The 108,403-nt window shown below is 33.0% G+C and overlaps 6 protein-coding genes and 3 long non-coding RNA genes across 11 annotated transcripts; 4 read left to right on the forward strand and 5 right to left on the reverse strand.

Moving 5' to 3' along the window:
• Positions 1 to 7,162: 7,162 nt before the first annotated feature.
• LOC136274369 (uncharacterized) lies at positions 7,163 to 14,186 on the forward strand. Its single transcript, XR_010712673.1, has 3 exons — positions 7,163 to 7,271; positions 8,451 to 8,648; positions 8,860 to 14,186. It is a non-coding gene; the product is annotated as an uncharacterized lncRNA (long non-coding RNA).
• A 14,266-nt stretch (positions 14,187 to 28,452) lies between these two features.
• On the reverse strand, positions 28,453 to 57,223 carry LOC105321403 (uncharacterized). Its single transcript, XM_066080980.1, has 15 exons — positions 56,764 to 57,223; positions 52,042 to 52,320; positions 51,608 to 51,838; positions 51,204 to 51,268; positions 50,167 to 50,362; positions 49,589 to 49,807; positions 48,243 to 48,524; positions 44,633 to 44,947; positions 42,623 to 42,799; positions 41,853 to 42,064; positions 39,319 to 39,478; positions 33,995 to 34,171; positions 32,311 to 32,496; positions 32,052 to 32,234; positions 28,453 to 30,325 (listed from the first exon to the last, which is right to left on the reverse strand). Exons 1-15 carry the CDS (start codon positions 56,837 to 56,839, stop codon positions 30,015 to 30,017), a joined length of 3,069 nt encoding a protein of 1,022 aa, XP_065937052.1. The 5' UTR covers positions 56,840 to 57,223; the 3' UTR covers positions 28,453 to 30,014.
• Positions 57,224 to 58,938: 1,715 nt separating this feature from the next.
• Positions 58,939 to 64,028, forward strand: LOC105321401 (complement C1q tumor necrosis factor-related protein 3). The gene is made up of 2 exons (XM_011419661.4): positions 58,939 to 59,197; positions 63,532 to 64,028. The coding sequence occupies exons 1-2, from the start codon at positions 58,957 to 58,959 to the stop codon at positions 63,969 to 63,971; spliced, it is 681 nt and encodes a 226-aa protein (XP_011417963.3). The 5' UTR covers positions 58,939 to 58,956; the 3' UTR covers positions 63,972 to 64,028.
• Positions 64,029 to 64,628: 600 nt separating this feature from the next.
• On the reverse strand, positions 64,629 to 67,451 carry LOC105321402 (uncharacterized). Its single transcript, XM_066080981.1, has 3 exons — positions 66,867 to 67,451; positions 66,526 to 66,638; positions 64,629 to 66,207 (listed from the first exon to the last, which is right to left on the reverse strand). The coding sequence occupies exons 1-3, from the start codon at positions 67,314 to 67,316 to the stop codon at positions 64,752 to 64,754; spliced, it is 2,019 nt and encodes a 672-aa protein (XP_065937053.1). The 5' UTR covers positions 67,317 to 67,451; the 3' UTR covers positions 64,629 to 64,751.
• A 1,862-nt stretch (positions 67,452 to 69,313) lies between these two features.
• LOC105321400 (uncharacterized) lies at positions 69,314 to 72,431 on the forward strand. 2 transcript variants are annotated; one of them, XM_011419660.4, is made up of 3 exons: positions 69,314 to 69,470; positions 70,455 to 70,596; positions 71,964 to 72,431. In XM_011419660.4, exons 1-3 carry the CDS (start codon positions 69,449 to 69,451, stop codon positions 72,226 to 72,228), a joined length of 429 nt encoding a protein of 142 aa, XP_011417962.2. In that variant the 5' UTR covers positions 69,314 to 69,448; the 3' UTR covers positions 72,229 to 72,431. The 2 variants fall into 2 exon arrangements, 1 of the variants encoding a protein (XP_011417962.2); XR_004596812.2 differs by lacking the exon at positions 69,314 to 69,470 and adding an exon at positions 70,153 to 70,174.
• Positions 72,412 to 79,526, reverse strand: LOC105321399 (slit homolog 1 protein). The gene is made up of 10 exons (XM_011419659.4): positions 79,173 to 79,526; positions 78,054 to 78,125; positions 77,672 to 77,743; positions 77,402 to 77,473; positions 77,187 to 77,258; positions 76,856 to 77,022; positions 76,470 to 76,532; positions 76,076 to 76,139; positions 73,137 to 73,402; positions 72,412 to 73,035 (listed from the first exon to the last, which is right to left on the reverse strand). The coding sequence occupies exons 1-10, from the start codon at positions 79,352 to 79,354 to the stop codon at positions 72,989 to 72,991; spliced, it is 1,077 nt and encodes a 358-aa protein (XP_011417961.3). The 5' UTR covers positions 79,355 to 79,526; the 3' UTR covers positions 72,412 to 72,988.
• A 2,669-nt stretch (positions 79,527 to 82,195) lies between these two features.
• LOC117682466 (uncharacterized) lies at positions 82,196 to 84,815 on the reverse strand. The gene is made up of 2 exons (XM_034450054.2): positions 84,698 to 84,815; positions 82,196 to 83,683 (listed from the first exon to the last, which is right to left on the reverse strand). The coding sequence occupies exon 2, from the start codon at positions 83,675 to 83,677 to the stop codon at positions 82,631 to 82,633; it is 1,047 nt and encodes a 348-aa protein (XP_034305945.1). The 5' UTR covers positions 83,678 to 83,683; positions 84,698 to 84,815; the 3' UTR covers positions 82,196 to 82,630.
• A 2,215-nt stretch (positions 84,816 to 87,030) lies between these two features.
• On the reverse strand, positions 87,031 to 107,083 carry LOC105321397 (uncharacterized). Of its 2 annotated transcripts, none has more exons than XR_898952.4 (3): positions 106,671 to 107,083; positions 89,808 to 90,022; positions 87,031 to 88,033 (listed from the first exon to the last, which is right to left on the reverse strand). It is a non-coding gene; the product is annotated as an uncharacterized lncRNA (long non-coding RNA). The 2 variants fall into 2 exon arrangements; XR_898953.4 differs by lacking the exon at positions 106,671 to 107,083 and adding an exon at positions 104,458 to 104,570.
• LOC136274371 (uncharacterized) lies at positions 102,171 to 103,657 on the forward strand. The gene is made up of 3 exons (XR_010712676.1): positions 102,171 to 102,545; positions 102,802 to 102,876; positions 103,053 to 103,657. It is a non-coding gene; the product is annotated as an uncharacterized lncRNA (long non-coding RNA).
• Positions 107,084 to 108,403: the final 1,320 nt, after the last annotated feature.

Below are 108,403 nucleotides of genomic sequence, written 5' to 3' on the forward strand. Positions count from 1 at the left end.
TTTAAAGTCTTTTTTTTTTCAACGGAAAACCTTTTTGCTATTACTTTGTTTCTTTTCCCCTTATTATTCCTTTTTTTCTTTTTGTGGACGCGATTTTTCAAAAACGGCTCGGCTGATTTTTACAAAACTTTTAGAACTAATAGTTATTGATATGAACATTACCGGAAAACCGGTATAAAATATGACAGAAGTGACGAGCTCGAAAAATGGTTAAAACAGCGTTGTAATTTTGCATGTATTTCTTGAATATCTGTTTCATTAATAGTATTTTGATAAGAAATGTAGAATACAGAATTTTTATAAATTCAAGAGCTTTTGATACTAAGAAGAGCAACTGACACTTCAAATTAGGGGCCGAAGGGGTTTCAAAGCCCGTTAATGATAACTTTTCACTTTGAAATATTTTGTAGTACGTTATAGAGGCAATTTTTATCACAGTAACATTATTGAACGATTCTTGACAACTCAAAAAATTATGCTTATCAATATGTGACCATAATTTCTTCGTTATCCGGTCACAAGAAGGAGTTATAAGGTCGACACTAAAAGATCCTTTCCATATATTTTGGGAACGGCACATAACAAACTTTTTAACAATTTGAAAAGCAATGTTTAACAGAGTGCTCAAAATAACATGATAAGCATTCTACAACCATAATTTGTTATCTGGACCTTACAAGGAGTTATAGGATCGGCTTATAAAACGATCAGTCCGAAATATTTAAAGAACGGTAACGAATTTTTGAAGGCTCTTTACACAAAATGTATTTAAAATCGAACTACCTTTTATTTTTTATAAAGGAGACTAAATGGATTAATTCCCCAAATTATGGACCGAGAGGGGTCTATAGTTTTTCATCCATAGCTTTATCAGATCCCAACCCCATTTCCAGACATGTTTTTGTTTCGTTTCTAAACATCCAATGGAAGACCTCCTCGTTGCTCACAGCGAGATTGTGTCTTGTTGTTATTACAATGTACTAATTAAAAAAAATATTAAAGTAAAGTTTTATTTAAAATTTTTAAACTTTTAAAATAACTTCTATTAAAAAAGCTTATTTTCTGTATACGGTTTCCTATAATGTAACAGTATTATAATAAGTTTCAAACTCCTTATAAACATTTTAATGAACAAACCGTACAAATAGGCGCCAAAGTATATCAAAACCCGTTTCGACTCACCCCACAGTGAGACCGTCTGGTTATGTATTGGACCACTATGTACTCTTCTGAAGAAAATGTCTTTGTTTGCGTTTCAATATGTGGTATTTTAGCATGTTTAGAGGGTTATTGTCATTTTATCTATGATGTGAACAGGTGTAAAAGTAGTGCATGTTCGTTACTTAATATTGTCGCCGACGATGAACACACATGTATCAAAAAATAGACAATATAATAAAAATTCTTGAAAGTATTAGCTGTTTTGAAATAAGTTGAGTTCTTTTGTTGATCTTTTGTTTTCTGATAAAAAATGTATCACACACAGAATACTTAGTACGAGGGTTATCCCAAGTGTCATTTCATAGCATAGATGTGTTGATTTATAAATCACTAAATGTCGACCTAAACAACAAATATAGTACTTATAATATTTTAATGATTTATACTAACTACCTTGAGAGATAATATATTATTTTGCATGCAATTTAGGGGACGTTGGCTTACCCTGGCAACAGAACTAATGCATTCCTGACGTTACAATTGAAATCTAAATGTCAGTCTTCATAACAAAGTTGCCTTGGCTGTATACATGTATTCTCTTTTGAAGATTCATAGGATGAAACTTTTGCATTTAAATTGTTTTAAACAAAGTGACTGAAAAGTAGCGTAAAGGTGATGTATATTTCATTTGCCGGCCTCAAATAAAAACTTATTTACTTTGTTTCGGCTTCGAGTTAATCCTGTCTTTGTTACAGGTCTTCTCCGCGGAAATACGAGTAATTGTTGTAACACCTTCTTTGGCTTAGCTTACGTTGCCGGACCACTCAGGCAATGTTTAGCTGATTTTTTTGTAACCAGTAAAGATCAAGATTAATGATAGAGAGAGAAAAGGTAAACCATGATATAATGATAAAAGCTCTCATTTTCTCTCTCTCTCTCTCTCTCTCTCTCTCTCTCTCTCTCTCTCTCTCTCTCTCTCTCTCCAAAGCTTCTTGCGTCAATTTCTGGTCAGAGAGATTCTCCATCACCGTAAAGGAAACCAATGCTATCAGTTTTACCTGTAGCGCCGTAGTGTCCGATCAAGTGTTTGTAAGGTCATTGGTGTTGATAGCACCGACCTTTTGCCATTCAATGACAAATATGACTCATTAACGGTCGTTGGTGTCATTATCAAAAATGCTAAATCATGAATCGTCATGGTAGTATTAAACAATGGCGTTACCGGGATACGGAATTTAAATGAAGCGAGATACTTTCAATCTTGAATTTAAAGAAAACAAATATTATAATTAAATGAAATCAAATGTGATTGTGATTTCAATTTTCTATTCCATAATACCCGGACACATGTATCTTATATTTGTTCCTCTGTGTCTATGTAGAAACTGCTGTATTTAGCATTAGCAAAGTCAAGCACATCTTGCAGTTTGTAAGGATGTGGGTTATATACCCTGATGAAGTTACAGATATTAATATCATACAGAACAGTCAGATTGACTCTGGCCATGACAATATTTATTTCCTTTTAAAATACTGGAAATTAGATTATTGGATCGTAGCAACATGTATGTGCCCCATTTAGATAATTTCATTCCTGAAATAAATTAATGTCTCGTGTTAAAGGAAAAACATGAATTAAACACATCGAAGGTACAACAATGGTATTTGTAATGGTACTCATCGGGGATATTAGTATCGTTCTTTAATAATTTTTGAAAAGCTAAGCAGATAAGGCAGAGATATATTGTTTTCATTATAATTATAATTTACACATTTTGACCAATTTCCCTCCAAGAGCTTATCCTTTGGGACTTAATGTTGTAAAATATAACTTGATTAGATAATAGTTTCGAAAGACAACAAATAAAATTTATTTTGAAATTGTGTTTATATATATATATAAACATTACCATCTTTCCGACCGAGAAATCGGTCAACCGGTGAGTGAGTGGCATCCCTAATTTGGATATAATATAATGTGACATTATTATATTAGATTTATTATCATGACATATTAATTATTTTTTTTTTACGATGTAGGTAATATTATAAAAAAAACTATCCTCCTCTCCCGACACACACACTTCTTTCTTTTTTTTAAAACTTTTAGAGAGACGCTTTTGTGTATCGGCACAAGATGGCGACTTCCTTTGTTCTAAATGTAGATTAAAATGCTACAGAGAAGAAAACAAGTTGAAAAATTTGGAATGCATTGCAGTGTATAAGACTCAAGATGATTACGAACCTCCAATCAAAAACGCCAGAAGCATACAGCAGTCCTCCTCAAGTCCTTCATCTGTTACCCTTGATTTACCAACGACCAGCAAAAGCCATGCATATTGCTTTGTGTGTAAAAGGCCTGGGCCGAAAATCATCGTTGTTCCACCTACTCCACGTTTCGACGTGTATATACGTAAGGGCATGTTTGTGCCAGCGGGAGTTAGGTGCTGCCCTGTGCATTTAGACGGCGAACAGTTTACGGACGATGCATTAGATAAAATAAAACCAGTCAGCAATGAAGTCAACTTAAGCAAGAATAACATCAAACTTTTGTTGGAAAATGGCAGGTCTTTTGTGATTGAAAGAACAAAATATAGACTTGATTTTGACCACACACATGCATTAACAGATGAAGACTACCTCACCCTCACAGGCATCTCAAAGACAGAGTTTGATATTTTGATGACTTACGTCGATTGCTGCAATCTTCGAGAAACAACAACAAGAAGTGTAAGAACATGTGTAGCCATTCCATTGATTAAACATCGATGTGGATTGAGCAACAACCTTCTCGCAACGCTTTTTGCAATGAAAAAACACCAGGTATTGACTTAAAGTATTATTCATATCAATGTGTTAATAAGAGAGTTTTTTTATTTTCTTTTTGATAAACTGTTTATTTGTACTTTGATTTATTAAACTGCATTTTCTAACTTTGATAGGTAAGAAGAGCACTTAAATCGGCTACAAAAGCATTTAAGTCAAGATTTGTTCCAGAATTTTTAGGATTCCCCCACGTTGAAAGAGAGGAGGTGATAGAGAGTCACACTCGACCGCTGGCCAAGGAACTGTTTACCAGGACCATGACAGAGAACCCCGCCATACTTGTTCTCGACGGAACATATATTTATGTGCAGAAAAGTGGGAACTTTTCATTTTCCAGACGATCCTACAGCCTACACAAACACAGGCCTTTGGTGAGGCTAATGCTTGTCGTCACAACTACTGGTTACATTGTTTCGGTGCTAGGTCCGTATCTAGCCGATTCGAAGAACAGCGACGCAAATATTCTTAATCACATGATCAGGTCAAATGCTGAACAAATGAAAGAGTGGGTGAGAGAAGGTGATATCTTCGTTGTGGACAGGGGTTTCAGGGACTCGGGTGAAATACTAAACGACCTTGTTATAACTATGGACATGCCCACGTTCCTACCTAAAGGGGCCACGCAGCTGCAGACCAAAGATGACAATTGCTCGAGGCTTGTAACAAAGGTATTTAAAACTTAACGGTAATCATTTTTTTTTTACTTAATATGATTTAAAAAAAATAATTTGACTCGTTTTAATATCATCATCAATAAATTGTTGACAGATCAGATGGGTAGTCGAATCGGCGAATAGCAGACTGAAGACCTGGCGACTGCTTGATAAAACCCTCCGAAACACGCACATCCCAAGTATTGGAGATTATGCCCAAATCATTTGTGCATTATGCAACAAATTCAGGCCACCTCTTAGCAGCGGAACTTTTGAAAAAGATATTGAAAAAATGAAAGTTTTGGCAAGGTCATCAAATGAACTTCAAACGCTCATAATTGACCAAGGTAAGTATTTTCAGACATCATACTATGTGATATTTAATCTGCAATTTCAGTTTTGTCCAACAAAAATAGTTGAATCATACAATTTCTGAATATTACAGGACTAGATCGGAGATCATATAAATGGACTCCATTAGACGCATCAGAGGCATGTCCGTTATTCCCTCGACTGAGTGAGGATGAAATCCGGGAGCTGACTCTTGGTGTATACCAGGTTAAATTGGCCCGCTCTTACACCCAATAACATTGTTGTCATGATGGAAGTTATGACATTCTTGTAAACAGTGACGTACCAATGATCCTTTCTGCAAAAATACAGAGTCGCCACATCTCTGCCAAAATCTACAAGCTTTGGATCAAGTACAGCTGCAGTATTGTTGAAGGGTGGTATTGCACATGTGAAAACGGAAGTAGAGTGGTGGGCATGTGTGCTAACATTACAAGTGTGATATGGTATCTTTCTTATATGCGACATGAAGCCAGCCCGTTCAAGGGCATTCCAAACTGGGCAGACACCATCGAGGATGCTTCAAGGATTCCAACAATTGACGAATCGGACAGTGATGACCCAGAGGAATAACAATTTTTATTATGCATCTAACTATTTCTGCAATTTTGTTTCTAAATTAATTATCATTAATTATTTTTATGATTATTTTTTTCAAGTATGATTTTAATAATGCAAGTCTTTTTATTGACAAATACCATTGAACATCAAAACTTCATTTCTCAACTTTATTTCAGTGCATCTTTTAAATCATTGCTTCATCATTTGGGACATGCTCTGTGACACAGTGAAGCGTTCCTTAGAACGCTTGGGTCTGTTAAACATGAATGTATGTTATCAATTTGTGCATTTCTTAATTGATTTTCCAAAATGTTTAATGCTTTTAATCAATATTTTACCCTAAAGAAAAGATCAACTGATTCATTTCTAATTCGCTTAATTGTGCATATTTTCTATCATAAATAATGTATTAAAGTTCGCTTTAATTTTGTAAATTTTCTTTTTCTTTAGGGTGGGAGGGTCCGGCGAAGTTGAATGTTATAAAATGTGAAACCCTCTTCACTTTTAAAAACGCCTATTCCAATAATTGACGACGAACCTCTTCACTTTTAAAACACATATTCCAGTAATAGACATCGAAAAGAAAAAATATGAGATAAGAAAAAACAGCCCATAGATTTCATTACTAATAGTTTAAAAAAGTTTGTCGCACTTATCGTTTCTGTATATATATATATATATATATATATAAACAATACCTAGATTTATGAAAATGATATTGAAGATGAAATTAACAGAAAGAAAATGAAATAAATAAAGAAGCCGATAATGATAATTATTGTTTTCCTTGAATTCGTTTATGACGTCAATATTTTAAATTCTGAACGTACGTCATAACGTCATCGGAAAACTGTAAACGACGCTATGTTTGAGGGACTATAAAATGAAAGCGATTAAAGATATTCATAAAAAACAAACTGTTTTACAACCAGCATATTGTCAAGGTATCCCGTATTAAATTTTATTAATTTCGGTTAAAGGGCCGATTTTGCCTCTTACCGTACCCAGTTCTTTCTATCTTTTATTTTATTTTTTGCCGATTGTTTATTTCTTTAACAAGTAGTCCACAAGTACATATGTAAATAGGTTAAGTGTAATTTAGAATACGTGACAAATTGACTTATATTCTCATATTTTAAAAGAATACTTGTTACTTGAGAGTTGTTTTGGTACTTTTTTTTACTATAAAATTTTAATATCTTGAAAAAAAAAATAACTGAAAGTATTCACTTCACAGGATATTGACAATTTTGGTATAAACCCGCCTTTAATTGGTCCCTTACCGGTTTCACTGGAGGGGACTATAGCTTTCCTCTTCGTGTGTCAGTCAACACTTTTTTACCGTCTGGTCGACATATTTTCGAGAAAATCATTATTTAATATTCCATTTTTTAATGTTCGTATTCGTTATTGGGTTCAGTGTGTTTTAAACAAATGAGGCCAGAATGTGGTCAGTAATAAAATCGTTTGGTACTTGAATCATTATCTTTATTCATCTGTAACAAATAAGTTCTGTAAAATAGTGTCAAGTGTTTGTTGGAAATTTTATCCGCAGTTTTTTGTATTATTATTACGATCGGGTTTATTTTCGAGTTGGACGGATGGTATAGCTGCATGTTTGGTTTGATTCGGGTTACAGAAGACAGCAAGAATTGATATTGTGCTTAACAGTGCATTGTTTTAACAATTTTATACCAGCGAAAACTTAACGGACTTGGGGTAATTACAGAAGATAAAATAAAAAGTGTTATTAAATCCACTTTATATTTAATTTTGAATTACAAAACTGTGCCTTTTTATGTGTACTCTGTCGATTAAACCAATATACTTGACAGCAAGTTATAAAATTAAATATACACAAATGCCAAATGTGTATTTCCAAACTATTTCCATTCAATAATATTTACTTTAAAATCTTTATATACATAGATAAAAATAAGTTAAAACTGTTTAATAATTTGTTGATACTTAGTATAAAAACTGTTTAAATGTGTGCTCTAATATATAATGTATGTGTGCTATTATTCTTTATACAACTGAGATAATAAACTTTTTGCTCGTCTTATGGCTTTACGTAAATAACCACTTGATGCTTTACATCCTTGACCTGATTTAGCTTTTGACATGATGACATGCACTTATCAAAACGTGTTCATCTTAATAAGTAGCATAATTTGAAAAATACAAATAATATAATAGTGAAATAATGTGACAATTTCAACACCTCGTAACATATATGTCTTCAAATTAATAGATTAGAAAAATAAAACCAATTGAAGTCAATTACCCGGGTCGACCGTAAAAAAAATTGAAATTTTTGTTTTCGTGATTAATATTAGTCTTTAGAAATGGTATAAAAACCCACAAACAATTGCCAAAATGACCCTTGATGAAAAAATACAGAACCGTTGCAATATGGGGGTCTTGTTTTTTCTACGACAGGTTGTACTCACTTTATACTTGCTGTTAATTTTGTCCTTTACATTGTTTTATATATTAAGCAATCCGATTGAAAAATTATTTTAATACTTTCTCTAAAAAAGTGTAACATCATTTTAATCGACGATATAAAACAATCCGAAAGCTTTGGGCGAAATTTAATTTAACTGGAAGTGCTCGTGATATTCAAGACTATTACATGAATTTTTGAAAGTTCAGGGGCAATCAGTAACCTCGACGACAAAACAAAAATGTGTTCTTTTTTTGTATATACATGTAATGAAAACATTATACTGGGTAAACACTTATACGTCGGTAAAGTGCATTATTTTTGCTACAAAGATATAATAAACGTGCTTCATGCGTATGAGACCTCTTATGATATTATGTCATCTTAAGCACAACGAAACAGTTATATATTTTAACTCCCTCCATTTTATTTTATTTTGATTTATATAGGTATCCCATTTTTGTTTTATTTCGCAAACATGATTAAACGTACAATCATCGGAGTCTTCGTTTTATGGACCATATTTATTGGGCTTCACTTAGAGTGTTGTCGGGGACAAGTTCTCTACAAATCCGATCATTGCTGCTATGAATGTTATCAGAAAAACACTGCAGGTACATCATCTGTTGCTGACGGTCATCGAGAAGGTAAATGTTCATTTTTACAAAATAAATACTGCATTTAGTACGAATGAAATGCATGTTTGTTTGTTCGTTTGCTGTTTTTATTTCTTCATTTCTTTAAAAATTTCCGAAACAAATTTCTTTCTAGATTGGCTGAAAAGCAATTTTAATTTTCCGTTTTGACATTTATTAAACATGCTAATTGTGACATTCGAAACTTTCTAATTGGTTTTAGAAACTTCAAGGAAGATTGCATTTAGTGCCAAATTTAATATATCTTCACAACGCCTGAACAATACCAATCAAATATTGGTATTCAAAATTGTCCTTGTCAACCATGGCTCTGGATATAATGCCAAATCTGGTATATTCACAACACCCAAAGCTGGAACATATGCATTCTTTTTCTCTATCCAAGTTCCAAAGAACGTGCGTTTGTCCACCTTTCTGATATTCAATGGGAAACCAGTTAGCGAGAGCTTGGTAGGCAGAATACCAGACACTAATACTGGAGGCAATATGGCTGTCCTTCAATTACAGAAAGGAGATAAAGTTTGGGTGCAGACCCATCATAATGTTTTGAACTGGATTAATTCTGCTGGTGAAGTCATACTGAAGTATTCTGGAAACAGTTTTTCCGGTTTTCTATTATTCTAGGAATAAACTAGTCAAAAAACTCCATTTCGTAATTTTTAAATGCATAATTTTATTTGGCAATATAGCTCTAAGGATCATGTTTTATAATATATCAAGAAAATGCTACGATAACGCATGTTTAAGAACTCACATGTCATCACTTATTAGGCTTTCTGTTTTTGTAACTTGTAAATACAGATCTTTTACTTGTGTATTAAAAATATATATATAAAGAATTGATAATGTTTTTAACAAACCTCACAAATACACATAGTATTACCAGAATAGGTAGCTGTACAGAATATAAGAAAATATATCAATTACATTTTAGCATGCACTCGCACGCAGCCACAAACGGACATCCACCCTAATAATCTTATAAGGACTAGGTTTTAGGAGCACCAGTTAAATATAATCGGATATTAACTACTTGCAGGTAAATAATCTTTTGTAATTGCAATAGGAGGTCAATCCAGTTTGGATTTTGATTAAATGTGATTATTTAATTTAGTTTAGTTATAATTAATAACAGAGAAAGAGAGATAGAAAGGGAGGATGGAGATAGACAGAGAGACAGAAAAACTGAAAGAGACAGAAAAAGAGAAAGAGGGAGAGAGAGAGAGATAGGTTCTGTTAAAGTTTATCCTACTTTTTTCAAGCTAACATAATATTGGTATGATAGTATTTATGCCTTTCATTTTATCTACAACACTTTTTTTAAAAACCAATCTACTTACTGAATAGCAAGTAATACAAAATTATGTATACCAAAAACACTAAAGTTTAAACAAGCTTTAACTCCAATCAATAATATTTATCTTTCAATCATTATAAAAACAATAATAAAAACAAGTAAAACTGTGTTACTAGCAAGCTTATACCTATATATAACTTTTTTTGTTATTGAAATTTTTTATAAAAACTGTTTTATATATGTGTACTATTATGTATAATCCCACTGAGATAATAAACCTTCTGATGTGTAAATAATGTCTTGATTTAGGTCACATACATTATCTTTGCACTTGATGACTTGTTGCATTTACTACAAGAAAAGTTTATATAGCCCCCCCCCCCCCTCCAATAGAAGTTATATCATAAAGTCTCTCAGCTTTTTTCAATTTAGTATTATTAAAATATTGTGGCTGTGAGAAAAACATAAGCTATGCGCATGAATCTTATTATGCTATTTCGTCATCTTTAACAAAACTAAATAGTTGATATATAGTGTTTTATTCTCCCTTATGGGTATTGATTTTAATCAACTTTCCTATGCAGTTACTCAGGCAAACTGGAAGTAAAACAGTGTTTGCACTTAATCACAAATCAAAACCGCTGACAACACTTCGATGTAATGTATTCTAAAGCATTGTTTTCAGGGAAACTTACTTGTAAATGCCTCTAAGAAAGTCCGATTTCAAATGGTACTAACAATTTAGATTTTTTTGCAGTCGTATGCGTTTAATTGCTAAAGGGCTCAACAAGACGTTGGCTCCGTTAATTTCCAACAAGCAAGAGAGACTCACTGCTTGTTGAACTAGATCTATTATGCTTGAATCCATACACTTTCTCGGAAATATTTTGCTTAATGATACGTAGTTCAATGATATTAATTCTATTCTTGGAAATTACACAACATGATTTACATGGGGTTTTCTCAAAATTCTCGTCGGAGAAGTTCGAGAATTCATAGTATCAAAATGTACATAATTCAAATATGTATAAGAAACTACTTGCCAAGCAAAATGACATATCGTTGATTCTAAAATAAATGATAATCGATAAAATCGACTCCCGTCAGTAATTCAGTACGTTGATTATATTTTGCAAGCGTCATCAAAAACACAATTATCATATTTTTAAGGACTACATTTCCGATTCTCCACTTTGAATTGTTCGCAGAAAATTTCTCTACTAATTAGATAATTGCTTCTATGAATGTCAAATATATTAAATATATAAGAAAAAACTGGATGACATCACGCAAAATATATTGTAAAGTAATGCATTACATTATCATTTCTTCGTGAATTGAAATAGCATTTCCTTTGCGTACTTATCCAAAAGTAATTCAAAACAATTCCCGTAACTTTGCGAAAAGTCAGTCATATGTTTTAAAAATTATGGCTAAATGAATTGTTTCGCAAATGTTAAAAGGAGCATGGGCACGATTTTGTCAAAAGTTATTTTTCCCTTTTTAAGATTACAATGCTGCAGTAAGGCATTTATAAAAGTCAATCAAAATTTGAGTGTCAATGGTCGGGTATTAGCGAGAAATAAAGCTTTCAATTCTTTGTTATGTAAAGAATGTTTTTGTTTACATTTCGAATATTAAAATAAAACTCCATGTTTAGACCAAAAAAAAATATGACAGTCGCTAGGGACTGCTTATCAAAACGATAATATTCAAAACGAATTAGCAGATAGAAAAAAAATCAAAGAATTGTAAGCTATGAATCTTAGGAAAAAAATCTACCACTGAAAATTTTGATTGATCATTAGCAATGCTTTACTTAAGCATCGTTCACAATATCATAGAAAAATAAAATTTGACCAAAGTCCTGAACATGAACCTTTAAAATATGCAACACACTTTAACATATCTACAGGTCCATGTTCACTAACAGGTTCAAATTTAATATTAATGAATTATACAAGACAGCTGTTGCATTTTATGATCATCAAAATCTCAAAGGTTTCATCTTTTAACTGCATCATGTCAGGTTTGAAAATCTTACCATCTATACTAAATAAACATTTTACTGGAGACGTCTCATGAAACTGGGACTTAAAGATATTGTTTCACAACCTTTGCTAACGGAGGATGTAAGTGTTAATTTATTTTCCAGAAAATAAAAAGGGTCAGCGCTTCAAATGGGTTCAGAGATCATGGTTGGAAAGTGCGTGCATATAAGCATTTAATGATTATTCTTACATGTCGTTAGACCTATAAAACACCAAGGCTGTGCAGACAAATCAAATACCGCTTCAAAGCCTGTTAACGATAACTTTTAACTTTGAAATATGTTGTAAGGCATTTATGAGCATAGTAACGTTATTGACCGATACTTGACACTTATTTACTCCTTTGTTACGTAATTAAGTATGATAAGTGCCCAAAAGTCCGAAATTGTGATCTCCAATATCTGAAAATGGAGAAAAAAATTGAAAAGCAATATTGAACAGAAGATACTAAACATAATGTGCTTAACAATGTATGACCAGAATTTTTTCGTTATCACAAAATTTATATTTAAAATCAAAATTTTGTCTTATATGAAGAAGAATGGACTAATTCCTCAAATTATGGACCGAGAGGGGTTTATAGTTTTCTATCCATAGCTCTATCAGACCCAAACCCTATTTCCAGACATGTTTCGTTTCGTTTCTAAAAATCAAATGGAAGACCTACTCGTTGCTTACAGCGAGATTGTGTCTAGTTGTTATTACAATGTAGCAATTAAAAAAATGTTAAAGTTAAGTTTTATTTGAAAAATTTAAAACTTTTAAAGTAATTATCTATTTAAAAAATACTGTATATGGTTTCCTATGATGCAACACATTATAATAGGTTTCAAAATCCCTATAACACTATTTTGTGAACAAACCGTACCAAAAGGCGCCAAAGTATGGCAAAACTTATTTTAACTCTAACATCAGCAATGAGATTGGCTAGATAAGTATTAGGCTTCCATGTAATCTTCAGAAGAAAATGTCTTTATATGCATTTTAAGATATGGTATTTAAACATGTTTTTAGAAAGATATTTGTCTTTTTATCTATGATGTTAACAGGTGTAAAAGTAGTGCAAGTTCGTTACTTAATATTGTCGCCGATGATGAACACGTGTATCAAATAATAGACAATATAAGGAAATTCTTTAAAGTATTTGATGTTTTAAAATAAGCTGAGTTCTCTCGTTGATCTCTCGTTTTCTGATTAAAAATGTATTACACTAAACAGAATACTTAGTACTCGGGTTATCCCTCGTGTCATTTCATAGCTAAGATGTGTTGATTTAAATCACTAAATGTCGATCTAAACGACAAAAATAGTACTTACAGAATTTTAATGTTTTATACTCACTACCTTTAGAGAGAATGTATTATTTTGTATGTGATTTTGGGGGACGCTGGCTTACCCTGGCAACGTAACTAATGAATTCCTGACGTTACTATTGAAATCTAAATGTCAATCTTCACAACATGGTCGCCTAGGTGATATTCACTTTTGATGACGTTACAGGATGAAACTTTTGCATTTTGTTATAGATAAAGTGACTGAAAAGTAGCGTAAAGATGATAATATTATATATTTCATTTCTTTACGTTGCCGGACCTTTCAGGCAATGTTCAGCTGATTTGTTTGTGACCAGAAAAGATTAAGACCAATGAGAGAGAGAAATGGTAAACCATGATATAAGGATACAATCACTCTCTCTCTCTCTCTCTCTCTCTCTCTCTCTCTCTCTCTCTCTCTCTCTCTCTCTCTCTCTCTCTCTCTCTCTAAAGGTTCATGCGTCAATTTCTGGTCAGAGAGATTCTCCATCACCGAAAAGGAAAGCAAAGAATGGTATCAGTTACCCCGGTAGCACTGTATGCTTCATTTAAGTGTGCATAGGGTCAATAATGTTAATAGCACTGACCTCTTTGACATACAATGGCAAATATGACTCATACTTTGTCGTCGGTGCCATTATTAAAAGTGCTAAATTGTGCATTTGCATACGTTATGGCAGTATTGAACCAAGCACACCATGGCGTTACCTGAATATGGAAATAAAATGAAGGAAGAAAAAATATCAAACTTTTGTATTAAAAAAAATAATTTTAATGAAATGAAATCAAATGAATTGTGTTTTCAACCTGCTATTCCTATGTACCATTACCCGGTTTTTTTTTATATTTGTCCTCATCTGTGGCCATGTAGCAAAAAAAAAAGTATACCCAAGAATAAGTTAACGGGTATAATTAAGACCCTTTAATAAAAGAGGAAGAGTAATCCGAAATAAAGAAATTTGATATGTTGTAAAGAATATTTGACACACTTCTTTAAGAAATATTTGGTCGCCGTATTCTTTTTATTCGAACCTCATATGCCACTTTGATCCATACATGCTGAAATATTGCTGAAAAGTATTCCTAAATATTATCCTAGAATATTCTTTTTTTTTTTTTTTTATAAATTATTTGCTGTTTCATATATCAATATCATAATTATTAACATTTCCATTGTTGTATAATATTCAATTAGAAGATTAAACGTATTCACTCATCCGAAACTGATATCGATGTCCCCAAATCCAGTTTTGTACTCATTCTAGCATTTTGGGATGTAAACCGACTTACAATGTATTTACTCTGAACAGTATCAACCATAACTTGCCTCTCACAGAAACAAGGTCACATTGCTGTCATATGTTCAATATACAGTTGTTGTTGTTTGAAACTTTGGCATTAACCGCTGCACATCCCAGGGTCAAGGTCACATTTGTTCACATTGTATTATGATTGGAATTTTGAATAAACATTGTATTTGACTTCTAAATTGAAAAAAATACACATATATGTATATATCAGCCGTACCTATTATCGCCAATAAATAATTTACAAAAACCTTTTTGTTTTTCTTGCAATCTCTGGGAGAATATGTTTTACAGTGCGACCTGTTAGAGAAAGCGATGATGAACTATGTACATGTATGTACGTACCATACAGGCACGTAGCATTGTTTTTGAAAGTGGGAGGGGGCAGACTCATCCAAAAAAAGTTTCCCCAAAATCTTCAAAATCCTAGTCCGTGGGAGGGGGGGGGGCGTTGTATATAACTTCAATTTCACTCCTCATTTCCTTATTTTCATATCAAACTTTTACATACTCCCAAAAAAGGGGGGCAACTCCATGATAATTTAATTTTTTATATGTAAATCTTTAAAAATCTGTTGCTGCGAAAAAATGTGGGGGGGCCCCCCCCTGCCCCCCCCCCCCCCCCGATGCTACGTGCCTTCCGTATGGTTAATTTAATACAAAATGAGCATGGTTTTTTAAATTGGTGCAAGACGAACGTAAATTAAAAATAAAAACCAATATACTTTCTTTTTTAAATTCATCATTCATAATTTCACGCAAGAGGTAGATCATGGATTTTTTTATTGATTTTTTGATGATGTTGTTAAATAATAACAATGATAAGATAAGGTTCAATGCATCTTTATTTCTGAAGAAATGCCCCCATTCGTTAGCTTTTGCAATATTTTGAGAGAAGTTTGTTAATGTAAGCAATTTTTTAATTCAATTTTCAGTCATTACAGTCACAGTTATTTGCCATTTTTAAAGTGAATTTGACGTCCGAGTTCACGTCGGTGTAGTGTCGTCTGGCTTTTTAAAAGGTACATTGAGAATTAAGAGAAGTATATCATTTGAACCTAAACCTAAACCTTACCTAAAATAACTTGACGTTCTTGGATTTTTTTCGGTTCTCAAAACTTGACTTTGATTCTAACGTGAAAACGCCATATGCAATTTTTATTGTATTTTGATTGAAAGTGTACCGAGGTTAGAAGTTTGGTGGTGTATATCCTTGAATATTGTATCAGCAGGATAATCACATAGCCATTAGTTATTATTATCTTTATTTTGATTTTTTGTCAGAGCGTGACAATGGAAATCGCATTTATAGAGAACTGCCTATGTGATTAACTGACGCCAAAAATCTCCAAAGGTTTAATTTGCAGTTCGTTTAAATTTTTTCGTTGCACAAGCCTTGTCGGTACAGCATACTTCGCGCCGGAGAGGTGTGCTGGCTACAATGTATTGAAATAGTTTATCATGTATATAAAAGTTTTTAAAATGCACTTGTAAAACTGACACTGTAAAAATAATGACATTACATGATCTTAAAATCTAGAAAATAAACTTTTGTTGGCTTATTTAGAAAAAAAAAATTTAAAAACCATATATTTCTTTTTTTTTTTTAAATGTGAGAACAATACGATTTGGTCAGCAATGATCTTTCTATACTTCCGGAAAATATAAATCGACATCAAAATTGCCTATCTACGTTATTTTTTATTTGAAAATAATCAAGATCAAGAAATATAATTTACAGAAGGATTTCTCTTTAATGGACATCGATTATTTAATCTTTTTTTACTACCAGTGGCATAACACCCATGCCTTTTAAATTACATGTATCTCCAACACCTGTCTATGTGAATTTTTGTAATTGGTTCGGCCGATCACAGTTGTGTCCATATGAGGCATCCGGCAAATTTGACTATTTGCCCACGCATTGCGCCTTGCACTATTTTATTTATAAACCTTATTTAAATCTTTAAGTATACGTAGATTACTAAAACGGTAACCTTATCCGTTTACCTTGAAAATAAAACATTTATAGAGTTACATACATAATGATTTAAATCTCGTTTTTTTTTTCCAAATATGCGTAGGAATATTAGTCGGAAGTATGATTCGCCTACTAAATGTAAAGCTCATTCATGCCTTGCCATTTCGGAAATCAATAAAACGGTGCTATATATAGTTTACTGCATGTTGCGTATATTATATAAACAGAGCTGACCAATGATATATCATGCCGATCATTCCTTTAAAAGGATTACTTGTTTCGATTTAACCGATATACTTAATAGCAAGATGTATAATTACATGTATGTATGCAAAACTACAGAATATATAATTCTTATTTCCAATCAATGATATTCATTTTAAACCTTTAAATACAATGATGATGATGAAGATGATAATACAATGTAATATGTAAAAGCTGTTTTTTTACGTGTATCGTGTATTTAGGAGGCTGCCACCTGAGATGCAATTGGTGTCAATCATCCGTAAACCATTTAGAAATAAAGATGGCGGCTTAAAATGTTCATTTATTATTTTTATTTGTGACCCATATCACATGTCATTCTTTAAGATTTAGGCTTAAACAGAAATGATAATTTTCCTGAAATTCGTGTTAAAATATGACATTGAAATATATGAACAAATCAAACATATAATTACAAATAACATAAATCTAACGCTTCGTGTAACATAAACAATGTAGGTGTTACATTTAACAAATGTAAGATATGTCATCAAATATTTTAGGATAAAAGAATTTACTTTTTCATGACTTTAATAAAATATGAGCTAAATATACCAAAATATATCGATAGAAATAGAAATAAAAATGTTCAAAATGTTTTAGGATCAACATTAAAATATAATTCTAATGCACAAACGTTAACTATCTGGATGTTAGGTCTGTACTGAAAATTAGGAAGCTAAAGTAATAGTACTCAAACTTTTGAGAAATAAAAAAAAATTTATTTGCTTCTTGAAAATATAGTCCCTTACTTAACCATGTAACATTGTAATTTTTAAAAATCTTTTTATTCAATATAGTTTATTTGGCATTGTAAAATATAAATATACAAGGATAAAAATAACATGATGCAGAATGTTCAGAATATAAGTGACTCAAAATGGTTATCATGGGAGAGAGAAAGAGAGAAAGATAGAGCGATAGAGAGAGAGAAAGAGAGAGAGAGAGAGAATTTGTAAGAACCTCTTAAGTTGTAAGAACTTGTGTTCGGACCTTATGTGTATGTTTATGTAATAAAATATGTTCAAACCAGAGAGAGGAATTAACATCTATAAATAAAAAACTTTCATACTTGTATTAATCCTTTCTATAGAGACATTTTATATGTAACAATTATAATATCATAATATTTTAAATACCAATAAGAAAATAAACCTTGTACTCGGCTGTCTTCTTTCTGTAAATATCCACTTGATTTAGATCATAGACCCTACTTAATGACGCTTTACAGTAGCGTTGTGGAGGTGTCCAATGCACTCGCTTCTAACCGCTGCGACCCGACTATGATCCCCGTGATCGACAGTGGTTGTATGTGATAGAGTACGGCGGTCGCCCGCTCGGACACGTGTGTTTTCTCCGGTTACTCCGGCTTCTTCCAACAACAATTCCTCGCGCTCATATCTGTGCCAACGAGAGATATTAATTTAAGTTGTAGAACTTGTTTATCAATTGTTGTAAAATAAATAAAGTTCAGGTTCAGGTTCAGGACTCTTTACACTTGATACATATAGCATAATTGTATTATATTTACATCTACAAATGACGAGTGCACTTCTACGTAAATATTGAAAAAAAAATGAAGATTCAAATTTAGCATAATTGTTTACCTAACATCACCTATTATTATCTTATCCATAAGAATCAGCAAATTCTAGCGCTGAATTTACTGTAAATAAAAAGCATGAAGCTTAACAACATAGTAAAGGTCGGCCGACATTTGTGGTTTTGTATAGTAAATCGAGGACGTGCATTCTTTTCAAGCCTTTGTTAACTATCAGCCTAACCGAGTACACACTTGTGGAAAAGACAAAATATGCATTATGCATTTAAAAAACTCCTGTGAAAATAAGAAGTTTGTAATACATTAGGCTGGTACCTAAAAATGGAAAACGTATGAAAATATCAAGTTTTTCCATTAGCAAGTGCGTGACTCATGTCTGAACCCATGCATGGAATAATCGCATGGGTTCTATACAGGTAGACGTTTGTCAAATGTGCTCACCGTAGAACATTGACATGTTTTAAATCAACTATATATGGCAAGGAATGTTTGTTTGATCACTATGGTAATATGCTATTTCAAAGCTTTATTCGATTTGTTCCTGTTTATCGATTGGTCTTAACCTACAGCGACCTAGAAAAAACCCCGAATGCACGAAATAGTCATGACGATGTCAGACTCAAAGTCGTACAGCAGACGATTTGGCTGTTTCTTTTAGCTTACGAGCATACGTTTGGTGAATTTTACCTACTTTTCATGATTTATCAATAAGCTAAAAGGAAGATGGTAATATAAACAATAAAATGTTCTCTTTGATGATCCATGCGGGTTATGAAGGCAATCATTGCAGAAAAAATTACAAAACCCGCAAACGCGGGTTAAGTATTTTTCTGCAATGTCGTTACCTTGATATCCCAAAGAAAGCATGTTATTTAAGTGAGAAAACATGCTTCATGCGCAGGAAAGCTCTTATGCTAATGTCATTAAAAATGTTTTAACAGCTATATACATGTAGTGTTTTATTCCCAATTTTATTTTACATTTGCAAACATGATGAAACACACAATCATCGGAATCTTCGTTTTATGGACCATATTTATGGGGCTTCACTTGGGTTGTTGTTGTGGACAAGTTCTCGACAAATCAGCAATCATTGCAGAATTTTTTTTACATAACCCGCTAACGCAGTTTAAGTATTTTCTGCAATGTCGCTACCTTCATATCCCGGATGTATTACCAAAGAAAGCATGTTATTGTTTAAACATTTAATACACGGGTATGATAAACTTTTATATCATAAAGTATCTCTGCTCTTGTCGAGGAAATATTGCTCACGGATTGTGGCAATGCGTTTCCTTTTTTCACAATTTTAAGTGAGAAAACATGCTTCATGCGCAGGAAAGCTGATATGCTAATGTCATTAAAAATGTTTTAACAGCTTTATACATGTCCTGTTTTATTCCCAATTTTATTTTACATTTTGCAAACATGATTAACCACACAATCATCGGAATCTTCGTTTTATGGACCATATTTATGGGACCTTGCTTAGACTGTTGTCGGGGACAAGTTCTCTACAAATCAGATAACTGCTGCTATGAATGTTATCAGAAAAAAACTGCAGGCACATCATCTGTTACCGACGGCCATCAAGAAGGTATGCGTACATGTTGATAGACTATATAATATAAAAGTCAAAATTTCAAACGCCCGATGCAAGTTTTTTTTATTGTTTTGTTCTTAAGGATGTTGTTTACTCACAGTTTGAATTTGGTTTGGATTATTATAAAGTTCGTTGTCAAAAGTAAAATTTGTTCTTAACACAAAACATGAATTAGTATCGACATAACATTCGATATTTCACTATGTTATAAACTTCAAACAAAAATTGAGTTATCGCAAAACACAAAAAATTGGAAATTATTTTTCAGATTTTGTTTTCCGCTAAAATGTTTTAGAAGTACTTTGATAATAAAAGTTAAAATTTTATTTGTTAGTGACTATAATTTTGCATATTTCTGTTGGTTTTATCTCATTTTATAAATTGTATCGCAAAAATTGGATTTTTGTAAAGCAAAAATAATGAAAAATGCTTAAAAACGATAATTTTATGCCAACAGAATAAGGTTAATATACATGTAAGTAGTTAATAACTAAAATATTTTAGCGTTACCATTATTCAGTTATTTTGTTAAATCAAATAAAAAATCGGGAGGAATTTGTAAAATAAGATAGGAAGTTCGGACTGGAATATTTCTAAAAATTCTAAAATTGTTTCTCAAAACTTAAAGCCTTGTATCAATATAGTGACACTGCCATTTAGTATTTCATTTATAAAAGGATTTAATTATTATATTTTTATTATTCACTATTAAGAAAATCTCAATAATAGTGTAACATTTTGAGGGATTTTTCATAAGTTTTCAAGAAATATTCAATGATATTTAACTCAAAAAGTAGGTCATTTATCTAGCTTTTTGAAAATGAAAAATAACAGTACAATCAAAGTTCTATAACACACAATATATTGTTTTTCATTATCAACAGTGGATTGATTTTTTAATTCTGAGTAAATTAATATTTAAATTTGTTTGTCTATGACTATGATTAAGAATAAAAGATAAAGAATATAGAGTAAAAGAGCATTTTATTTAAAACTCAATAAAGCTTTATTTAAGCGCCCTGTCAAAAACATCAAGAAGGTATACGGAATCCTCCGATGTACAAATCACAGTTCCCTATTCGCAGGTTTAACGCCAAAACATCTGCCCTTTTTATAGTTCACTTGGATAATAGTACTTGGATAAAAACCTTAAAAAATTGTGAAAAAGATCTAGCTCTAGTTCTGCACAACTCTTGTTCTGAAACGCTGCTGTCCATCTCGTCCCATGCATACAGGTCTCACATGTGTTTCAACAGTGACCGATGCAGTTGCGCGACCGTGCTGTTCAGTTTTTATCCCAAAGGTTGATGTAGCGGCCGTTACATGACGTTTTAGCCTTTGAGGTTGTTTAACATTTCCAGTTGCATTCAATTTCCGGAATGGTTTAGAATTATTTTGTGGTGTATGTATAAAACTCTAAAAAAAAACTGTGATGAATATTATGAATTAAGAATGTATCTTTTATTGTTTTGAACTTCGCCCTGTATTGAGCTGCATTTGCAAATGTTTTGGGTAGACATGAGCCGCATTTTACTCAACTGGGTTATTTTTTTTTTATTAAAGGCAGGGAACCGATTGAATTGAGTCGTTTTGAAAACAAAAACACATTTAAGAAACATTTCGAACTCGTGCTCCACTCTTCACTTATGGTCGAGTAAATACTTACTCGTTTCCAATTCATCACATGGACAGTTGAACATTTTAAAAAGCAGACGATATTGACAACGGCTTTAAAACCGATGTTAAAGGTTTCTTTAATTGTAAAATGTTAAAAGTGGCCAGTTTACTAAACGAATTTAGTGTAAAGTAAAGACATAGGTATTTTTTCTTCTTTAAGAATATTAACAATTCTTCTGTTTCTCCTATTTTGCTCAAAGTCAATCTAATAAATTTAATTTAAAATTTAATCAATTTTATGTGCGATTTATTAGACTTTAAGACTTTTTTATTTGTTTCAGGAACTGCAAGAAAAATTGCATTTAGTGTCGACTTTAACGGATTTTCTCAACGCCTCAACAACATCAATCAAATATTGGTATATAAAAATGTCCTTATCAACCATGGCTCTGGATATAATGCCAACACTGGTATATTCACAACACCCGAAGCTGGAACTTATGCATTCTTCTTCTCCGTTCAAGTTCAGGTGAACGTGCGTTTGTTGTGCGTTCTGATGTTGAATGGGAAAACAGTTAGCGAGAGCTTGGCAGGCCAAATACTAGACTTCAATACTGGAAGCAACATGGTTATCCTTCCGTTAGAGAAAGGAGATAAAGTTTGGGTGCAGACCCATTCCGCAATCCGAGACTGGATCAACTGGTCTGGTGAAGTCATTGTGGAGTATTCTGGAAACAGTTTTTCTGGTTTTCTGATATTCTAGGATAAGAATATTTAAAACAATTGATCAGCTATGTTTGACTATTATTGCTCTCTTTTATATTTCACCGCTTCATTTGCAATATCAAATCGCCGCTCACTGAAACAAAAATCATATACAGAAAAATCTATCACATCTTTATTTTTGTTAAATTGTATGAATTTCAATATCAAATAGGTAGAATATCTGATGAAAAATATTGGTGTTTCTTTTACAATTGACACATTACTGACAGTTTTTAATCGAGAATCAAATAAAAAAAATAAAAAAACAAAACCTTCCTCACTGTGAAAAAAGACATTTATTAACAGTTTTGTACTTTGAGTTAACACAATACCCACTTAAAGGGGCATGGTCACGATTTTGGTCAAATTTTATTTTTATTTTTTTATTATTTGCAATGCTTTATGAATGCATTTCTAATGATCAAATAAAATATGGGTGTCAGTCGTTAAGTTTTAAACAAGATGCAGAGCTCACAATTCTTCGTCATGTAAACAAGGCTCGTGCCCTCTTTTTGTTTACATGTGTTCAATATACCAGTAAAAATCTTTTTAAAGCTGGTTTGTTTATCTTATTATTAATTTTAAGGATAAATAAACAGTTCCTAACGATCAACACATTTATTTAAGATCTAAAACTGGAATTTTCACTTCAACATTCGAAATGTAAACAAACGCTTTGTTTACATTACGAAGAATTGTGAGCTATGTAACTCGCTTATACCTCATCAAATGACACTCAAATTTTGGTTGCTTATTGAAAATGCCTTACTTTACCATTGTAAACATTAAAATCGAAATTTTTGACCAAAATCGTGACCATGCCCCTTTAAATGGAAGAACATTTGATAACTTAATGATTTTTTACTGATGTAAAGTTCAAAATGTTTTTGTCTCTAGTCCATTCGTTTTTCATGACAAAAAAAATATATTTAATAGAACACTTTATTTTGTATATTTATATGCGCTCTGATTAAAGGCGGATACTAGTATGTAAGGCTTAAAAAAATACATGTATAACACCAGTGAATACATCTGCATCTACACTCTCATAAAAAATACATGCCTTTTGTATTCTGCTGTTACAAAGAATCATTTACTCATTTGCTTCCTTGTTTATTATACAAAGATTTTAATTTAAATATACTTTTGATCTCACAATATGCAATCATTAATGTCAAAGATTATTAAATTCTATTATTCAAGATTTGGTTTTGGTAAATTTTGCAAAGTTTATGTCGTTTAGATTTGTATCGTACTAAGTACTAAGATTTCGCCCAATACAATATTTAAGTTAATTTGATCCTCGGGACCATATTCGTCCTTGACCAGACACCTGGCGTTGCCCGTGCCACGTTATATAACCCAGAATTATCTCCTCCTCTACCTGGGGAGTAGCCCCTTTTCTGTACAAAAAGAGGAGGCAAAAGACAGCTTCCAGATGATAACTCTTTTATTTAGATTTAATATTTCAATATTACATTTTAACAATAAATATCAATATAAATGACAATGAAAATTATCAACATCAATATTTATTAAAAAATCTCTGAGTATAAGATATCATTTAAACCCTCTCAATATATTAACTTTACTTTTGAGAATGCGCGCAAGCGTTATAATTTATCTAACCTGTACAAAAAGAGGAGGCAGAACGACAGCTTCCAGATGACTACTTGAGAGCTGTGTTTCCAGCACGCCCATTTTTTACGCACGGACAATGCGCTACAACATTCTCCTCCTAATAAGTAAATGCGATCAAGTGCATACTAATGATCTGACTCACCGTGGTCAATAGTAGCATTTTATTTATAGGTTTCTGACCCGGCGTCGACAGGCTCATTAGTGGACTTTTCTCCAAAATCAGACATAAACATACGCTATCAATAAAACGCATGTTCTTCTAAATGTATGTTTTGTTTCCAAATTTGCATGTTGAGTTTAAATACCAGGAAGAAAAATTGTGAATGATTCTAATTAACTTGTGCAAAATAATTGGTGGTGATTTACCTATCTCAATGAAACTGGCACAGACGACGGATGGATGACGTATTGCAGTATAGAATTAATTGATACAGATAGTGAACTATTCCCCCGTTTACAATATACCAGTTCTATATATAACTATATAACTAACGTGATACCGATGGTGAACTATTCACCAGTATACTTCTATACCCCAGTGCCACTTCTATATTAAAATGTTGCATTGATTGAATGATGTCTGAAGTACAAGACGTATACAATTTGTGATATGTTTGCTATATAGTCAATAAGTGGGTCTGATTGAGATCAAAGATAATTCTCAGGTAAATCATAAAAGTTTGATTAATTACAAATCAAGCTAATGTTGAAGAAAACTATTAGTAACAGGTTAGTTAGAGAGGATTGATGAAGTAAAATGTTACCGTAAGATAAATGAAAAAAAGAGTATTACTGATAAATCTGGAGGCTTTATAAAGCAGAATGTTAATATAAGGTTATGGAATAAGTTCATTTGTGAACTTATGAAAAATACATCTTGAAATAAATTTAAGCAACAGTGGCTAATCATATCAATTGTTTCTACATGTTAATGGCTTGGAATGACGTTAACAGTATCCTAGAATATCTATTCAAACACAAGTGTGTTTTAAACAAAAAATGATAATTTTCTTTAAAGGCTTATACATTAGGTACATATTTATATGTATGGTTTGATAGTGTTTTATATTCATGAGGATTTGTGGTTATTGATACATACAACTTTTGTATAATGAAATTTTAAATATTGTCGAGTACTATCTCACGTTTCAAAACAAATGAAGATTATTAGATTCCACTTAAAAAACACACACCCATATCTCAGAATTCAGTTTAGATCAAAGGGAAATTTACCACGACAAAAAAATTAATTACAAATTGATCATGAAGTAATAACAAGGAAAAAAAAAACAATCTTCAATTATAGTTGTGTGTGCTGTATGGATTGATCTCTTCTGAATAAATCACCGCTAATTAAGAATACGGAATTGATACCCTGCTGTTTTTCATTAGTAGCAGTGATTTTTACAGAAGTCGTTCTGTAAATAATTATACCACAAAAGGTATCTAACTGTTCGTGTTTCAACATTCTTTTTCTGGGTCTAACGACATTCGCAGAAAATCAATGTGTCTCAATAACATTTCTGTAAAAGGAAGAATTTCAACCAAATGGCTGCCGTTCTCTTGAGGCCGCACTAATGGTATTGTTTCTGTTCAGTAATGTCTGGCTCGACTTGATCGCATTTTATGTCATTAAGACAAAACAATTCTGTCAGTAATTTCTTTTTACTAATTGAAAGGAAAGATAGTATAAATGTCATCAGTTTTCTCTAATAGCGACTGATCACTGTTGCGTTATAACCTGTTCTATCGGTCTCATTCCGTTTGCATCACTATGAACGGGAGTTCCACTGCGTTCAGTGTTTTAACATGGCTGCCGTCAACTGATCATGATGAGCATGGGCACGAAGAGGACGATCACCACAATGACCTCCATTCCCATGGTCACTCACACGATCTCAATGATGACAACATTCAAAAATCAGCAGCCGAAGTCGCCATTGCTGTGTTTTTCTTGAGTAGCGTGTCTGTTTTCGGTACTGTGTTGAACACTCTACTGATCAGCGCAATACTCCTGACACGGAAGCTCCGGACGGCGGCCGGACTAGTCATCGTGTCCGTGTCGGTGAACGATCTGTTCCTGTGTCTCTTTGTCTACCCTATACTTGCATATGGAAATATAGAAGGCAAAATGGAATACAGTGAAAAATGGTGCACGGTGTCGGCCGCTTGCTTGCAAATATGCACTTACGTTCGTATCTGCGAATTTCCGATTGTAGCATATAAACGGCAGCGGTCTTTGACACGACGAGGGCCGGATAAGGGTAGGAAGACCTTAGTTTTTATGATGGTTATGTCATGGATTGTACCGATATGTGTTATTGTTTTACCGCTGCTTAATTTTGAAAACGTGCATATAGAGTATAGCAGAACATACGATGCCTGTATCATTCATGATTTGCTGGAATATTTCTCGGAGGTTCAGTTTTGTCTTTTTATTCTGTGTTTCTTTGTAACGTGTGTCCTTTACGTTAAAATTTTGAAGCATCTGAAATTTGAGGTCGTACCCAGAGACCGAGAGGCGCTACCGACGATGTTTCAAATTCAGAAAAGGAAGATCAGAACCCAATTTAATCGAATGATGGCGCTGGTATCTGCAGGGTTCTTTATATGCGTGTTCCCGTATTTGTGCTTCAGAATGGCTGACAAGCACCTGGATATGATGCCGTATATTGCACACAAGATATCACTAATTATGCTCGTTTTCTGTAGCCTGTTCAACCCTGTAACTCTAATATTTTCAAACAAATGGCATAGACTTGTAATCCAAAACATGCTGAGTTTGAAATCGCCAAACAAAGTAATTCCGTTAAACGTCAATATACCTTAAGTTGTGTCTCTTCTTATTAATAGATAAACGACAATTTAGCTTGTTTTACATTTGTTGACGATCGGCTAATGGCAATCTCTCTTAATCTTTAAAACCTCAGGCATTCTGATATTAATATTTAGGGCGCTATTTGCCTATTGAACGAGATATTTAGTAGAGCATCATTTCTTAATAAAAGAAAATGTGAGTGTATGAAAATGTACGAAAAATTCAAGGCCTAAAAGTAAAATAAATATTCAAAATCAAAGATGTTTATGTAGCTAGATGTTGATTTAACATTACATGATATCACATATTTGAATTATAAAGCTTTTGAAATAAAAAGATATATTTATGTCTACGTAGATTAATTAAAACGTATATTACAAGTTTTTGTAAACTGCATGTGTCGCTTGTTGAGACCAATGCCCCTTTCCAAGAAAATGGCATCGCTCTGTTTGCAAAATTTCCTTAAAAAAATGTTGACAAACATATTTGAACACGTCAATTTAATATGAAATTGATCTGTAAAATAAAGCAGAGTTTTGCCTGATGGAAAGTACTGCTTTCTGTGAATTATTGTCACAGTAGAAAGGTTTGTGCTGACTAACCAGGTATTCCAATCGTTATTCTAGATTTAAAAAAAAAAACTCCTAATTAGATAGAAATGTCATGTCTGTTTGCATTACAGAAAAAGCATGGTGTATTTAATTTCATAAATGTATACTTGCTTTAATTCATATGCGTTCAATTTGTAAATGTACGTTGATAAAAACCAAATCTAACTGAAAAAAGATAACAATTCGGATATGATGCAGTGCACCGAAATATCCTTTCCAGTAATATTTGCTTAGTTTAATGTAATGTAGGCGATGCAATTCACTGTATTAGATATACATTAGTAATTAGAAGAGAGCGTCACGTTGCAAGCATTGATTTTTTTAAGAACCAACGGAATCAGAAAATTTAATGCGCCGGAATGAAATCGTCTTTCTATCAATTTAAACTAAACCAGACTTGGTTTATGGTTTTCCATTAGAGACCCACACAACAAGTTTTCATGCCTCAATGAACATGTTGGGAAAATAATTCTTAGGAGTCGTCGCACAATACATGCATTAAAACAAGATGTTTAAATAAGTAATACACCCAGCAATTTCAAACTTATTTAGATAACAACACCCGAAAGACATTTAATGGATTAAATTTACACAATTGTACAGTCTTTGTAAGAAACAAATATTCTTTTACTACCACCTAATTTTATGCAACACTAAAAATATTATATCTATTGAAAAGATAAATAGACAGATAGATAGATAGATAGATAGATAGATAGATAGATAGACATTGGACTTTTATACAGACAATTTGTGCTAGTATTACCTTCAGTCACACATCTACATGTTTGGCGTTGTAGATCCATTGTTAATTACATTATATCCATTGTAGGCAAATTTGCAATAATTTTGTAAAATGCATGAATACTATCTACAAATTCCGTATTGTTTCATTTTATTTATCAAGTTTGAAAAACAAAACTTGATGATGAAAAAATACTTTGAGGCTGAGGATCGGAGAACCATGAATATTAATACCAAAAATTTATAATGTCAATTCTTCTTGTCATGCTAAAGAATGATAAGTATTCGTGCGACGGTTTTTTTTAAAACATGTCCATTAACTTAACATCCATCCATCCATCAAGCATAATTACAACGTACAGCGTATATCGAAAATATATCTCTTTCTTCCTTATATATTCCATACATTCTACTTTCAGTGAATAAATCTATGCTATGAAAATAAACATATACGTGTAATATAGCTCTATATTAGTTGTTGTTTAGTCCAAATCAAATAATTTTTATCAGCCTACAGTAGTCAACAGATGTGTACACTGATGTGCACAAATTGCAGTAAAAAGTGATCATAATTCTTTGATCCGAGTATATTGAATATCCAGTAATACTCTCGCTCTGATGTGAACAAATACAAACAAGAGGCCAATTGGCCTTATTTTGCCTGAAAATCTAGGCTAAAAATAAAAAAAAAGGTCATTCAAGAGGAAGTCGGTGTCTAATCGGTACAAAATGAATACCACTAGAGTGTAATACTGGACAAAGAGTGTGTTTAAATTTCTTGCATTTGCGATTAATAAATGCCGAGAAAGTTTTGACGAAAATTTGTTTGACAAAATACGCTTCACATAAACAAAGTCGCCATTTAACAGGAAATTGAAGTCCGGCTGGTAAGGAAATGAATCCTACCATATGGCATACCTTAATAAAAGAAGTTAAAATTTCATGCATCTGCGATTTATAGTTGCTGAAAATACATTTAGGTAAAGATTTTAAAAATTTAGGCTAAAAATAACAAAGTCGTCATTTAACAGGAAGATGAAGTTCGATTGGTACAAAAATAGATTTTAGCATATGACATGGTGAAAAAAGGAGTGTATTAAAAGTTCAAGCTCCTTCAATAAATGTTTGCTCAGAAAAATGCAACAGAAATTTAGTAACAGACAGACACACAATGGTAAAAAAGTTATTCCTCTCTCTCCCTCGGAGCGGGAGTGTAAAAAATACAAACTATCACTGATTGAGGATTGTGCGATTCAGGTCACAAACCTGACAATTATAAACTCCAACCAACACCGGATAGGTGTAATTTCAACGTGGGAATGAACCAATACACAGATTTAAAATTCAGTCAGTAATGATGAATATAAATTAGCTGGCTTTCTATAGGAATCTTTAATAAAAATGAACCGAGAGAAGAAATAATTATTAAATATGAACAATTAATAATTCTTTTTTAAAGAATAAAATTATATTTATTTTCTGAAATAAATACTTATGGACATTCTTATTTAAAGACATGTACATGTGCAAGCAAGTGGATTTCGGTTTTTTTCCTTCATTTTTACTAATACGCTGTAAGTGATGATTTAGAATTGTATATATTGAGAGAAAACCAATAATTAATACATGTTTCTAGAAATAACAGAGATACTCGAGAGTCAAATAATTGCACAAATATTTAGTCATTAATGTAAAGTTTGAAATATTTTTTTTTAATTTTTTATAGAATCAAGTAAGTACAAAACATATCACAGTCACTGCGTTAATTCAAAGTCAATGGTGCATCACTTGCGATGACGATACTTCTCTATCAATATCTGTATCACATAGTTATTTCGTAGGCTGAATATCATCATCGGGATATCTGGCACAATTACAGCTAACACAAGAAAGGTAACAATTCCAACCCCCAGGACGACCCCTACACCTGTGGCAGAGGGACGCTCGTCCTTGGCGCTAGTCCTTTTACGTATCGAACTTGACAGTGTCCGCGTGTTCAAGACAAGTTCTTGTTTTATCTGATCAATTTTAGCCTGAAGCTCAGCGTCTGTTAAGTTTTGAACTGGACGAACTCTGTCACAGGGACACTTACATTCTGAAGAGACAAAAGAATATATTTAGCATTGCATGTATTTCACACAGAAACCAGTGTTACACGTTTGGGCATTACTTTAGTTTACCTACTAATACTTCAAATCGAATCATCCATAGAGAAATTCTATCACAAGTTTACACACTAAAAGCGTTTAACGAGGCCGGGTCTAATTTGTTCTGCCCTAGATTTTTTAATGATTTTTTTTACAAGAATTTCTACTGATATAATTAATATTTTAAGATAAAAAAATAAGACATTTACCACACCGTTTGTTTAGGGGTCATCTCAAAGTTTGTTAATTTTTAACATAGGACCCTATGGGATTTAGCTTGAAATGTACCGATTTTGCACATTTTTTAAACTTCTGCCCTAGGGATTTCTTTTTCTGTTCTACATATTAAAGTTATTGCTAAAAGGCATCAAATGGCCAAATAAAAAAAACCCTTTACCTCCTGGTTTGTTCCAGGGGTCTTATCAAAGTTATTTTTTTGTTTGCCCAATTTCTCAGTTTGTCAGATAATGACTATTCTTTATTTGACAAAGATGGAAATGGTGATCTTTAATTATAGTATTATTAAAACATTCAGACATATTTAAGTAATAAATAAATATATAACATCACATATTAAGGGTCATTGATATAAAATACATGGTCAATGTCTTGAAATAAATGAATACAAATCGATATTTAGGCGGGTTAAGAAAACGTGACAGAGGGCTAGGCTTGCTGAACCCTCTTCACGTTTTCGACCCGAGCCCAAATATAGCTTATACTTCGAGACATTTATGTTTATTCCACAATACAGTATCAATTTTACGCATCAAACGAGCTATTTTCAACAAATTTCGCTAAATATCTGCAGTTGAAACTATCACGCCATGGCGTCAACAAAGCAAAAAGATGACGTCACAATACAAATGAAACGCTGCGCGAAAGCGTGCGTACTCGTTCTGTACTCGGCCTCGTTAAATTCTGAATTTTGAAAATCCACGCATTTGGTTTACAAAATTAATCTAGATCATTAGTCGATTAAACGTCTTTGTTAGGCAAAGGTGCCCCTAATTTAATCCAAATTACATGTATATGCATAGCGCAGTCATATATTACATGTAGTTCAAAAAAGCACATGCTGACACTGTCATTCAGTCAACTAAGGTCTGGAACGGTGACTAGATGACAGAACTATACAACTAAGTCACTGGGTAGATACTTCTCAGTCACATTATTGCAAAGCTATGCAACTCAGTCACTGAGTAGATACCTTTCAGTCACATTCTTACAAAGCTAAACAAATCAGTCACCGAGTAGATACTTTTCATTCACTTTGTAGTTGACTGAATAGTTCATCATGAAACTGTTTAAGGTCTGGAAAGGAGATAAGGTTAGAATAACAAATCATCACGAAATGGCAAACCTCTGATCGAAACGCCATTTAGTTTTGTTACAAGGAGTTAAAAGGGGCTCTAGCTGTTACTTTTTTTAAATATTCATATTTTATCCACAAACTGCAAATTTTTCGCTTATTTGACATATATCCAGTTTATTTCTCATCATATCTTTCATAATCAAATAATTTAATAATTTACTATTTATAGAAGTGTCTTTGTCCAGGTGTGTTATTCCACCTTAAATGGCAAGGTTCTACCTTTTAGTCACATTACCAGACCTTTCGGTCTTTATTGATTTGACTGAATAGGTCAGTCCCATTCTGTGAACGTTTCTTACGGTTGCATGTTGGGAGGGGGGAACTCCATGCTCCAGTTGACAGGCATGTTCTATTTAGATCGCCCGACACGTGACGATATCCTGCCTTACAAGAGAGTGACATGTTGTCCATGGTGTTATATCCGTCCACATTGTTGACAGTTAAGACTGTGGTGTTAATGTTTTCAAGCGGGCAAAGAGGCACTGTTAACGAAAATAATACATTAGGAAATAGAGATTTAAAAAGTAGCTGTCTGGAAGAAAAATAATGTTACATTACCTGCGCATGTAGGTAGACTTGTCCAATTTCCATTTTCGAGGCACTTGCTTATTAAAACACCGGATAGTAAAACAAACCCGGGTAGACATTCATACTCGATGGTTGACATATATGGGAGGAATTGTGAGGTCACATTTGCAGTAAGTAGTCTTGCATTGGTAACGTTACTAACAGGACATACGATCTCTGAAACATAGAATCTCACATAAACACAAGACTAGTTTGTAACGTCGATCAATCTCATGATATGTCCTGAATTTAGTGAATATATACACATTAAAATGTCTTCAAAAATACGGATGTGTCGAATATGGATGACGAAATTTCTTTTGATTTTCCTGATTAAATATTTACATGTTTTTTATGTATATTACATCTTTGATTTTAAATCGGACCCTAAAGACAACTTTAAATATAAAAGTATAAATACAGTTTATAATTTTGTTTAAAATTCTCAGAGCAGATACATGCACTAGGATGTCAATCAGTACAGTTTTATTTTCTGCCTTCAATCTTATAACAAATGCACAGCAAAGCGAAATAACCACTGGGTCAGGAGACTTTTTAGTGGAATTTGTGTATGTCGTGAATAAAGAGTAACCAATTTGTTTTTTGTAAATAAGGCTAGATGGTAAACAAATCATTTATTAGATCTACTTTTGATATATAAAGTGGTATTTAATGCAAAATAACAATTATCCATGTCTTTAAAATTTGAGTATTTCCTAAAAAAAATTTATACAGAGGTCCTCTTCTCGAAGACATTAATATAGTCTAAGAACGTCACCAACCATCCACCTATTTCATTCACATATAAAACTAGAGTAGAAATTTAATCACCATGCAATACATTCCTGAAATAAAGAAATTATTTAAGGAATAAGAATGATTTTGTCAGTAATCTGAAGTGATCAAGTACGGTCGGGGATGATCAAATTAAACAAAGCCCAATGGGTTCATCACTTCTGATTGTATTTGATCACTCATGACATTCAAAGATTGATTTTTTATCACTTGTACTCAAAAACAAAAAAATGTACTTGTTAGCAATTAAATGCGATTAAATATTTAAATAGTCATTGATGAACTATTGTTGGACTATACGATATAAAATCAATTTATAATGTTATCATAAACAAAAACATTGGAAAATGTATATATTGAGACATAAAAATATTGCAAGCGTTAGGTTTTTCTTAAATCTTACGCAAAAGAATTAGTTTATTGACACGCATCAACAGTTCACTTATAAAATGTAGGGAATTTAAAGGTTTGGCAAAAATAACTAGATACATTTAATCATCAGTCTTTCATTTTCGCCTTAAGTAGGCTTAATTGTAAACTTAATCATCTATCCTAATATTTCAGATATAATTTTGTTCAGGAATAAACCCATATCATGAGTAGAAATATTCTAGCTATTCTTATTTCAAGATTTGAATAGTTTCCTACATCTAAAAATACCCAGAACTTTTCTTCTAAAGAAGGTCATTATACATGTAGTATAGCACAATCTTACTAAAATTAGATCTTTGATCCGCTCGTAGCGATCTATTAGGAGCGGATCAAAGATCTAATTTTAATAAGATTGAGTATAACATTGACCACGACCATCTTGCCTTCTTTGAAACAATGAAACCATTTCTCTGTAAATGGTGCCCCAGCTGTCGTTGTAAGTAAGTACCTGTACAGTTTAATGGATCTCCAATCCATGTCCCATTAAGGCTACAATACAGCACCGTGTGTCCAGAGTCTTCCTTAAAGCCTTCATCACACGCAAACTCCAGCGTATCGTTAAAATAATATGTTGCATTCATCAATGGGCTAGCGTTCACTCCACTTACCATTGGACAGATAATAGCTGTGTAGAAAAGAAAGCTATACTAAATACACTGTGGTTTTTTTTATATGTTTTCATGTTTTATTCGACGATCAGCATTTTATAGTACATTTATCACCGGGAGGAATATGGCGTTTCTATATATCCGGCGACAATAAGACTAAAATGCTCTAGATGTTAAAAAGCACTTTATTTGAACTTTAGGTCGGTAGGGTGAATTCTGGAAATCCAAAAACTACACCCGAACAATCCGAAGCCTAATTCTTGACTGATGATAATAATGAACAAATGATATAAATAAGAATAGTAAACAATAGTAATTAGCACTATAAGCATGAGTGACAGATGACACGGAGTAAAACTTCAAATTGAGTGAGTCAATTATATCAAGTCCACAAAGTTAAGAGTTAATTTACAACGATTAAGCAATTACGCCTTACGTAAACATATGTTTTGGGATTAATGTTTTGAAAGACAAAATGTGATAAAGATATTATAGCAATTTGATAACAAATAAAGGAATGTGAATTTGAAGTTTTATACAAAATGTCTTGAATTATAGTTCATTGAAATTTCACCCCATGATAAATCCCTCTCGCTCCGGAAAATGAGACGTCCTCGTCTCAAAGCTCACCGATGAGGATTGCTGGGTGCACGCGGCCTTTGACCGAAGTAGACGGACTGGTAAAATTGTCGTTGATTTCTTTCTGGTGTCCTTGGTCTGGGCGCGCGAGTGTTGTGAATTCGGTTTCTTGAACTTGAGTTTTTCCTTAAGGCCGCAATGTCGTATTCTTGAGAGGTGATGATGTCGTTTAAGATTGCTATCTTCTGGTTAGCGATGGTCTGTCTTTGCTTTAGGTCTTTAAGACTCTGTTCTAAATCGTAGCATTCGGTGTTTAGATTGCTTACGACATCCTTTAGCATTTTATTTTGATTTCTCAACGTTGTCATGTGGTCTTGAATTACAACAGGCTTAAATAATTTTTGAATGTCTTTTGGACTCAAGTGCTGGAACGGCAGCTGTTTCACAAGTTCCAGTCGGTTGTAATAATCTTTAATTCTTTTCGCGTCCCGGCGTCGTTTGCTTAAGGTCTTGGTTTGTGCAAGGTGCATCCTACATTGCGAAATATCAGCAATTGCAACACAAACTTCTTGAGGCTTTTTCTCAGAAATTCCTACAGTAGGGTCGAGTTTTGATCCTGCTTGGGCATCAGTCGATCCTACAGACGATACTGTCCGATTGCAGGTCCTTCCATCCTTGGCCGAACCGTTTTTGAACGAACGTTTGTCGTTGGTCGCCACCGGGTAAGTTTTCCGCGGATGAGAATGGCAAGGAATGGTTGCGTAGAAGCACATTTTAGCATAATGGCCAAGTAATCCACACACGAAACACTCCGAACGTGTAGCTGGACACGAGTACAGGTGTCCGCGGGTAAAAGTATTCCCGCACCTGTAGCATGCTGGACAGGATCCAGGTCTGGAGTGTAGTCGTGCAAGTCCTGGGGGTGTCCAGAAACTCAAAAAGCAGCGACGCTGGTTTGATGGTCGAAATGAGCGGGGAAATCCTCTGCTCTTGGGTTGCATTTCTGAGGCGTTGAATAACAATCTCGGGGAAACTCGCTTTGTTGTTGGTACACGGAATCTAACTGCTACAAAGTTTATGCAGCAGCCCCGGGTGAATTACCCTTAGGATATCTCCACCAAACTATCACCGGGAGGAATATGGCGTTTCTATATATCAGGCGACAATAAGACTAAAATGCTCTAGATGTTAAAAAGCACTTTATTTGAACTTTAGGTCGGTAGGGTGAATTCTGGAAATCCAAAAACTACACCCGAACAATCCGAAGCCTAATTCTTGACTGATGATAATAATGAACAAATGATATAAATAAGAATAGTAAACAATAGTAATTAGCACTATAAGCATGAGTGACAGATGACACGGAGTAAAACTTCAAATTGAGTGAGTCAATTATATCAAGTCCACAAAGTTAAGAGTTAATTTACAACGATTAAGCAATTACGCCTTACGTAAACATATGTTTTGGGATTAATGTTTTGAAAGACAAAATGTGATAAAGATATTATAGCAATTTGATAACAAATAAAGGAATGTGAATTTGAAGTTTTATACAAAATGTCTTGAATTATAGTTCATTGAAATTTCACTCCATGATACATTGATGCATATATTACAAAACATTTGCGTATCTCAATATTTACATTGTAATTGGTTTTTTTTTTAAATTTCTTATCTATATCGTTCATATGATATGAATTAGATAATTGTCTACAGCTTCCAATATGAAGTCCTCTTTTTTTGCCCCCCCCCCCTCCCCTCCCCTTTCTTTGCAGAAAAGCATTACACTAAATATTAGTATCAACTTTAGATAACTTTTGAATCAACAACATAGGGGAGTCCTTCACATTTCACTTTCCACCAGTTCATTTAAGGGAAATACAATAAAAACAACCATTAAAGTAATATATCACGGCATTATAAATCTAGACAGCTAATCAACTACCTTTTTTTTGTTAATTATGAATTAACACTAACTAGAAAACTGACCTGTCAGGAAGGGCCCCGCTATGACAATTAATATAGAGAAGTGAAAAAAAACTTTGAATTCCATCCTCTTTATATTAACAATGATGAAAAATAAATGCCCGACATAAGATGTAAAGAACTGCAACATATAGGATCTCATGATTTGTAGTTGGATATGATTTTCATCCAACAATTAAAGTGTTAAACTGAGGGGTAAAAATATAAGGGTGCAGCTCATGGAATGAGAGTTTAATTTGATTACATTTAAAAAAAAAATTGAAAGTTATAAGTAACAACTGTATTTTTAAAATTTCAAGATAATTCCTGAATGTCCAAAAACTCTAAATAGTAACCTTGTATCTGCATAAAACAGGGATAACCTCATGTCTTATAAAAAAAAAACTAAATTAAATGTGTATTTAAAAAAGATTTAAACAGGTGTTTTATAAAATGCAAGCCTTCAGTGAATGCAAATACATTGTATCACCCAGGGTTGACCTCAACTTCAAAACAAGCATCAGATGCAGACAAAGGTGTTCATTAATCTTCATATGACAGATAGAGATAAGCCTCTAAATTTTCTGCAGCAGGCAAGATAATTAATCCCAGGGGGTTAATTCTTCTGCTCTCTCATCCTTTTCTTCTAAATTTACAATAAGATTTTTTTTCAGAAATGACAGAATGGGGTTTTTATCTGATTACCTGTTAAAATTGGGTGCGTCTTTTTACCCCAATGAACCCCAATGATACCCCAATGAACCCCAATGATACCCCAATGATACCCCAATGAACCCCAATGATACCCCAATGAACTTTGAAATACCCAAATGATACTAAGTATGTTCATAATTGATACACTTAATGAACATGTTACACAAATGAAATTTCAACTACGTGCCGTTCTTTCACCGATTGGGCCATATCTTGTGATGGGAAATTATTAGAATTTTTTAAGCTAAAATTTGACTCGAAGATTGTTTGTGTAATTATGTCCTGATGGGAGCTTTGGTCATTTGTGCTAGTTCAACATAACTTTAAGAAAAAGAGACATATCGATTCTTTTTCATTAGAGAAAGACTTCAGTTTTTACGAATAAATGATGAATGCAGAAAAAGGAAAGTTGAATGAGATAACCCCCTCTCTCCCCAATTGCTTTTTAATTTTGCTCCCCAATTGCTTTAAATTCTTATTTGGGACAGTAATAAAAAATTATAGAGAAATTTGACATTGAAACAAATTGAATATATCATCCATTTCAGTGTGGATTTTTTAAAACCCTGCCAGCTCCTCTAAATATTCAGCCATGGTTTGGATTTTTTATTTTAATATTAAAGAATAGTTTTTTAAAAAAGAATTAAGAAAACTTTCGGTCAAAAATAAACAAAAACAAAAAGGAAAAAAACAACTTGATATTAATTATATACATGTACGGTGTTTATTCACACGCTTGCGCGGAAGATCTTTTAACTATGCACACATTTAGTTTCATTGGGGTATTAATATTTCAAAGTTCATTAGGGTATCATTGGGATATCATTTGGTATCATAGGGGTATCATTAGGTGTATTTGGGTATCATTGGGGTAACATTGGGGTTCATTGGGGTATCATTGGGGTTCATTGGGGTATCATTGGGGTTCATTGGGGTAAAAAGACGCACCGGTTAAAATTAACAGCATTAAGGCAGAAAAAAATATAATAAATAATTAAAAAATAAAATAGTGAAAAAGGATATCTTAATATATATCTTGATTTTAGAATTCAATAAAATTATCATAAATCATTGTATATGGTATTTTAAACAAAATAAAGTATGAATACTATATTTTAAATTCATATTTCAAAGAATGTACACAATACTACACATCATTCAAAATTGACCTTAACTTTAAAACAAAGTTCATTTGCAGACACAGGCAGTTCAGTAATTAATCTCAATGTGACAGATATAGGTAAAGCTTAGGATTTTCTTCCTGTGGAAGGTTAATTAATCCCAAAGGACAAGTATTGCACAGCCTTCCAAGTATACAATGGTAACATTATCAGAAGTTTTCTCTCTTTGTCCATTCATTCTTATGCATAGTTAAGGAATCTACCCCACCACCCCAGCTCCAAACCAAAAGGCATAGAGAACCACACTTAGCATCAAAATATGAATTTCTGTCTACTGAACTACCATACCAAATTTGAACTTGATTGGGCAACCATAAAAAAAGTTAATAGAAAAAAACTGAAAATTTGTGGACGGAAGAGTGACAGACGGACAGACAGAAGGATGGACAGAGTGATTACTATAGGGCACCCGCAAATCCTTGCGGGGCCCTAATTATGTTGTGCAGACTCTCATACGTCGAATCTCTTTTAAAATAAGGAGCTAGGTTTGCGCGTTTAATAGCAGCAAAAATTCATGTCTAGCTTGATATGTCGTTGTATTTAGGTGCTAAACAAAACAGGGTGTTTCGCGAAATGATTCATAATATTTATCAAATCTTAAATTGCTTATTACTGATACAAACAGTTTTAATCGCCTACGCATGATTTTCTTTTATAACCTTAGATTATGTTAGGTGTAAACATACAGATCAATTCCCTTCTTAATAATCGTTGTAAAAACCTACGTTCACATCCGCCATGCCATTCTAGGTCTTCAAGACACCGAATGTTGGAAGATGATTTCTTGCTGTGAGTGCAGACGAAATCTCTTGAGGTAAATATATAGGTAGACCCTTGACTTACAGTTGCGTTGGTTACGTTAGGTTCTTTACAGTACGGTTGTAACTAGATTAAAAAGAAAGAAAAGTATCAACGGATGAAAAAATTAAACCAACTGTATCCATTAATATTAATTTACCATTGTTCTGTATGACGATAACATAAAAAGGAACTAACTTAACCCGAACAGTAGGTGTTTAATTACTGCACTACTTGGTTCTTAAAGGTAAATAAGGTTAAAACTTCTTTTTTTTAATCCATAAAAACATAATTTAACCTTATCGCTTATGACATCAAACATATTTATACATTGTATACCTGAAATCGCAAATAAGCAATGTAAATATTAACATATTCTATATTCATATTTGTTTTCATTGATGTTGTAGGTCAATTTGCTGGTATATAATCCCAGTTGTACATAAACGATCATCAAGTAATTATAAATTGATTCAATTTGAAAATATTCATTTCCACCTAACAATTAAAATCTATCTAATTACTAGTATTCTACTTATAACATTCATTCATTTGAACAAATTATTCAAAAAATCACCAAATCAATTACGCTAATCTATCTATTCTTCAAAACTGACACTCTACAAGTCATGCAATTCTGAAATGTCCTTATATGTAACAACTTAAAACTTGGATGTAACTGATATGAAATCATGAAAAAATTAATTACGTTGTTAAATAATACATGTACAAAGCCTAGTGTTTGTTAAGCACTATTATAAACAAGAGGCCCAGGGGCCACATCGCTCACCTGAGCAACAATTGCCTTAATTCTGATCAAATTAGCATTACAGTCTCAAAATATCCTGACAACTGAGTACAGTAGATCTTGCAAAAAAAAAAAAATTGAAAATCTGCCAATTTTATCCACCTCTTAATTCTTAGTAAATACCAAGCCCCTTTTGTTGTTGTAACTGTAAGAAGATTTTTCTATATACCTATATACCCCCCCTCCCATTTCGTGGCCCAACTTTTCTCTAGGGAATTATGGTTTCATCAAACATAAATCTGCATAACCTGTGCTTTCACACTAGGTACTGAGTTTTGGCCCGAAACTTTTCCAGAATTATTTTAAAAGATTTTCTCTATATATTCCTATGTAAAAATTGATCCCCCAATTGTGGCCCCACCCTATCCCCGGGGACCATGATTTGAACAAACTTGAATATACACTATCTGAGGATGCTTCCACTCAAATTTGAGCTTTCTGGCCTAATAGTTTTTGAGAAGAAGAATTTTAAAAATTTTCTCTATATATTCTGATGTAAAAATTGATCCCCCAATTGTGGCCCCACCCTACACCCGGGGACTATGATTTGAACAAACCTGAATTTACACTACCTGAGGATGCTTCCATTTTATTTTAAGCTTTTCTGGCCTAATAGTTTTTGAGATGAAGATTTTTAAAGATTTTCTCTATAAATTCATATGTAAAACATGATCCCCCTATTGTGGCCCCACCCTACCCCCGTGGACCATGATTTGAACAAACTTGAATCTACACTTCCTGAGGATGCTTCCATTTTAATTTGAGCTTTCCTTGCCTAATAGTTTTTGAGAAGAAGATTTTTAAAGATTTTCTCTATATACTCCTATGTAAAACTTGATCCCCCTCTTGTGGCCCCACCCTACCCCCGGGGACCATGATTTGAACAAACTTGAATCTACACTTCCTGAGGATGCTTCCATTTTAATTTGAGCTTTTCTGGCCTAATAGTTTTTGAGAACAAGATATTTAAAGATTTTCTCTATATATTCCTATGTAAAACTTGATCCCCCTCTTGTGGCCCCTCCCTACCCCTGGGGACCATGATTTGAACGAAATTGAATCTACACTACCTGATGATGCCTCCACACAAGTTTAAGCTTTTCAGGCCGAATTATTTTTGAGAAGAAGATTTTTGAAAAACACCAACAAATTTTCAATAATTCTCAATTATCTCCCCTTTAAAGAGGGCGTGGCACTTCATTTGAACAAACTTGAATCCCCTTCACCTAGTGGTGCTTTGTGCCAAATTTGGTTAAAATCTGCCCAGTGGTTCTTGAGAAGAAGATGAAAATGTGAAAAGTTTACAACGACGACGACAACGACGACGACAACGACGACAGACAACGGACAAATTGTGATCAGAAAAGCTCACTTGAGCCTTTGGCTCAGGTGAGCTAAAAAGTTATGTGAATACATGACGAACATATAAATAATAGTTTTTTAAATAAAAATCATTTATAACAAAATTTTGATAAGCAAACAGTTAAAAAAAAATACTAGAATTATATCCATTAAATCAATTGTCAGTACTTTTCTTTTACAGTGGTCATGGTTTCAATGTAAAAATATACTGCTAAACATGCAGTCACACAATGAAGAGCCGATAAGATAAGTACAAAAATACCATAAGAATCGTTTGGAACACGACAATACCTCGCAGATGTAGGGCAGGTGTTCTGAGCAGGGGATGTTCGTCCACCTGTAGGGAGGGTCTAGCTGCTGTGTTATACACCCGTTACTGTCATTGTTCTGGGGGTATGAGCTATTCCAGTAAGTAAACACAGCCGCTGTTCCATTGATCATCCAACTTCCAATAGAATACTCACCGGATATAAAGGCGTTTCCTGAAATCTGATTCCAGATTTCTACGGAGAAAAACAATATTTTGCATATATATGCCACGTATTTCAATTCACATTTATGTTAATATAATTATTTATATTTACTAACTTTTGTCTCGACTTAACAAATATATTGCAAAGCAAACAAAACTACAAAACAACAAATTACCAAATTATACCATAGGACAATACATGTAAAAGGATTTACCTTCTTCAATTTTTTATATCCTTATTTCATGCAATAAGAAAACCTTACTGTTCCACTAAAACGTTAATATGTATCGTTCGAAATGTATGCCTATTAACTGATTAAGTATAATGCTAAAAAGTTAAAATCGTTGAATTGAAAGGCAATGGGAAAGTGGTTCATCATTCAAATACAAGGAGATGGTTCTTTTCCAATAATGAAAATTCAACAATATTACCCACTGGATCTGGAGTTTATTGCATTTATGTAGATTATTATGGAATTTTCAGGTTAAAGCAACTTAATTATGGGATCAGTGGAATTTGTTTAACTATAAGCTACTATATCAAGTTGTAATAGATATCTCATTCGATACTGGATATTGACGAACCTACCTCGCAACAGTTTCTCAGTATAAATCTGGCGTTCCAGCGACGTTATGAGAAACAACGTGCCGTTCAGGGTTTGGCAGTGGATTTCCGCTTCCGCTTTGACTTTTTGGTCCACTGTAAATGGTTTAAGAACTTTATCCAGGCCAGGTATGTAGACAAAACCCGATAGTTCCGACTCTCCTAAAACGCATTTTCAACAGTCTCTTAAAGGTTTGTTAAACACATACATAAACAATCATCGATTTTCTAATTAAATCCCAACAATTTCCGCGAAAGAAGTGTAATGATTGAATCTGACCTAATTAAAAAAAATGATAGAAAAACCAAAAAACAAACGAAGTCATAAACAATACAAACACTGTGCATTCGAAATTATTTCATTACAAAGTCTGTTAGTAATGCTTCTGGGAAACATTTTTACATATTACCAATTTATAGGATGTAACGTAATTGTTTCAAATTATACATGTATATGCATATGCATGGCACAGTATGAACCTCTGCCATTCAACTGAATGATAACTGAATGGTCTGGCAAGGTTACTAAATGGCATAGCTATGCCATTCAGCCACATTTCGGTTACCTTTCAGTCACATTCAAGTTAACTGAATGGCAGAGATTCATCCTGTGTGGGTTTCAGGGATACAAACTAGCCTCTTTACGATTATTAAGAACAAAAGCTGTTCAGTGATGCAACAGAGATGTTTGCTAATTACTCTTAAATTTTCAAAAAGCCTTTAATGACCATGGGTTACATGCAGTTGTGTATGAGAAGTCAACAGGAGTAAGCTCCCTTTTCTATGCTTCTTTCTTCGTTTTATACAGATAAAATTCAAGTTGATACTGAGCATATATTCTGATCACAAATCATTTGTAAAAATAAGTGTGTATATTAAATTTAATGTATGATATGAGTTTTAATCATATTGCTTCGTATAAATCTTGGGAGTGTAGAAAAATTTCCTAATTTAAGAAACGTGTCATTGAAATATTTTGTGAAATATTCATTAATTTGTCATATCTTCTCAATATGTCCACTCACCAATGGTATCTAATTTTAGAATATGTATATAATGTATGTACATGTAGTGTTATGGTATGTACTCTGATAAGATTTGTGACTTGATAATATAAATTGTTTTGCCTCAGACTAGAATGTCACGACGTCATTGGATGAATCCCATCACGTGATTGCTTTAAAAATTTCTTTACACGGCGAGCGTCAAAATTTATACGGCAACATGGCGGACGTAACGTTATTTTGAGCTGATGTTTTACACAAACGTTAAACCATACCGTTAATTTTTAAGCCCCAATATATTTAGAGTGACCCCTATTTGCCCGTGACGTAATATTACGATCCTACAATGTCATGGTTTGCACAGACGATTGACGAGGAAGGTAAACAAATTAGAGAATTAAGCTATGAATTTGATTGTTATATATTATCTTTTGATTGTTTACATATCAAACTTCAGGTCCTCGACAAAACAAAACACTTATTAGGTTTGTTATTGACTGTGTACAGAAATTTGTGGGGTCGGTAAAGTCCATAGAAGGCTTGGCTCCGCCTCGCCTTCTATGGACTTTACCGACCCCACAAAGTCCGCCTCGCCTTCTATGGACTTTAACGACCCCACAAATTTCTGTAAACAGTCAGTAACAAACCTAATAAGTTACACTACATTGGATTATATAAACTAAATATATATATAAACTAAATAAAGTTTATAAAGTTGAAAAATTTAAAAGCTGAGAGTTAAATTTTTACCGACAGAGCAAGGTACATGCAAAGCCAACTTGCAGTAAATTCCAAGCTTCAGAAAGTCCAAACGGATACAATACTCATATGAAAATGTATATGTCCTTTATTGCTCAACTTTGTTACCGTTCATCGCGATAAAAAAGAGTCATTGGAACATTTTGGTATCATTTAATGTTACCCAAAACGATACCAAAAACTATGACAAATAATAAACTTTTTTTTGAGAAAATTAATGTAATTCACAAACCTGAGTCTAACTTTAGATATCGGCTTGACTTCTTCTTGGAAATTAGGTTAATTGTTTTACACGTGTACTCCGAGTAATCCAAAATGGTGGCATTCTCTGTAGAGAAACTAGCAATGAACACAGAGGTGTTGTCAAAAGTCTCATTAGACGCCATTGATGTCAGAAGTTCTGGGACCAGGTCGCTTTCTCGTTTTCTACTAAAGGTGTAATTTACAATATTCGGCGACGGAGGCTGCAGAAGCTCGCACTCAATATCTAAATAGGAGCCTAGAACTGCTGGATCAGGTGTTATTACGAATCTTGTTTCTGGTGTATCTGTAAAGGCATAACTCAAGTTAATATAAAAAGGAGTTAATTGTTAATTCATATTTCCTGCTTATAAGACACGAATTGTAGCAGCAAACAATTTAACTCCTTATTTGTGGACTAAAAAATGTTCATCGTTTGTTTTTAATTTTGCAGTAAAGTATCACATTAGCAGCAACCTTTTTTTCTCCTTATTTGTGAACCCTCAAAAAATATATATAGAAAGATCCATTCATGATATAAACTTTTACAATGAGTTATGCATATGTGATGCATGCACGTAGCATGAGGGGGGCCTGCCCCCCCCCCCCCACTTTTTATTGCAGCAACAAATTTTTTAAAATTTACATATAAAAAAATGAATTATAATGAAGTTGCCCCCCCCCCCCCACTTTTTGGAAGTAAGTAAAAAATTGATATGAAAATAAGGAAATGAGGAGTCCCCCCCCCCCCCCCCCCCCACACGGATTAGGATTTTGAAGATTTTTGGAAACTTTAAATATCCTTTTTTTTTTTTTGCTTGTCAAGATATTTTGGATGGGTCTGCCCCCCCCCCCAACTTTCAAAAACGATGCTACGTGCCTGTGATGTACATGCAGTTAGTTTACAGATTATCATTTTTTAAATTACCAAAATAATTAACATATCGAAATGAGTTCTTATTTTTCTTAAATATTTTTCACCATTTTAATTCTAACGTTTGAAATGTTCAAATCATGATTGTTTCAAAATATTTACGTTGAGTCAATTCAAAAAATCATGTGTTTATAAACATTTAATTAAAAAATGAAACTTCTAATAGTTTTGTGTAAATTGTTATCAATTCAATTAATCAAAAAAATTGAAGGCTGCTTTGTCCGATTTCTTGTTATTACAGTATCAAATAATTTCCCATACGAACCATTTATCTTAAATCAAAGTACTAAGAGTACTGAAAGACGGGGTCTTGAAAATTTGAATTTGTAATTGCCCTGGATTTCCTCGAATATACTTCCAAAATTTATGAGTTTGAATTAGTTGTTACGATCTATGTTAATTCGGCTTTTTTGCAATTGTCTGCTACTTTGTCTAAATTTTACTCAATCCCGGCCTTCATAATTGTAGAAAATTGACACAACGGTATATTATGTAAAATAAAATCCCAAGGAAATTTTTTTTTTAAATTACTACTAACCGGGAAAATCAAACAACTATATCAAAGTAGATAATTTTAATCATTAGATTTATTCAATTTTGTGATCCAATGGAAAATCCACACAAGTCGGACGATTTCCGTAATAAAAGTTTTATGAAAACCCCGAAAACTCTAAAACTGCTGAATTAACAAACAAAGTGAACATTTTCATACCGATAACAAAGACAGGCACCTGACATTAGAAATATTTTTTTACAATAAGATTCCAAGAACTTTGACAATAAAAAGGTTTGTCACGGTCGCCATTTTGATTTTTAAGACCGACTTATCTGACACGATTTTCTTTATTTGCGATTCATGCAAAATTAATAGGTAAAAATAAATCTGTTCGCCACTTTCTACTTTTTTGTGTAAACTCGTGCATCACCTTCACGAATTACGATACAACCGTTCCTTTCATTAAAAATCATACTCCGAAAATCAGAGATATAAATAACAGAGATTGTCAACTCCGCCATTAGCGTGTAAATGTTACGGGACCAACCTTACTTTGAGAACTACAAGTGCAACAGCAATCTTGTATAAGTCATTAAATTTGAACCTGATAGTGAACATGAACATGAACCTGTAAATATTTTAAGCATGTTTTATTTATGAAATATTTACAAAAACTCTTTTTTTTTTTAGTTTTGAAATTACTTTTTTAAAACTTATTGACTTTTTACAAAGTAATGGTAATGCATTACTCTACTCATGTAATGGTAATGTAATGCATTACTTCAAGAAAATTAAGTAATGGTAATTGTAATTTAATGCCCTAATTCATGAAGTAATGGTAATGTAATGCATTATTTTACAATGTAATTCACCCCAAGCCTGATTCCAACTAAGCCGGATAACATGAACATTAACTTTTAACTTGGTTTTTCAATCGATAAGATTGTAGATATTATATGATGTATAAGTCTTCCAAAATGTATAATCTATTATAGATTTTGCTTACAATACATTGTTTAATATTTAAATTCAGTTTAATTAACTAAAGAGCCAACGAACGAGAAGGCAAATTCAGACTTGTTTTTATTTTCTTTGCACAGAATTCCTTTAGAGACGAACAGCAGTCATACCGCAATTAGACTGGAAGCCAATGAAACACCTATTTAATTTGTAAATCATCTGTGTATAACCCGTCCCGATTTTAACTTCGGCTTGCGCATGAAGTTTGGTAGTATTCAGGTGAAAGATTGTCAAAATAAAATTCACAACTTTTCAAAAATGGCACATTGCGTTAGGGAACTTTCATTTCGATTCCACCACCAACCTCTTCTATTGATTAATGAGCTCGTACACCAACTGAATCGTCGCTGTGCATTCAGTAATGTAACTTATTCCACATTTGAACCCGAGCAAGAATATTTTGATCAATAAAACTATTTGTTTATTTTCTAAATAGAATTTTGTTTATACACAGAGGACTTAAAAAGATTTGACGCGTGTTTTTATAATACATATTTACTGAAATGCATGAAAACTTTCTGCACTATTTTCTTACGCGTAGACTCAATTCATGTGTTCTACGCGTGCCTTCCGGTTTGAGACTTCGGCTGACAGTAACCCAATAGACGGGGTCACGTGACCCCGTCTAAAAATTATGGACTTTCTTCTATTTACACCAACAAAATCGGTCTTCTTTCAAAGTTCAAAATATTTAAAGTAAATAAAAATCATTTCTTTTTCGGCAAACAAAAATACAAAAAAAACCCCAAAAAACAAACCGAAATGCATCATGGTAATGTTTAGAAAAAAGAACCGTTTTGTTTCGTCCCCTGAATGATTGGTGTTATTCAACCTGCATGGTAAGCATCGAATGTAAAAAAAAAAAAAAGCAAACTTCAGAAATATTAACGAAAAAAACGTACACAGGTTCATTTGTAAATTGTTTGAGCATTACGACCATTATTTATAGCGATATCAAAGTCGTGATACAACCATACCCGGGTGAATTTAAACATGAGGCAAAATGCCGCGATACCCTTTCATGTCGTTTGTTTTGTTAACACATTTTGTACATATTTTTTGCCATTGAAATATGGCTTAATTGACGGGGGAAACTACTGCGATTTCTATTATTATACATAATTATACTTAGCATAAAAAAGTATAACTTACGTCCTACAATATCCAAAAAGAAGGCGGAAGTTTGTGTGTCGTACTTTTCTGTATGAATGTCAATCTCGTAATGATATTCATCGTCAAATGTAGTATTCAGGACAGTGAGAGAGGGAAGAGGAAAATCGTCAACTATGTAATTGGGGTTACTGGTATTTAGAACTACTCCCCCTTTCCTCCATTCAAAAGAAGTAATATTGATCTCGGAATGCCAGGTCACATTTATGAATATCGTTCCTGTGTCCCCAAATACAACATCCACACCGCTTCCCTGTATGTTTACTGAAAAGACAAAAGGTGAAGGTTATGATAAGATTTAAAACGTTAAACAAGAGGCTCATAATACTGCATTGTTCGCCATAGCATGTCGCTTTATAAGTGACTTTGACATGCATTATAATCTTTGTTACATAAAGGTGAGGTAGATCTCAGCCAGGTTAACTGCTCTTAAAGATTGTAATTGTTTACTAATTGAAAAGGTAAAAGATCATATTTTATATATTTTTAATATATGCATTATATGATATTATTGAAATTTTTTTTTTAGATTTTTCCTTTTGCGTGCCGGCCAGTAATTTGAAATCAAATTAAAATTTGTAAAATGATACAATAAAACAAAAAGGAACTTAACTTTTTCGATAATATTGCAATTCAAATATGTTTAGCGAAAAAAAAATAATTCGAATTTTCTGTTTTAATATTAATCTACCTTTGTCAGTCTTTATCAAATGAACAAAAACATCGATATCAATATTTGTTTAGAACATTGCCATTTTAAGTTTTAAAAAGATTTTTGTAATACAGATATTGAATTTTGATAAAAAAAAAAATGAAATCCCAAACCCTGAGTAACTTAATTCTACTTTAATATCCTATGAATGCCTTCTATTCATCAGTACAAAACCATAGGTCGATAAATCAGTTATTAGAATGCAGTGATGTTGGTCAGATATTGTTCTTTGCCTTTATATTTTATATAACGTTCTTATAAAAGTTAATATCAACTTTCCAGATAAAATTCTACCCTGCTTCATATACAACGTTGCAAGCAAAAAAAGAATTACATCAAATTCTGTAACTTAAATTTTTTCATTTTATCTGCAACTCCTTTAGGGAAAATTAGAAACTGCAACACTTTCTTTTAAAGTTTATTTTGAGCCGAGTTTAGTTGAGCCTTGCCTAGAAGATTTAGATAAGAAGATGGTAATACAAAATAAAAAATAATAAAATAAAACAGCAAAACAATTTTGGTCTCAAGTTCTCACTTCAGTCTTTGACTTAGGTTAGCTCTGATCTAAAATCAGCTGATTTACTTCTTGAATTTATGTTACATCTGAAATACTCACCACATTTTGACACTGGACAGGTTTGGACGGTATCATTTACTGTTGACACACAATATACGCCTTGCTTTCTCGTAGTTATCCTTCGGCAAAAGTTCTGGTGATGTTTAAGATGGGTAAATTGTGTATCTTTCCAATCTTTGCAGACTCCGTTAGCTCCCTCACTATGTTTCCCGCGGTAGTACAACCCGAATAAATCATTTGGCGGAAAACATTCTATAACTAGATCAAACATCACGAGACATGATTTGTGTTTTAATTTCACAAGTCCATGGTTGGTTTTTTTTCAAATGATCAAGATTTTGAAAGTCTAATTTTAAAAGAAATCTTTAATCTGAACTCCATCGTAGTAATTAGCCTCTCGTTTGATAAAATCTTAAATTATTATGCACAGTACCCCATAAATAAGTTTAAGTATCCAGAAAACATGTAAAGTTCTTTTAAATATTGAAGAGTATAAAGAACGAGGTTAAGCAGTATATTTGACAATAAACAATTACTGACAGCATCATAGTATCTCTTTGTTCCCAATGTTACCCAAATTGTCAGTTGAATGTTCAACAAACAAACAAAATTAGTACCTGGATAGCAATTAGTGACTTTGCGGTAAAAATCACACTGAGTGTTTTGTTGTCGGGCCCAGTACAACTCTTCTTTCCACAAGTCACTATCATACAGTCTGCACTCATTAAGGTTCCGGTTGAAATCGACTCCCAAGCAATTTGTCTTATCTAGACAACTCTGATAACAATCATCCAGGGCGATGTTATTAAGAGTCTAAAATGTTTACATAAGCAAGTTAAATTTATCATCCTCCTAGTATGGGTAACATTTTGAATTCACAAGAAAAAAAGACTAATGGAAGTTGCAATTTTTAAGCAAAGCCGGGGGGGGGGGGGGCATTTTAAACTAAATTTAGTGTTTGCCAAAGTAAATTTCAATTCAGTTTTTATACTATGTAACCGGGGTTTGTAGTTTCATGAAGTACTACGGATTTAAAATTTTTAAAATTATTGAGTGTTATAAATATTTTTAAAATATCGCGAGGTACAGTTATTGTGCTTATTTCCTGATTATTGTTCATCATCTTTTATTATGGTGCGATGAGTCATTATACCTTGATATTAACAAGCAATTATTCTCATTAGTTAAATTGTACATTAACGAAACTGGTAGATTTGTTTAATATAGTTTAGAAGCATGAAGTGTTTATTATTCTCGTATATATCACTTATTTTCATTTATCGTAATAACAATTCTATATCATGAAATAACAGTTGTAAGTTTTGTATAATTTTTCTACTTAATGGTAAAGACCTAGTAAGTTGTCAGAACTTGTGTCCGAACCATTTGTGTATGTATCTTATATATATGTATACAATAAAATATGTTCAAATCATAATCGTTCATCAGTATCGATGTCGCTTAATATTTTAGGAATACATGGTTCTCAGTTGGCATTGGTTCAAATGTAGAAGCAGAGACTTGATAATATAGAGCCTTTATCTACAACAATTAACTATTATGTAACTGAAAACTTATAATCTATTTACTGTTATTTCTTTAAATCTTGAGAGAAACTACCATCTGATAGGCCTAATTGGTTCTTCTAGCCTACCTCTAGCACAGTGCCTGTTCCTTTTGAGTCTGCAATTTGTTCAACCATCGCACACGAGGCATTGGCTTAAAAACAATACAATACCAGTCACAAAAACGAAGTTGTAAGTATTGTCATTACTTTCACGACATTTACAAGAACATATAAGTTTACTTCGTTTTCAAATACTCAGTTTTTCTGACTGTTCCTTAGAATTTGAACGTATCTTTGTTTTCTCCTTTTTTAAATCTTTTTTTTATTTAAAGATGTCAAATAATGAGAAAATAATATTGTGTAACGTTTTTACTTTTCAAAATAAAAAATGTTTGGAAAATCTTGATCATAACGGATGTATACAGATTTGTAACGGAAGAATTCCGGAGCTATGAAAAAGATACGTGCCGATGACGATCGACTATACTTACAAGTACACACTTTGATGTAGAAATATCCCAGAAGGTCGTTATGACATGCGTCATCGCTCCTTTCTGTTCCGTTATGAAGCCAGCATTCATTTGTTACTGATATATAAGTAATGCTTTCACACAATGTGTTGTTCTCGCATCGATTCATACAATCAAACGCTGAGCTTTCTGTGCCAGTTTCCAGTTGGAATGATAACCCCGTTGCTCTAGAAACTCTCACGTGAGGACACACTAGATTGGAAAAAGCAAAGTCCATCATTTAGTTTAACACAGAAAACATGCATGCATGCATATCATAATTTTTGATTGTAAAGAAATTCATGTTGATTCATTAATTTTGTGTCTAAATTGAATAACTAGCATGTGAAATACATAATATATGTTGGGTTCCACTTTTATGATAATGATTATACTTTGAATTCGTTTTAACTTACAACTTTCAACTTCTAGAAAAGCAATAATTTCTCCAAAATCTGTTTGACATGTGTAGTTGCCTTGATGTTGGAAGTCGACGGTTGGTATATCGATGAAGGATTCACAATCCCCGGCACCACACGTGGTGTCCTGGAATGTTTGTGACGTCGAGGTCCCGTTTGGAAGTAGCCACGTGTGAGTGACGTTCACGACAACCGTTGACAGCGTCTCACACTCCAACATCGTGTGGTCCCCGAACCTCACCACGTCATCCCACGTGACTCTAGTGGTGATGTTCTCTGGAAGGAGAACATAGAATCATTCAGTTCTAACGTGAACATATCGAAGGACATTTCAAAAGGGGAGGTGGGGGTTGACTGTTACATTTTAACTTCGAGTTCAATTAATAAAATTTTCTCTATATTTCATGTCAAGTTTTGTATTTTTATCATACAAGCTACAACCATATTTTAAATGTAATTATATCAAGATCATATTTGTTGATTATGAAAAAACATTCTGTTGTTTAAATCAAACGCGCAACGCATCTGCAAATATGACACATGTGTTATTGATATTACTCAAAGACGTGGTATTTTTAAAAATTCTTTTCATCTATTGGGTGTTATTATTGTTACCTAGTCAGGTGACATTAATATTATGAGTGACTGAAGATTATTGTGTACCAGTAAAACCTTTCGAAGACTCTTTTTCATGCAGTCAAATAAGTCCCACCCACCCGCGCATTGCTTTGTCTTGTACTGTATATTTAGGTGTATGCCTTGTCTAAATTTTATTTTGTAGATGTGGAAGATGTTGTTTTGAAAGAAAGAAATTTTTGTTATTTTGAACATATTAAAACTGCACGTTCGGAGCGCTCCACATTTTACTCACGAGTTTGTATTTATTTCATAAATATTTTGTGTTTGTTTGAGTATAAAACAAATAAGAACTGAGGTTGATTTATGCATGACTGCACCGGTTGGTGTGATGTAATGATGAAGACTTTCATAGATTGAGTGCTGAAAACATTGTAATTGCCTTTGAACGTTTACTTTACATTCCTTCTGTAGTCAGTTTTATATAATCCTGTTAATAACATTATCGATTAATTTTCATAAAAGTGAAACTGTTATTATTAATCAAGTAGTACTCTTTTTGAAATATTGAATTATTAGATAGTCCAATCTAGTCCAAACTATTTTTTTTTTTAATACTTTAAAAGACATTCCTAGTAATCGCTCAAATCTAAAAGTTTTCATTGTATTTAAGAACGGAACTACAATTCGCAGCTTGTAGGGCCTTTCCACAGGCTCGTGAAAACATCTCGAAAGGCTCGAATGTATAACAAAGGCGTCCAGGACAACTCCGCTTTTTATAAAGTTTAATACCGAGCCCAGCGAGAGGCGGGCGAAGCCCGCCTCGCGAAGCGGAGATTAATGGTAACACGTATATAAAAGAAAATCAGTGAAAAATGAAATTTGAATCAGGGGTACAAAAGCCAAAAAAATTTTCTCCCAGCCCTGGGCGCCGCCATATTGGCAGCCATTTTGTTTTTAAAAAGTTAGTTCGATCATTGATTGACCGGTACTTATCGATGTTTATTGCCCCTAAACTCGATTAAATAAGTTCCAGTGTTTCAATAGAAGGTAATTTGAATTAAAAGAAATTAAAAAGGAAACCAGATAGGTTTAATTGTGCTTCAATCAAGAAACACGACTTGTTCTATGTATGTCTTATCAAATTATCGGATGGAAAATAAAGATGGTAAATTAAAAACATTAACGTCAAGGAACTGGTCTTTTAGATACTGAATAAAGTATCATTTACAGCGGCATTCATATGAATTAGATTGATGCACAATGAAAGAAGATATAAAAAAAATTCGGAATCACGTAACTCTCTTCGGTTATTTCTGAAGACAAAACTTGAACGTTTTATGTCTGAAATATGACGTCATAATGTAGACTGAGCACGCGACGTTTATTTTAAATTTGACGAATGATTTGAGTAGGCAACCATGCAGGCGGATCCTACTATGTGCGTTTTGAATAGATTTTATAATACAAAAATCGAACTGCACTGTGTTAAATCTGCGCTCGGTCCAACGGTCACACCGTTTACATATTATTGCGTGGACCCTAAGGTCCACGCAGAAAATATATAAGCGAGGTTAAACCGGATGCTATGGGGAAAATTCAGCCTGCGCATGAGCTAGCCTGGTTCCTGTGCGTAATGGTGGCTCAGGGAACCAGGTTAGCACACGTTTATCTGAATCGGGATCGGGATTCCGTGCCATATGCACACATAAGTTCAAAGGCGCTGTAATTGTAAAGTTGTCGGTAAACAGTACAGAAACAAAGTATTCCTTTTAAAGAAATGATTGGCATGTGATATGAACTATCAGTATTATGAAATAAGTTAATGTTATGCCGAAATTACAACATGCATCATATAGCATAATTTGCAATGTTTTGTTGTTTTCCGAATATCAATGCTTCTGAATAAGAAATATAAAGTAGTATCGTATAGCAAAATTAATACCAGGAGAATAATTGTTCTGATTACAATGAAAAGACCCCAGAGAGACCGAATAAACAATGCAAACAGTAAAACCAACCGACCAAATAAATAATGAAGATACTAACAGTAAAGGGGAAACGAAAGACACAAATAAAACAAGGACATCATTTCATTTAAACCAACCTTTGTACAGAACTCGTAACCGTTAAACAATTCAAATTGTCCAGTGACGACCAAGTTAACGAAACTAACAATGAAAAACAACAAAAGAGAATGAATTAGAATAAATAATAAATATGCAAAAAAACATGGAAGAAAAAACACATTGAACCAAACCGGGCATAAACCCTGATTCGGTAAACAATAAAACTAATACACAATGAAGAATAATGAAGAAGCGGAATTTAAAACATACATCTAAGTATCAAATACGTTAGAAATCGATGAAAAGATAGTGAAGACCATAATTTTTTTTGGCATTTTTTACTTCTCTTAAAAGTAGACTATTAATGAGCGTCTAAGACTCACATCACCGGATGTAATTTTTGTGTGTTGCCTACTACATGACAAGACGCGTTTTCACGAAACATCACTTATTAATACAGTGCTCTGTTAAGACACCAATAATCAACTGGAAATTAGGTACCATGTTCATCATATTTTAACACATGGTAAAATAGCTCTTACTAATCGCTAAGGATAACTCAGATGCATCTTTTTATTCTACGCTTTAATCATTTAGTTATCGTAAATCAAAGAAATCAAGTCTGCAATATCGTTGCTGGTTTATATCAAATTAAAAAGCTATCAAGCAATAATTGTTTTCATCTTATAACTTATTACGATGTTTGATATCTATAGAAACAGAAATTGATAACCGTTGGTATATTTAATCTTAACCTTTTTTAAAATTCATTTTCCCGTCGGAAGTTTTTTGAGTGGGAGTTGAAGGATAATTTCTCACTTTCTAGGTTTGTCAAACAACAACTTTATTAAGTATAAGTTGAAAATGTCAGTCACAGAAAAGCATTGTCATAACGAAATTCTGCATTAAGGATCCTGCTGAATTTTAAGCAAAGATTTAGGACTGCATGAATTGGGTGGCATTGTGATTATTGTTTTGATAAAACTATTTGCATCGGAAAACAGTTTTCTTTGATATTACACCATCAAAATATGCTTTAAGAAGGGACTGAGAAGATGCTGCTAACTTTAATCAAAAATTCATCATAGGAATAATCAAAGGATTAGGATTCCAGACTTTAACGAATAAGGAATAAACTAATATTGTTAGTTATCATTGTTTAGGATTTTTAATACCCAAATGCAAGTTGTTAAGAATGATAGTCAATTTTCGCTCATAATTTACAATGAACGTCTGTTTTATACAAAGAGAGAGATTTGTTAAGCACATTTCAAATGATTATAAAACCGGCACAAAGATAGTTAAGGTTATAAGCTCTACCTACCATGTAAGACGAGTTATAATGATCGATATGTCATAATAGATAGTAAGAGGCACACATTTGGAAAAAAAATTAGTTGCTATTGGCATAAGAAATATTCTCTCTCTCTCTCTCTCTCTCTCTCTCTCTCTCTCTCTCTCTCTCTCTGGTGAAGTAGAAAAAGCAGTATTGGCATCTTCATATCTTAGAATAAAACGTAAATATCTGCATTTGCTGTTTTACTAATTTTGTAAACTCTAACACAAGGGAAAATTGTTGGGAAAATGTTCCTGAGCATGACCATTTCATATGTTGGTAAAACTGGTACTATGTTTGTCATTGAGCCGACCCCGGCTGATGTATGTTACATGAAATCTAGAGTAAAGAACATTTTTTGGCAAATCGGTAATTAAAAACAAATATTATAATTCTCAAAAATAATAACACAGTAGATAATAATTTAATTTTATAATTTTATATGCGTAAAACATTAACGCATGAATATACCAATACGATGCAATGATAAGAAGACCATAAAAACAAGGATAAATCAAACACGATCATTTTATTTATCTGCGCAAAGTACACGTGAATCTGTTATATATGATATCATTATGGTTATGACGTGTAAACGGTAGATTCAGTTATAATAATTTCACTATATTAAACGCATTTTGATTATACAAAATGCTGGAAATTAATACCACTATTGATAACACATTCATTCATTTATTAAACTTAAACTAGCATTTATAAGGAATAAAATGCACTCACCATGTAATGAATCCAGTGTTATACAATTAGATTTAACCAAAAAAAGTATGTGTACTACCAGCCTTAATACACCCATCGTCACCGCGTTTGGGATTTCACAACAAGCACCTGCTTAGATAATCCATTAAAGTGCAATCCTTTTAAAACAATGTTTACTGCAATTCAGCCTGCTAATATTAAATCACTCCTGCATTTATCTGATTCATTGATGCTGAACATTGGATACCGTTGCCAGGAAATCCTCATGTATAAATGTCCTTGTAGAGATAACGGGTGTCCCTATACCCGCTATATAAAAATCCTGGATACATTTCGCCAATTTATCTAAAAATGTATGCATCATAAAGACTTGTCGACAAAAGGGATTTGAAAATGATTGAAAATCAATAAAAGCTATCAATTACCAATGGATTCGGAGGGAAGATAGCGCAATGTGTAGCTTTTTTGATGAACTGATCATTGTAGGAAGCAAGAATTTCCAAATTATGATTTAAATTTGATTTCCAAATTTTTTTTAAACTAGACCAGTTGGAGCCAGAAAATGTAGATACTCATGTTCATTTCATGGAATCATTACGAACTGATCACTGTGTCGAGCAATCCAAAACTCTTCATATCAATCGAGTTTTACGTTACACTAGTACATGTATTTATGCAAGTGATGTCAGATCCTGTAGGTTATCAATACTTTCAAATGATATAAAAACATAACTTCTAAAGGCTAAACTATTCCTATGGAGGGGTTTTTTGTAGGGCCGTACTTTGGCAGTTTATTTTACTGTGTAAATAAAATGTCTATCTTTTGCTATGTAAGGGGCCCGACACTCTTCACGCGCTTCTCTCTTCATCCGCTTTATTATGTTCTAGAAAAATACTTGAACTTTTAAAATATTTAACAATTATAATTCTATGTAAAATACGCCACTTAAAACTCGAGATGAGTTTTAAAAAGAGTATAACTTCATCAGACAATGGATTCTGACGTTTTGATTTATTTCTCTTTTGTCTTTTAAAATAAAGAAGGCATTCTCAATCATTGGATTTCAGTCTCTTTTCAAATATTTGGTTTTTTCATATTGTTTACAAAAATAGAAGCATAACGATCATAACGATCAATGGGCCCAATCAAATATACAAGGATAATATTTTAAAGTTGAAATTTAAATAGATTGGACAAAAAAGCGGATGTTTCTATCGACAGTCGTCTGCTTGGGTGATTCTGTTAAAATCCAATAATTATCTAGTCAAATTTTGCCGGGTTTTCGATCGAAGACCCCTGCTTACTCGTCCGGCAAAATCTATGCGGATTTGATTGTACAAACAGTGCAAGCGATGGGTTTATAAGACAAAACAGTCGAAACTTTTGTTTTGTTTGCTCCTTTTTACGCCATTTAAGATTACAGATATAAATAAAAGAAATCGTCGCAAATCTATCTTTTTGTCAAATATTCTATTGATTTTTTACATGACTTTGCCAAAGTAAAGCCTGGTTGAAGACGGGTTAATCGCTGATGTTATACATGTATGCATGTGCATGTAATCGTCAAAATTTATTGTTTTAGTTATAATTCATTCTCTCATTAAGGATAAGATATAGATATGCAAATGATCACACCTTAGTTTAATCTCTCTGTAGTTTCCAAACTCCAGCCAAAATTGACAATTTCCTTGTACAAGAAAAAATGAATTTAAAACGCTACAGAGAACCATTCTAACAAGACCTTGTACTATCAGACGGACGTAACTATCTATTTTTTTGCATCAAAACAAGTTAAAAACGACGCCGGTTTCGAGTGAAATAATTATGCATATATTTTATAGTCTTAGCTCAAAAGCCAGACAAATATTATATTGATTTCAAAGAGCCATGGCTGAGTGGCCCGCAGTGAAATAGGCCTTCGTCACATTGATGTTTGACCCAACTAACCATAGTCCAAGCTCTTGTAAAAAGGTTCTAATATCTGCAAACATTATAACTGCTCGTTGATTTAATATTTTTATAGAATCGGGCATTTTGTGCTTACATGTAGAGTATTGTATAATAGAAAAATATCTGTATTTAATCAATTGGATATGATTGTCACGTACTTTAAGAATCAAAACAATGTCAGTGTGTGTGTATAACACCTTCTAAAATAGCATTGATATGATAACAGAGATAAGAACCAATATATATACGAATTCTTAACAATAATGGCAGGGCTCCTTCTAGTAGCGGCGATCGTGCACGTATTTGTCCCAGTCCTACCACAGAACCCACTTGGTGGTTCCGCCTCCGAGTGCTGCGAGGCTCAGGCCGACACACTTCAAGGAATCCTACAACGTGTGACGTCACTGGAGAGGGAGGTACAGACCCTCAAAGCCGAAAATGCCATTCTCCTCAAGAACGCGTCATCTGATGTGGCTTTGCAGAATGAGATTGCGCAGTTAAAATGTAAGTCAGCATGGTAGACAAATGAAGAGCAAATCATACTCTTCCTTTCCATACCAACTATTGAGCTTTTGTGGACGCAGGGTTGAAAAGACTATTTTGTAGCACACCAGTCATTGGCTTTTTGTTACTATTAATTGTTTTTTCTAAATATCACCAGTGTAAAAAAGGAGTATTTTTTAAAGTTGGTTTAACGAGGCCGAGTACAGAACGAGTACGCATGCTTTCGCGCAGCGTTTCATTTGTATTGTGACGTCATCTTTTTGCTTAGTTGACGCCATGGCGTGATAGTTTCAACTGCAGATATTCAGCGGAATTCGTTGAAAATAGCTCGTTTGATGCGTAAAATTGATATTATATTGTGGAATAAACATAAATATCTCGAAGTATAAGCTATATTTGGACTCGGGTCGAAATCGTAAAGAGGGTTCAGCAAGCCTAGCCTTCTGTCACGTTTCTTAACCCGCCTAAATATAGCTTAATTCATATATTTCAAGACAGTAATCATGTATTTTATATAAAATGACCCTTAATATGTGACGTTATATATTTATTTATTACTTAAATATGTCTGAATGTTTTAATAATACAAGAAAGATCACCATTTCCGCCTTTGTCATAAATGAAATAGCCATAATCTGACAAATCTGGGAAATTGGGCATACATAAAACAACTTTGATAAGACCCCTGGAACAAACCAGGAGGTAAAAGGTGTTTTTTATTTGACCATTTGATGCCTTTTAGCAATAACTTTAATATGTAGAACAGAAAAAGAAATCCCTAGGTCAGAAGTTTAAAAAAGATGTAAAAAATGTGCAAAATTGATACATTTCAAGCAAAATCCCATAGGGTCCTATGTTTTAAAAAAATTAACAAACTTTGAGATGACCCTTTAAACAAACGGCGGGTAAATGTCTTATTTTTCTATTTTAAAATAATAAATATATCAGTAGAAATTCATGTAAAAAAATTCATTAAAAAATCTAGGGCAGAACAAATTAGACCCGGCCTCGTTAATTAAGTTCAGTTAAGTAGACGAATGCAAATCACACGAAATGTATGGATTAACGGAGATAATTAAATTATAAATCCAAATTTAAATGGACTTAAAGTGGTGTGAGAACCTATCAATACCTATGTGGATAAAAGTACATTATAATCAAAATAATTCCATCGTTTTAAAATTTACACATGTTACAGTATTTGACCAAAACATATGTTTTAAAATTTTTTGAATAGTAAAAATTATAAAAAGCCCCAGCGATTTCGAACACATGACACACAGACTCGTAATTCACGCTTTACCCATCGCTCTGCTAACTGTAAACGAATTAAAAAAATATATATTTTTGATTTTATTGTTCATAATTTCAGTAGGTAGTACACAACAATATGAATGTACCACCTTAATGCAATGTTACGTAAAATCTTAGGTTAATGGATTTTGTTTTTGTTAAGTTGCGTCAGATTCTCTCGTTCCTATTTTCTGACTATGTTTAAAAAGTTTATTTGCTTTTCAATACTTTCAGTTCTTTGATTTTGCAAAATGTTTCGTCACTCTACTAGAAACGCTATCAAAATAGGATATCTGCATCTTATGGTTATCATAGGTTGGTCTATTTCTTTTGAATTATTAATTTAATTGCTAGTTTTATAGCTGCGGCCATGATGACGCAGGGTCATTCCTAGTTTAGTTTGAACTTCATGAAATTTCATTTCACAGAATTCTTCCTTGAACAGGTTTTTCCTTGTGCAATTGCAAAATTTCACTGAACAACAAATTACCAATTCAGTAATGAATATAATAATGTAAAACATTAAAATACGTATAAAAAATTTATGAGTATGTAGAAAATATGTAAAACGTACATCTAAAGTATTAGACATTTTTCTGTACTAAACAATAATTCATGGCTAAAATATCATTATCTAACATTAAAAGAAAATCTGACTTTTTTTAACTATCCAGTCTACTTAAAAATAATCTAGTAAATTAAAAATAAACAACACTAACCATTGATTTTTGATTTAAGTCTAAGCTATTTGACCTTACTGAACCAATCCTCGGAACTAGCAACTTATCAATTATTGATGCATTTATCAACTCCACAGCTGGTGCTCGGTTGATTTACGATCTAAGCTGTTAAGAACCTCATCTGCAAGATGTTAATTTTTTGGGTTATATTTATAGACTGTCATTGATAACAATGGAACTATTGTATCATTAATCTTAGTTATACATAAAAGCAACATGCAATTGATATCGATCGGCAATAGCCGAAGAAACACCATTTGTCTTCATGAGCCTAATAAACATTAATAAATGTATTGATTTGGAAAAGCATACTCAAGCTTTCACATTATCATCTAAATGTACGAGACTATTAAAACAGAAATCAAAACTATTTGGATTACACTTCAGTATGAATTACTAAAATTGAATATCAATGATCAAAGATTAGAAGATAACGTACTGAGTCGGTGTTAATTAAGCAATAAACTGTGTTCTTTACAGATTGGTGATTTGAATTAGAATAATTTCGGTGCGCGTTCATTTCCTTTTATTTCATGGTCAACGGAAACTCTGCTGGTTCATGTTGCATTTATACTATAAAAACCTGCTGATATATGAGCAATTCAGTTTATGGATGTTTAAACCATCTTAATGGTTGTGAACAATACAAAGTAATTTAGTGCAACCCGTACATGTACATTGGATCCTAAACTGTTACTGAAATAATCGAAATAGATCGCAAAACACACACACAGACAGCTGCAATTCATCTTACGACCTTTGAAAAATTGTGCATCACTTTTGCGAGTATACAAAACGTTGTAAGACGTCGGTACTAATGTTCGTGCGTTGCACTGAGTTTATTCTGATCGCATTCGATCGTGTTATGATGGTGTGCATGTCCACTATTTTGAGGGGATTTGATACGACCACTAAAACGCATGCAACGAATGCAAAACATCGTGCAACCTATGCGAGAGCTCGTGCGAAGCTAAAACATTCCGATCGCAAGGTGTTGTAAAGCGCTCGTGTGCCAATTGTGAAAGGGCATTTTGATACATACTTGCGTCAAAATCAAATCGATTTTGTTCTCAGTTAAATTTCTCACATTTCATCAATTATATAGATCTTCTACATGTATATGTTTTATCATCCTAATTATTGAAAGCATTTTGTAACTATCAAGTTCGGTGATTGAGAAAAAAGTTAATGAATATTCAGTTTATTAACTTTAAAGCAATATGAGCTGCAATTTTCATGTTGAAATTTTTTTTTACGAAAATGTTACTTTCTGCTAAAATTACAAAAAAGTCATGGTTTTTAAATTTCCATTAGATTTATTTTTGTGGGAAAAGCCATTAAGAAGCCTTACTTGAAGCAAAATTGAATTATTGTCATCCTGTACAAAAATTGATTTGCTAAATATTCCTTAGAAGAGAAATCTTTCTTCTGACAAAATTTAATGATTTTTAAAAAGTCTTATTTAGCATACAAGTTTAAGTTACATGCAGACTTATCTTTCTAACAAGTTTTTGAACCAAAATAAAATTCTAAAAAATACAGCTCATATTGCTTTAAATATAATAATAACACGATACAATTAATTTCATTATTTAGATCAAATTGTTAATTAAACTGGTGTGGTATACCAATTTCGGTTTTTCCGTTCATTCAAAGTTTTATTGATTTCTTTGAATCTCAATGTTTGTCGCCGTCTGCTGTGTAATCATGCTGTAGTTTTAAATAACCCTAGCCATTTATTGAAGAGAATGCGGTAGTTCTTCATTTGATTGAGTCATTTAAGGAATAAAACCAGCAACATTCAACATCAATACATACACACTGTACATATATGTAGGTAGCAAAAATTGCATAAAGATATTTTTGTAGGACCATAAACATAAATACATGTAAATGAATCTGAAAACCATAATCTCAAACATAGTTGCGTTCACCTTTAAAGGTGAATAGTGTTTTACCTTACTAGAACCGCTCAAAGAACGTATTCTATTGGTTCCTTTTGAGGATGACAAATGGTGCATGATTTGTGGACAGGCATTAAAACATGGCATTGGTCCTGTATAGAATGGCGATACTTTTCTAGCAAGCAATTTACAGGTTGAATTCAAGCTGCTTGGTTCTCTATTTTTGGTCATAAAAACGAATAAAATCTTAATACCAACCTTTTTCTAACGAAGTTATAATTTCTAACCAAATTACAAATGCAATATCGGGTTTTTTTTTCAAAGATAGTACATGTATTATTTACAATAAAAATATCTGTTGGTTTCACAACGATGATTTTAATTATTGCTTTTTCAGCTCAGCAGCAACCCATAGCCTTCTTTGCTGAACTATCCAATGACATGGTGAATCCAAGCAGTGGGCAGACAGTGGTCTTTGATCAGATCCTCACGAACATCGGGAACGCCTACAACCCGTCCACGGGAATCTTCACAGCACCCCTGCCAGGGACCTACCATTTCAATGTGGTCCTATCCTCTCCACAAAACCGGGACGGTGCTCACTACATGCACTTCTTTCTGCTCCAGAACGGTCGGAAAATCGCCTACCTGTTTCTGGACCATAACACTGACTACTGGATCCACACCTCATCCTCGACAGTGGTTCAGGCTATGAAGGGGGACCAGTTTTGGCTGAGTGTGGGGTTTGCAGGGGGACAGCATACGCTTGCTGGTCACAAGCAGGGCGAGGGGGAAATTCATAGTCATGTCTCTGGGTTTCTCATCCAGGCCATATAACCAAGGAAGTATTCGAACACGATTCTTGATGCTCGGATGTCTTTACTCTTTTTCATGAATAATGTATGTTCAAAAATCTATACTTAGTATGTAACATGTTTATTAAACTTGTTTGAGCAACTATTTTTTGTATCTTCATTTTTAATACTCGACTTATTGTTTAATTACGTTTCCAACATAATTTCAAGGAGCGTTTACTTACTAAATAAATGTTGTTATTCGGAGATAAACTTGAATTTAAATTCATCAGGCAATGCAATTTACGCTCTTTTATTGTTAAAACACTACTTTTATGATTGTAATATGCAGCAAACGCCCTCTTCTATATGTGATTTGATAAAATTTTGTGTTTTGTCTTCATCATTTGCCATTTCTAATATATCCAGCAATTATTTTAATGCATTTTCTTAAAGGTTTATCGATATCACTTGTGAATACTGTGCAAAATGTTAACTGCGAGTGTTAGATATCTGTATGATTAAAAAAATTTTACTTGGATGTAATTAACTTAAAGATATGAAATATTTTATCAATATACCAAAAAAATATTTCAAATTTCACAACACGACATACAGATTTACATGCAAAATTTCCAACTTACATCTGTTTTACTAGTATTCAGATTGTTTAAACCTATCTTTTCATTTATTGTTCGACATAGTTACCAATTTATCTGATAAAACGTACAGATACGTGTGCCTTTATAAAACGTTTACATTGATCAAGACGTGAAAAATAACTACCAGTATTTCAAAGTGATTTTTAATCCATTAGAGAATGTTACTTTTCTTCTTTGTTGATTTCCCATGGCCATTTCTCCTCTTGTCCACAATAGAATATCAGAAATATGTTACTTTGGTCCAATTTAGGCGGGAAAGATTTAAAATCAAACATCTGCAGAATGGTACCAGCAGCATCCGTGTTGTACATTCTGGGTATCCGGGAGTCGACCCCTATATTACCAGAGCACTTTTTGTAGGTGCCATCTCTTCCGGTCAAACAATATGGCGAGCACATCCGGCCACATTGATCGTAAGCGGATATGTAAGATTTTGTGTATTTTTTGTACGGGTTTTGTACAGCAATCTGAATGAGGGTTATAGTCAAAGCTTGCCTTTCGTCAATAATGGCTTCCGATGTGTAATCGCCTTCATAATTAACTCCGATTGATCGTATATACACTTTTGACACGCCAGACCCCATATGTTTACATTTGTGTTTAATTGCAGGATTTCCGGATCGAGGTAAAACATTTTCTTCTTTTAGAGTGGGCTGGAAAATGTCTGCCGTGAAATTGGCCTCCCCCCTCCGATACGGATGGGCACTGAACACTAGGTGATCGGGTCTCTTTGAGTAGACGATCAGTGGGAGATCTACCCAAGATTTGGAATCCTCTCGTCCATCAATCATGAATGTGTTCTGCATGGAGTGAAACACTGGCGTTGTTTGCGCATCAGTAGAATTTTGAAGATCGTTGTAGTGGTCCTTTGACAATAAATCTGAAGTTCCGAGGTCCGTTATAGAACGGCGTCTTCTCGATCTACGATCAAACAACACCTCTTCAGCTGTTTTAGCTCTACAGTTGCCATTTTCACAGACATAGTACTCAGGTCCGCAATCTGAATCAGATCTACATTTACTATCCACAGGCGAGGTCTCGTACTGATATACCTTGGACCAATCTATTAGATACCCGTCTCTGTTCTTCAAGTCAAACGGTTTCATCGTATCATACGGTCGGTGACCAATCCCGCCATTCATGGGGTAGTCATATGATGGGTCCACACCCCTCTCTTTCTGTCTTTGTCGAATTTTCTCCCAGACGTAATCAATGAAGCAATGGTGCATCCAGAATATTGGATCCGCAGGAGAGTAGTTGAGATTATTCATCGTCCCGCTTACCCACATGTGGACTTTTCCATGAATAAGTTCTAGATTCATATGAGGATATGCTGATGGAAACATGAACTCCTTCGTATATCTTGCTTTGAGAAGTCTTTCGATATCCCTTCTCTGAATAGGTTCCCCAAGGTTTCCAACATTTCTGACTAGATCTCCAGCAAATGGATGACTCCAGTTCGCAAAATGTCCAGTTTTAACGACTCCGTTCCCGGGCCCCATTAGTTCATCTGTAAAGAGTGAAGTAGCGCTGGGATTCTCTAACGCAGCCTCTAACCTTGAATCCCAGAACGGAAGGGAAACACCGGGAACCTTGGAACGAAGAGCCTGCTCAAATCTAATAAAAAAAATAAAACTATAACAATGTAAGCAGAATAATATTAAAGGAATATGAATGTGATTATTTGCTTAAATTTTATTACGACAGTATACATTTAAAGACAATTATTCTTGAAATAGTTGCTTTCAATGACACATATTCCTTGTTCATTGACGGAAAATATTAATTAAATAATCGATGTATACATGTAGTTAAATTTATTAAACATTTTTTGTGTGCTGGAACTTTGGAAAATTTCTGGTTACGTTCTTTAATAATATTTTATAGTATGTCAGCTCTTTTTAAACTTAGAATTAGAAGCTGTAGTCTTCTTACATGTACAGGGAGACCCGATGCCAAGACAGGAAAGCTGGTCCAAAATGGGCGTGGGGGGCTCGGGACGCATGATGGAAGTTACATAGGATATCGTACAGGTTAAACTTAGTCCTCTGTAACAGTCAAAGATCAAATAACTTATTGAATAATTCAAAAAACATGATAGGTAAAATTTGCACGCACTAATGAATTATATAAACTGTAGAGCCTTCCGTGATGTATAGCATTTGATGATGTACATGATAAATCTTGTTTTCCTGGGCAATTTAGTTGTTAGTTTTGAACAAATTATTTATTTTGAAACGCAACGTTTGATGTTCTAAGGTGAATGAAATGATCACCTCTGCATCATCCTTTAAAAGCTGTAGTGCCCGGTGAAAGTCCGTCCTTTCTGCGGGACTCATCCTTCTATACTCCTTCCGGCGAATAGTCGGATTCACTGCGGACCTCTTCTTATGTCTATTATCTAAATGGTTTTGAATGCTTCTCTTTTCATATCTGACGTTTTCAGAGCTTGTATGAATGTCTAATTTATTGATTTTATTTGTAATGAGAGTAAATTCCTCCTCGTCTTTCTCTGGAGCCCATCTTTTATTTGGAGTGGATGTGAGAAATTTGTTGGCGCATGCGTAGTCAATGATATAGGCCGGGTCCCGCTTGAGGTCGCTGTTGGGTAGTATCATGTTGAGGCAGTCCTTGAACTCCTGTGGAAGAGGTTCTTCGTACATCTTTGAATAGGCGATTTCAAACCGAGCATTGATCACGATCAACATCAATGTGAAGAAAAACATCTTAGCTGAAACTATATTGGAAACAAAATAAAGAGATGCATAAACCTTTTTTGCAAAAGTTATTGTTTTAAGGTATTTTTTACAGATAAAACTTGCATGAACCAATCAGGTATATAATACACAATATTTTCTCCCATAAACAGAATTGTTAAAATATTTAACTCTAAATTAATCTGTAAAACAGAAAAGTTACAAAAAGTTGACATGTACAATACATATCTATTTCTTCTCTAAAAAAAAATAAAGTAAGAAGAGATCGGTTTGAATCTTTTCTTTTTTGATCCATAAAATACAACAAAATAACACTGAATATTGAACTTTGAGCTTAGGCTGGTTTTTAAATTAATGACCCCTATATCTTTGTATGCAGAATATCATTCCCTAACAATATTCAAAATGTTGTTTGGCTTTTTTGGAACACACACATGTGTCAAGAAAGAGTTTAATTTTACATTTAGCAGTATAACAAATATGTTCAAACAGGTTAACTTTCTTTCAATGTAAAAAAAAAAACCCACATCACATCAAATGTGTTAATGTAAAAATTGATAAATATAGTAGCTCAAAATAAATGGCCCTGGGATTTTAAATTCACTATTTTTATTCATGTTAGATGCGCTATTCATCGTGAGCCAAAAAATGTGATAATTATAGGTTTATCACTTTTATGCATTATAATAAAGTTGAATTACTTTCTACATTGCCTGGCCTGGTATTTGTTATCAAAAATAGCATTTTAAATATCATTTCCGTTAATGTGTATTATACATCTTTTAACCTTCAAAGTAAACGTTTTAGTGCATTATTTAGATAATACTGACAAAATGAAATTATTAATTTAACAAATCATATCATTACTATAATACTAAAACTTTGTAATACTCCAAATATACTTACCTTTGGAGAAAAAAACCCGCAAGTGATCAACGTTCATGAATCAATTCATCCCATCTGTCGCTGAGTTTGATGAGATGTTCAAATATCTTAATGAGGAAAATATGAGAGAGAGAGAGAGAGAGAGAGAGAGAGAGAGAGAGAGAGAGAGAGAGATTTGTTAAGAAATAAAATTTTTACAAAATTTAGCTAACAGTGGACTTGTCTAACATGCATCTATACTCAATGTCGCCTTTCGGTATTAACAGAGTATCTTTTTATTAACGTTCTCAATATCTGTGGTTACAAATAAAACCATGCAAATCTAAGATAGCTTTGAATTTGCAAAAAATCTGTATTTCACATGTACAGTGTTGATTTAAATATATGTTTGTTAAAGCGCACAACATTAACATGTAAAGATATTTACCTGTTTATAATAGTTACTGACTCAAACAATATTTTCTACGTTCGCTAATGCTATGTCTTTGAGAGTCACAATATGCTGATTAATATGTTGATTTTTATCTATTAATTTGCATTTATAAAGTGTCATCCTTCTCCGTGCACCCAAGCTCTTTCTGTCAATATGCAATAATTCCATCTACTGTGTATTAAACCTAAGCTTTATTTTTATACGCGCACTTTAATCGTTAAATATGTTCTAATATTGAGTGCAGCTGGACCCGATGTTCAGTAATACTACGCTGATTATAAACTGTAACGTGTCGTCATAAGTATTCTGAAGTAGTAGACGTCGATTTTCGTTGAAAGCTTCAAGTACATAAACATTCATGGCTATTTCTTTTCTAACATTGAGTAACTATACAGTACTTCAATGAACGCTGGTTTATTGAACCAACTCACCAACAGATTCCACGAAAATTGGTATTCAACAATGAATTTATGAAACCACAACATTTTTTATGTATAAATTATGTGCACTAAATGTGTACGCTTTTCCATGCACGAAGGCAATTTTTATAGAGACCCTTTTGACGGTAGATAAAAAAATATATATACTGTCTGTATGTACTTTTCAAGTACGTACATGTCCCTAGTATGTGTCCATGAATGTTTAATTTAAAAGTAAGATTATAGTAGTACATGTAACTTCAAAATAAAACGCCATCCCATTAGTTCCTGTAATAGGTGATGAGCAATCTTGTTTAATTGAAGTTACGATGTCGTACATGTTTGATAGTTTTTGGAGACCATGATTCCCCTTTCCTTCCGCCTTGAATAACCGGAAACATTTCATGAGGATAGACAAAATGTCAGGTACTGTGCAATCTTTTTGTTTTCATGAAAACAAGTGAACGACTTTATTTTTATCATTGTGAAAAAATTGATATATTTTTTAATCTCTCATTCAAAACCATGACAAATATGTTAAACTGTGTGAGTGAATAAAACAGTTGCCGTACAGGGCTTCCTTATTCTATTATCAGGAAACAATCCACAGATATCAGAGCTGAGATTTAAAAATACGCCGAGTTTTATGTATCACGATTAGTATTGCTGAATTCAACATTCTTGTATACATCAACTTTCATGCATATAGCAAATTAACGAAAACGATCGATATTTGGAATATATGTCTTGTATGTTTTAAGTTTTTGTGATTTTCTTAAATATCAAGTCGTAAAAAAAGCTTATCTTAGCATAATTCGATAACAAAACTCCTGCTGAACAAAGATTTTTTTATTTGCCTCCAAATTTTCTAAAAAATTTCTATTCATCAATAAACGTTCATTTATACTAATATAAAGACGAGTTTGCTGCAAGTACATGTATGTGTCCTCTCAAGGTTTTGAAGTGACGATAAGAGGTGTTAATGAGTAAAAAGTGATAGGCCATAGCCAAGAACAAATAAAGTTGGACAAAGAGGGTTCATCCTGTTGATAATCGTCATCTCGAGTATTAATCTGCAACACATGTATTTAATGTATAACACAAATTACAGTGAACCTGGTCATACAAATGTACATATTTTTCTCTCTTCGTTATGCAATCTTTCAGTCGAGTATTTTTTTGGTTTGTTTTTGGAATTTCTGTGGGGATAGTTTGTTTCAAAACGATAAAGAAACGTTCATTTTCATAAGAGAAGATTCCGACCTGCTTTCTTAAATTGATAATCAAACATGATAAGGCTAGGGTTTGATCAGATGTTGACTAAGCATCAATATCAAATTCGAAGAAGAAAAATGATTTTATTGACAACAATTAAAAAAAGTCGAAATATTTTTTTTAATATTGTTTCAGGTTTAATTTCATTCACACGTTTTACTGACTACGGCGCTTATTTCTCACTCCCCCTGCCCTTCAGCGTGTACCTGGGCATTGCAGTTGCCGCCCTTGGAATATTGCTGTGCATATTTGTGGGAATTGCGAACGGTATTAGAAGGTATGTATAAATCGTAAATATACTCGGTCAATTCCATAACCACTTTATCGATTATGGAAAAGCGCGAGCGTGATTCGAATGGGTAAAGTTATCATTTTGTATCGTATATACATGTAATAGCTGAAAGGATGATAGTTTAAAAAGGGGAAACTCCGGGATATTTCGTATAATAATAATAATGCGTCAATGTTATCTCAGTCATCGATTTTTTGGGGTTTTTTTTTCAAGATTTTCAAAACTCTTCTGACCATCGTCTCATGTTTGTGATTTTTAAACTGATAATAATCTGTTCATGGATGTTGGAAAACTTTTTGTATTCAGTATGCAGATAAAATGGTGCCCAGTTCTCAAACCTCTATAATAAATGCCGTCATTAAAACCGTGGCCAAGCTGTTCCGCAAGAAATCTTTTTATCGTTAAGATCTGCAACTGATTTCTTTTTAATCTGATTTCTGACGGTTATCCAGCTTTTTATTTGCTTGATCCTGTTAGTGTTATAAATGAAGTTAATAACTGAATTTTGATTGCTCTAAGACTTTGGGGCGTTAGATTATGCACGTTATCGAATGACAATCGATTGTAGATGGCGCAAACCTTCATCAGTTTGATTTTTAAGGGGTTTTTTGTTGTGTATAAAGTTAAGACAATTCAAACCAATTAAAATGAATACAAATGAAGTTAATTAATGAAACAGTACCTGCTTACATTTGGTCAAAATATTGGGATTTTCCCAACCCACATGCTTTATACTCCTAAATGCAAACATACTCAGTCTGGTATTTTCATTGTCATATAGCGTCATACATATAAATCGAATTTTACTGATAAATAATATTTTAACAGCTTTCAAAATAAAAAGTTCTTTTTAAAGAACATTGTGTGGCTAGCTTAATTTGCAAATGTTGAAACAATCAATAACAAAATTAACGTTATCAACGTTTTCCTTTACACTGCAATTAAATTGAACAGATTTCGTTGTTTAGTAAACTTAATCTTAGTATGATAAATCGTTGCTGTTAACACACTAATGTATTCTATTTTTAAATTTGTATTTTCAAACGTTTTTATTCGTAAAAAGATTCTCAGATGGATGCATCTTCGATGAAATATTGAATTTGTTCACGCATACGCCGAGTGTTTCATGACTGAAAAACGTTTAGGATATTAAAGTCGTTGTAAACAAAATCGTATCACAAGTCGTTTGAACGTTTAGAAAAGAAACGTAATTTTAATAGGTAAAATTCTGGTTTAAACTGATAGTCTTATGTTTTATTTATCTAATCTCTCTTGTACGTTGTCTCAAAGAAAAATGCATTTAGTTAAAAAATATCTGAATATCGCTATAACAATTCAATTCTCTAATATAGATGTTTCACAAGAGGGAAAATGCCGATGCCCACTGATGATTTCTCCAGTACTCGCCATATTATGGACGTCGAGATGACATACTCACATTCAACAAAACACAAACAATTTTCTCAGCGACCGGGGAACCTGTCAATACGAGATGAGCGGAGTTCCCATGGATACGCAGACATTGATGACCTTGACCCAGATGATTATGAAAATGTCAAAGAGAGGCTAAGTGACACAGATTCTGACGATTATGAAAATCTCAGATCAGGAATATGAAATCTTACTTTACAAAAGTGCTTCAAACGGAATGCCAGTACGACCGTTATCAATGAGACGGTGATAACAAACAACTTAATTGAATCTTAATACTAGTGGCTTATGTAAACACAAATGCAGATATCACTACAGAAAATGCCATTTTTTAATTGTAAATGTTTTGATTGTCAAAATCGTCTCAATTTTTTTTTTTTTTTTTTTTTTTACAAATAATAGCTTTAGCAAAATGTACAACATTTTGTGTATATTTTCAAGAGGTTTTTTTTTGCTCAAGATACAATAATTGCAATGTTTTATTCATTGGTTTGTAAATTGAAAAACACGCTTCTATCCTTACTCCACTCTATGGGTAAAACACATGAATAAATATAAATGAAGAAATCAATGTGACCTGATAGACTGGTATCACTTAAATAAATATTTCCCTTATTTTCTTTGTAATATATATTAAAAGATATTTTTGATTTTAATTACTTACCTGTTATTTATCATTCTAACATTAATTTGCAAACCTTATTGTATATTATAAGCTTTTAGGAATTGACGGGAATACTTTTTTAAATCTGGAATAAATGATAGTTCAATGACAAAGAAATGACGAAAATTATGCAGGTATACGATATGCATATAAAAATTTGGGGGTTCTGTTTGCTTTTGTTTTGGAGCAATTTTTCACTTTTCTATATATTTGTTTAAAATATAGTGTAATCACATATTGATTTTTTGTTATCATATGCTGTTCTTAAATGTCATCTTCCCATCAAAGAGTTGTTCTTCGCTCAAGATTTGTTTGAGTTGACTTGCAAGCTAAAATGACGAAAATAATGTTGTTGTTGTTTTTCTTCACAAATGTGAAAACAAAAGAGGCATGTGTCAATAATTAATTCATTTGAAAACAATACATGTACCTTGACAGACTTGCTCTGGAATTTCGTAATCATGCTTGCTGTGTCTGTTACATATTGAATCTGTTCCATATGGTTCGCATCCCCCATTTATTCCGAAATTATCATATGAAAAAGAACCGCTGTTGTGACTGAAGTAAGTGATATTGTCTGCAAATGTATCTGAGGTCGACGGCTCCATTTGATTTTCAACAGTGTAAACAACGGGAGACAACTCGTCTCGGTTGCGGTTACAGGTTGAGCAAACATTGATTGCTCTCGTACATTTTCTAGAAATGAAATATGGTTCACAATTTATAAAACGGTCCCATTTGGATAATAATTTGAAAAAGCATTATTAATATCAAATTCAGGAGTCAAACACAACGATCAATACGCTTATTTGAAATTAATAAGAATTGATGTCAAACCAGCACAAAAACATTGATTTTTTTTTTTGGCTATTGATAACATGCGCAATGAACAGTAAACACTTTATCATGACATCTAGTAAAGCAAACGACCTATCAAAATGCTCCTAATTTTCCTTATCATATTGTTTATATTAATCCTTAAAGTGCAACTATTTATTAGGGTAAATATTATATATATATTTTTTTATTTTCTAAAAATTCAAGCTGCGATAATGTTTCAGTTGTGACACTCATCATGTTGTAGAAAAGCAGCCCTGTTTACACACGTTATTCCGGACGCATGTAGTGTCTTCACTACTCGCTACTATACTGCTGTTCAAGGATGACGAAGCTTGTATCAAAGCTTCCGGGTTTTTTAACTACACGGAGTCTACATTTGTAATTAATTATTAAATTCACATATACCTTGCCCGAGTATATCACTTTAAGGTGGCCGACTTGAGTTTCATTTTGTGCAATCTAGTAAATCCATTGTATTTACACCTTTTTAAATGAATTATATATATATATATATATATATATATATATATATATATATATATATATATATATATATATATATATATATATATATATATATATGCATATCTCTGCCCCTTGTGTGCAAGGTATTTTTCAAACAAATATGCATGCATGATAAATATGTTGACATGCAACATAATTATGTTGACATGCAAAAAAATTGAAATCAGATAAGAATTATACACAATCTCATAAAATGTCATATATCGCCCACCCGTGACATCCAAGATACTAGATGGTATCTTTTTATGTCGACATGCAACTTATTTATGTTAACATGCAAGATAAATATGCTGACATACAACTTAGCATGTCAACATGCAACTTATTTATGTCGACATGCAAATTATTTATGTCAACATGCAACTTTTTTATGTTGACATGCAAGATGAATATGTTGACATGCAACTTAGTTATGTTTACATGCAACATGAATATGTTGACATGCAACTTATAAGTTGTATGTCAACATAACTAAGTTGTATGTCGACATAAATATGTTGCATGTCAACATATTTAGCTTGCATGTCAACATAACTAAGTTGCATGTCGACATAAATAAGTTGCATGTAGACATAAAGAAGTTGCATGTTAACATAAATAAGTTGCATGTTGACATCAGTAGGTAGCGTATCTAGCATCTTGGATGTCACATGTTGGCGATATTTGAGATGTTTTATAACTCTTATTTGATTGTAGTTTTCTTGCATGTCAACATAGTTATGTTGCATGTTGACATAACTATCTTGCATATCGACATCATTAATCGAAAAATAACTTGCACACAAGGGGCAGAGATATGCCACTATATATATATATATATATATATATATATATATATATATATATATATATATATATATATATATATATATATATATATTTATATTTATAGAAAGTCGCCTACGTATTCATAAGGCTAACGTCAAAACCTCAATGCGTCTGACGGTACGAGATAGACTTTGTACAATCTAGTATCATTTTGAAATCAAACGATCGGGGTTTTTTTTTTAAATCTAAATCATGAACGCAAAAGCTTCCCAACTTAACCTCGAATAAAATGGTTTGGACCAGTTTACGCTCTTTTTTTTCCATATCGCTTCGCTGTTTATAAAGCGTAACTCTGTCCCAGCCAATATACTCGTATAACTTAGGTAATTATACATTGAATATATTCATTAAAAAAATTGTTATGATACCATTTATTTATTTTTTTTTAAATATTTTCTCTTAAATAGGTAGTTGAGCGTTGCAATTGTGCTTTTATGACGTGTTTTGTAAGGGTAGTACATGGATATACATGTATTGCATGATTGTGAGGGAAATATGAAGATTTAATCGCCATGAAATATCATGAAAATTTATTCCCAACCCTCAGAAAAAATCATATTTCCATCGGGCGTTGCTTTCGGGAATTATGATTTTTCCTGGGGAGATGTACCCCCCCCCCCCCAACATCATACATCATTAAACACGGAAGTATGCTATCATTAAGGTTTTTTTTTTCCTTCTAAATTTTGAATGAATCCATTGTACCAATCTACGTTTGCAATGCTTAAATTAAATAGCAATACTCGATGCATTTTGATATCGTGGGATAACCCCCTTTAAAAACCTTATATAAGAATACTCTTTTTTCTTGCATACAAGGTAGAAAATGATATACTCCTTTTAACATATTGCAATTCGAGGAAAATGCCTTTTGTACTATTTTTGTAATCTGCTTTGAAGTGGAGAAAATGTCAATTTTCTATTCATTCCTATATTGAATATACCTGTATTTTGAGAAGACCCCTAAAAGGAACCGGATATGGAATAAGAATCCGTGTAAAGTACACATGGTTTAAAATAAAGAATTATGTTACATGTATTGTAATTTTAGCCAAAAAAAATACCAACAACAACAACCCGCCGTCACAAAAAATCCTGAACAAAACAACAACGAACCCCCCCCCCCCCCTCAAAGTCAGCCTCCTGAAGTATACCACATATTATTAAAGGGTTTACCTTCCCTTTAGCGCAGCATAGGTGAACAATAGAAAAAACAGCGCCAGAAGTGATCCCACAAGCACTAAAAGAAGAAAAAAGATACGGTAAACAAGGCCTGTCACTTTATTAAGCGATCTAAAATTAGTTCTATGAAACCAAAAACGATTCACAGAAAGCTGCAAAGTGGCATGCATGAACCAGCCATTCAGAGAAAACGGCCAATTATATACATCTAATAAAAATTGATGATAGAGCAGTTTAAGAAAAAATATCATTTAGACTGCTTTTTATTTGAATCATACATGTATTTATATAATATCTTGACAATTCTTTGTCTGGGAAATTTAATTAAGATTTTTAGTAGAATGTGAACAGATACGTATAATTATATAAAGTGTAAGTAAAAAAATACCGTATTGAATCAAGCTCATTTGATGGCTAGTTCTTCCTTCTAATGTATTCTTGGATTGTTGCTCTAGAAATATTTCAGATACAAATACTACATTAAAAAAGTGTTAAAGAAAAAAGCAAAGAACATTTGAGCAAAAACGGCAATCAGTAAATAATACAAACCTATGTAATCTTACCAAACACGTTGAAAAATGTAAATACTAATTTGATTGACTATAAAACATTACAGTTATCTACGAAATTGAAATATTAGATTTTCTCCTCGAAAAACACCCACTACCACTTATGATAATCATGACTGATGTAATTTTAGGTTTAAATCTTTTCAATATTAAAAAGGACCATGCCGTGAAGATATCCGTTTCGCCTATCTTGTATAATTCTCACCACATTGAAGATTGCTGGCATTCAGAAGTGCAACTTTCTTTTGTACAACAGTTGTCGGTGAAGAACACGATGCTGATGTCCTGTTAAATAGATTAGGATTCCCATTCAGGTACGCCACAAACCACTTTATTGCACATGTACAGTGTAATCTGTTTCCGGCAAGGTATCTGGAAATTAAAGTAAACGATGACATGAAATTAAGCGATTTTTTTTCAAGTCCGTATTACTTTTATAGTTATATTATACTTGCTAAAAATTGTTAATATTTTAAAATTGATACGAACTTTTTATGCATGCATAAAAATGAAATACAGAATCACAATTCACTTACATTCTTCCAAGCTTCGGAAGTTTTTCAAATGCTCGTGGATGAATCACTGAGAGTTGGTTGTTTTCTAAATATCTACAATATAATCCACTTTTTGTAATTTTCTTTATTTCTAAAAATGTTATTGAGTGCAAATTAGAAAAAAAATATTTTAAAATATCAATTTATTTGACTGCGTCAGTTAAGGCTAAATCAGCTTATGAAGCTGTAACACTTACATGTCGTATAAGGATTCAAGCTCTAGAAAAGTCAGCGGCAGCAACTCTCTGATTCTGTTATTGTTCAAAATTCTAAAAACAAATTCATGTAATACAATAAAACATATTGAGTAGATAGCTTTTATAGTTATTGCTTTTGAGTGTACTAAACTAGCACAGTGTTTTTACATGAAACAAAAGGAATAACCCCCCTCCCCCCCCCCCAAAAAAAAAAACCCACAAAAAAACCCCCACAAAAACAAAAACAAAACGAAAAGAAAATGCGCTTACATATCCTCTAGTGCTGGCATAGAGGAAAACGTTTTAGATTCAATATACGAAATGTTGTTCTCAAACAGGTTCCTAATATAAAAAACAACAACAAATAAATAACTGACTGACTACAAATACTAGTTTTCGTTTAGATATTCAAACTTACAACACCGAACGTTAATCAAATAAAACTTGTTACAAAAGTTGTGTTAATGAAACCATTTTCAATTAATATAGATGTTTAAAAAAAACTGCTAAATGCTAGATTTAACTTAACCCTAAAAAACGCATGTTCCCAAATGATAATGAAACACAGTAATTGGTAACAAGTGAGTCAACATAATTAAATTTCATGGTATCTTTTACATGTATTTTGTTTGCATAAAAAGTGTTACCGTACAGAGTAACTAGTTCTTTGAGTCCTTTTAGGGAATTCCGACGTAGGGTGGTGATATGATTGCCATAGAGATATCTAAAAGAAGAGAGTTGAATAAAATATACGTTTTCTCAATAGCTTTTAACACTGTGCCGGATAATTATGCCAGTGCCAGTGTGGCATTTGTGCACCCGTTTAAGAGGCAGTTTCGGACAAATTCATACATACATGTACAATATGATAGACAATTGTCTAGAAAGTATATTACCACTTTTGTTGTTAGTATTTCACCTGACAGGTGAGATATTTACCTTTATAAATTAATAACCCATAGGACAATGATAATTCCCATAAAAGAAATGATTCTCCTACAGGAAATATTGACAATCCTATGGGATTTTCTAAAAATCCTAAAGGAATTATATTTCCTGTAGGAGAATGGTATTTCCTGAGAAAATGTGGTTCAGACAGGCAGTTTTCTAACGGAAACGAATATCTCCTATCGAATTATATCAAATCCTGTCGGAATTGAAATTCATGTGGGAAGTTCTTGTATTCCGATTGGAAATTTCAAATTTCCTGTAGGAATATTGTTTTTCCTGTAGGAAAAATTATTTTCCTGTAAGAATTTATTTTTGAAAGGTAAATATCTCACCTGACAGGTGAGATACAATGATAACAAAGGTGGTTGTAAACTCTTTAAGCAATGATCTATCATGTGGCATATTTGAATTTTTCTACATGTATATATGCAGCTTAGACGGGTTCAAAAATACCACCTTGGCACTGGCATAATTATCCGGCACAATGTTTTATTGTCATCGCACCATCGTTTCACGGTCATCATCATCAGATTATCGACCCAAATCTCGATGATGCGGTAATGGACTACCTGGTCTTGTCCAGAATCCATTACAGATTAAAATATCTTTATCCATTTCTTTGATTTAAATGTTTTAAGTAAAATGTGATTTCTATCATAGTTTACTCCGAAGAGCTGTTGAAGGGAAGGCTGTAATTGAGTGCACCAAAAATTAAATTTCTTCTGAATAAAACATAGAAAATATTAATATTAAAAAAGTAATTGTGCATCTAATAATATATTAATTATAAAGGATTAAGGATTATTAGATTAACACTTACATTTGCTTGGTTCCCGAGGGGAACTTTGACGGAATGGCGGTTATATTTCCGTTACTACAGTCCACCCTGTCGTTAGAACAGAGGCACTGTGTCGTCTTGGACAGACACGGGTTTTCACCGGAAGTGAATTTAATTGCGAAAAGAACAGCATAATATATATAGATAGTCTTCGCTTTGTCCATATCCACTCACAATATTATCATGTGGAATCTGTAAAAGCATGCATTGCAAAACTTAATAAGGAAGTTTTTTCGGATTTTTTTTCTTCATTTGCGTGGTAAATTACAGATATCCGGTTATGTACCATGTTTTTAAAAAATTTTTTTGAATGGAACAACAATGCTTTAACGATAAAATTTATTTCTGAGAGTAACTTCCCTAATGATGATGATACTACTTTTTTCTATGTAAAGAGTTATTTCCGTTTGCTGCAATCATTTTTAACAGAATCGTTAAAAAACCAATTTATTAATATATTTCGACGATTGTCCGGAAATTGTAAATTAAAACAGTCATGATATGATGACTAGCTGATACCAAAACATTACATAGATGTGTCGATGTGTCGATGTAACAATTCCATATGCTACATGTGGTATACATTTTATGCCCGATATATTCGCAGATATGTTTCATGAACACGCTCACTGAAAATACATTATTCCTTTTCTTTTTACCTTAAAGCGATAAACTATGTTTTGTTGTCATATAGGGGCATGGTCACGATTTTTGTCAAATTATATTTTTCTTCTTTTATTATTTACAATGCTTTAGGAATGCTTTTCTAATGATAAAATTAAATTTGAGAGTCAGTCGTTAACTTTTAAGCAAGATACAGAGCTCACAAATATGTATCATGTAAACAAGGCCCGTGCCCTGTTTTTGTTTACATAGGTTCAATATACCAATAAAAAATCTTTTTCAACTGGTTTTTTCAACCTTCCTATTCAATTTAAACATAGATAAAGAGTTTCTAACGTTTAACACATTCAAAACGTAAACAAATTTAAAGCTTTGTTTACATGGCAAAGAATTGTAAGCTCTGCAACTCCCTTATAACTCAACTAATGGCAATCAAATGGTTGCCTAATAGGAATGCCCCACTGAAGCATTTTAAACAATTAAATCGGGAAATTTTTTTTGACCAAAATCGTGACCATACCCCTTTAAGTGACCTTCAGGACACATATAAGTACATGTATGTATATGTCTGTATGTACAAGTTTTACATTTTCTCCAAAACAACTTGGTTTAATTAAACCCGACTTGCACAAAACAACCTTGGATCAAAAACTCCTTGGTCGAAAGCGTTCGGGTAAATATCAGTTGGTTTTACTGCTTTCATGTTAGGAATCAATTCAATTCTTATTAGTTTCAAACCATTTTATATCATATACAGCGAAGACGTATTGAATTCATTGCTTATAATTCAATTTTGTGCTACTCTTTGTAGATGAAAACTGTCATTTGACTTTTAAAATGGCATCAACCTGTACAAAATTTAAATGTAACGTCAGGCAGATTCATACCTTTTTTTACTTTAGTCTTAGCACGACGTAGGCAACCTACGTTATACGATATAACATAATTTATATAATTTTAATTGAAAAGCGCGTCACAACGAAAATTAAATCATAAAGAAATTACAAATCACTTTTTTTAATATTACTAGGTGATAGTTTTGGTGTAAGAGTAATCAAATCCAGTTAAGTCCGATGGCTTTATGATAGATTTGATCACATCCCGACCATAACTATTTTCTCGTAATATCAAATATCAATATAAACCTTTGATTACTTGTATTCAAGGTATATTACAAATCAGATAAGCCAAAATTTTCCTGCTATTCAATTTCTCTAAAAATTTAATACTTTGTATTTTTAGAATAACATCTGTAGAAATTGAAAACTTAAAAGTAATCTGACCTCACAACTTTTACTCACATCACTTCAAACTCCTTTAAAACTTATCGTTGACTTTCCTTTCAGTGGAGTGTAAAATGGAATGGTCATCCCTAGAATTTTCAATGCTATTAACTTACCTTTGAAGGTGATACAAATGTTGGTGCTGCTACATATAGATGGAGCCTTTCTGTTATTTAAAGACACCTAAATACTTTGAAACGCTAACCTAAAGTCAATTCTGCTATAATTTGTAAAATTAATGATATTTTAAGACGACATTTTTCAACATTTAAAGGTCCCTATACATAAATTGTATTATTCAAATTTCAAAATTTTACTGTATGATTTCATGACCCCATTATTTACCTTTATATAAAAAAGTGAAAAAATGACTCTTGATTATCAATACATTAATTTCAATTTTAAAATACTTGATAGAGGTGAAAATTGATATAATGCTCAGATGACGTCATTCTCTTTTACTTTTGACCTTTCGATATGACCATGAAATTGGATGTTCATAAAGTGTAAAAGTCTTTACTATGAAAGGAACTTCTTATTTGATAGACAACTTAAGCTTAATTGCACAAAAAAACAAATGAATATCATTTAAATGTAAATGTAAATGATTTTTTGGGGGGTTGATTCAATGATGGGTACGATTTTATATGTTTTTCTTATGATAATGGATTGAAATTAGCTTTTACAAATTGTGATCCATTATTTTGTGCTTTTGAGAAAATATTTCAAATAATCATTACACGGATGTTTTGTACAACATTAAATTGTATGTATTGAAACTTGTTCCCCACATCATACTTCATTTACCTTAAAAAAATGTATAGAGGGTGTTTTTTTTTGCAATCATACACACACTCTTTCTGATAAATGATTAAGCTAAATCTGTTGTTTCTCGAAGCCACGGTTGTAACATTCCGAACGAATCGTTAGACCTTTGTAAACAAAGATGCAATTCTGCAAGCTCGCAAAAAATTGCGCTTTGACCTTTCAAAACAACATAAAAAACCCAGTATATGTGTATAAGTGCAAAGTTTTGATCAATAGTAGATAATACACGTACACTGCTGGACATTAATAACTACTTGTACGACGTCATTAAAGCATTTATTGTGGGTTCAAATTTATAGTCACCTATTATATTTGTTTACTTCAAAGGAAATACAATAACCTTTCATATAGCGTTCCACTTTCATCATCGATTTGTGTCAGTTTCCTCTTGTTATATTTCATTCTTAAATAACTTTTTCGTCGTGTATTGAACCTAGAATAACGGGGCGTTCTTTGTGTACATCTTACAGTGAGGTGGTATCAAAGAGCACGGACCGTTAAGCGCGGTTTTATTGCCCATGCCACATCACTTGTCATTTACACACTGCTCGCTGACCACAAACAGGGGAATCGTCTGCGTCCATGTCTAAACCCTCTTCTGATCAATGTACCATCTTGGTTTGTTTGGCTGGGTTTATTCTTTGTTATACAGTACGGGAAGATGACGACATACACGTTCAACAGTCTTTACACCTAAATACCGTGTTATCTCTTCAGCCACAGAATGTCCATAAAATGCCAATTTCCCCATAATGAGACATCGAGAGGTCGATATGTTGTTAAAGTCACCTGAGCGTGAGGATACAAGTTATGTCGAACCATAAACTCCGTGATTTTTACTCCCGAATCTTTTCCCTTGTGAAATATCCACTCCATGAAGACACCGCGAACGTCGATTGCGCTGAAGAATGCAGACGCACCCTGTAAAGCTTTCCACTCGAACCCCTCTATGTCCATCTTGATGAACGACTTATTAAACATGTTGATGACCGGAAGCTGTAATAGATCGTCCATCATCACAGAGGGGATACTGGTGTAGTGACCCCCCGTCACGGTCCGGCCTTTCTTTTTCTTGACGTCCCCCGCGTCCTCGTCCACGAATGTTCCCCCGTAGTTTTTATCGTCAACTCCAAGTTCTACGTATTTCCTATCGTTTGATAACGCATTCATCACTATAGTTATAGAGTTTTCGAAATTATTCTGCACCATAGAAGAACACACGTGTTCCACATTCATGTATAATGCGTCAACACAAAGAACTTTTCTCCCAAGTTTAGCCATTGTTAGGGAATACACTCCAATATTGCACCCTACATCTATAAAATTAATATCCGGGTCCCTTTCTAGCAGAGAGTACACTAGTTGCCTCTTGTTACCATCAAAATCCCCACCGTTAACGATTTTCCTAGACACCCATATATCTTTTCTGGGATCGTACACGGACATTTTTACAGGCCCGCCCGGGGTCTTCAGAACAGAGGGCGTGTCCACTTCAGGTTGGCTACAGAGAGTAGTATTTTGGCGCCAAGAAGTGAGATCATGTGACCATGGTGCAACCTTTGCTCTGATTGGCTGTTCTTTTTGTTGTTCCGGAAAGAAATTCTGACTTGATGAAACCAGAGGCTGCTGTTGTAGTTGGATCGTCTGCTGGTTGTTTACTTCCGATTGCTCTTGTCCTGAAGTGTACAGAAGGACGACGATCAGTGCCATTACTGCTCCTGTAACCAGTAGCTTCAGCGATGCCTTCGACATGTTTGTCTACAGAAAAAAGTTAATCGTATTTAAACAGTCATTATAAAAACACCAAGATGTTAAAAAAAAAATTGCGCTGAACAAATTTCTTATTGTATTTAGTAAATGAAAATGATGTTAAACTATTCTCTCTATGTAAATTTTCGCAAATATAATTACAACAAATCATGAATCAACAAATAAATTGATCCCGATCAGTATACGATAATTAATTTTAAATGAATATCGTGCTTTGTTTTTGCACGGAATGTTTCACTACCGGGGACATGTACTATGCATTAGTACACATCAGAATTGACAAGCGCTGACAGGTCGTGAATTGCCCAAGCCGCCACCAGACAGGATACGAACGAAATGATTTTTTTTAAATTATAATTATCAAACATAGTTTTCCAAATTGTAAGAAATTCACATTAAACTTTGGATCATTTAATAATTACAAAAGCTGTTTTTCTGTGTTATTTAGATGTTGAATTGTAGAAGTGTGCGCGTAATTTGGGTATGTATTTTAATGTGTTCTATCAATCTGTATTATGTATTTTGAAAAAAAATTACAACAACATAATAATGAAACTGACCTATAGAAATAAAAGATGACAGTAGTTAAATTACAAATTAAATTGTTCTTGTTGCATTTTACATAAAAACAGATTTGTCGTCAACAGAGTAAACTTCAACAAAGTATGTACAAGCTCATATAGCATGAGTCAGTGTTTCGCTTTGAACTAATAAAAACAGAGTTACCAAAAAATCGTTAATGTCCAAACAAGTCTGGGTCAGTAACACTGGGAAAGAATTGATTTTTTAATATCGTGTGTCCAAAGTGTCAACATTTCACGTACAGTACAGTTTACACAATGTAATTCTTCCTTATTAGCTTCACACCGTTAAAGATCAATACTGTCATCAAATTTTCTAGTATATATTTTAGTTGTTTTTAAAAGAAATCAATTAAACTTATTCATATAAATTTAAAAAAAAAAGAAAACAAAGTATATATGTACTCTATCAAATTTGTACCTGCAAAGAGCTGTCCCAATATGAGCCGTGGTGTCACCTGAGCCTACAATTCTCTATGTGGTCTCTGTCTCAAGTAATATGCCTGCTGGCTATATCGTTCTTAACACGTCACCAAGAGAACAATACCAAAAATCGCAATGTTAATCATAATTCATAACAACTAGCCAAAGGTGGCGATTATGCATTTAATTGTCATTTAGCAAGAAAATTGAACATAACATTTTTGACACTGTAATTCATTCTAAATACAAGTAATTAGGGATCATGCAGTTATCATTCAGACTGTCACAATTCGCACTGAATATTTACCAGTACATTGTAGGTCTGTACCGTGACTTACTTATATATATCGGAAATGACCAGGCGGTTTAACGAAAGCGCGACTCGATAAAGGAAGAACATGTACATTCTCGTCTCTGACCGCTGGAAACATACGACGTGTTCTTTTAATATTTTTTATGTTGAGCAAATTACTGTTTCATTTTTTCTTAACTATATTGAACATTTAGATAATAAAAACGTTTTTTCAGGGTATTTTTTCTTGTGTGTGTAGGGAACATATATAGGGTCTAAATTCAATGCAGAAAAAAAATTCTGCCGAAGATTTTTTTTTCGTAAAAATTTTGAACATTGTATGCTGCGGGGTTTTTTTAAAACAAAAAATTGGCACTATTGATGTATAACTTTTATTCCTTCTTTAAAGCTTTTGAATAAATTCAAAAGATTAACAAGATATAATTGAAAATAAGATAGACAGAATTATACAAATTTCAAATAATCTTTAAAAATGTTCCATTATGGAAGCCTATTAAATTAATTTAATTTAATTTTTTATTATTAATATTTACAAAATTCAGAGAAATATTTTGAACATCCCTGAAGTACTTGTGTTGACAATTTAAATTTCTTTTTGTTTAATTTTCACTTTTCTTATAAGAGCAGCTACAGTGTATTCTGTTACCAGAGAGCGCGCTACGCCAGCTTCCTTTACATCTCTCTCAACGCCTGAAAAATAATTCTAGAAATACCCAGAAAGTCGAGTTTCTCTGCAGTCACGCGACAAAATGCATGGCAACAACGCCGCTAAAGGTTTTAGTTATTAAGGTAGTATTTGGATATTTTATTTGCACACAAAGTAGATATAACTTATTGTTAGTTTAAGCCTTTCATGTACGCACAGGGAAGAAAAAAAAATTAAATACATTAGATCTTGTACAACCGGCTTTAATATTGACAGCAGTGAAGGTGCGTGGACCGTAGCAGGAACGAAAACTCTGAGTATAGTAAAGTTCTCCTTTCAATCAATTCATTACCTTCCAAATGAAAGCTGAATACTATAATACTAGTAAATAACAACACACTGTGTGGAATTAGCAAGACACGCTGCAGCTATTTAATATTTGACATATCAAATGTACAAACACATAATTAGGACATAAAGTTGGATCACATGATTTATTTAATACTTTAATAAAACATTTCTTCAAATTTAAACTTTTCGCTGTACGTGTCGTCCTAAACTAGTATTTAACATTATTATTTTTTCATTTTAATAACACACTTCCTTACTAATCAAATTCATTTCCCAAATTTGAATTATTATGTATTGTTGAATCATGCAGATCTAGAGGAGAAAGGGGGGGGGGGGGGGGGGGGGGTCGGGGATCCGGACCCCCCCCCCCCCCCCCCCACAACAGTCCCTTAAAAATTCAAACTCATTCAGTTTACATAATAGAATAAAAACAAATAATGACTATGAAAATTAATCAAGGGATCACATTTGTGAGTTTGATGTAAAAAAAAAAATGATATCTGAAAAACATTTAGACAAAGCTTTCCTCAGTAAGATAATATACCATTAAGAATAACTAATTATTGCAATCATGGCGCTGCCATATTGTTGAAATCCTTACCTCCCTTCTGGGTTATCTCTAAGCACCTAAGTCAGAGAGGGCAGCACCGATGCTGACGTCAGTGAGACACATCGCATTTTTACAAACGCTTAGTAACAGTGTTAAAAGCCATCAGTCTAATATGTTGAGAATTCTTTGGGAAGAATATTAATTTTTTAAAAATTAATTTATGTCGTGTTTATAATTATTTACCGGGTTTTTTCTATATCAATTCAATGATTGCTATTATGTAAGAGGCATGGTTGTGATTTTACCCAGCATGCTCCTGGTCAAAGACGACACATAAGATATGTTGTATAGTTGGAGGCGAGCCAGTTCGACATCCCCACTGTTGTAAATTCTTTAAGTATTCTATTTTAAAGTACCATGACAAACACAGGAGGCAATTCTATAAAAAATAAATAAGTCTAAAGCTTACAGTATTACTATTTGTGATTTTATTTTTAATCAAAGCACTGCTCAATATAGTCTTCTGTTTTAATATATAAAGTTAAACAAATGATTAACAATTAAATCTGACAGAATTAGCAAACAACCAGTCTGTTTTTCGAATTCACTATATACACATGTACATATAAATATCGTCAAAAATTCTATACACCCAGACTGTCAAACATAAACTGGCCAGGCCAAGGGTACGAGTACACAGGGTTTCCAGACCCATTGTTCTTGCTTGTTTTAGCAAGTTTATTAATAATAAAAATTTATTAAGTAGGTCAATATGAACTAAAAAATAATGATAAATGAATTCGAGCAACAAAGTTGAGTGGAATGATATAAATAAATACTTTTTATCGGTGAAAATTGTTTAAAAATCAAGCTACTAGTAACTCATGTATTTTCTTCTGTCGACCGACTTTGTTTTCTTTAAATTCTTGATAAGACTAGAGGATTGTTTTAATCAGTCGACACTTTTATGACTGCTTTAGTCTACGCTTGTATCTTTCAGCAACATTTCTAAAATGGGCTCTCAGTTTTCTTTCAATGTTTTCGAATTGCCGCAGAATGCTCGTTTGCGAAGAGAAGATTAGAAAAAGTACGATAAGGGAAATATGAATCGCTCTAAGCAGAAGGTCTGCCCAGCTGTTTTCGAGCAGAAATGTTTTAACACCGTCAAAAAGATATATTGGCAAACTTAGTAAGATTTTCCCAATATTTAAAGGCATGTAACAAACAGCAATGAAAAAATCATAAAGCTCATAAATGACTATCTCAATCAGTAATCTATAGATACATTTAAAAGGAGTAAATATTGCCATTGCTAGGATGTAGAGGATTTCCCAGACAATAAGGCATATGTCACGAAAAGGAGGGTAAATAACACAACGCAAAAATCCAGAGCAACTCTGAAGGTCTACGAGAAAAAAGGTAATCACCAGAACTATAGAAAACAGTTTGCTCTTCTCAGCGTAGTTTGGTGAATCTGTGAAAATATATCATGATTTTATTAGTGATCAACTGACCTTGTGAATATGAAAATAAAAGATGAATAAAAAATGAATTATAACAATGAATGATATACGAGATAAACTTCATTTAAATATTATATCAAATTAGACTATAAGGGTGATATGGAACACCTGTCAATATTAATGTGGATAAAAGTACATTATAATCAAAATACTTTCACCATTTTAGAATATTTAAATTTTACAATTTATGTAAAAAAAAAAAAGGTTTTAAATATATAATATATATAAAAATAATTATTATAAAAGCACCAGCGGGGTTATAACTATAACCTACAGATACTTAGTAGACGCTCGAACCAATTGCACTTTTATGTTAGATAACAAATTTAGGATAGAAAAAAAGAAAAAATTAAACTTGATTTCATTGTGCATTTCGATAAAAAAAGTACGTCACAATATGGCGGGGTCCCATTCCACCTAAAAGGCTTATTTTGGTCAAACTCTGTTTTTTGTTTTTATTATTTACGATGCTTAAGAAATGCATTTCTAATAATCAAATTAAGTCAGTCGTAGAAAAATAAGCAAGATATATGGTGTACAATTCTTTATCATGTAAACAAGGCCCTGTTTTTGTTTGTTTGTTTACAAAGGTTCAATATACCAGTAAAAAAAAATTCAAACTGATTTGTCTATCTTCTTATTCATTTTTAGCATAAAAAATAGTTCCTAACGTTTACACATTCATTTTAGGTCTAAACCTGGAATTTTCACTTCAACCTTCAAAATGTAAACAAGAATTGTAAGCTCTACATATCTCATTTATATACCGATAACTCCACCCCTGCGAATGTTATTGTTATTTAAATTTTAGACCACGTGGTTTTATTTGACCCTTTCAGTTTCGCAGTAAAAATCGTGCCTCGTATTTATAGTCTATTTCATAGAATCTAGGTACTTGTAATCAAATATGAAATCTAGTGGTTTATTGAATTTAAACTTTAGCTTCATTAATTGGTGAATAAAATGTGCTCTAGAAATAAACGTGACAATACAAAAAATAGTTTTGTCTGCTGTTGCAACAATTAACATGCTTAGTAGAGATCCCCTTTAGGATTAATTTTTGATCCGCGTCTGACCTAGTAATAGTAAGTATCAATAGTGAAACAGACTATACTATTTTATGCAGAATGTTCCTTAAAAATTGCTCGATATACTAAGTTTTATGCAAAACAGGCACTCATTATGTTTTTTTAAAAACATGGTATTGCACACCGCAAGCATCAAACATGGCTATGATTTTATTAAGCAAACCAAATGTTTATATTTTCAACCACTCTACACGTGGTTGAACACGAACGATAACTCTGTTCTGAATATTATCGTTCAATATAAATAGCCGCTATTTGGTGAAATAAGACATACATCTTAAAAGATTGTCATGTTTTAACATAAATCAAAGTAGGATATGATATGAAAAACGACCAGTACTTTCGTATTTTGAAAATATTATCCGAATATTTATACTTCCGCTCGGAATTTCACAGGAACTGAACAAATCTCGATGAAGTCTCGTGAACTTTCATTGGAGCACCTCTGGATTTATTACATACTTAGCAACGATAAAGAAAACATTCCGAACACATTCGCAGGGGTTACTCGGCGAATGACGCTCAAATTTCGATTGACTATTAAATATTGCCTCATTGGAGTATTGTAAACATTAAAACCGTAAAAATAAATGTTGACCAAAATTGGGACAATGCCCCTTTAAAAGATATACAGTACCATTGGAAGAAGTCTGTGCTAGTTGAATTGGTTTAAATGTAGTGATACTTTCTCTGCATAATGGACATGTTCCGTTTGTCCATGCAGAAATACAGTCGTAACAAAAAACGTGTCGGCATGGTACGCAAAAGTGTGGTTTAATGGTTTCCTCGAAACATATGGGGCAGCTTGGCATATTTGCTTTGATGGCTGGGATTTCCAAGATGACTTGATTACTGAAAAAAAAAATGTTATATACATATTCAAAAGTACATTCTTGAAAAATGACCAATTAAATGGTTGTCATAAAGACGTATCCAATAATTCGTGTTGCGGTTATCGCCCTTTGAAATCGATCGAAGCGCCGCGGAGTAAAGACACTTCCGCTTTAAACGAATCGTCATTAGAAACCGCGGTAAATCTAAACTCTTCTCGTATATTTGGATTCGCTGTTTGACAGTTTTGATATCGTTTTTATATTGCTTACATTTATTCATATTTATACGTGTTTTTGTACATAAAGACGGTACCAAGGCAGAGCTTGCAGCCTTGTGCTTTGCAGCTGTAAGAATGAAAGTGCCTGTGCGACTATCAAACGAGGAAGCTATGATTATCAAGAAGAGAGAGTACACCGACATGCTAAGTATAGAAGGTACGGTGATCTCCGATCCACTTAAACTCTCCACAGGATGGCATGGTGAAGCGGATGGTATTAAAATGTGGCCACCAGTTTACATTTCAGATGAATCCAGTTACTTTTTTAGCATCTAAGGACACAATCTCCTCCTCCAAATATCTCAATGAGTATAAAATTGGAAAAGCATATGAATTTTTTTCATCTGATTGGTTAAAGGAGTTTTTTTTACCACCCTATATCATCTGCTTCTAAATTCTGCTTACTAAGAGCCAGTTGTACTCCCTCCATGAGAGTGGCTGACCAGCAGCATACTGTCTGGACTTGCATTGAAAAAAAACACAGGAAAGATCATGTGTTCTTACTGTTCCTGTACTGCTGTGAAAGATATGTGTTAATAATGTATGAAATATTTTATAAGATGGTTAAAATAAATTTATTCTTATTTTGTTCAGATCATTAGTAAATGACTTAATTGGTCAGTTCTTTTATTATATCCCTCAAATATATGTGGACCAGTGCATGGGATTGAAGTTAATTCTATATAATGTTTTGAATTATCTGTAGTGGTTCTGGTCAACTATTGCAAACTTGTCTATTATTTGACAGATTGGGTCAGACATGCAACCATGCTGCAGGTCTGATTTTCCGTGTGGAACATGCAAATAGAATGGGATATGCAGCATGTACCTCCATGCCATGTTCATGGAATGTTCCGTCCGAAAAGACAAGTTATTGACCTAAGGAAGTTTCCAGTATGACTGTTAAAAAATCACAGTATGGAAAATTAGGTTTGTACTCATATCATCATATTATTAAAATTTATCTTTCTGAATGTTTTGACTCATGTCTGACTGATCACTTTACTCTTGCAATAACCCGCCTCGCGGTTTATAAAGCGTAAACAGTAAACTGTCCCAAGTTATATGTTATATCGTATAACATAGGTAGAAATTCAATTCATTCCTTAATATAATTTACTTATTTCAACTTCATATGATATTTTTTTAATTTCAGACCAACGTCCACTTGTTTCTTCTGTGAAAAAGAACTTTTGTACACTTGCCAGTGACACAAACCACCCATCTGAATTGGCTGATGCCTCAAAGACATTCTCCCCAACGCATGTCTCTACAAAGATTATTTTATGTTCACACACAAATGACTAATTCTATGTCATAATATTTAAAGGCATTTACATAGATATATATAATATATAATAAGCTGAACAGAGAAAGATAATTTATATTCAAATATTATATTACAGGTTACTCTGTGACATCTCTTAGCCAAGAGACACAAGGGAGTGGACACGAAAAACAGAAAGAACTACAAGAACTGGGTAAGTTTGTTTTAACTTATTTGTAAATAAATTATCAGGACAAATATTTAATGATGAAAATTATAGTGTTTGTTTATCTGAAATGTTTCAGATACATACATGTACTTAAATATTCATAGATAATTTAATTTTGTTTTACTGTTTTGTTTTAGTCCAACCAATCCCCAAAGAGCATGCCAAGGACTATGGAAATAAAGATTATCAGTCTGGCATTGTTATATCTTTTCATTAATTGTTAATAAGTAAATGAATAGAGAATGATAAGGTAAAATGAGGGTTAATTATGTACCCTTACCAATGCTCATTCCAAACATTTTTATGTGCATAATTGCCAGAATTAATCATTTATAAAATAAATTATTCTTTACTTATATTTTCATATACAATGTATTTGTATTTTTTTAAATAGGAGTTCACTTAAAAGAAGAAAAGCTTTTTTTGATGAGGTATGCAAAGGCTTTCCAGCCAAAAGAAATTGATGCGTTTCTATCAAATTTGCCAGCATATTCAGCAGATGAAATAGCAGAAATAGCAAAGCAACAAGAGGACAGGCTGAAAATTCCATATGGCACAATGCTAGGAATGGACGCATTACCGCCTCCAGGTATATATGCATGTATTTGCTTTTTTCCAGTCCATTATTTAGAAATATCAAATATTGTAATTTCATATGAAATAAACAGCAATTTATTAATTGCTAAAAATTTCACAGGAATATGAATAAGTACATTATCATATCTTCTGAACTTTAAGTCCTTCAGACTTTTGATTTGAATCCATATCACACAATTAACATTTCAACATTACTGTTTATTTTTTAATCATAGTAAAGACAAATTAAACAACTCTAAGTTTGAATTGTTTCAAAACATTTCAGCAACATCAATACATCTATTAATTTTAAGATTAAATAAATAAAAAATATACAATTTATTGTAGGTTTTACTCAGTATATACCAAGGTGAACACTATAAAGAGAAAAACCGATGAACATGTTTCAGTTTCATCACTGTTGAAACAAATAATTGGAGAAGCAAATTGTTCAGGTGTTTTGAATGATAGCTAGGACGTAAATATAAATAAAAAGAGATGAAATATATTTTGCCTTCAAAATTTGTCTCCATGAAAAATCAAGAATCATATATATTTTCAGATACACTATTGTGTAATTAAATAATGATTGATAGGTGTTTTTTTTTATTATTAATTCAGATGACACCAAGCCTTGCCCCAAAGCCATTAAACATGGACAAGCCATGGAACCCGCTGCAAAGCAGCATTACATAGGGATGATGAAAGTAAACCATACAAACTTTCATGCGCAAGATTGTGGGATCTTTATTCACCCGCAGCGTTCTTACATTGGGGCTAGCCCAGATATGTTAATATCTTGCTCCTGTTGTGGAGATGGGCTTCTCGAAGTTAAATGCCCCATTATTGCTCCATGCAATGTATGTTTACCAAATATATGTAAATGCCAAGGAAAGTGCCTTAAATACTTGCAATATGTAGATGGGTGTGCAAGTTTGAAAAAACAAGATATCTGTGAGCCAATGCTCACTAGTGATACCCCCGCTCTGATGTGAATATGCAAAATAAGCAAAGTCGACATTTAACAGAAAGCTGGCATCCGATTGGTACAGAAATATATCCCACAATATGGCATGCCTAAACAAATAGTGTGTTAAAATTTCAAGCATCTGCGATTAATAGCTGCTGAGAAATCTTTGAGGAAAATTTGTTTGAAAATTTTGGCTAAAATAAACAAAGTACTCATTTAACAGGAAAATGACGTCCGATTGGTACAAAAATATATCCCACGATATGGCATGCCTTAACCAACACTGTGTAAAAATTTCAAGCATCTGCGATAAATAGCTGCTGAGAAATCTTTGAGGAAAATTTGTTTGAAAATTTTGGCAAAAAATAAACAAAGTCATTATTTAACAGGAAGTTGACGTCCGATTGATACAAAAATATATCCCACAATATGGCATGCCAAAACAAATAGTGTATTAAAATTTCAAGCATCTGCGATAAATAGTTGCTGAGGTATCTTTGACGAAAATTTGTTTGAAAATTTTGGCAAAAAATAAACAAAGTCGTCATTTAACAGGAAGTTGACGTCTGATTGGTACAAAAATATATCCCACGATATGGCATGCCTTAACAAACACTGTGTTAAAATTTCAAGCAACTGCGATAAATAGTTGCTGAGATAAATGCGACAGAAATTTTTGTTTCGGACGGACAGACAGACAGACAGACACACAAGGGTAAAACAGTATACCCCCTCTCCTTCGGAGCGGGGGTATAAAAAACCCACTGCATATTACGCACAAATTCAGGGCCAAATGGCTGTTACAAACAGAAGTTACTGTGACTTTTTTATCTACACAAGTTATGCAACTTTTTGAGAAAGGATATGTTTTGATTTTGAGTATTGGTAAGATGTTGTTTCAAACTTAGATTATTTTTTAAAGAAATATTTGGCTTCATATTTCTTATTTGATGAAGTTCAGTTATATGTTTTAGATGACTATGAACACCAGCCAATGGAACTTGGGGAGGAAGGTAGCGTGTGCTTTTGTAGAGTTTGTAATCAGGTTGTAAAAGAGCAGGATGGCATATCTTCTTTTAGAGAGGGCAGCATTGCATGTGATAATTGTGAAAGCTGGTATCATTTTAAATGTATAACGATGACAAACTCTGCTCTACAGAACACAGACAGATGGTTATGTTCATATTGTAGTTAAATTATTGTTCCATAATATTCAGGTACAGATTCAGCATCTATCTATGAGAAAATGTTCTTGTATTGAAGAATTAAGAAAATGCTTTTAACTTCTGAAATTGACTTCAGGTCTTTTAGAATACTGTATAAGTTGCTTATAAGGAATGTTCTATACATAATATTTAAAGTTAAGTATAATGAAGGGCAAGGAGCTTGCATGACATTATTTCTACTCTAGCTATGTACTCAATGAAATTTCTCTGACCTTACACTTAGTTGATTATATTGTTTGCATTGTTCAGTATCTTGGCAGTAGAGGGTACAGGTTGCAAAGGCCTGCAACAATGCGAACAATTTCATCAGAGAAATTTCATTCTTTAGTATACGAAAACACTTCATTCTTCTGATAGCTTGTTCGATATATATTCTTCTATTTGCTATTTGTTTAGTTTTGACAACTTCTTGCTTTGTAAATTGAAATGCTCCACGCCTACCATGTGGTATCAGAAGCTCAGCATTCAACAAAGTTTTTCCGTTATTGGAAAACCCCTGTCTGCCAAGACTTTATCATATGGTTCAATGAGTTTTAGTAAACCAGAATTCACAGTTATAAATTTATCACTGGTACGACCACCCCATCCCCATCATTCCAGAAGGAGTAATACTAACTAAGTATTTTGCTGTATTGTGGTACGTGCTTGTAGTCACTCCATGTATCAATACAAACTTTTGGGGTGTCTCAGGAAATATTTCAGTACAATCGATGATGTGCCTGACCGAGTTATAATTATGCTTGATTTCTGAATGAGGGGGTAAATTTTCCCTCACCATATCTTTGGTGGGATTAAACACTAGATAAAAATATGTATGTTGTAAAAATATTTGAAATATTTTGTTTTGAAATCCCAAATCTCTGTGCTAAATCTTCATTCAATAAGCCTAATCTAATTTTCATCAATGTAAGAAGAAGCTCATTCTTTACAGATAGGCTTCTTTTTCTTCCCCTGTTCTGTCTACTAAGTTTGTTTTTCAGTGGGTGACTTAAAAGAGATGGGCCATTCCAGTAGTGGACTTTAGATAGATATGGTTTTATTACACTCAGTATAGCTTCAAAAGCTTGTACACTAGGAATGCCTGTGTAGAATCTGATTTGTTCATCTGTTCTAGGATATGTTCTAGGATCTTCAAATCCAAAAGGTTGGTCCATCCTTTTTAGCAGTTTGGATTTTAAGGACTTATTTTCAACAGACAATTTGGTAATTTGTGCTCTTAACTTTTTGATTTCTGCATCCTTTCTTATACAAGAGGAACGATGGCAGTTATCATAATCATGATCCATAGCTTACAGTGGTGGACACATTTTAGCTAGATAGTACAATGGTAACAGGTTGTGACACACAGTTTGATGGCTCAGTTTTAGGCTTTTTTGCGGGGGTGTCATTCTTTAAAGTAATTTCACGTGTTTTAGGGGGCTTTCTGGGAGCACTCGCTGTTTGTGAATGGCCTAGATTCAATGTTGGATATGGGTTTTTCAAAGTAGGGATACTGTCAACAAAATGATTTGAATATATTCTGGAGTCAGAATTGGGAAGCCAGTTTTTTGGGGGGATTTTTTGGATCCTTTCTGTTAACAAATTTGATCCATACCTGTCTTTTATCCACTTCATCCTCAGAGGGAAATGGATATAACTGAAATGGAGGCTTGCAAACACATGGATATTTTCCAAAGTTACTGGAATGTATTACACAAATTTTGCTCCTCCAGATGTTAAGTCTGGTTCCCCCATTTGAGCAACCAATTATACAACAATTTCTTTTTGACATGTTAAAAGACAAAGGTACATGTATACCGGTATATATACTGTTACCTTCTAACAAATATCTTAAGCAACAACAAAAAAATAATTAAAACTGAAGCACAATTTTGTTTAAAGCACAAGCATATATACATTTAGCTGTTATGCAAAGAAAAGTTAGAGGATAAATGCAGAAGCAAATGAAATAATAAATTATCAATCACTTATATTGTAGTTCACAAAGCTGATAGGTGCAGGCATACAGTTAAACTGTTTTTGATGGCAGGGTAGGGTTAAACACACACATAAAGAACGCGCACAAGTTGTTAGTTGCACACAGAATAAATTAGTGGCAGGACAAGTTGCATTTAAACATCATTTTTCATAAAGGATGTTTTGAACAGCATGGTCATAAAATCTAAAATTGATTTTTGAAAATAAATATTATCATTTCCTTGTAGCAAAAGAAACTTTGTCTTTCCAATAAAAAAAATGAATTGAACAATTGAAAATTGATAAATCAAATATTCTTTTCCTTTTTATAATTATCAGTATAGAAAAATCAAATTCAATTGAATTTTTTATCTTTAAGTTTGTGTTAGCTTGCCGAACTGTTAGTAGCAAAATTGAATTATTGAATTATAGAATCAGGACAAATCATGCATTAAAGAAAAATATGACAAAATAACAATGTACCCTCATCCCATTTAAAGATACATGTTAATTTATCTTTGTTCAGTTGTGAAAAATCATCAGCTGTAACCTGATAATTGAACCAACAAACTATGCATTCCATAAAACAAAACTACTAATGTTTAAAATATAGGAAGCTGTAAAGAGTCTCTATCATGCAAACAATTTGCAATTGAAAAGTAAAAAGTACTGCAGTAAGAGAAGAAATTGTGGTTAGATTTGGAAATAAACCAATGATAACTGTTTTTCTAGCAGCCACTATGCACCGAGCCATCCTGGCAAGCTGGCCTGTATCCATTGTCCTAAGCCCTATTTACCACAATGCCCCCTTTCTTTACACATGTATGTAATGCCATGCTACAGACAAACCAATACCTTTTTAGTAGCAAGGCTGTAAGAGAGTATATTGTGGTTGCACTAGAATTCTGAGCTTGGATACTAGCATACTAGTATAAAAGTTGCCCTACCAATGAGCTAACCAAACAGTCATCAAAGGTCTCTACCCCATCCACCACAAGTCATTCTACTCATATGCAAGTGCAAGCTAGGGCAACCCTGACAGTGAATTAACGCATAAATACTCCAACTGTTTTATACACTTTGTCAGGAAGTAGTAACTAAGTACTTCCTTCCAATATGGACTTGCACAACTTCCTTTTTAAGAATTGCAATATATTTCATTCTGATTCAACACAAATTAACTTGCACAGAATGCTTACCAAAGGGTGCGTCTTTTAACCCCAAGGAACCCCAAGGAACCCCAAGGAAACCCCAAGGAAACCCCAAAGAACCCCAAGGAAACCCCAAGGAACCTCAAGGATACCCCAAGGAACCCCAATGACAAAAATTAATGAATTTTAATACTGTAAATTCCTTATATTACGCGAGTACTTAATTCCGCGATCTCGCTGGTTTGTATCAAATCGCGAGAATATAAAATCGCGAACGCGGAACTTTTTTCCTTATTTCTTATCGTTCTCAGCTCTCAAAAAATAATGGCGAGATTTTAAAATTCGCGAAGGGTGTTTCTCGCGATTTTACGCGGATATTAATTACTCACGTTTAATTAGGAATCTATAGTACCCAAGGGGTCTTATTGGACTTCAAGGGTCACCTCTTAGTACCCCAAGGGTACCCCAAGGAACCCCATGGAACCCAAATGATAAAGTTATTAACAGTGATACCCCAGGGGTCTCATTCGAATCAAAGGCTCACCCCAAGGTACCCCAGTGATAGAAATTAATAACTATTTATACCCAAGGGGTCTCATTTGAATCCAAGGGTCACCTCGTAGTACCCCAAGGAACCCCAAGTATACTCATTAGAACCCCAAGTAACCCCAATAATAGAAATTAGTAACTAGTGATACCCCAGGAGTCTCATTATACCCCTATACCCCCACAAATGAAGTTTAAGGGGGTATATTGGTTTCACCCTGTCCGTCCGTCTGTCCGTCTCTCTGTAGATGCAACTTTGTCCCCCCTATAGAATTTTTTACTACTGCATGGAACAGTCTGAAAATTTGTACCTATGTTGATCACCATCTGAAGATGTGCACCTGTAATTTTTTTAGGATCAGACAAGATTAAATGATTTTATGGCAGTTTTCATTTTCCTCATTCTATATATTGTTCACTGATGTTGAAAAGTAAGGGAGGTAATCCTTACAGACTTTATTAATTAATTTATAGCATTAAAATACCCTAAAATATATTTAAATAAATACATTCAAATGGAGGTTTTTTGTCTTTATGCGTTAACTAAATTTATCTTTTATAAGTATTCTATCAACTGACAATGCAGAATTTTTGTTTTTCAATGATGAATTCTTAGGAGCTGGCTTAATTCATTTGTCCCAAGGGGGCCATTATCTGAGCCATGGTTTAGATGGAGCATGTGTGTATGGAAAATTGATAATCTGTAAAATGGGCAGTGGCTTTGGGGCTAATTTAAAAGGAAATAAATAATAACATTATTAAAATAAAGAAGTGAACTATTTTTAGAAGTTGTTTAAATTTATTAGTCATGCAAGTAAATTGATGAAGTGACCCTATAGGGAATTTAATATAAATTATAGATTTAAAATTACTGATATGATTGTAGTGTTTCCGCAATTTTAAAATTGTTTGTAATATTAAATTTTCTTTCTTACATATTTTTACATAGTATGGTGATTATGGTAATGTTTTGGGAGTTTATTAAATTTAACAAGCCTGTCAAAGAAAATCATATATAAAGTCCTATGGGATCAATTTTCTGATATGGAGTTCCACTGTACCATAGCAGAAAGTGAGGAAATATGACATCGTAAAGACAACCTTTTTCTGCCATTTTTGCATTTTTAGCATAAAACAGCCTGTTTTCAAGCAGTTTTTCTTTCAGAAAAAATAGAGAACATGCTTGAACAAACAAAATATTTTAATCAGAGATGTATCTAGCCAAGGCTAATAAGTGACAAAAAAAATTTCCCTGTTCAAGCATGCCCTCTATATTTCCCATTCATAAAAAGATAGGAAAAATGTAAATTTTTGACTGATTTTGATTGAAATATAGAAAAAGCGTCACTTCTGACTTCATTTTCTGCCAGTGAGTGCAAAAAAATAAAAAAAATAGGTGAAAAATAAATTTTACATCAACTCTTCTAAAATATAACATAACATATTATTGTACCTGAAACACTTTAAAAAAATGCGAATAATGGGGGCCAAATTTAACTCATATCATATATATAGTTCTTTCGTACTTCAAATCACCATCTACCAGTTGAAGTGGGAAGATGGGAAGGTATCCCATTAAATGAAAGATTTTGTCCTCTCTGTTACAAAAAAATGTATAGCCGATGAATTTCATTATATTTCAGAATGTGATGCAATATCACAAGTCCGAAACAAATTTATAGACAAAAATTGTTCGGCTAGACCAAATGTGTTTTAAAGTATTACATATTAGAGTATCCTTGGGGTTGTATGGTGTATCAAGAGTTATAAATCTGTATGATTAGGGTATCTTTTGGAGTTCCTTGGGATTTCTGTGGGGTTCCCTAGGGTTTATAGAGGTTTTTAGAGGCGTGTCTGGGATACCAATGAGTCCCCCGTGGTATCAAGAATTTTTAATTTGAATTATTAGGCTATATCCTTGGGGTTCCATTGGGTTCTATGGGGTATCAAGTTTTATGAATCTGTATTATAAGGGTATCCTTTAAGTTCCTTGGGGTATCCATGGGGTTCCGTGGGATACCTAATGGTGTCTGGGATATCAAAAAGCCCCGAGGGTGTATCCAGAGATATAAAATTGTGTTATTAGGGTATCCTTGGGGTTCATTTAGGTATCAAAAGTTATATTACTTGGTATCCTTGGAGTTCCTTGAGGTATCCATAGGGTGTGTCAGGGATAACAATGGGGTATCTGTATTATTACTATTAGAGAACTATTAGGGTATCCTTTAGGTTTCATGAGGTTCCCTGGGATACCTTGTGATTTGTCTAGGATATCAAAGAGACCCAAAAAGTATCAAGAGATATAGTGTATCTTTGGAGTCCCATAGGATATCAAGAGTTATAAAATTTATACAACCAATACATGAATAAGAGTATCCCTAGAGTTCCTTGGGGTATCCGTGGGTTTTGTCTGAGATACCAATGAGTCCCTATGGGTATCAAGAATTTAAATTTGTATTATTAAGTTATCCTTTAAGTTCCTTGAGGTATCCTTGGGGTTCTGTGGTGTATCAAGAGTTATGAATCTGTATTATTAGGTTATTCTTGGAGTTCCTTGGGATATCCCTGGGGTTCCCTGTGATTCTTAGAGGTGTATCTGGAATACCAATGAGTCCCCAGGGCTATCAAGAGTTTTACATTTGTATTACAATGTATTAGGGTATTCTTGGGGTTCTATGGAGTATTAAGAGTTATGATTCTGTATTATTAGGGTATTCTTGGAGTTCCTTGGGATATCAATGGGGTTCCATGGGATTCCTAGAGGTGTATCTGGAATACCAATGAGTCCTCAGGGTTAATAAGAGTTTTAAATTTGTATTATTAGGGTATCCTTCATCTTCGCTAGCCAAGGGTTTACGATCCACTCTGCTCCTAGCCCTCATGAAAAAAATTTTCTGAAAATTTCCTTAAATTCACTGAAATATATCTGAATCATATCTGAAAAATTGCTTACTACCATTTTGTGCCTCTGAACCAGTTCTGAACACATTTCAGCAATATTGCTGAACTGTCTGAAAAATCTGAATTGTTCTGAATTTGTCTGAAAAATCTGAACTGCTTTGAAAATTGCTGAAACAGTCTGAACTCTATCTGTATAGTGCTGAAACAGTCTGAACTATTCTAAATATTGCTGAAATACTCTATATTAAGCATTACCATAATCCTAATGTAATTTTTTGTCTGAAACAATTGTTTAAAATCTGTTGGAATTTTGATGCTGATCAATTCTTATAAATATGAAATTCAATGCTATTTAAATGCTGAAATATGTCTGCAATTGAATACCGGCATTCCAAACTGATGCACTTTTCAGAAAAGAATTAAATTTCACCAATATTTCATTTAAATAAACAAAAAAACTTAACAGATTATTTCAAATGGCGCTGAAAATGTGTGAATTCACGTATCAATGTGTACCATAATTTTACTAATTTAATAATTAGCTCAAACATTTCAGAAGTTGCTACTATACAAACCAATCAGAACTACAAACTGTTGTAATGACAGTTATACCATTATAGCTCCTCTTTGTAACTTAGTTCTCTCTAGCAGATATACAAGTTAATACTACAGTATATAATTTGTTTCAGGAGTGATTGTTTACCTCGTTTATTTAGTGTGCAAGTTGAAACACAAAATTTCGTTTACGAGCGATTGGCATTGCTGTAGCAAAAAACTAATGAGCATTTAACAGACACGTAATAAAACTGTTTCTTGACATTTCCCAAAGGTCCATTCACAAAATCATTCATTTCTTATCTGCAAAAACACCTGCACTCAACCTGCAACTTCGCTCGGACTTTGAAGTGTCCGCCATTGTTAATGAGGTATCGAAGCAATTCGTCACCGTTACATAACGCTCACTGAACTTCATTACATAAAAGTCATTCTATTACATCAAAACGAAGATTTTTTTTATCAAAATTACAATAAAAATTATAGCAACAAACTAGGATGCGAACGTTTTGTTTTCAATGTTTATACCAAAATGAATTAAAAATAAAACTAAACAAAAAATTGGGGAGGGGTGAAATTAAATAGTAACAACTTGAGTACTATTAAAAGATAACTAGTTTCTGACAGTTCTATGTCTGCTTTTAAAGCTATTTGATTCAATTTCCCAGGTGTTTATAATAGTTTTGCATATATTTAAACCAACTGTAAATGATTAACTTATTTTTAATCCGGAATTATATCGGATTATCATCGAGTTGTTTTGCATACACTACGTCATTTCCGCCCAATGATGACGCACTTTTGATGGGAGCTACAAGCAGACGGATTTGAAAATTCAAGGATTTATACATCAATTGATGTTTTATAGCGGGATATTTCTAAAAGAGGTAGGATACACTATAGATTAAAAGCCATTAATTAATATATGGAGACATTTATTCATGTGATAAATGGTTTTTTTTTGTATCTAAAGATAATTTAATGATTGAATTGTAAACAATGTTTGTAATCTACACCAATTCTAATGTTATGCTACAAATAAGTCTTATGATTTAATGAAATATGCCAAGCTGTAATCTCATGTAATTTATGATGCATAGGAACTTTACATTGTATATAGATTGTTTTTTGCACCACTCATAGTTGCTGATCATATGCAGAAAAAAAATAGGGAAGCTGAGACCTGCAAAAACTGTTCCCAAAATAACGATGATAAAGGTGAGAAAAAAATGGAATGTATATTTATATTGTACATGTATATTCTAATTTGCATGTATAAATTTGCATTAAAGGTTAATAAATCTCTTAATTAAAAAAATAGCATTATGATTATCAGAAAACATGTAAAATCTTGCATGTTAATTAAATCATAAATTCCTGTATTTCTGTTTCAGGATGGTAAAAAAAATCAAACTGCACAAGAAGCATTAGGACATTTAAAGAAGTTTCAGGGAGAGGCAGATAAGTGATGTGGGAAAAATGTGTATTTAGAAAAATATGAATAAATTTAATTTGCTTGAAAATCCTATTCATTTGTACTTCTTTTCATTTTTGATAGATTACAGAGGTAATAGAATAGTGCTGAAATAGTGATGAATATTCGCTGATAAGGTTCTGTAATATTGCTGAAAATTTTCTTAAAAGATGCTGTTATTTTACTGAAAATTTGCTGCAATATTGCTGAAACAGCACTGAAATTGTGCTGAAGAATTATTGATTTGTTGCTGAATTGTGTCTTAAATACTGCTGAAACATTGCTGAGTAATTGCTGGAAAATTTTCTGAACTTTGCTGAATGCTGAAAACTGTCTGGAATGTTCCAAATTCAGACAGATTTCAGAATTGTATTATTTGCTGAAAAAATACTGAAATATTGCTGAAATTTTTGCTGATTTTTTGTTCAGCACTTTCTGAAATCTGTCTGGAATGTTCCAATTTCAGTCAGATTTCAGATATAAAATTCAGAAAAATTTCAGATAATATTCAGGACAAAATCAGCAAGAAATTCATATATGTTTCAGCAAAAAATTTACATGAGGGAGAGGAGCAGAGTGGATCGTAAACCATTGGCTAGCGAAGATGGGTATCCTTGGGGTTCTATGGAGTATCAAGAGTTATGTTTCTGTATTATTTGGGTATTCTTGGAGTTCCTTGGGATATCCCTGGGGTTCCCTGTGGTTCTTCGAGGTGTGTTTGGAATACCAGTGAGTCCCCAAGGGTACCAAGAGTTTAAAATTTGTATTATTAGGGTATCCTTGAGGTTCCTTGGGGTTCTATGGTGTATCAGGAGTTATAAATCTGTATTATTAGGTTATCTTTGGGGTTCCTTGGGGTATAATTGGGGTACCAAGGGTAAGGGGTGACCCTTGCACTCTAATGAGAGCCCCTTGAATATCAATAGTTATTCATTTCTGTTATTGGGGTATCCTTGGGGTTCCTTGGGGTTTCCTTGGGGTTTCCTTGGGGTTCCTTGGGGTTAAAAGACGTGCCGCTTACGAAACATTGATCATACAGGGGGATATTTATGTCTTATATCATTTGTGACGTCTATATTAATGCAATAAAATATCGCCTTGGATAAATAAAATTAGATATAGCTTTATAGCCAGTATCTTAATAATCCAACAAATACTAAGGTTACGTACTTGACGATATCATGAATGTAAATACATATATGGCTCTGACGATATGCACAAGGATCCTTTGATAATTACGAAGAAAAATATAGTATTTGACAGCATTTGCATTATAAACATTATAAAGACTTATGTAGAGTTCATTTACTTTTAAAACAGCTTACATTTCATTCACGACGGGGCTTTCATCTATCAACTTTCCTCAACTTTCACTTTAACGCTATCGAAACCGGAAGTATGTTTACTCCAATCAGGAACGATAACTCCGATAAAAAACATGGCCGACGAATTACTGGATACATGTATAGAGCAATACTTATGACAAATTAAGTTTGAATATTTAAGAATACCTATAACGTCATTGAAATTTGATTTTTAAACAAAGCCAATACAAAGCAATAATGTAGCCCTCTCCCGATTTGTTTTCTGGGGGGGGGGGGGGTGGCTACATACAAACTCCATAGGATCTCCATAATTGTGCAAATGTTGGAATGATTCACTCCCACAACGATTTCTGCTCAAATCGTATATAAATAACAATACCATTTGCTTGAACTCAAACATTGTAGTTGTGTATGGCATAAATTAATCCGAAAATATCAAATATATCCCATATATTTGTTATTTTTCATGTTTGTCAACAATAGAAATTGAATTTGGTCGCCATGTTTACTGACCTTGATCAGCTTTATTTTGAGACAGTCAATGATAATTCAGGAGCCGATCATATTGGAACTACCCCATTTTTAACATAAATAGCGCGGTAAAAATGAATTTTTTGAATACGTTACTGTATATCACATTGTTATCAAACAGAAGTAAGAAAAAAGATTTTGTTAATAAAATATTCTTTGATATACATGTATGTAGAGTAACTTTGTCGGTTTAATGTAAATAAGGTCTAAACTGTCAAATTAGTTAAAATATAATATATTATATGCTCATAATTAAGCTGTTGAAAATGAAGATATTTTTTTAAAAAGCAACAAACCTGAACCAAACAAACTACAAAATGCTAATTTCCTTAAAATTCACCTTTTATTACAGTATAAGAAACACTTTGAAAATGAACATTAAAATTTAACAATAAACAGTTAAATGTTTACCTGTATAAATGTGTGTAGTTTACTCCAACAAGCCCGGTAATAAATAACTTTAATCCGATAAGATATCAGTTTGCATTTGAATTACATGTAGAAAAAAACATGATAAAGACATTTACATCACATAGATAGAAACGGAGTCCTTTATTTGAATGTGATTACTGTTTATGTGTGAAGTTTATGACAAAATTGTGTACGTAAATGGAAAAATTGATACATTGAATTGATATAAGTACATAGTATATATTGTACATTCGTTATTGAGAACAAGACGAAAACTAACGGCGAGAGTTCTGTCAGGCTACGTGAACAGTTTCAATAACTTCATAAGATTTGAGATTTGATTGTTTAAAAAAAATCTTGGTTATTTTAATCGTCTAATTATGATATTGGTAATGATAAAGATTCTAGATAGTAAGTCATTTAAAGCTACAGCAGATAATTTTAGAGGGGGGGGGGGGGTTATTACAGAAAATTTAAGCTTTTTGTGTGTGTAATGACGTTTCTAAATAAAACATAAATATTAGTATTAAAAATGAATACAGAAAATTGATACGAGTTTTAAACAAAGTTGGCATAATCTCAAATACAATGTAATGCTAGAATACCATTCATTTTGTAGCTCAATATGTATTTTAGTTGCTTTATCATCAACTTATTATATATTTCAAGTAATGACATACTTAAAAAAATGAAATATTCAATTTTAGATTGAATATTTAGCGACATTTTAAAATTATAGTCGTGTTATTTTTTATTTGTCGGTAGAAGTAAAGAAACATTTAAGCCAAGTGCCAAAAAATAGCATACGTAAATCTTAAGTAAAGTATAGATGTCACATATGCAGTAGGTTCACGAAAAGTACTAGCGTAGAGCTATCTTTTACGCATCATTTTGGTCCATGCATATTTTACAAATCTTAATAAATTATAATAATTGATCTAGAGTGTCCTCTCTGAAGTTTTTAAAGTAAAATAAGATGAGAAATGCTTAATATTTTAATTCAGCTGGGTCACTGAGGTGACCTATTGTTGTTGTTCCTCGTCCGTCGTCGTGCGTTAACAATCTTTCATTTTAATTTCTTTTTGAAAAGTACAAGGCCATTCATAACTTTAATCGTTTGAAGCATAACAAGGGCACCGCTAAGCGGAGCATCCCCTCGCGACATGAGTTATTGTGTGTAGGGATGCATTATTTAGCAATATATAGTTATGTTAATGAGAAGACCACATTCTACTAACCCCTTCATTACTGCAAAAACTACATTTTTTTACCTGTACTAGATCTAAATCCCAAAAATATCTAGTTGATGATTTGAACTGCTTTCTTTCACTTTGGTTTCCAAGAAGTGAAGCGGAAGATCGATAACTCTTACTCAGAAATTTCGATTGATAACTCGTATACAAAATTGATTATGACATTGATTTAATGAAATAATAATTTGTAATAGTATTAATGGTTTGGAAAGGCACATGCATTTTTTATTTGTTATTTTACAGAAGTGTGCAATTTATGATAAATATTTTTTAGTTTTGAACGATTTTGTCATAATGTATGCCCCCCCTTTACAATGGTGTAATTTTATCTAAGTTTTTGCATAAAAATTTGACCAATTAATATGACATTGCATTTGTTTTAATCTTTTACAATGAGGCAAATTTGTGCAAAGGTTGAGGAAATTCTATTGGAAGGTTTTTTTTATAAATTTACTAGAAAATTGAAATGGAGTGCACACACACACACGTATACATACATACATATATACATACATACATACATACATACATACATACATACATACATACATACATACATACATACATACATACATACACACATACATACATACACACACACATACACACATACGAACACACACACGCACGGTAGCGATGCTATATCCCCTTCGCAACAAGTTGCGCGAGGGGATAACTAGAATGAGGACTAAATTGAGAAACTAGTACTAAGGTAAGTTTAAGATCAATAATGTTTGCTGCGATAAAAAGAGGGGGGGGGGCTGAATATGCTATGAGCCTAATGGCTAGATCTAACTTTGCAAAAAAAGTGTGGGGGGCTAAGCCTTCCTCCCCCCCCCTCCCCCGTATCTGTATCAGATTAAATTATATTTTAATTTTGTAGTATCTAATCATTCCTCATATGTGCATTTTACACGCCTTATTCAACCATCTTCTTTGAAATATCCACAGCAGGAGGGGGGATATTCTGAATGCATGAATCTAATGTTCATAAATCCCTCCACCTTGTAGGGGGTTTAGGCCCTAGGGAGAGCCAATATGACCATAAAGTGAAACTGTATTAAATCGTTCTCCCTCTTTCCAAAATGGGGGGGGGGATGAACTAATTGCATGAGTGTGATGATCTTAAAGCCCTTCAACAAAATTTTAAAAGTCTTGTCCTCTGCATGAGGGGATCATGCCCTAGGGTGGGACTAATATGACAATAGGAAAATGTATTAAATCGAAGAAAATCTTCTCTTCCTCCACAGCAGTGGAAAATAAACTAAATGAATGGTAATGATTTTCATGAAACCCTCTACCCAAGTTTTGAAATTAATGACCCCTAGGTCAGAGGTTTGGGACCCTTGTGTAGGACCAATATGGCCACATAGTAAATATGCATTGAATTTTTAACCGGGTTTTCCAACGGAAAAAATCCGGTTATTGAAATGGTGAAAATAGCGGGTGGGCGGCTGCCAAAAGGGTAGCCCCATTGTACGGATAACTCCTTCTACAGTTTTCAAGATAGGAAGTTGTTCTTTTGCAGATCAATTGTACATATATCAGAGGTGTGCATATTACTAGGATTTTGATTTTTTATGAAAAAAATACAAGCCTTTGAACATCTTTTTGACAAAATATTGCATATAGGGTACCCTTATTGTACGGATAACTCCTCTTACAGTTTTCAAGATAAGCATTTGTTCTTTTGCAGATCATTTGTACGTATATTAAAAGTGTGCATATTTCTAGGATTTTGATTTCTGATA

This window comes from Magallana gigas, chromosome 4 (genome assembly GCF_963853765.1).
Source record: "Magallana gigas chromosome 4, xbMagGiga1.1, whole genome shotgun sequence".
Taxonomy (NCBI): domain Eukaryota; kingdom Metazoa; phylum Mollusca; class Bivalvia; order Ostreida; family Ostreidae; genus Magallana; species Magallana gigas.

Bases quoted from the DNA above. Each gene is read 5' to 3' on its own strand.
- LOC105321400 (XM_011419660.4), top strand. From the start codon at position 69,449: ATGAGGATAGACAAAATGTCAG. The intron at 69,471-70,454 runs GTACTGTGCAAT...ATATTGTTTCAG, and splicing joins GAGGATAGACAAAATGTCAG to GTTTAATTTCATTCACACGT. The intron at 70,597-71,963 runs GTATGTATAAAT...TCTCTAATATAG, and splicing joins ATTGCGAACGGTATTAGAAG to ATGTTTCACAAGAGGGAAAA.
- LOC105321402 (XM_066080981.1), bottom strand. From the start codon at position 67,316: ATGTTTTTCTTCACATTGATGTTGATCGTGATCAATGCTCGGTTTGAA. The intron at 66,639-66,866 runs GTGATCATTTCA...TGACTGTTACAG, and splicing joins TTTTAAAGGATGATGCAGAG to AGGACTAAGTTTAACCTGTA. The intron at 66,208-66,525 runs GTAAGAAGACTA...TTTTTTTATTAG, and splicing joins CATCGGGTCTCCCTGTACAT to ATTTGAGCAGGCTCTTCGTT.
- LOC105321399 (XM_011419659.4), bottom strand. From the start codon at position 79,354: ATGGACAAAGCGAAGACTATCTATATATATTATGCTGTTCTTTTCGCA. The intron at 78,126-79,172 runs GTAAGTGTTAAT...CTCTTCTTTTAG, and splicing joins CCCTCGGGAACCAAGCAAAT to ATATCTCTATGGCAATCATA. The intron at 76,140-76,469 runs GTATTTTTTTAC...TTCTTCTTTTAG, and splicing joins AATGAGCTTGATTCAATACG to TGCTTGTGGGATCACTTCTG.
- LOC105321403 (XM_066080980.1), bottom strand. From the start codon at position 56,839: ATGGGTGTATTAAGGCTGGTAGTACACATACTTTTTTTGGTTAAATCT. The intron at 52,321-56,763 runs GTGAGTGCATTT...TTCTCCTTCCAG, and splicing joins AACACTGGATTCATTACATG to AGAACATCACCACTAGAGTC. The intron at 48,525-49,588 runs GTGAGTATTTCA...TTGTCTTTTCAG, and splicing joins CTGTCCAGTGTCAAAATGTG to TAAACATACAGGGAAGCGGT.
- LOC105321401 (XM_011419661.4), top strand. From the start codon at position 58,957: ATGGCAGGGCTCCTTCTAGTAGCGGCGATCGTGCACGTATTTGTCCCA. The intron at 59,198-63,531 runs GTAAGTCAGCAT...TTGCTTTTTCAG, and splicing joins TGAGATTGCGCAGTTAAAAT to CTCAGCAGCAACCCATAGCC.
- LOC117682466 (XM_034450054.2), bottom strand. From the start codon at position 83,677: ATGTCGAAGGCATCGCTGAAGCTACTGGTTACAGGAGCAGTAATGGCA.